Source organism: Cervus canadensis, chromosome 21 (assembly GCF_019320065.1).
Source record: "Cervus canadensis isolate Bull #8, Minnesota chromosome 21, ASM1932006v1, whole genome shotgun sequence".
Lineage (NCBI taxonomy): Eukaryota > Metazoa > Chordata > Mammalia > Artiodactyla > Cervidae > Cervus > Cervus canadensis.
The window spans coordinates 3,635,174-3,757,069 of NC_057406.1; the positions used below are offsets into that span (position 1 = coordinate 3,635,174).

At 60.7% G+C, this 121,896-nt stretch overlaps 2 protein-coding genes and 1 long non-coding RNA gene across 5 annotated transcripts; 2 read left to right on the forward strand and 1 right to left on the reverse strand.

Annotated features, from left to right (window-relative positions):
- The first annotated feature begins 25,927 nt into the window (after positions 1 to 25,927).
- On the forward strand, positions 25,928 to 35,050 carry LOC122424035. Of its 2 annotated transcripts, none has more exons than XR_006264276.1 (6): positions 25,928 to 26,162; positions 32,521 to 33,032; positions 33,396 to 33,538; positions 34,146 to 34,235; positions 34,630 to 34,756; positions 34,885 to 35,050. It is a non-coding gene; the product is annotated as an uncharacterized LOC122424035 (long non-coding RNA). The 2 variants fall into 2 exon arrangements; XR_006264275.1 differs by having other exon boundaries at positions 34,166 to 34,235.
- Positions 35,051 to 39,797: 4,747 nt separating this feature from the next.
- WNT7B (Wnt family member 7B) lies at positions 39,798 to 94,039 on the forward strand. 2 transcript variants are annotated; one of them, XM_043441374.1, is made up of 4 exons: positions 39,798 to 40,268; positions 66,758 to 66,984; positions 84,953 to 85,224; positions 91,238 to 94,039. In XM_043441374.1, exons 1-4 carry the CDS (start codon positions 40,198 to 40,200, stop codon positions 91,715 to 91,717), a joined length of 1,050 nt encoding a protein of 349 aa, XP_043297309.1. In that variant the 5' UTR covers positions 39,798 to 40,197; the 3' UTR covers positions 91,718 to 94,039. The 2 variants fall into 2 exon arrangements, with proteins under 2 accessions (XP_043297309.1, XP_043297308.1); XM_043441373.1 differs by lacking the exon at positions 39,798 to 40,268 and adding an exon at positions 44,045 to 44,511.
- A 14,169-nt stretch (positions 94,040 to 108,208) lies between these two features.
- On the reverse strand, positions 108,209 to 121,342 carry LOC122423880 (basic salivary proline-rich protein 2-like). Its single transcript, XM_043441338.1, has 8 exons — positions 121,245 to 121,342; positions 118,830 to 119,003; positions 117,844 to 117,990; positions 116,149 to 116,446; positions 115,637 to 115,786; positions 114,975 to 115,184; positions 114,419 to 114,485; positions 108,209 to 108,510 (listed from the first exon to the last, which is right to left on the reverse strand). Exons 1-8 carry the CDS (start codon positions 121,340 to 121,342, stop codon positions 108,209 to 108,211), a joined length of 1,446 nt encoding a protein of 481 aa, XP_043297273.1.
- Positions 121,343 to 121,896: the final 554 nt, after the last annotated feature.

Genomic DNA, 121,896 nt, shown 5'->3' on the forward strand with positions numbered 1-121,896 from the left:
TAGATCGTCTAAGTAATCGGTAAAAAATAAAGGTGGCCCCAATAACCGCCTCCCCCTGGAGGGACCTGGTGCTCCCCAGGGTGGGTTCCTGCCCCCGTTTCCTCTCCTCGGAGAGGGCTGCAGTCCATGGGGTCGCAAAGGAATCGGACAGGACTGAGCACACACGCACACACAAATTGAACCCAGAACGGCTGTGCCAGGCCAAAGTGTGGGTTCTCCAGCATCAGTCCTCACTGGCCGGATAATGTCTGTATTATGTGACTAAGTAGGAACCTTAGAAAGCATACGTAGCACCTGGGAAGCTTACCGCCTCTCCTTCTCCCAGCTGGGGTGAGAGATGCGCGCTCACGATTCAGAATCTTGCCTTTGTCACTGGGCATTTCCCTTTGCCGTCCGCACCCCTCACCCATGTCCCTTCTAACAGTATTGAACAGTATTGTTCTCCCTGACTGAGCTGTGGTCCCTGACGCCTGGGTGTCCCCGGGACTCAGGCTTGTCAACAAGATCATACCAGTCCTTGAGGAGCCTTCCAGAGAGAAAAGACTCAGAGGGGAATGTTGCCATGGTTCCCTAAATTATAAGTCGCTAAATTGAACCCAGGCTTCGCAGGTGGCTCAGTGGTAAAGAATTCATCTGCCAATACGGGTGACACAGGTTTGATCCCCGGGCTGGGAAGATCCCTTGGAGAGGCAACCCACTCCAGTATTCTTGCCTGGAGAATCCCAGGGACAGAGGAGCCTGGTGGGCTGCAGTCCATGGGGTCGCAAAGGAGTCGGACAGGACTGAGCGCACAGGCACACACAAATCGAACCCAGAATGGTTGTGCCAGGCCAAAGTGTGGGTTCTCCAGCATCAGTCCTCACTGGCCTGGATACTGTCTTTTTTTTTTTTTGGATACTGTCTTATTATGTGACTAAGTAGGCATCTTAGAACGCATACTACCACCTGGGAAACTTAAGCAGGCTTAAGCACGTGAGTGACCAGATGATTCCAGCACCTTCTACGGATTTGAAATTGGACACATTCACCATAGCAGACAGAGGCCCAGCCCAGAGACAGATGTTCCAGCTGCTGCAGGAAAGGGGACCCCTTCCAGGGCCTGGAGAGGGGGCTCTGGTCTAACTCTCAGCAATGAATTGTCCGAGAAGACACACGAACTGACAAAGCAAGAGACTTTATTGGGAAGAGGCGCCCGCGTGGAGAACAGCAGGGTAAGAAAACCCAGGAAGACTGCTCTCAGTCTCGAGTTTCATGGTGATGGGATCATTTTCCAGGTTTTCTTTGGCCAATCACTCTGACTCAGGGTCCTTCCTGGTGCTGCACGCTTTACTCAGCCAAGATGGATGCCAGTGAGAAGGATTCCGGGAGGCAATAGGACATGCGGTATCTCTTTTTTGACCTTTATTGAACTCTTCCAGTTGTTTCTGTTGTTCAGTTGGGTAAGTCCCGTCTGACCCTTTCGACCCTGTGGACTGTAGCACACCAGGCTTCCCTGTCCTTCACTATCTCCCAGTTTGCTCAAACTCGTGTCCATTGAGTTGGTAATGCCATCCAATCATCACATCCTCTGTCACCCCCTTCTCCTCCTGCCTTCAATCTTTCCCAGCATGAGGGTCTTTTCCAGTGAGTTGGCTTTTGGCATCAATTCAGTTCAGCCGCTCAGTCGTGTCCGACTCTTTATGACCCGATAGACTGCAGCACGCCAGGCCTCCCTGTCCATCACCAACTCCCAGAGCTTACTCAAACTCATGCCCATCCAGTCGGTGATGCCATCCCACCATCTCATCCTCTGTCGTCCCCTTCTCTCGCCTTCAGTCTTTCCCAGCATCAGGGTCTCTTCCAGTGAGTCAGCTCTTCGCATCAGGTGGTGGAAGTATTGGAGCTTCAGCTTCAGCATCAGTCCTTCCAGTGAGTATTCAGGACGGATTTCCTTTTGGATTGACTGGTTTCCCGGTTGGTGGTAGCTCGTTAGTTCCGTGTTCCTTACCAGGACCTCCTGTGACAGTAACTCACGAACGTGGTTATTATGGTGCCTGGCCGGGGTGGGCGGTGTCAGTCCCCGCATTTCCCTCTAACACAGCTGGGAACCTGGCTCCTGACTGGTACCGTGTTCTCCTGGGACGGGGTCTCGCACCCGCTTGCTCATTTCACGGAGGCAGTGGGTGTGAGGGCTGAGCCTGAGGGTGCCAGAGGCCACCCAGGTGTGAGGGAGGCCCTGTGTGTGCGGGCATTGTGCACAGGCCCCTTCCCACCGAGGTGCCGGGGAGCCCGTTCTGCCGCAGAGAGGGCCCAGGGCCGGAGGGAGAGGACCAGGCGAGGTGACCTTGGCCTCCGCTTCCCCAGGTGACGAATAAGGGAGCTTAGAGAGAGTCTCTGAAAGTTGTTCCCGCTGTCTGAGAGACACGAGGAGGACAGCTTTTCAAAGGATGGAACAGAGCCCAGGGCTGCGTCCTTTGGAGCCAGGGCTCCTGAACGTGCCAGTGTTACTGGTTCTTAGCAGGTGACTTGCATACTGACACCTCTTTGGGCTGGATGCTGGGCTAGACCCCCAAAGGGCATGACCCCCCACTCCCTGCCCCTGTTTTTTTTGTTTTTTTTTTTTAACTGTTTGGCTGTGCCTCGAGGCATGGTGGAATCTTTGTTCCCCAACCAGGGACCTTGGCCCCCTGCATTGGAAGGATGGAGTCTTAACTGCTGGACCACTAGCGAAGTCCCTGCACAGTCCTTGTGTGTCCGGCTCTTTGTAATCCTTTAGACTGTACCCGGCCAGGCTTCTCTGTCCATGGGGATTCTCCAGGCAAGAATGCTGGAGTAGGTTGCCATGCCCTCCTCCAGGGGATCTTCCCAACCCCAGGGGTTAAACCCACATTTCTTATGTCTCCTGCATTGGAGGTGGATTCTTTACCACTAGCACCACCTGGGAAGCCCGCCCAGTCCTTAAGAAGCTCAAAGCTGGAGGCGGGGGTGGGGGGGGGATGGGATTGGAAGGGGTGGAGGGGAGGGTGGTGAGGTGGTATGCTCGTGGAGCAGAGAACAGAGGAGGAGGCAATGGTGGGAGGGTTTGGGAGGGCTCCCGGGAGGGGGCTGCCTGAGCTAGGTCTTCAGGAGGATGTGTAAGTTCACCTGGAGATGAGAGTGGGCCACACTTCAGGCCGAGCGGGTTCAGGGGACACAGAGCAAGCATTGTAGGCAGGGGGGCCTTCTGACAGGCCAAGGACAGGGAGCACGCACGCGCTGGAAATCCCTCCCGCAGGCAAAGTGTTCTGCTTCTTTGCCTGTCTACGCTCTGCCTCCTGGGTGGCCAGCAGGATGAGAGACACTAAAATTAAAGTAAGATCTCCGAGTGGGTCTGGCTAAGGGAGGTGTCGGGGCAGGAGAATGAGATGGGGGAGGGCTGAGGTCGGTGAAAAGACTCCTCTTGCTCTTGAGGAGTTGCAGGTGGGGCCACTCTTGTCCTCAGTGCAGAAGACTCGGGGTGCTGGGGAGCAGCTGTGTGCCCAGGAGACCGGCAGCTGGACTGTGCCCCTGAAACAAGACCAGGTCCTCACCTCGTCCCTCCGACAAGCTGGGTAGCAGGCATCTCACTGAGCCGAGCGCGGTGCCAGGGGCCAGGGCTGCTGCTCTCAGCATCGGCACAGCCGCCAGGAGAGAGGACGTCTCAACATGCTGGGTGGCATGGTCTACTCGGCTGGGGTGGTGGGAGGGGGGCAGGGGGAGGGCAGTGCCAGACTTGGAAATCAAGGAAGGCTTCCTGGAGGAAGTGATGCAAAAGAGTTGGCCTGATTCCGGCAGGCAGGTTAGCATGGCTGCAAAATGGTGAGAACCGTGGTACAAACCTCCCAGGATGGGCAAGGATGAAGATGAGCCTGGCACAGGGTGAGCCCCAGGGACAAGGCACACCTCCTCTGTGCCCTCAGTTGGCTGAAGATCTGGCTGCTCCAGAGATAAAGCTGAGACATGCAGAGGGCTGCGGGTGTGTGTGTGTGGTGGGGGGGGTGCGCGGGGGGGAGAACCACGGAAAATTGGTAAGTCACGGTTGACTGCTCTTCGCTCCCAAAGACACATTTGAAAACAAACAAAAGCCAGGAAGGCTGCAAGCCCCAGCTGCTGCCCCGACCCTCCTGGGCCTCACCCGCACCTGGGCATCTTGGCAAATCCGCACTGGGACGGGGCCCTGAGCAGCACGGGCCCTGGCTCCTGACCCACCAGAGGGGAGACTGAGACCCTGGCGGCGCGCTTGTCTGAAGCCCAGACGGGCCGGGTCTCCCGCCTTCTAGGTCTTTCCACTACTTCACCAGATTCCTCGGAAATTAGCAATGGAAAAGCGATCCCACGCTGGGGGAAGAAGAGAGTCATATTTTCCGTGCTGGCTCCTTGTGAGCACCTGGGACGTGGTGGGTCCCCCCAGATCCCATGCAGAGAGAGGAGCTGGCTTCTGTCCCCCTCAGGGCCAGTTAACGAGGATGCTTTGGCAGTGCCGACATCACGGGCTGGGCTCCAGCGTGAAATCAGTGCTGGGGGCTCCGGCTGGGGCGGTACCCGCCCACCGCCACCCCCACCCCCACCCCCGCCAGCACCCTGGGCCCTGGCCACCGGCAGAGGGAAGGGGTCAAGGTGGGCGGCTGGCTGGCCTGGGGGCAATGGCAAAGCATCAGAGCCTCTTGGGCCCAGGAGAGGAAGGACGCGTAGATGCTCAGCTCAGGGGGGCCCCCAGCGCCGTCCTGCTCTTGTCCTGGGTGGACCTGGAGGCCAGGAAGGCAGCACCGGAGCCGGCCTGCCTGAACTTGAGTCTGGCTCACTGCTCACTGGTCCTGCGCCCGCAGCAGGCTGCTTCGCCTCCCCGGGCTCCTTTTTCTCCCCCTGTGAAACCAGCCAGCAAACATAGCCCGGTGCTCGGCCCATAGTAAGAGGTCAGGAAGTGCCAGCATTTATCTGATGCTCAGACTCCCCCCACCCCCACCCCCCAGCCTCCACCCCCATCCTATACCCAGACCTGGAAACCATGTCAGTTTTGTCTTTTCTCCCCCACCTTCTGGTCCCCAAATCTGAGGTCTCAAACTGCTCCGTGTGGAAGGAGCTGGGAGCTAGAGGAAAGGGTCTGAGGGTCCGACACCCATCACTGGCATCCAGATAAAGCTTGCTGGCTGGGTTGTCCTGCCCCAGGCTGTCGGGAGAGGGGTTCAAGCTGGAGGGGACAAACTGACTGAGACCCTGAAGCTGGCAGCTTCACTGAGGGGCATGAGGGCCTCTAGGGAGGCCTTGGTCCCAAACAGTTGGCAGGAAATCACTTTCTGGGTCCACTGCCCCCCCACCCGCCCTTCCATCCTTCCATCCTTGCCTCCCTTTCTCCTTCTTTCCTTCCTTCCCTCCCTCCCTGCCTTCTCTCTCTGCTCTTTTTCTATTTCTGTCCCTGTCTGTGCTGGTCGCTGGAAGCAGAGGGTGAAACGGAGCAGACACTGACTCTGTTGTTTCCATACCTACAGTCTAGCGCAAAGCAGCAGGTATCTTGCAAATAATCCAGAGAAATGGCGTCCAGTAGAACTTTCTGTGTTCTGTATCTGAACTGCTCACCACAGTAGCCACTAGATGTGTGTGACCTGGGAGTTCTTGAACCGTGGCTATCGAGGAGCTGAATTTTTAATTTTATTTCATTTAAATTAATTCAGATGTAGAGAGTCCCCCGTGACTAGGGGCTACTGCCTCAGACAGCCAGCACGGATCTAGTCACAACTCCTTGACACCAGGCTGTCACTTCCGCACGGCACATGTCTTTATCCAAATGTGTGAGTTCAGTTTTTCATACTCTGTCTCTCTGAGATGGCATTGCCTTAATCTGGTGTCCTTGAAAGCAGGTCGTGAGATAAAGGCTTGCCGTCTGGTAGCTCGGTGGGGAATGAGACCCTAGAGATAACCAAGAGCGGCTTCTCCTGCCTGCCCCCAGCCTGGCTCCTGCTGCTGGCGCCGTGACTGGCACCTTGCCTGTTAGTACACTGGCATGAGGAGCCGAAAGGACCAGTAGAGGGCTGAGGCCTAAGACGGTGGAATCTTTAGTTTGTCCCCTGGTGGAAGAATCCCTGGGGGAACCAGGCCTCTCCCTTGACAAAGCCCGAGGTTCGGGGATGACCCAGGACCGGTTCTACTTCTTGGGCCAGTGTACTCCCCTTGGTTCCCGGACCGCTGTGTTCTTAATATCAGGGACACGGCCCCGTGTGTCGGAGCCTGTCTCCCACCCTCTGGCGTTGAAGGGACCTGCCACTTACGGTTCATAAGATTTTGAAGAGATGAGCCACGAGTGTCTGAACAGAATGAAAGTTCCATGAAAACAAAATTGTTGTCTCTGTGGGTCGTTATTCTATTTCCACTCCCTAGAACAGTATTGGACTAAAAATAGGAATTCAACAAATAGCAGAATAAATAAAGTGAAAAATTTTTTCAAGTGGAATTTAATATCTGTAAAATGTGCTATAAAGCAAATATTTTCAAAAAAGTGTAGGACTCTCACTGGGCTGTGTGGATCAATAAAAAGAATAGAAAGTCTAGAAAGAGATGAAGGTAGATATAAGTTTCTCTGTCTAGGTATACCTTTTTTTTTTTAAACAGTATAAATACATTATTTTAATCTCTTGTCTTCTGACTTAAAATACAACTGCATGAGGCAACAATATCAAACTGTGATAATGGGCTTATAAAATATAGAAATATAATTTGTGTGACAACTCTAGCAAAAAGAAGAGGAGAGAACAAAGTTATAGATGAACAAAGTTTTGTCGATGTTTGTCATTAAGTTGGTATTAAGCCAAACTAGATTTTTATAAGATGTTAATTATAATTTCTATAGCATTACTAACAAAATTACTTTATATATAAAAGATGTATAAAGAAGTTAAAAAATTAAAATGGTACACTACAAATATCTGTGTAACACTATAAAAGATAGTAATGAAAGAATAAATGAATAAAAAAACAAATGGTAAAAGAGCAGACATAAATCTCATACCTCCTTTTTCTTTAGATCAGTATCAGCATTCATATTAAAAACATCCTTTCCAGCATCCTCATAACATTTGTCCATGGTGTTTCCATCACCTGGAATACCTTCTCCCCTTCCTTTTCTGTTACACTTAAATTCTATCAATCTATCAAGACCAATGCAAGTTACAGCAGAAAAATTAGAGATGGAGCAATTGGCAACCATTCCAGAAAATGATGGTAGACCCATGTGGGTCTACCCATTTGTGTCTACCAAAAGTGATGGTAGACCCATGTCTCTCTTCTTCTACCATAAACTTGAGATGCATTAAGAATCTTAAGGTAAAACAGTAAAGCTATGAATATACTGGGAGGGAATATATTTATTTATATAATTTCTGAGTGGATAAAAATCTTCCCAAGCAATGTCGCATGCATCAGGAGCCATAAAGGAAATGATGGGGCTTTTTGCTATAAAAACCCTACAAACAAAGTCAAAATACAAAGAATGAACTGAGAAAAAGTATGCACCATAAAAAATAGTTCTAACTCAATATACAAAAATCCCCTTGCAAATCAACAAGACAAAATATCTGCAGAGATATGGAAAGAAAACTTATAGAAGAGAAAGTTCAAATTTCCAATACTTCTATGAAAAAAATTTAATGTCAAATTTAATGTCAAAGGATGCCAATTAATCTAAGATTACAATTTTCAAATATTAGATTGGAAAAGCTTATGAAATGATGAAAATACCTATAAAAGGTTGTAAATACCACTGAGAGTTCAGGGAATGAGAAATCTTATGTATTGCTGGTGAGACAGCAAATTGGGAAAATATCCTGGAGGCAAAGTGGGCAACGTTCATTCATTAAACAAATATTTATGAAGCTTCTCCGTGTGCCAGGCACGTGGCAAGAACATACTGCTCATCTTTGCTTTCATTTCACATCCAGTGTGGTGGGGAGATAGACATAAAAGAAGAAAGTATACAAACAAGTTTGTAATTACTGCAGTTGTAGAATGCACTTATAATGTGTTTAACAAGGGGTCCTAACCTGGTCAGGATGACTGGGGAGACTTCCCTAGCAGGTAATTCTGCAGCCAAGTCTAGCACGACGAGAAGGATTTAGTGAGGAGAATGGAGGAAAACTGTTTTAGGCAGAGAAAATGACAGTGTGCACGTTCTGACGAACTCCGGGGTTCTCCCCATCCTGCACCTGTCACTCCGGGAATGCTCTGGCCCCTGCTTGTGTTTCCTGACTCAACTCCTGATTCCAGAGCTGCTACAGTATAGTATCTCCAGTAGCCAGTTTTCACCTCAAAATTATTGGATTATCCGAGAAACTAAAAAGTGTGTCTCACAAAGGAAGTCAATAGAGAAAAACTCTTGAGTGGACACAGATTTCAAATTTAGTAGTTATGTACTTCAAAGCAGCTACTCTAAATTCAAAGAATTAAAGAAAAACATGTTCAAGGAATTAAATGAAAATAACTTGCCAATGAGTGAACAGATAGGGAACCACCACAGACAAATGAGATCTTAACGGAAGTTCTTGAGTTGAAAAGGACAATAACTGAAATTTAAAAAAAAAATTCACCAGATGTGCTCCAGATGAGATGGCAGAAGAAAGGATCAGTAAACCTGAAGGTAAATCAACAGAAAGTATTCCACTCAAAGAAAGGAGAGAAATAGGATTGGAAGGAAAAAAAAAAGAATAGAACTTCAGAGGCCTGAGAGACAATATCAAGTGGTCCAAATGCATGTCTTTTCTCCAGAAGGAGAGGAGAAAGATATCAGGGCAGGGAAAAAATGAGGAAAGGAACCCTCTCAATATTAATGGAAAATTTAACTTAAATATCCAAGCAGCTCAAAAACCCAAGCAGGGTAAACACAAGCAAAAGCATTTCTAGGTAAATCACAGTCAAAGTCTGAAAGCCAGAGGAAAAGGGAAAGTCTTGACAAGTTTGGAGAAAAGGCAAAAACCCAGCTTGTTCCGTGAAGGGGAACTGTGATAGGGTTAATACCTGACTTCTCACCAAGAAACAAAGAGACAGGTCCAGAGGTTGCCTCACTTATTTATTGATGTTGTTGTTCAGTCACTCAGCTGTGTCTGACTCTTTGTGACCCCCACGGACTTATCTATTAAGATCCTCAAAAGTGGATATTAGTGAGAGGGGAAAATAATATTTAGTAACAAACTAAACAGGAATTCCCTAAAACTGAAGAAAGATGTGAGAGTTCAGATTAAAAATGCTCAGTGAACATCAAGCAAGATAAATAAATGAACAAAAAGAAAAATCTCAACATTCCATACCAAGGTGCGCCATAATGGAATTGCAGGACATCCAGGAAAGAGAAAAAAAAATCTAAAATTACTACACTACTAGTTTTTTAAAATAATTATACAAACATTATAAAGGTATTATATATTACAAAAATCACTTATAAAAGTTTGTAAGTACCAGCTAGATCAGAGTAGAAGTCAAGCTGTAGAAAACTGACTATTGGGCAAATGATTTTTGTCCATAACAATGCAAATGAATTTTTTATAGTAGAGCTACAATTGTATTCTGTCTCATAGTAAAGATAATCCAAAACAGTACTTTATAGGACATTAACAAGTTTTGTACCTATCAGCAAATTCATTTCAGCATTTCTGATTGCCTACATATATGTCTCTCTTTCAAATTCCCCTTTGAACTGTTTCTCATGTATTACTGGTTCCTGTATTAATTACTGAGTTCAGCAAAACCTTAGGTGTGTTCCTTTTCTATTTGCATGAGGATCATGCTTTTAAAATTTTAATTCTTAGTTCGCCGACCAGGAATTGAACCTGCATGTCCTGCAGTGAAAGCTCAGAGTCTTAACCACTGGACTGCCAGGGAGGTCCCGTGAAGATCAAGCTTTAATCTCTTTAAAAATCATTCTTTGTCTACAAGAAGCTGAATTCGGAATATATGATATTTAAATACAAAAAGAGCTCCTACACAGAAAAAAAGGAAAACACAAATTCACTTAAAAGTGAACAAACCTGTTAAACAGAGACGTGGCCTCATCACTATTCAGAGAAAGTACACTCGCAACAGGAATTCATCATTTTTCACTCACAGCAGCTTTCCAAGGGCCTGAAATCACGGTCCACGGAAAACTGAACAAGAAGTGGAACAGGGCCTGGGAGTGGTGAGGGGCTGGCCGGGGGCAGACTCACCTGTGAGGTCTGAACATCTTAGAAAGAGCCTCGGGCTGCTGGGTGGGGGTGACACCGGCGGTACCCCAGGGGAGGGATGGCATGGCTCAGATCTAGATGGTAGCAGAGACGACGCCCAGAGAAGTCCAGGTGATGTGGGACGCCTGCCTGTGGTCTGAGAGTGACCCCGGGGGCCTGCAGGGAAAGTTCAGTCTCCTTATGCCACGGGTGAGTCAGAGGTCAAAAGCCACGGAGCTGGGATAAACAAGGTCCTGCTGCACAGGTCCGTCTAGTCAAAGCTACGGTTTTCCCAGTGGTCACGTTTGGATGTGAGAGCTGGACCACAATGAAGGCTGAGCGCCAAAGGATGTTTTTCCCCCAAGAGGGAGAGGGACATGCTGGCTGCTGGAGGGAAGGGGGGCCAAGGGAGAGGCAGGAGAGGCAGAAGGCAGTTGCCACCGAGGCAGAGGCCGTGGCCGGGACCCGGGTAAGCAGAGGGGGGCTGGTGCAGAGGGCAGGGTGTGGACCTCACAGGGCGTGGACCCTGCACGCGGCTTTGGTGGCAGGGTGACAGGGCATGCTACCGAGAAGAAGGCGGGCGAGGCAGCGACTTGCCCCGGGTCAAGGGACTGCTTCTACCACCCCCCGCCCCAGCACCTGGGACGCTGACTTATCCGTGTGACGATCTGATGGGCTGGGGCAGCCCCGTGGGAAGACAGCTGGAAGGACGTCTGGGCTCAGAAACACACAAGTTCTGACAAAGAGCTCCACCAGGGCAGTGGCGCGGGCGCCACTTCCGGGCGCCCAAGGCTGCAGGTCTCGGCCAGAGCCCAGAGCCGGGGTAAAGGAGGCCAATCCCAGCAGGTCCCGCCCTTCCATGGGCGCCGGTGGGAGGCAGAGGCTGACTCAGGCCCTGACTCAGCAGGGCTGCCGCTGGGGTGATGGAGGGGGTCCCCCGGGGCCCCAGGCCACCCTGAGCACCCTTTCCTGGGCGTGTTCTGGGAATGCCTTTTAGAGGTCCTAAGTGGAGCCTGTGGCTTCCTTCCTCTTGGAGTTCAAAGACATTTTCTGGGCTGATCCCGCGGCCTCTGAGCTCAGGGCTTGCCCCTCGTGGAGCTTGAAAGGAAATCCTTCACCATCTTCAGCGTGATGAAATTGGTTCATGGTCACCCCGATCTCATTCACTCGTTCACGTGTTCATTCATTAGTTCCTCCCTTCCCTCCTTCTCCCGTGTGTTCACCGTGGGCCTGCTGGGCCCTGGGATGCTGTGAGATGGAGGAGACGTGGGCCTGCCTGGGAAGCCCGCGGGGAATCTTTCTCCTGCAGCAGCAAAGCCGTAAGCGGCGGAGAACCCTGAGCTAGGACCATGGGCCGGGGAAGGCCTCTAAAGACCTCAGCTGAGAGCAAAGGAATGACTTGGGGAAAGGGCAAAGGAGGGTTTTGGGGGTACAGGTGGAGGTGAGTGGGATGTGTGGTCAAATTCTATGGGCCGTGCGGGTGGCTGAAGCCGGGGTGTGAGTGGAGGAGACCCCGGGCGGGGACTGCACTCGGCGAGGCCTGGGGAGTGGAGGCTGGGGGCCTGGGAGGTCGGGGCGCAGGTAAGGGCGAGGGTGGGGAAATGGGAAGGGGTTCAGGGGGCGCCAGGCTGGCACCGTGGAAGCGCGGCTTCCCCAGACCTGCAGCAGGAGGCAGGAGGGACGTAGCTGGGGCTGGGGGCTGAGGGTGAGGGGCCGGGGGCACAGCGGGGGCAGCTGGACAGGAGAGGCCCCCGGGGCAGCGCCTCCCTGCGGGGGCTCCGAGCTTCCTCGGCCCTAGCCTCCGAAGGTCTCCCCGCAGCGTGCTCAGGCCCGGGCCCTGGCCCCTCCGCCTCTAGAGGTGGAGACCCTCCTGGCCCGAGGTCATGGCTTCCCCGGACTGGCCACAGAGACGCTGGCAGCCCCGTGCACAAGGTCTGACCGACTGCAGTCAACTCCTGTCCGCGCTGGTGGCCCCTCTGGTTCTAGAACTCTGGCTGGGTCAGTCCTCGGTCCAGGCCTGCATCCTTGCCCTCCCGGCCACAGTGGCCACCCCGGGCCATCATAAACTGATATCCTGGTCCCCAAAGTCCGCCCCGAATAGCTCCCCCCGACTGCCCACACTGCCCCCACCCCAGTGCCCACCCCCAGGGGTGGGGCTGAGACTCAAGCAGAGAGGGCGGCTCAGACCAGGCCAGGGGTGCTGGGGACCGCCCCACCCACAGCAGAGGCACAATCGAAGTGTCAGCAAGGGGCTTCTGGAGGCCTGAGAGCTGTGATTTGTGCAGACTCCTCGCTCGGAGACCCGTCCCCATCTCCACACACCCCTGCACACCCCAAGGCCCAGTAACCAAAACGCTGGCAGAGACCGCTGGGGAGGCAGGCCCTGGCTGCCCCTAAGTCTTCCCAGGAGCCAGCCCTGAACCATCCACTTGTGTAAGCCCGGCTCACTTGGGAGGGGACCCCAGGAGACATGAGGAGGGTGTGAAGGAGGGTGGCAGGGAGGGGACCCAGCTATTACGGCCGGCGTCATCAGGCGCGTCACATCTGAGGCTGCTGGGGCTCAGTCCCCGGGCCCCTGGGGAGTGCTGGGGGCCGGGGGTGGGCACAGCTTGGTATAGCCCCGGCTGGGGACAGTCGGCTGCCCGCTCCAGGCATGCTTGAGTGGGGGGCCGCTTCTGGGCATCTGGGCTTGGTCTGACTTGGGGCCAGAGACAACGTCTGTCCGCAGAGGCAGCAGAGACACCCTCCGGGGGGCTGCCCCTGGGAGGGGCAGGAACTCCATGGGTGTATCTCTGCTGACACCCTGGTCGCCCAGCTCCTCGCCCAGCGACGGAGGGGCATCCTATTTCTTTATCTGAGGAGCTTCTGCTGGCCCCCAGTCACCTGGGACCCTCAGCCAGGGAGCCGAGCCGTGCGCAGGGCAGAGCTGGGGAGGGAGCGTCCGCCCCGGCCCCCAGCCCCAGCGCGCCCCCCAGGTGTCCGAGCGGCAGGTCGTGGGGCTGGCAGCTTGAATCCAACGGCCCGGTCTGAACCAACGTTCCGCCCGCCAGGCCCGCGGGCTGCCCTGGGCGCCCGGCAGCCAGCCTTTGTCCTGTCGTCACAGGCGCCGCGCTCCGGGCCCAGCTTGTTTCCCAGGCCAAGCCGGGCAGGCAGGAGCCCCGCAGCCGTGGCACCAACACAGACCACCTATCCCGCCCCGCTCTGCGCTCTGCCCAGCCACTGTCTCAGACTCTGTGGACCTCCTGGCGCGCTGGCCCAGGCCCAGCCGCGCTCCGGGCAGACCGGGACTCGGCCCCGCCCGCCCGCCCGGGGACCTCAGCTGGGCCGCTGCAGAGAGAGCCAGGGGAGCCCCAGGGGTCCCCTCGCCTGATCCCGGCGCTCAGGGCTCCGAGGATCGCGGGTACTGGGGGCTCTTTCCTCTGCCATGTGCCCCCCACTTCTTCTCTCCAGCCGCTCGCCCCTGGGGCCCGGGCAGGGGGCCAGCTCAGAGCCTTGCTCCCTGATCAGAACTGCCCCAGTATGAGACAGGCTGTCTTGAAAAGTGGTGAGCTCCCCATCGTGCTAGACGAGGAACTGCTAGAGAAGACTCCTGGAGCCGCTCTAAGGGAGTCCCAGTGTGCGTGGAGAATAAGTGACTGAATGAACGGGCGTGGGAAGGGCTCTTTCACTCGTTAGTTCATTGTCTCATTCTTTTGTTCAGTGAACACCAGTGGTGTCCACCTTTGGGCTAGTCCACGGGCAAGGGCTGGGCAGGTAATGGTCATTACAGTCATGGCTGCTGCCTTCATGGCAGGCAGAGGCCTGTGGATAAGCGGACTTGGGGGAAGACACACATATTCGGCCCCCAGTCAGGCAGATCGGGAGCCCAGAGGAGTCCCAGAGGTTAGGAGTTCAGTGCTGGATCCTGTTGGTGGGGAAACCGAGGCTCAGGGGGTGACCACGCCACCCGGAACCTGGGTCATGCCCCGGAGCTTCGGGTCCACGGTCACCCACGCTGCAAAGGCCCTGGAACTTCTGAGGGAGGGAGCCCCTTCTCCAGATTTGGGGAGAGGCCTGGGAGCAGCGCCATGAATGAGGCTGAACGTTGGGTATTTATTCAGCAAGGCCCCTGAAGAACTGGGCACACGTCAGGCTGGGCTGAGGACCGCCACGAGCATCTGAGGAGACTCTGCTCCTGGGACAGTATTCCAGGTTAGGACAATCTTGCTTCCCAGGTGGCTCCGTGGTAAAAAATCCACCTGCAGTGCAGGAAACCTGGGTTTGATCCCTGGGTCAGACCCAAGGAGCCACCAGCACCCCCAGACCCGAGAGGAGAGGACAGAGACCTCACCTCCCCACGGGAGGAGAAGCAGGGCGTTGGCAGCCATATTTAGCACTGCCACACGACTGCCTATTCCTAGCCTCCAATTTCTTCCTCTGCGCTTTGAAACCTGCCGTCGGCCAAGCGAATGAAAGTTGCTCAGTTGTGTCCGACTCTTTGTGACCCCATGGGCTATAGAGTCCATGGAATTCTCCAGGTCAGAATACTGGAATGGGTAGCCTTTCCCTTCTCCAGGGGCTCCAGAGGATCTTTCCAACCCAGGGATCAAACCCAGATCTCCCACATTGCAGGCAGATTCTTCACCAGCTGAGCCACAAGGAAAGCCCAAGTATACTGGAGTGAGTAGCCTATTCCTTCTCCAGTGTATCTTCCTGACCCAGGAATCGAACTGGGGTCTCCTTCATTGCAGGCAGGCTCTTTATTAACTGAACTATCAGGGAAGCTGCCGTCAGCCAGGGCTGGGCTTAAATCTTAAGCCAGAACACCAAACCTTCCTAATAACTCCTACCCTTAGTAGCACTTTCTGCTCACACACACGCCCTTGGTTAGGCCCCTTTCTAATGGATAAGGAGGGTGGCCCTGAGCGTGAAACTCCTCACCCTGCCTGTGTGTGTTCTCTTTTGGCTCAGAGCTACCCTGTGAAACATTTCAGAGGAGGGGGGCATCTCACCTGGAGTTTTGTAGGATGAGTAGGAGCTCTCCAGACAGAATTTGAAAGAAGGTGTGACAAGCTTGGGCAAGCGCACAGTTAGGTGTGGCTGGAGGCCGGAGTCTCGCTTCCCGTGGAGCAAGGAGCTTTTAGTGGGGATGTGCACCAGACAGCCCTGACTCTAACCCCAACCAATCTGGCCCCACCTGCGTGAAGACTGGCAGCTGGCCCAGGACACGCTGGTGCTGGTGCTTGCCCACCGGCATCCCCCAAAGCTGGGCTGCCTGTCTTCTCTGCGTTATGTGGTTTCAAGAGTCCTTCTAAGCATTCTCTGGGGTAGGTGGGTGGGCGCTGTTAGCCCCATTTCACAGATGAGAAAACTGAGGCTCTGAGGGATTCCTCTGGAATCCAGGTGGAGTGGGAGTGCTGGGACCAGGGATTGGGAGCTCCTCTGGTCTGCCCCACACCCTCACATCCTTCGGGACTGACCTCAGGCAGGGCGGGAAGTTCTTCCTCTCCCCCCAGCACCCCAGCTGTCTCCGCAGCTCCCCACCCCTCTCAGCCCTGACCACATGGCCCAGAAAGGCCGATTCAGAGCCAGCTGCAGCCAGCCGGGCCTCTGGTTTAGATCAGCAGGCAGCGGAGAGCCTGGTCACGTGCTCACTCATGTCCACTGCTCCTTGGGGCCATGGGCGGGGGAGGGCGAGAACTCGGAGGGAGAGGTGCTGGATGAGGGGAAACCAAGGCCTCTGCCACTAGCTTGGGCCCGGCTTCCCCTCCCGTCCAGTCCTTCGGTTCTGGCTCTTGAAAGCCTTCCTCCACCCGCCAGGTAGCCAGCCAGGCCTGGGGCCAGTGCCCTGCTACCTGCCTGCTCCCGCCTGGCCCGGTCACCCCGAAGAGCTGACAAAAGCCAGCTGCCCTCCCAGCGGTCGCCCGGCAGGCAGACACCCGGAGGCGTGACGCCCGCCCTGGTCTGGCACCGGAGGCTGCCAGGAGGGCCCTTGGAAAGCTCCACTCCACTCCCACTCCCAGGGGCTCAGCAGCTCCTTTCCGGAATGGCTTCCCGATGAGGTCATGCCGCTCGGAGCGAGGGAGGAGGCCGCCGGGAAATGCTGCTGGCCGGGGCCCCAGTTCGCCTGGAAGATGGCTGCCCGTGGCCTCCCGGCCCCACCGCCCAGTAGACCCGACAGGGCCCCGCGGGGAGAGGACGCGGGGATGGGGTGCTTGGTGGCCTCGCCTGGGGCGGCCAGGACCCGGGACGTTCGTTCCTCTGCTGGCCTCGGTGCCGCAGCCCCAAGGCCTCACTGAGCCCAGAGCCGGGCCTGGGACCGCCGCGGCGCCCGTGGGGAGCTGAGGCTGGCTAGGTGGGAGTGGACGCTCACTGGGCCACGAGGGAGGGAGGGCCCTGGCCGACCCGCAGGCTCCGACCTGCCAGGCTGCGTGTTCCTGGACCGCGAGTCCCTTCCGGCCACGGGGCAGAGAGCTCGAGGCTGCCCGCCTTCCGGGGCTGGGGCTGAGCGGGCCCGTGCGGAGGTTGGCTGGGGCCCACCCTGGGGCCCCTCCACTCACGTTCCCCTCGAAGCCAGGCCCCCTTCCCTGCAAAATGGGACCTGCCCGCAGGGAGCTGGGGAGACACGGCAACTGAGTGTAGGAGTGTCCCCAGAGGTGACTCCCCTCCCCACCAGCGGAGGCCGCAGGAACTGGCTGACCCCGCAGCCCCGGGGCCTCTCACGGGGAGAATGGACTTTAGTATCTGATACAGCCCCACGAGGGCCGGCGAAGCAGGGCTCACAGAGGCCTCCTCGGGTCCTCCCTGGGGCCTGGGAGCCGGAGGAGGTCACCTCCGCTGCGCGGGGCCCAGCTGGAGGCCCGGCAGGACCCCTGCCCTTGGCGGCTTCGGGACTCTGGGGGACGCTCTCGCGCAGAGCGAGAGAGCAGCCCTCGGCGGCATCTGCAGCCCGGGGCTCTGTCTCTGCCTCTGATGGGCCGTGTAGCGTCAGCCAAGCCCAGCTCCCATCTGCAGACCGGAGGCTTGTCCACCCCCGGGCCTGACAACCCAGGACCAAGGCCTCGCTGCTATGCGGGGGCAACCGGTCTCTGGGTTTCAGCTCGAATGTCTGTGTTGGAAGAGACCCAGCGGCCATAGAGGAGCGCCCGGTGTGCAGAGGACGGCCGGGTGCGGGAGTCAGCAGCAGGGCCAGGATCCGAGCCCAGCCCCCTCTGCTGGCCCTGAGTGACCCAGCTGGGCCTCCTTGTCCCCCGCCCGCCTCCCCTTCTGGAAGCACAGGCTCCCGGAGCGGATATGCTCCCCTCTCCTGCCCCCTGGTGGCTGAAGTCACACATGGCGGTCCAAATCCCTCGCCCAGCAGGGTGGAGTACCCATCAGTTCTGTTCAGTTCAGTCGCTCAGTCGTGTCCGACTCTTTGCGACCCCATGGGCTGCAGCACGCCAGGCCTCCCTGTCCATCACCAACTCCCGGAGTTCACCCAAACTCATGTCCATTGAGTCGGTGATGCCATCCAACCATCTCATCCTCTGTCGTCCCCTCTCCTCCTGCCCTCAATCTTTCCCAGCATCAGGGTCTTTTCCAATGAGTCAGCTCTTCACATCAGGTGCCCAAAGTATTGGAGTTTCAGCTTCAGCATCAGTCCTTCCAATGAACACCCAGGACTGATCTCCTTTAGGATGGACTGGATGGATCTCCTTGCAGTCCAAGGGACTCTCAAGAGTCTTCTCCAGCACCACAGTCCAAAAGCATCCATTCTTCAGCGCTCAGCTTTCTTTATGGTCCAACTCTCACATCCATACATGACCACTGCACCCACCTATTACAGACACCCACAGACGTGTAGCACCCATGGTCTGGGGCGCCCACAGGGACACAGCTGCGCTCCCTGAGAGCCCTGGTCAAGAGCACCACTGTGCCCCCCCAAGGCATGGTACAGACAGGAGGTACCTGGCTCTCATCTACCCCTGTGCCCTGGAGCAGGGGTCCCCAACCTCTGGGATCTAATACTCGATGATCTGAGGTGGAGCTGATGTAATAATAGAAGTAAAGGGCACAGTAAATGCAATGTGACTGGATCATCCCAACGCCATCCCCCCATCCCTGGTCTGTGGAGAAATGGTCTTCCTTGAAACTGATGAAATGGTCTCCCATGAAACTGATGAAATGGTCTTCCATGAAACTGGTTCTTGACACCGCAAGCTGAGGGACCACAGCCCTGGAGCCTCCCGTCTCAGGCGGGGCGTGTGCAGGGAGGCGGGGGCCGCGTGAGCCTGCAGGGGGCCCTGTGCAGCTGGTTGCAATTAGGAAAGCTGAGAAGTTATTGTTTGGGGTTAAGTCGAAACTGATCTCCCCAAGGTGACGGCCAGACACCTCAAGGGTGTGTTCCCCTGATGGAGCCCCTTGGGCACCAGGAAGCAGGGCCCCTGGATTCCAAGGACGTGAGGAAAGAGGACAGTGAGGGTGCCACTGCCCCCCCCCCAGGGCTGGTCCGGCGGGAACAGCAAGGCATGGGGGTCTCCATCCCACCCTCCAAATCCCAGCTCCGTCCGCCTCTCACCGAGGATCTGCCCTGGCCCGGCTTCACTGTCGGTCAGCCCGGCTCTGCCTGGCCTCCACGGGGGTCTCCCCAACCGTTCCTCCGCCTCTGTCCACCACCTGAGCAGTTTTCTTAAAATTTCAAATGGCCCAGTCCTGACCCCTGGCCCTGGGGGAGGCCTCACAGTACCCCTCAAGGCTTCCCTAGTCCAGTCCCCACCTTGCACCTCAATTTCCATGGCTTCTGACACCGTCTTCCTTTGTTTGTCCTATGACAGCTGAGGGGCATTTCAGCCCATTTCACAGATGGAGACACTGAGGCCGGGGAGCAGAAGGAGCATTCAGAAGGTCCCAGGGTGAAGGTGGCAGAGCCAGGCCTGAGTGCAGGGTCTGAACCCCCATCTGGGGCCACCAACCCCCTCCTCCCTCCCAGTGTCCACCAGATAGAGGCCCATGGGACCCAGGAGCTGGGGGGCAGGGGGGTGCGGGTCTGCCGCCACCTCCACCAAGGGACACAGCCCGACTCTTGGCCTTGAGTGGCCTCCAGCGCACGGGGCAGCCAGGCTGCAGGGGGCCTGGAAACTTGACCATGGCTGTTTATTCAGCTGTCTGAGTTGGCGCCGGCTCCCCCACTGGGCCTTCTGGAGTTAAAACAGTCGGCCCTGTCCCCACCGCCGGGCAGTGACCTGCTCAGAGCCGGAGTCCCCTGTGGGCGGTTTGCAGGACCCCGGGGGCCACCCTCTCCAAGCCAGAGGAAGCATCTCCCCTCCCCGTCAGGCAGAGTCCCTGTGAAGGAGAAGCAGAGAGCATCCTTGGTTTGGGTTGCGGAACATTTAAAGAAGGGACGTGGGCGCAGAGCTGAGGACTAGCTGCCGGGTTTGAGCAGTCCTCTGGGGCTGGTGGTGGAGGGGTGAGGGGGGGACTGGGACCCAAACCTGGAGCCGGCTGCCGGGAGAGGACCCCCCATCCTGAGTCCTGCTGGGGCGCCTCCCATTGGCTAAGCCCAAAGGGAAGTCAGCGCTCAGGGAGACTGTCGATGCCTCCCTCCACCCAGGTCAGCCTCTGGGAGGATGGAGTGGGGGTAGAGTGGGTCTGCAGATGCGAAGAGAAAAGGGGGCAGCAAGCCCCCCGAGGAAGGGAGCCTGTGCCTGTGGAACATTCCTCATGGGGCTGGGAGTGGGGGCAGCCACGGTACTTTCCTGCAACTGAAGCACAGAGAACACTGCTTGGAGCCAAACCCAAGGATGAAGCTCTGTGGCCTTTCTTTAGAAACTTGCTGATGTCCCATCCAGGGGCGACATCTAACTCCCCTCCCCTCGGGTGTAGGGGGAGGCCCTGATGGCCCCGGTGAGTCCAGAGTGTGGAAGGGCACCGGTGGGGGGGGCGGTTCAGAGGCTGGGCTGTGACTACCCCAGCCTCCGCCTGGCTCTCTCAAGCACCAGCTCTAGGAAACCAGCGGGTGAGAGCCACCACGTGCAGGGGTCGCAGGTGAGAGCTGACACTGCCTGACGTGTGAACGAGGCTGCCTGCCCTGATTCCAGCCCCCCGGGGGGCCCTGAGCCACCTCCAGCAAGGCCCCCGACCTGGTGGAACAGAGGTGAGGCATTCCCACTGAGCCCAGTTCAAATTCTGGACCCAGGGAGCCCCTGAGGGTGATAAACCGACCGCGACAAGCCCCCGTCTTCTGAGGCGACCTGTCAGCAGCTCACCCAGCATCTGGAACAGGCATGAGATATAAGTTGGTCCTTTCTGCACCGGAAATGAAGGGATTTCTGCACTGTCTATGTGGACAGTGTTGAACCACCAGCTTCTCTCTCTTTACTCCAAATGTCGCCTTCTAACCTTCACGGGCGCCCCACTGCTGGAGTGCAGGGAGGCAGGGAGCAGGCCCCGGGCAGGGCAGTGGTGGGGAGGGACAGGGGGGAGGATAGGGGTGGCAGCGCCCGGGAGTCAGGCGGAGGCGAGTCCGCCAGCACAGCCCCAACCTCCGGAGGCCCCCAGCTGGGATGACGGGGTGACCAGGGGCTCCGTGTTCCCATCACAGGGTCACGGGATCAAGGGGTCAGCCGAAGAGGAGAGAGCAAAGGGGGCCGTGGAGTGAATCACCGGCTGAGGCTGAGGGGTGGTGCCCCGAGGACACACAGACCTGCTGAGCATGAACCTGCGTCGGCAGCCTGCCTCTCTTCTTCACCCGCAGGAGTGACAGGCGGGGGGCTGGGCCGGGGTCAGGTCAATGGGCTTGTGCTGACGGCCTGGCAAGCAGGGGCCATTGTGCCCCGGCGGCGTGATTCGGATTGAGCCCTGACGCCTCTGACTCTAACCATAGAGAACAACTTCTGTATGTCTCCACTTTGCCTTGTTGCCTTGGCTGCTGGGGAGCTCTGAACCAAAGCCGTGAGCTTATCTCTGGCTCCACTTAGACTAAACTCATTTTTAAAAACTTAACTGTATTTTTATTTATTCTTTTTTTTTGGGTCTTTGCTGCCTTTGCAGCCTTCTCTCTAGGCTTCAACAGTATATGAACAGAGAACTTCCAGATGTATGAGTTGGATTTAGAAAAGGCAGAGGAGCCAGAGATCAAATTGCCAACATCCACTGGATCATAGAAAAAACTAGAGAATTCCAGAAAAACATCTACTTCTGTTTCATTGACTACACTAAAGCCTTTGACTGTGTAGATCACAACAAACTCTGGAAAATTCTTCAAGAGATGGGAATACCCTACCATCTTACCTGCCTCCTGAGAAACCTGTATGCAGGTCAAGAAGCAACAGTTAGAACTGGACATGGAACAATGGACTGGTTCCAAAGAGGAAAAGGAGTACGTCAAGGCTGTATACTATTGCCCTGCTTATTTAACTTATATGGAGAGTACATCATGAGAAATGCTGGGCTGGAAGAAGCACAAGCTGGAATCAAGATTGCTGGGAGAAATATCAATAATGTCAGATATGCAGATGACACCTAACGGCAGAAAGCAAAGAAGAATTAAAGAGCCTCTTGATGAAGGTGAAAGAGGAGAGTGAAAAAGTGAATGTTTAAAACTCAGCATTCAGAAGACAAAGATCATGGCATCTGGTCCCATCACTTCATGGCAAATAGATGGGGAAACAATGAAAACAGTGAGAGACTTTATTTTCTTGGGCTCCAAAATCATGACGGATGGTGACTGCAGCCATGAAATTGAAAGACACTTGCTTCTTGGAAGAAAAGTAACGATAAACCTAGACAGTGTATTAAAAAGCAGAGACATCACTTTGCCAACAAAGGTCCATCTAGTCAAAGCTATGGTTTTTCTAGTAGTCATGTATGGATATGAGAGCTGGACAATAAAAAAGGCTGAGTGCCAAAGAATTGATGGCTTCAAACTGTGGTGCTAAAGAAGACTCTTGAAAATTCCTTGGACTGAAAGGAAATCAAACCCGTCCATACTAAAGGAGATCAGTCCTGAGTGTTCATTGGAAGGACTGATGTTGAAGCTGAAACTCTGATACTTTGGCCACCTGATGTGAAGAACTGACTTATCTAAAAAGACCCTGACGCTGGGAAAGATAGGGGGCAGGAGGAGAAGGGGACAACAGAGGATGAGATGGTGGCACGGCATCACTGGCTTGACGGACATGAGTTTGAGTAAACTTCGGGAGTTGGTGATGGACAGGGAGGCCTGGCGCGCTGCAGTCCATGGGGTCGCAGAGTCGGACACGACTGAGCAACTGAACAGCTCCAATTGTGGCACATGGGCTTAGTTGCTCCCCGGCACATGGGATCTTGGTTCCTGGACCAGGGGTCGAACCCACGTCCTCTGCTTTGGAAGGTGGATTCTTAACCACTGGGCCATCAGGGAAGTCCCTTTCCCTTCATCTTTTGCCTCTGCTTTTCACACCATGCCCTGTGGCTTCTTGGTTGCATGACCAAATCCCTTCTGAGCGAGGGACCCCTGAGTCCTCCCTTCAGGTTCCTCGGTCCGCACAACCCTGCAGGGGACCCCCTACCCATGAATGACATGGACTCCTGCCCTCGGGGAGCACGCCTGCCAGGCCTGGGATGTTCACACCCTCGGCCCCAACTCAGACCCCTTCTCCCCACCTCCCGGCCGGGTCCAGGCTGCCCCTCCACCAGCACGCCTGCTTCCTGGGGGTCAGCGCATCCAGCGAGGCTGCAGGATGGAAGGACTGGGCGGGCACAGGTAGCAGCTGCCAGCGTCTCTTCTGTTCCTCCTCCTGTTTCGCACGGTTTCATTTACTGATTCTTCACTGCGCGGGGTCTTGGTTCCTGCGCGGGCTTTCCTCGAGTTGCCGTGAGCCAGAGCGGCCCTCTCTAGGGGCCCAAGCTGCCCGCTGCGGTGACCTCTCTCGCCACGGAGCACGGGCGCTAGGTGCACGGGCTTCAGCAGTTGCAACACGTGGGCTCAGAAGGTGTGGTTCCTAGGCTCTAGAGCATGACTCAATAATTGTGGTGCCCAGGCTCAGCTGCTCCAAGGCACGTGGGATCCTCCCGGACCAGGGATCGAGCCGGGGTCCCCTGCACCGGTCGGTGAGCTCTTCACCACTGAAGCCGCCAGGGAAGCGCTCTCCTCCTGTTCTCATCCTCGTCTCAGCTCATTCGACCTGGCCCTCAGGCTTCTGAGTGGTGGAGGCAGCAAGCCCGCAGCAGAAGGACCCCAGCGCCCCACCCCTGACCGGTCCCCTCTCTTCAGAGAGGATGCCCCGCGGATGGCACCCCAGGCCTCCATCCCAAGGAACTCAGGCTCGCCAGGAGACAAGGTGATGGAGCAAGTCCTGGGGCTGTGAGAGCCTGTGGGGCGGGGGGCATCCGGAGAGGCTGCCTGGAGGAGGGGGCCTCACAGGTGAGACCTGAAGCTGAATGGGGTCGATTGGGAGAAGGGGGTGTGGGGGCGAGCAGGCGGGCAGGAGGCTGTGAAGAGCAGTCAAGACAGGTGGGTCCATGGCCCTTCTAATGCCAAGGAACTGAGATGGTCCTTCGAAGCTGGCCCTGGGGCACGGGGACCTGGGTCAGCGGAGGCAGGGCTCCCCTGTGCCTGGGGAGGAGGCAGCAGGCAGGAGGCTGGGGGAGCACCCTGAAGCTTCTGGGAGGAGGGTGTGCTGGGCTTTCAGGCACTCACTTGGGGCACAGTTCTGACCTGATCGTTCAGTCGGGCCTGAGGACCCTCTGACCCAGGAGCCTGGACCCCCTCGCCTGGGGGGGAGTGTGTCTTTCTCCCCAAGATTGACACCGAACCCCGCCCCCACCCAGCCCCACCGTGCAGCAGCAGAGAGAATGGTGATGACTTGGGGGAAGGATAATGGATTCTGGCCAGATTTCTGATGTTAAAATAGACTTTGAAAAGTATGGCTGAGACAACAGTTTTGGAAGAAAAACAACAAAAGAAGCCTCTAGAAGCCAGCGCCCCAGCCAACATGGGTTCAGGCCTCAGACAATGGCTCTGGGGAGACGATCAGTTGGTGACCCTGAGCTGGCACAGCCTCAGGCCTCCAGGGGCTTGGGGACCAAAGGGGTCCCAGACCCTCAGGACAGGGCGGGGCGGGCCGGGGTCCTCTGCCCCGGGAGCACAGTGAGTGCCGACACGTGCGGGCCCCAGCTCTGCGGAAGGTGGGGTGGGGCGGATCTGCAGTGGCCGTGCGAGCAGGTCCACCTTTTCAGATGCCCTGGGAGACCTGGGTTCGATCCCTGGGTCGGGAAGATCCCCTGGAGAAGGGAACGGCTCCCCACGCCAGTATTCTGGCCTGGAGAATCCCATGGACTAGTCCGCAGGGTCGCAAAGAGTCGGACACGCCTGAGCGGGTTTCACAACAGGGCTGGGCAGGGATGGAGGCAGGGGTGACCCCGGGGGGCACCCGGCTGGAAGGAGGACCTTGGAGTCTGCCTGCCCGGACAGAGGGCGTCTGAGGCTGGGCACCGCTGCGGTGAGGCTGCAGGAGTCAGATGCTACTGGAGAAGGAGGACTCTGAGCTGCCTCAGTTTACCCTGTTGACCAAGATACGCTGCGCTGTGTGCCAAGTTGCTCAGTTGTGTCCAACTCTGCAACCCTATGGGCCGCAGCCCACCGGGTCCTCCGTCCCTGGAATTCTCCAGACAAGAAGACTGGAGTTGGGGGTCTGCTCGAGCTGGAGCACCAGGTCCAAACAAATGAAATCTTCTCCCCTCTGGACGCAGCCATCTTTGTCTTTCCCTGGGGATGCTCATGGTGGCGGGGGGCGGAGGGGGGAGAGTGCTCTGTGGTCCTGAGACCTGGGGGAGGGTAGACTCAGGCTGGGATGTCTGGGACCCTGCAGCCCCTATCCAGGGTGGGCACCATGGAGTCCAAGGAACACCAGGGTTCCCGGGTTTGACCTCTGTGCCGGCCTGCCCACCAAGCCCTGGTCCCGAGGTCTAAGGTCCAGTTCCCTGGGGACCAGAACTGAAGCCTCTGCGGCTGCACTGCCTCGGTGGGAACCTAAGAGCTGGATTCTTTCCTTCAGAGAGGAGGCTGTGGCCAGCCCCAGAGTCATTTCACTTGTAAATTAGGTCTTGGCTTTTCTCTCCTCTGGCTTTCCCCCCCTCCGCCTTGGCTGGGAGGTGACCATCTGCAGTATGGCCAGCGATGGGCTGGTCACCCCTCAGCTGGGTGACTCGACGGTTGTGGGAAGAGCTGGGAGGATGGAAGGATAGGGAGGGGGGCCCAGCCTGGGAGGCTGTGCTGGAGGCGGGGGCCTGCCTGTGGTGTCCAGCCTCCTCACTTTAGGTTTGGCCCTCCCTGCGGGGGGGCCCAGTTGGGTTGCCCTCCCCCAGCCCCACGATCCAGGCCCCTGGGCGTTGTCGGGGGACAGGGCGGGGGGTGGGGGGGGGGGGAGGCGGAGGTGCCCAGTGGCATCTGCGCAGACGCGGAGCCTGAGCTGGGTCAAGGTCCCCCAGGCCCCGCCTGCCCTGGGCAGGAGCCGCTTCCGGCCGCAGGGCAGACAATGTGCTGGCTGGGGAGCCGTGGCCCCTGGCCAGATCCCCCACCCCCATCCCAGCCGCACAGGAAGCCGGAACTCAGAAGACAGCGTGTCCTGGAGTGAACCCTCTGGCAGGCGCTGCAATCCAAGGCGTCTGATTCCCAGAGGAGGCGCCTCCAGTTGAATCCAACTGATTCCTTCCAGCCTTAAAATGACGAGTGGCCCCGGAGCCCTCCCGGGGGTGGGCTGGGGGTGGGGGGACTTCAGTCCTCGCCCTCAGGGTACAGTGAGTTTCTTCCTAACCATGAGGCCTTTGCACTGGCCGCGCCCTCTGCCCGCCACGCTGGCCTCCAGGTCCCTTCAAGGCCACCTCCTCCTGGTTGCAGCTGCAGGGGCCTCTCCTGGCCCACATCTCCCCTTCCTGTCCGGGTTTCACAGGCGGTCCTCCCCTCTTCCCTCACCCCAGCCCCCAACGCCGGCTCAGGCCTGTGCTGGACCTGTCTGCCTTGGTCCCTGCTCTTGCCAGTGAGTCTGGGTGAGTTCCCCCCAACCACCCAGACCCTGCGTCCACTGCCCACCCTCTCCAGGCAGCGCCTCCCTGCAGGCCCAGCTCGCGTGCTCCCCCAGCCCCCGCGCACCTCTGGTAGCACATGCGCCATCTCTGTGCTCATCTCTAAGGGGCCCAAAGGCTGGGGGCTGCGTACCCCAGTGACTGTCGGTGTCAAAGTCACGGACAGCCCCTTTCCTCTGCACCCCCAGGGCTTGTCCCTGGAGACAGGCCTGCAGACCAGGAGGCCGGCCCCTCTGAACCGGATGGAAGGAGCTGGGAGCCAAACTCTCCGAAGAGAGAGGCCCTGCTCCTCGGTGGGCCGTCCCGCCTCCCCGCCCCCAGCGGAGGACTGGCTCCTTCCCAGGCCTGCCGTCCCCTCGCCCTCGCCAGGCCCCCAGCCTCCCGGGCTCCTTTCTGCCGAGAGGCCCCCCAGGACCTCGAATCCCCTGCCCTGGGCCAGCTGGGCTCCTCACTGCCCGCGCTCGCCCCGCGGGCCTCAGGGAGCCCCGTCAGTCTGGTCAGCCTGTGGCTCTCGGCGTCTGAGGCCGCCTGAGACCCGCAGGGCTCTGGGCAGGGGGCTTGTGCAGCTCCAGCTGGGTCTCACCTCTCCTGCCAGACTTGGCTCCGCTTTTTATTTTCAGGGTGAAGGAGTTAACTTTTTGCTCACTTCTGCATTCTCCAAAACCTTTAGCATAAAACCTGGTACACACTAGGCCTGAGAAAGATGCTTGTTGGCTGACACAGGACTGAGGGAGGGAGCTGGGAGGACAGCGCGGCCCTCAGACAGTGAGGGGGCGTGTCTGTGCGTTGGGCTGTGTGTCTGGGTGTGTGTCTGTCCAGATGCCAGGCTGTGTCTCTGTGAGTGCGTGTGGGCGTATGTGTGTCTGTGTGAGTGTGTGTGCCTGTGTGAGTGTGTGTCTGTGTGTGTGTGTGAGTCTGTGAGTGTGCCTGTGTGTGTGTGTGTGTGAGTCTGTGAGTGCATGTGGGCATATGTGTGTCTGTGTGAGTGTGTGAGTCTGTGAGTGTGTGCCTGTGTGAGTGTGTGTCTGTGTGTGTGTGTGAGTCTGTGAGTGCATGAGTGTGTGAATGTGTGTCTCTGTGTGTGAATGCATGAGTGTGTGTGTGTCTGTCTCTTAGTGTGTGTCTGTGCATGAATGTGTGCATGTGAGTGTGTGTGCCTGTGAGCCTGTGTGTGAGTGTCCGTGTCTGTGTCTCTGATAGTGTGTGTCTATGTGCATGTGAGAGTGTGTGCCTCTGAGAGTGCGTGCCTGTGAGCATGTGAGCGTGCGTGTCTCTGAGTGTGCGTGCCTGTGAGCATGTGAGCGTGCATGTCTCTGAGTGTGTGTCTCTGAGCCCGTGAGTGTGTGTGCTCCACCGCCGCCTGGAGCACGCTAGACTTCACACTCGCTCTGCGGGTCTGCTCGCCTTGTGTCTCTGGAAGTTTCCCAGAAGAACTGATGTCCCCCAGTCTCTGCCTCCGTGGCCGCCCCTGACCCTGGGGGGGTCTGCTGGCTTCAGGGGGTCTCCCTCCTGCCACTGAGCCCCTGAGGAAGAGCTCCGGGTATTATTCAGCCGTAGAAGCAGGAGGTGCCCGTCACACCACTAGGAGGCTAAAGAACAGTAACAATGAAACAGAAGCGCTGGTCACAGGAGAGGAGAGACTGGAGGCCTTGGGGTGCAGGGGGGAGGTGGCCAGTGCCATCACCGTGGACACCAGTTTGATGGCTCCTCAAAGGCAAAACATGGTGGGTGACCGGCAGTCCGTCCTGGGGTGCCCCAGGGACCTGAAGCAGAGTCCCTGGACGCCCCCCCTTCCCGGGCACATCCACAGCCACACCGGCCGGAAGACGGACACACCCCGGCGGCCCCAGCAATGAAGGGACGCACACACTGCTCCCCACGCTCACCCGGCCTCTGCTGTGTCCCTTTCGAGGTCCTCGGGGCGCTCACGTAGCCCCGTAGCCCCATGGGGCCCCCGCATCCAAATCGTCATCCCGCCTCAGTCTCCCCGCCTGGGGGGAGGAGCCCCCTCCCCAGGCCCCCCACCATTCACCTCCCAGCCCCCCCGGCAGCACCCCCAGGGAGGGGCCTGCCCGATCTCAGACCTCAGCCCTCCACGAGTCTGCCCCACAGCGCCCTGCCTCAAGCCCCGCCGGTCCGGAGCCACAGCCGTTCCCGGCCGCAAGGCGCCCTCTGGTGGGAACGCTGGGGGATGTCAGGGACTCCGGAGGAACCCAGAACTGGGCTGGACCCCCAAGGTCAAGGGCAAGGGGCTGGGGCTGTCTGGGGACGGAGACCAGCCCGCGCGAATCCTAGGGACCGGGGCGGGGATACTCTTGGTGGGGCGGTGGAGGGGACAGAGACCTGTGACTTGTCAGGAGTGAATGTTGCTCTTGTCCCCACAGTTCAGATGGAGCCAGGAAGGGAGGTGTCCCCAGGCCCCTCACTCAAAGGACCCGCTTCCCCCGCCTCACCTCTGCCGCCAGGCTGGGGTCACCCTGCCATCCCGGGCAGCCCTCCTTGCCCAGGGGGTTCCAGGCCTCCCCAGCCCCCAGCCTGCCCGGCTGCAATCACCCAACCCTGATCCTGACTCCCCCTAGAGGAGAGGGAGGCCCCTGCCCTCCACACTAAGGCAAAGAGGCTCCAGAGCCCAGTACTGAGGGCCAGCCAGGAAGCGTGACACTGAATTTATAGTAAGAAATACAGGGAGTTCTCTGGCGGTTCAGTGGTTGACTCCATGCTTCCAATGCAGAGGACACAGGTTTGATCCCTGATGAGGGAACTAAGATCCCACAGGCCGGCCAAAATCTTTTTTAAATAATTTAAAAGTTTCGGCAAAGGTTGCCCTCCTCCAAGAAGCCTTCCCTGAACACCCCTGTCTGGCCTCCTTGGGGCTCCCGGGGTCCTGGGCTCTTGTCAAGTTTCTGGAGCATCTTCCCAGGAGGGCAGAGTCATCCAGTTTCTTTCTGGACCCCGGGGTCCTGGACAGCATGGCTTGCCCATCAAACATGACCAGTGGCCCCCTTTCTTCTGGGGCTATTGCCAACGCCCTGAAGGAGCCTCTGTCCCAGATGGGTGCGGACCCTGGGCCCAGGGATGCTGGAGCCTCCCCCGTGGTCTCCCTCCAGTTGAAACAGCAGGCCCCTCCATGCGTGCCCCATCTCTGCCCTCCTCCACGCGCCCGTGGCCTGGGGGTCCAAGGGGGCATAGCGAAAGCTTCAGAGCCTTATAAAGTCTGCACCCATTTCTCTGGGCTCTTAAAAGCTCAACCAGATTATCCTCCAATTAACATACTTAATTAAAAAAGAAAACAACCAGAAAAGGCCCTTTTTCTGGCCAGAGAAGTGAAGTGAAAGTCGCTCAATCATGTCTGACTCTCTGCGACCCCATGGACTGTAGTCCACCAGGCTCCTCTGTCCATGGGATTCTCCAGGCAGAGAAGGAGGTATCAGCTACGTTGACCCCATCAGCCAAACGACTGCAGGGTGGTTATCATTTGCTTTAAAAGCCCAGCGGCCACAGGGCCCCAGCATCCTCATGGGCGGGGTCAGAGACCCAGTGGAACTCAGTCACAAGCCCATCCAGCACCCAGAGCGCATTTTCAGCACTTTTCTGGGTCAGGTTCAGGTTCAGATTCGTCCTGGCCTGGTTCTGAGAGAAGACCAGATGCAGACACTTTCACCAGCCAGGAAATCAGTGAGATGTGCGTGTTTGAGGCAGGCTCACTTGCACCATGCTGACTTCCACCCTCTAAAACCTTTCCTATGTTGTCTCCAGTTTTTCTGGAGAGAATGTCGTAAAAGCCCCAGACTCCCAGGAAGAAATCGGGTGTCTCTGCCCTCCCTGGGGGATGTCACAGAAACAGACAGGAGCCTGGGGCCATGGGTGCCCCAGGGAGGCCAGCACCTGATGGGGGGAATCAGGGAGGGCTTCCTGGAGGAGGCAGCCTTTGCCGAGCCCTGAAGGATGAGCCAGGCAGACCGTCTTAAGAAGCAATCATCAGGTGAAAGGGCCAGCACCAGGGAAGGTGGGGAGATGTGCAGAGGGCAGGGGAGGGGAGGCTGAGCGTGGTCCCCAGGCCCAGGCACCATGGCATCTCTTTATGTCCACCACCCAGCAGGCAGGGAGGGGAGAGGCACCTGGAGCGCGCTCAGAGCCATGCAGTGGGGCCCAGGAGCTGCTGTTCCCCATGTTCCGGGTGGTGGGCGAGGGGGCAGTGTGCCAGCAGCACCCACGTTCCCGGAGGCAGGGCTCTGTCCTGGGTCCTGGCCTGGATTCACCCTGTCCCTCCACAGGGGTCCCCGCTGGAGGAAGAGGACGCAGGTTGGACTGCCTTCGTGTGCCCACCCGCTCTCTCTCTTGGGCACAGCTCCTCACAAGAGGAAGGGTCTGGACTTTCCTGGTGGTTAGTGGTTAAGATTCCACCTTCCAATTCAGGCGGGTGAGGGCTTGATCCCTGCTCAGGGAGCTAACCTCCTATATTGCTCTGCAGCCAAAACACTAAAACATAAAACAGAAGCAATACTGTAGCAAATTCAACAAAGACTGTAAAAATAGTCCTCATCAGAAAAAAAAAAAAATTAAAAAAAAAAAAGAGCAGGTGTCACGGAGCAGAGCAGTTTCCGTATCATGAGCACCCTGGAGATGCCCCGGTGTTTGCAATCATGCCTGCACTGGCAAGACGCCTCTCCTTACAGGGCATGAAATGTGTGCCAGGCCCCACTCAGGGTGACAACCAGGGAGGCAAGAAGCAAGCATCTCATGGACGGGGAAACTGGGGCTCAGAGTCACAGAGCCTGGTGCCCACAGCCCCCGTCTCCAGACCCTGTCCCCGGCCCTCCCCCACGTTGTGCCTGCTCACCAGGAGCCGAGGAGCCAGCTGTGAGGGTCCCCTCCCAGAACCCCCTCACACCATGCCAGGGTTGGGGGGCTACAGCGTGATAGATGCCGAGGAAGGAAGCAGGGTCTGGCAGGCTCAAGGCGGGTCCGTCACCTCTTTCATTTGTTCGTTCACCCATTCACTCATTCATTCATTCACCATCACGGAGATGCCACCAGTGATCAGGGATCACAGGGCGTCAGTGCTGCTGGCCAAGGCCTGAACACTGGTGACAACCTCCCAAGAGCCACGGCCCCGAGCTTTCCAGATCCCAAGGCATTTCCCGGGCCAGGACTGGAGACGGCCCTGAAGGCCGGGTGCTGCCCTCCGGTGGCCTGTGTGCATCTCAGGCCAACGTGAGGGGCATCTGTGGAGTCCAGGTCAGCGTGCCCACCTCCCCAGGGCCCTGCATGGTGGGATGGATGCAGGCGAGGAAGTCCATATTGCCAGGCCAGGGGCCCGGGCCCCGGGGTTGGATGCTGGCTCTGCCGGCTGCAGCCGCAGGAGCAGGGCCGGGTGAGAACCCCCGGGCACCCTGGGTGCTGGGGCGGCACAGCCGGGCTCCTCCAGTCCTTGCTGGGCCGCTGGATGACCCTGGAGGTCCTTTTCCTCCCTGTCAGTCTTCCCACCCTTAAAGCCGTGAGGGCCATGAGTCAAAGTCTTTGTTGTTCGTGAGTCACATGGGGTGTGGGGTAAGAATGCAGATTCTCAGGCATTATTGTGGTCAGTGGTCGGCTCTGGTGCACTGGTTCTTGGTGCCCAAGACAAAGAACAAACAGCCCATTGCTTTTAGGAGATCAACCTGGTAAATAGGATTATGGCTTCAGATGCAATTACATTTCAGACAGTTAATCCAACTTCTTAAGGATGAGTCCCCAGTTCAGAAATGAGCTTCCCCCTCCCCCACATGATTGGCCAGTCATTCTCGGAGAGGCTGGGAAAGCGAGTGACTCAGTCCTGTTTTCTAAAGAATACTTGGCTTAAGAGGCATGAAAAATGCATAACGTTAAACGCAGTGGCAAAGTGACGACCAGGAGACATGAAAGTGTTTGCATTAGACAATGAGGCCTCGCCTGCAGCCCCCGGCCCTGTGTCAGTGGCTCTGCCCAGATCAGCCTGGGCTGGCTCTGACTCAAAACTCTTCTCATGAACAGGGGTGGTTGGGGGTGTGGTGGGGGGAGGGGGGTGTCCACCTGCTCCTTTATTCCTTCAGCCCAGAGCTTCTGGATCTGACTGCAGCCTGGGGCCCAGCTGAGCCCCAAGGGAGGAAAGTCTGGACAACCAGTTGTCCGCAGTCTGAATGGACTGGGGATGAGGACGTCCGAGTAGATCGCGGGGTGGGGAGAAATCAGGGATCGTGCATTCCAATAGCCATCTCCCCACCTGCCTTAGTAATGGAGCTCCAGTTTTACCTGGGTCTAGTGCCGCTCAGCTAAAAGGTCACATTTCCCACCTCCCTTGCAGCTAGGTATGATCACGTGACCAAGTTCTGGCCAATGAGAAATAGGAGTATCCAGGAATGGGAAGAGACCTGCCCTTCTTTGGCCCTTTGTCCAACCAGCAGCCTGGAAAGCAGATGTGATGGCTGAGCTCTGGCAGCCACGTTGGAGTCTGAGGTGAAGGAACACATGCTCAGGGTGTAGAGCAATGAGCGGGCTGGACCCTGCGTCCCTGGTGACATGTATGGCCTTCACTGCAGCCCTAGCTTGCCCACATCTAGAGTTCTTTTATGGGAAAGAAAAAACACACATTTACCTTGTTTAAGCACTGCAGTTTTGAGCTTTGCTGTTATAGGCAGTCAACCCTATTCAAAGCTGGTATAGTGGGGAAGAAGTCTTAAAGAAGAGAGACCAACACGAAAACCAGAGGAGTGATCAGGCCGAAAGACTGCATGTGCTTTGGGTGGCTCACATGGGACCAGTGGATGACCGGCTGGGTCAGGACCTGACTCTGGATGCAAGGTCTCCTGTACTAAGGTAAGGGAGTAAGGGCCTAGAGGGGCTCATGGGAATCCGATGGATAGCATGGGAGATGTCAGAAAATGGCTATGGGGGGTGGGGGTGGGACCAGAGCCTAAAGGAATGCGAAGGACTGTCATTTGTCCTCCAAAACCCATTGCCCCCCTCTCCCCAGTCTGGGTCTGTGTGACCACCAGTCCTCTAAGTGGAAACTGGCCTGGCCAGCAGCTCAGCTCATGACCTGGGTTCCCTGCCCCTTGTAGCTGAGTGTGAGCAGAATCCGGCCGGAATCAATGGAATGTGGGCAGAGGGAATGCAGATGCTGCGTCACGGGCTTAAAAGGAAATTGCTTATTTGGAATTTTCTGCTTCCGCCAAGCAGGATTGCAGATGTGCCCATGCTTATCTATGCCTGGCTGACTCAGCCGTGTCCTGGGGATGTCCGAGCCACAGGATGGACAGAACCTGCATCCTCCACGCTCACAAGTCCATGCCTTGTAGCTTGCACCTCTGGTTCTCATTAGGGTATCTGGAAATACTTTGGGTTGTTCCAATGAGGGGAGGGATGCTATAAGCTTCTAGTGGGTGGAGGCCAGGGATGCGACTAAACGCCTTCCAGCGCCCACCATGGTGCCCCACCCCCACCAAGAATGGTCCAGCCCTGAAAGCCCGTGGTGCTGCCATTGAGAAACCCCGGCTCGCTCAGGCACCTGAGGGCATAGTGTTTGGCTCTTGCCAAGGACAAGGTCCAAGGTCTTGGTCTGGCTCTCAGAACCCTTTATGACCTGACCCAGCCTAAGGGCTCAGGAGATAAGCGGTCAGAGTCAGGCTGTAAATAGTGGTAGAAAGGAGAAGGAAAGCAATTCCTGATGGGGAACAGGATGGAAGAGCGTGGAAAAGGCACAGAGGCAGCGTCAAATCATGGACCAGACTATTGCCGGGACTCCAGGCTGAATGGCTTTAGAGGAGCAAGTGAAGGGCTCAAAAGACCGGCTCTGGGGAGAGAGAGCAAGGGAGGTAGATGATGAAGTCCAAGTATTTCCTGTCATGCTGATGGCGCAGCCTCGGGTCCGTGTTTTCTAAGAGTTTCTGTCTGTCTGTCAAGAGTTTCTGTTTGTTTTTTCCAATCAAGGAGTCTTCCATTTTTCTCAGTGTCTTTTTGTCATCCTTGGAGATGAGCTTGTGGCCCTTCTTCCTTGAGCTACTGATGGAACAGGCCATGGTAAGTTTCCAATACGCGATCACCCTCAAGTCCCTAAGCAAGGCCTCAGTTTGCTCATCTGTAAATGGGGTGATAATAAAACCTCCCTCACAGGGCTGTGATGAACAGTAAACAAGTTAATGACAGTGTGTGCTATATAAGTGTTCATTAAACACAGAGCTTTCAGCATGCAGTGGACACTGGTTATTTTTCCCACCCAGCATTCACTCTCTTCTTCCATTTCCCTCTTGGAGCCACTGCTGATGGGAATGGCCCCAATCTGGGCTCCAAAATCCTAGGACAGTGCCTCCCTCCCCAGCCATAGTAATCAGCTACAGGATAGGCATGTAGCCCCCTCCAGGCCAGTCAAAGGCAATGGCAGTTGATCTTAGGACCTTGTTGGCTCCTGGGAAAGAGGAGCTCTCTTTTCTGTGGTTGTCAACCTGCATGGCAGAACCCTGGAGCGGTGAGGGGCCACTGGCTGCCTGGGATGTGGCTGACTTCTGGGTTAGCAGAATTGACGGAGAGATAAAGAATCACTGGTAAGTTTGTTTGAGCCCTGGATCCAGCTATGCCTGAAGGCACACTACCATCAGACTCTTAGATTCTTTAGTTATGTGAATCAACAGTTTCCCCCTTTAAAAAAAAAATTTTTTTTTATTGCTTACAGCTTGGCTTCTGTCATTTGCAATGGAAAATATCCTGGGAATACAGGAGTCAGCAAGCTGTGTCTGGGGGCCAAATCCCCAAGCTAAGAATGGATTTTACATTTTTGAAGAGTTGTTAAAAATTAATAAATCAAAGAAGACTGTTAAGAGACTGCATGTGGCCTAAAAAAGTTTAAAATATTTACTACCTGGCCTTTTTTTTTAAATTGCTAAATCCTGGACTAATGCATTACTTATAAAAATTCTTAATCTCAATACTTGGTTCACTTATTTTCATCTTTCCTTTTAGTGATCAAAGCAATACATTTGCCTCTGAGTATGGCTTTCATTGTTTTCTGCAAGTTGTGTAAATCAATAGTGGTTATCTTCCCAACTGTCTGCTCCCATCCGAGTACTGATATGGGGACATTTCTTTCCATACTCACTGTCCATCACTGTCTCCACCCTCTGTCCTGTGGGGCTTCTGAGTACTATGGAACTTTGAAAAGAGTGAAGAGAAGGTGTTTGCATGGGAAAATTTGGAGAGGGAGTGAAAGGGGCTGGGCCCCAGGCAGACCTCCTTCCACGAGAAAATGTATGGATGTCTTAGCAGGTGCCGATGGAAGGCTCTTAGTCTACAGCAATGAGAAAAGGAATTGCTCTAGCTAAGGCCACCAACTCGGCCCAGTTCGCCTGGGACTATCTGGTTTTAGAACTGAAAAATCTCTCATCCTGGGGACCCCCACTCTGTCCTGGGCAAGACAGGACAGCTGGTCAACCTAACAGCATCTCCTCTGCCTGGGCAAGCATGCGGCATTCTCCTGCATGGTAGTAATCCTCAGATACTGGAGGGACTTCCACGTGATGGATCACATCCACGTAACTCTCCAAGGACTGGCCCAAACATCCTCCTAATGCCAACCTCTCGTCCTTCCCCCTCCCTCTGCCATCCTGACCCCAACCTTGAAGGTTGCAGCCCATTTCCTCTCAACCTCATCTAGCCCAAGGGGCCTTCCTCCTGTAAATGGGGCTTTGGCCTCTCTTCTTTCTCCAGTTCTAAGACTCTCAGCTCATAGAGGCTACCTGAATTTCTCACCATGAAGTTCCTTCCATCTTCAAAGCTAACAGGGGCACATCAGATCCTTCTCGGGCTTAGAATCCTCTCACTGCTTATCTAGACGGGACACAACACACATTAGTTGGAGATCCTGGGGTTCAGGAAACACTTAAGAGTGAAGCCAATACAAGATGCAAGAATGAGGCAGGAGGAAGTGCACAAGAATGGGGTGTGGCCAAGGCAGGAGATGGTGGTTGAGATCAGACTCAAGGTTCAAAGGAGCCGATGTTAGGTCCCTGCTCTGCAGTCATGGATGCAGCTGCCTCCTGGAAAATCACTTACTCCATAACTGCTTATAAATCCTGTACTATATGCCAGGTTCTCTCTTATCTTGGGGATAGGGCAGGAGCCAAAGCAGAGGTGGAGATCGTCCCCAAGGAGCACCCGTTGTAGTTGCTCAGTCACTAAGCTGTGTTTGACTTTTTTGCGACCCCACAGCATACCAATTCAATGGACCTGAGTCTGAGCAAAGTCTGGGAGATAGTGAAGGACAGGGAAGCCTGCGTGCTGCAGTCCGTGGAATCAAAGAGTCAGACAAGAGTTAGTGACTGAACACCAACACGGACTGTGGCCCACCAGGCTCCCCTGTCCATGGGATTCTCCAGGCAAGAATGCTGGAGTGGGTGGTCATTCCCTTCTCCAGGGGATCTTCCTGACCTGGGAGCAAACCCAAGTCTCCTGCATTGGCAGGTAGATACTTTACCACTGAGCCATCAGGGAAGCGAAAGGAATAATTAGGGAACAAATAACCACATTTTGTCCTCAGTGTCACGAGGAACAGCAGCGTTGTGATAGAGGAAACCAGTGAGTACGTTTGGGGGAAGGAACGTGAGCACCCCTCCGATGCGCTTATGCTAAGGCCACATAGAACCAGGGAAAGAGCACTGTGCCAGAAGAGACAGCATGCGCGAAGGCCTTGGGGCAGAACTAGCTCGATGTGTTCAGGTAGCAGAAGACAAGACAAGGGGGAGGAGAACAAGGGCGCTCACGTGTGTGATGGAGTTGAGGGGCAGGCAGGGGCCAGAGTTGCCAGGCACCTTCACATAGGTTAACTCAATCAAATGTCAGAACCCCAGACTGTGTAAGTGCCGTTGCTGGTCCCAGGTAGCCATGAGGAAACCCAGGTTGCAGAGCTTGAGCGCTTTGCCTGAGGTCACACAGGGAAGAGGGGCTGAGGCCACTGAGCCCCACTAAGGTGCCCTAAGACCCATCTGGGGTTCCCAGGGCACTCTGATCCTGGATAACTCTTCCTTTGGGCATCAGCATGTCTCCACACTCATTGAGTACCAGAACCCCTTTCCTAGCAGAAGCACCCCCTCCACTTCCAGCAAACCGATGAGGGACCCTTGGAGCCAGACCCTGGCCACCACCTTATTCAGGATGTCTGGAGCTGCAAACCCATTAGAGAGGAGGGGTGTGGGGGAGGAGGGATGGGGCTGGAGGAGGCAGGTAACCACCTGTGTCTGCAGACCTTAGAGCCTTTGGAATGGACCCTGGGGACCCAGACTGGGAAGGGACCTCAAGCATGCGGCCTCTGTGTGTGTGTACGCACAGACACACGGAGAGGGATTCATAGAGCTCTTCCACACGAGACTTCCGCCAACCGTGGAGCTATTCAGGAATCCCCTTGGAGATGCCACCAAGAAATCGGACCCCAAGCAGGCGTGCCTGGAAGCCGCCCAGAGGTACCTGCTCGGCCGACATTCGGCCCCGCGGCCAGCAGGGGGCAGCACGACGCTGCGCAGTGGTACCCGAGTCTCGAGAGGCGCGCTCTGCGCCCGGTTCTCCAGGGGAAACTGAGGCCGGGAGCAGCAGGCAGAGGGGGGTGGACTAACCGAGGCGTCCCTCTCCCGGCCCCACCACGCCCGGTTCGTCCAGGAGCCTGCCCGACCTCGGAGGTCTCCCTACCCGACCCGGGGAGCGGATCGAGGTCGGGGCTGGGGTCCACGAGGCATGAGGTCTCGGCAGTCGCCGAGGCTCCGGGCCGGGGGGAGGCGGCCACTGCGGGGTGGGGGGTCCTTTATCGAAGTCCCGCCATACTCCGCATGTCCCCGGGATTCGCCCCATTATCGGAGGCGGAGACTGAGGCTGGCGGCGCTGGGGGCAAGGTGGCCCCCGGAATCTGTGCCCAGATGGGGCCACGCTGTCCGCTTCGCAGTCCCGAGTCCCCGCGTGGCCCAGCGTCCCGCGACACCCCCTCCCATCCGGTCGTGGAGAGCCCGCAGCCTCGCGTCCGCACGTCGCCGCCGGGTGGCAGCATCGGCTCGCGCGCCCCAGCCGGCCCACCCCCGGCTCCAGCCACCCGCAGCAAGGGCTCAGCCCGACTCTCCGGTTTCCAGGGCTCAGCTTCCCATTCCGTGAAATGGGGTCACAACAGGGGCTCTGGGACGCAGAGAACACTTGGGGGTGAGGCTACTATAGTCATGTCTCTTTTTCTGTGCCTCAGTTTCCCTGCCAGTGAGGCTTTTCAGCGTCCCGCTCTATCTGTGAATGCTCCCTGTCTGCCCGCTCCGCGCAGCTGCACCACCGGCCTCCGATCAGAGTCCGAGGAATGGCCCGCGCCTGGGTGGTGGCAAAGGTTCAGGGGATTTGCAAGGATTAAGAGGGGATCAGGAGCAGGGGGTCGCACTGCAGGGTGGGGGGAGCGGCGCCCTCAAAGTGGGGGGCGGGTAGGCTAGGTGGGACCCAGGCTGGCTGGCAGCAGCACCCTGCCCCTTCCCGCCTGCACTCCCACACCAAGTTTCAGGTCTCTGCTGGTCCTCGGAAACTAAGTGCTTCCTAATTCCATCCCTTCGCCCAAGAGGCGTCCAGGTCTGTACACTGGAGCAGGACAGGAGCCTGCCCAGGGCAGTGCTTAGGCGGAGGGCCACTGACCCACCCTCTCCAGACAGAGCTTCAGCCAAAAGCAGGCCGTGTGCCCCCGGGGTGCCCGCTGGCCGGCCCTGAGCCAAGTCAGATGCTCTGGTGTGGGAGGCACCACGCTGGTTCTGACCTCGCACCCTGGGCACTGCGGAGGAGAAGGTGCAGGCCGAGGGGTTCGGGGTGACGGGGAGAGCGAGGAGGGGATCCTTGGGGTGGGAGCTTCCCACAGAGCCGAGGAAGCCACCCCAGCATCCTCCCATCTGTCCCCACCACGGTGCTCAGCCAAACGGCTTCCCTAGGAGGTCATGGAGCCAGCCCCTTGCATCTGGCCAGGCCCGTCTGTCTGTCCGTTTCCTGTCCCTGATCTCAGTAAGCGCCACCGGCAGCGGTCCTGACAGGTGTGGGGACCCGGGGGCTGGAAGAGGGGCTCTGATGGAGGTCCTCTGGGCTGGCAGAAATGCCTGTGCGAAGGGCGTGGTCCTGGGGGACCCCAAGCGGGGTAATTTCTGAGGGGTAGGGGAAACGTGCCCAGAACGGGGATGGGTGTGGGTGGTCTCTCCCTTTCTCCCTAGAAACTGGAAGACGAGTGGCTACACCGCCCGATGGGGCCACTCCTGCCGGGCCCCCACCCCCACCCTCGCGGGCGCAGAGGAGCCGCCAGCCCCTCCGCAGGTGTCTCTTCGGGGCCGCGCCCTCCCCGGCTCACCCCCCCTCCCCGCGCTCCCAACCCCCTTCTTCCCTCCCAGTCTGGGCTTGGCGATCGGAAGGGAGCCGGCTTGGGGAGGGGGTTCCGGGGGAGAGATGCGTTCGTGTGTCACGGGGGAGGGAGGAGAAAAGGGAGGGGAGAGGCCGGGAGCGAGGGAGAGAGAGCGCGCGGCGAGCGAGGAGGGCGGGCGGGAGGCGGGTCCTCCTACCTGGGGCGCGCTCGCTCGCTCGCAGCTCGCTCGCCGGGGCCGCGAGTCACCTGGGGAGGCCGACAAGTGCGGACACATTGGCCGCCGCGGCGCTCGGCGAGGCGCGCACGGCCCCAGGCTGCTGCGCCCAGCGGAGGCAGCACCCGCCCGCCCGCCGCGCTCGGGCCCCGGCCCCCGCCGGCGCTCCCGGGGCCCCGCGGTCACTCAGCCCGGCTCCGAGCTTGCAGCCCCCGGCCCAGGTCACTCCCCCAGGCGCACGCGGCGGCGGCCCGGGCTCACCATGGTGGCAGCGCGCGCCCAGTGCCCGCGCGTCGCCGGCCGCCGGAGCCGCAGCGCCGGCTGAGCGCTGTCCACCGAAGCCCCCCGCTCCTGCCCGTCCCTCGCCCGGCCCGCGCGTCCCCTCCGGCCGCCGCGGTCTATGGCGCAGCCCCCCTCCCTGGATCATGCACAGAAACTTTCGCAAGTGGATTTTCTACGTGTTTCTCTGCTTTGGCGTTCTCTACGTGAAGCTCGGGTGAGTAGCCCTGTGGGCAGGGGCGGGCACCCAGAATGGGAGCAGCCGGTGGGAGCCGCCTCCAGGGGCTCCCCGCGGGGACCGGAGAGGGGGGTCGGGCAGCTCTCGGGGATCCCGGGCTGGCCTGCGTGTTGAACTCGCTGCCCGGCCCGGCGGAGACGCCGCTGAGCCCCTTGAGCGGCGGGTACTCGCGAGGGGCGCCCTGCCCAGGGCTGGGGCAGGGAGAGCCGGACGCGCGGGCGGCCAGGCTCGCGGGTAGCGGCGAGCGTGCCCGGCGCGTACTTTCACCTGTTTGGGCTCCAGGCCCCGGGGGTGGGACGCGCCTTCCCTCCCCCGGGCTGCGCTGGGCGCGGAGCCCGGGCCGAGCGCTCGCCGCCCGGAGGGCGCGCCGGGGCGGGGGCGGGGGGCTTCGGGCGGCCGAGGGCCCCGAGCGGGCGGGGGGCGCACCCCCCAGGAGCGAGCGCGCAGGCCTGGGCCCCCGCCGCAGCACTTCGTCTCTATCCATCACCCGGACGTGTTGAAATTACCTTGACAACTCGTCGGGCTGGCTCGGAACGGGCCGCGCGGGCGGCCGGGCCGCCTCGGGCTCCGTCCGGGCCCCGCCCGCCCCGGGCCCTCGGCCGGGCCCCCTCTTGCCGCGCTCCCCCTCGCGCGGCCCGGCGGGCGGGCGGGCGGGCGCCCGGCGGGCCGCGCTCGCTGCAGTAGCTGCTCCGAGTCGTATTTCCACATTCCTGAAGCCAGCCGAGTCCTTACCTGTTGAGCTGCGATCTCCTTTAGACAGAATCTGTCTCGGCCTCGCTCGGAGTCGGGGGCGGGGTGGGGGGCGCGCAGGATGACCGTGACGGGGGTGCGGTGTACCTCCATCGCCCCGACGCGCGCTGCGAGCCTACTGTGCGCCGCCAACGGTGGGAGGGCAGGCCGGTGCCGGCGGCGGGCAGAGCCAGTGAACAGCCCCGAGGGAGGGCCGGCCGAGCCGCGGCCTCCCAGGCGGAGAGGTAGAAGCAGATCTACGCCCCTCGGTCCGTCGTCTCCTCTGCCATTTTACAGATGGTGAAACTGAGGCCCGGGGCCGGTAGGGACCGAGGCCAGTGGCCACAGAGGCAGCCTGGAAGCGCCCTGTCCCAGCCTCAGCTCTGCAGGCCTGGGCGGGCGTGTCTGCGGCTGCTGGTGGCTCTGTTTATTGTGGGTCTGTGTGCAGGCTGTGTCCCTGGGTGTTTGTTTATGGGTGGTGAGCGCTCAGTGCGCTGAGTGTACTGGGGGTGGGGGCGGGGAGGAGGCACTGTTTTCCTGACCCTCCCGGGAGGTAGCACCTGGGATTACCCTTCCTGTGCCCCATAAAGTAATAGGCAACCCCCGCGGGTCCTGCCTTCTGCTACCTGATCCTCAGCACCCAGGCCTTGTGCCAGACCTTTGCTCTTTTCATTGTAAGGACTGGGAAACGATGCAGCAAGGGAGGCCAAGCCACTGTCCTCAAGGGTGAGAGGCAGAGCTGGGCCAGGCACCACGACCGTGTCCCTAACACCCACTCCTCAGCGGGGGTCATCTGAAAGCACCCCTCCCCCAGCTGCGGGAAGAGCTCTATGAACCCACCACCACCTCCCCAGCCCGGGACAGTGGAAGGAGCTGAAGGGGATGCCCAGCCTGAGCTCCCAGAGCTGGGGCCAGGGTCCCCCGACCCCCAGTCCTTCCTGAGTCCCCCTCTCCCCTCTGGCAATGGGACTGAAGCTCTGGCTGCCCTGGGTAGGATGGCAGCTGGTGTCCGTGCAGAGAACCCAGGGAGTGAGACCAGTCAGTGCGCCCAGGCACCCGTGCCAACCTCCCTGGGAGCGCGTGAGACAGCCGGGCAGTGGCCCCAGCTCTATCCTCCGCCCGCACCAAGGAGCCCTGGAGGGTGAACTCCTCCCCCTTGGTGTGCCCCGTAAAACATACACTCACCCATCCTGGGAGGGGCGAGAAGACCCGGTCTGCATACACCCCTGTGGAAGCACATCCAGGAAGCCAGAGTCACCCTGGGGTCCGCCAGGGGGAGGGGACTCAGCCCTGGCCCCCATGGCATCGATGGAGCACCTGTTGGAGCGGGAGGGGGCTGCACGAGATGGGGAGGAGGGCAGCTGGGCTAGATGTGGCCTACGGGGCTCGAGGCCCTGAAGCCTGGTGCCCAAGGAAAGGTCTGGGGCTCCACCCCCAGCACACCTCACTGGGTGGCTTTGGGCAGGCTATTTCACCTGCCAGCTCACCTTCCCTCATCTGAAGCTTGGGGTAACACTTGCACCTCCTGCCCTGGGTGCTCGGAAGGTCAGTCCCCGGGATGGGGGGGCTTCGCTCTAGGGGTGGAGGAGGTCCCAGTCAAGTCAACCCTTTCTTGTTGTTAATGACATCACAGTAGGCACCCGGGGACTCCTCCAGGACCACAAATCTCAGGAGTGGGGGTTTTAGGGTCACACAAGTTCCAAGTAAACATCTGAGATCGTGTGTATTGGGGGGACTATTCCATGATCACAGCCGCCTCCCCCAGCCTGTACCCCCATGTTTATGAATGTTCAGGGGAGCTTCCCTCACCCCCACCTCGACACGTGTGTGTGCGTGCACACACACACACACACGTGCCCCACGGCCCCGATGCCAGTGCAGACGTGCAGACTTGGGGGAACCCCTGGGCCGGCAGGGGGGGAGCGCTCAGCCCCTGGAATCCTGTTGCTGATCGAGGCCCCACTTGGATTTGGGGCCATTTCAAAACAAATGGCTCTGAGACTGAGCAACCTGCGGGATGCCGCCCGGGAGGAGCGGTCTGGAGTCTGGGCACCCTCTGCCCCCTGGAACTGGGGTCGTGAAGTCCCAGGAGCGACCTTGCTTCCTGCCTTCCCCCTGCTCTTGGGGTTCAGGAGAGGCAGAAGGGCCCAGAGGGATGGGACCCTCCTCCTGGGTGTTGGGGACAAGTCTCCGTGCCAGCTCTAGAAGCCAGGAAACCCACTCCCTCTGGGACCGCTGGCCCCACTGCACAGGCCCCTCTTTCCTTGTCATTCTCTTTGTGCCTTAACTCCTGCTTAAGGGATCTACACCTCATCGAGAGATTCATATGCAGCCCCAGCTTGGCAGACAATAGGAGATGGGACTCAAAACCATCTTTTTGTTTGGGGCTTTAAAAAACAACCACTGGAAGTTCAGAAAAGTGTGTTCTCCTGGGTTGGCTCCACCCCACACCTGTCCCAACCAACCCCTCAGAGGAGGGCAAAAGAGTGAGGTAGGGGAAGCCAGGGTTGGGGGCTTCTGTGCACTTGTTTGGGGCTGTTTCCATTGTCAGGCTTTCCAAAGAGGTTGGGAGGCCGGAGCCTGCAGAGATACCGGTGCGCTGGTGCACAGGTGAGCCCTACCACGCTGGGCCCGGTCGGCCATGGCAGTGAGCGCCTCCGACCCACAGCCAGTCTCCCCAGACCCAGGGGCGCACGCAGGCAGAGGAGCAGCGAACACAGTGCATTTGGGCGCACACACCTGCACCCCCACAGACGCGCCCACGCCGCCGCAGGCACGCACAGGCACGTGCATGCACACAGGCGCACACGGCGCCTCGCACAGCACCCCAGAGCAGCGCACGCCCCCGCGCGGTTGGCCCGCCGTGCCTGCCCCCCGGGTGCGCCCTCCAGAGCGGACCCGAGCGGTGGGGCTCGCCGAAGTCGGTGGGGGAGCTGTCCGAGCCAGGGCGGTTTGGGCAAGCCCTGGAGGCGGCACCCGCTACACGCTTCGGTCAGCCTCCCCTTTAAAAAAACCCGCCCGCGGAGGAGGCGGATGTAGGGGTGGCCCGTCCAATGGCAGCTGGGCGCCTCAGGAGACTTGAAGACGTGAGGCTGAGCGAGCGACAGAGCTGGTTCCGACCGATCGACGGACTGAGGGCCGGACGGCGGCCGAGGCGCACCCGCCACCCGCGGCCCGCGCCCCCACCGGGCCCTCCAGCCTCAGCGCGCGCCGCAGCCCCAGCCCCGGCGAGATGCGAGGCCCTGGAGGCGGGGCACGGGCGACGGCTGCGCCGGGGCCCGCGCGGTCGGGTCCCTAGCGCCCCGTCCCGCCGCCCTGCCTTGGGGAGGGCCCCGGAGACCCCGGCCCCAGCCGGCCCCCGCGCTCTGCCCGCGGGGCCTGCGCGGCCCCGCCGGGAGCGCCGGCCCACCATGCTGCTGCTGTCGCCGCGCAGCGCGCTGCTCTCCGTGTACTGCCCGCAGCTCTTTCTCATCCTGTCCAGCGGTAGCTACCTGTGAGTGCCGCGGGCCGCACGCGGGGCGGGCGGGCGGGGCCCCCTCCTGGGCCTCCGGCTGCGGAGCTGGGCTCGCGGGGAACGCCGCGGTGAGGTCCTGGGGCGGGGCGCCGGGTGCCCGGCACGCGCGGGAGCCGGGATACTTCGGATCTCCTCGCCGGGCTCAGCCACCAAGGTTGAGGAACGGCGGGGGGGGTGGGTGGGGGGGGGGACTGAAGCAGTGAGAGGTTCTGGCTTTGATGTCAGAGAAAGGGCGGCCCGCTGGAGGCCTGACGGCGCCGGTAGACCGGCTGCGAGCACCGAGCGCGAGGTCTGGAGGGCGCGCGGGCAGCGCCAAGATCCCCGGCGCGTCCCAGCCAATGCCCTGAACCAGGAAGGTCCCCCTCCTAGATAAACCCACGCGGGCCGCACGGCCGTGCCACCCTCGAGAGAGCCGAACGCACACGCCCGCTGCCCCGCGTGCACACTGGCGCACACGTGCCCAGCGCGTCTCACCAGACAGCACCCAGGCTGTCCCCCGAGTTTGCCGAGGTTTCGCGCGGCTTCGTGCCGCGCCGAGCGGCCGGACCCTCAGCGGGGGCGAGGCGGGGCGCGCAGTGCCCGCGTGCGCCCGGCTGTCCCGGGCAAGGCATCGCGAGGCGCGTGGGCCCGCGTGCGCGTCGGCCCGGGCAGCGCCCGCCGGGCTCGGGGAGGCTCCGGGCAGGGCCCGACCGGGCCCAGGGAGCGGAGGGGCGCGTCGGCGCAGCGGTGGCTTCGCCGGATTCCCTAATGGGACGCATATGCCCTGGCCTCCGATTTAAAAAAGACGTTTGATTTATGGAACCGCCGTTTGGGGGAACTGAAGCTGGATGCTACTGATTAAACCTCAGGGCCAGTGCTGCCTCCCCTCCCCCTCCCGCTCCTTTACACGCGGGCCACGTCCGGGGTCGCCTAACGCGGCCGGAGGGGGCAGCCGCTGCCTCCCGGCTCCGTGTGCCGCCCCCGCCCCCCGCGCGGCCGCAGTCCTAATAAATCGCCGCGCCCCCACCCCCTTTTAATAGAGACGCAGCCAATTTCTCCTCCAGCTCCTAGGAAATTACTATCCTACCAGTTTTCCTTCTATAAATAGTCGCGCATCTTGAAACAAAAGTTCGCAACCGCAGCCAGATGCTGCGAGGCCCGCGGTTTCCCGGGCTGTGGGACATAATTACAAGGTCCCGGCGCAGAGAGCGCTCCAGGCCCGGCGGGCAGCCCCGGCTGGCTGCGGAGGCATCGCCTGGAGCGGGGAGGGGGGCAGGCCGCCCTGGGCAGGGCGCAGAGCCGGGAGGGGACCTCCTGATCGTCGGGGACTTAGGCTAGCAAAGTGCCAGGCTAGAGTCCTGCTTCTGTCGTCCCTCCGGGGATAGGGGTGAGCTCGGGGAGGTGTTGAAATCTCAAGCCCTAGTTCTCAGAGGTGGGAGGTGGAGACGGCTCCTGCTCCCCAGAACCCCCGGCGTGTCTGTCTTAAGCCTTGCTGGAGAATCAGCAGCTACTCTGCTTAACAGATCACTTTCGGGGCCAGCTGGCTGAGGTCTGGCATTGATGGGGCGGTGGTGTCCAGGGATGGGAAACCAGGAGTCCTCCCAGGGTGGTTTGGAGCAAGAAGCTGGGGCGGGGGGCTCATCCCCGGTCTCAGGAGCTGATGAGAGTGGGGTGCCCAGGCTGCAGCTGAGGGGCTCAGGGGCAGGTGGTGGCCAGTGTACCTCCACGGACCTGGAGTTTTCCACTGGGGTTGGCACCCCAGATCCAGGCCTGCAGTGACGACCATCTGTGCCCACAGAGGCTCGCTCCACACACTTCAGAGTGTGCGCTGCCAGCTTTGTTGGCAGAAATTCTCCTCTGGCGACAGCTTTCCGGAACGTTCCTGGGCCAGTGCTGGGGGTCTGGGGTGGGTGGTGGTGGGGAGGGCAGTCAGACAGACTCTGCCCCCTGCCCTGCCTTCAGCACCCCCGCCCCAGTGGGGTGCTGGTCTTCAGCCCTGGGGGTGGGGGGGTGCAGAAGCAGAAAGGGTTCCCAAGAGTGAGCGAGGGAGGCCCCCGCATCTCTGGGGTTTCCCCACCTGCTGGTGGGCACAGGGCTGACTTGGGTTAGGGTTAGGGGTGTGAGACGCCATGGGGTGGGAGCAGGGCCTCAGTAATGCAAACGAAGGTGAGTGTGTGAGAAGATCCTGCGGGGTGTCTACGCCCTGGCCTGAATGCAGATGAGGCGGCAGGTGAGGCGCAGCGATGCAAAGTCCTTCCATCAGCGTTGAGGGTCAGCAGTAAGTTAGCGCTGTGGGATCCGCAGATGCCAGGGGCAGGAGGGGCCCTGGGCAGAGGCGTCTTTCTGCTCCAGAGAACTTTCCAGAAGGCATCCATGGCTGGGATCACAAGCACTGGCGGACAATTGATCCTACCCCTTTCATCTGGGCTGCTCTCCCAGCTCCCCGTCCCGGGCTGTGGTCCGCGCACAGCGAATCCCAGACGCATGCCTGGGCCGCTGCCACTGATCTGGTCGGACGGGTGTGCTGGCCTGGAAGAGCCCTGAGCCCCTGCCGGACTCTGAGCTTGGCCAGCCGGCCATCCGGGCAGGGCTGCTCTTCTGTGTCATCAGGACAGGCGCTCTCGGGGCCCGTGGGGGTCCTCAGGGTCTCTGGGAGGGCAGGTGGGAGACCCCAGGCTGAGGGGAGGGCCCGCAGCACCCGGCTGGCTGGTAGGGGGGCCTGGCCAAGGCCTCGTGCCAGGGCGAGGCTGGCCCGCCGTCCCAGGCAGGTCCCTTCCGGCCTCGGCCTCCTGCTCCCAGATGCGGGGGTTGGCTGCAGCGATCCCCCCCAGACCTTCCGGGAGGAGTTTCTCATGGTGACCGCCCGCTCTGGGGAGCCGGGTGAGTCACGGTGACGGGGCAGTTACTCACCGACCACCTGGCTGTGGGGGGTGAGGGGCGCTCTCCACTGCCTTGCCAAGCTGGCCTCTTCCCGGCTCTGCCGCTGTGGCTTTCCTGGTGGTGCCAACCGCAGACCCAGAGGCCCCGTGGGCATGACCCTGGGGGGTGGGGGTTGCTGAATCAGGCCCACTCCCAGGGCATCACCAGCCCAGGCAGGGGCAGAAGAGGGCCACAGGGTCAGGAGGAGAAGCTCCCAGCCTGGGAGACCGTGTCTGTCCAGGTGCGGGCGGGACGCTGCTGGCTGGCCTCTGGGCCCCAGTCTGCGTGTCGTCATCAGGCGCCTCGCAGGCTCAGGTCAGGCCCACACGCCACTGGAATTCAAGAGTGCCTGTGACTCTGGAGAGGGGTGTGCACGCAGGCGGTGGGAGCCGGGGGTCTCAACAAAATCTCAGCCCCCAAGGGACCCCAGCTCAAGATACCCAAATAGAGGCGTTTTGATCGCAGAGAACTTCGAGACACCGAAGTGTGAGGCCCCGCAGCCACTACAGGGGGAGCATGCACCTGGACGTGGCTCCTCCGACCCCCGGTGTGCGGGGTGGAGGGCCGACGGGGAAGGTGGGTTCCCACAAGCTTCCTCCTGGGGCCGCGTTAGGCCCTGCAGCAGTGTACTGAGGCCCGCAGGAGAAGGGCCCATTTTCTGACTAGCTGTCCCTGTTGGTCCTTGTGAGACCAAGGGCCTGATGGTGACCCGGATACCGGGCTCACAGCTCCCGTATTGCCTGGGTGCATCTCATAACCTCAGCTGTGTCCAGAGGAACATTAACTCAGACGGGTGTGAGAATTAAACAAGCAAATGCAGGGATGTACTCAGCTGGGTATCTGGTATATAGTAAGTGCTCAGAAGATGGGGTCATTTGCATTTATTAGGAGCAGGGAGGCTCCCCATGACAGAGGGGAGCCCTGCGGCTGTAGTTGTTCAGGAGGGAGGAATGAACTCTCTAGGGTATCTCGGAGGGCTTCCCGAGGAGGTGACATGTAGACAGGGTTTTGAGGGATCAATAGGAGTTGCCGGGACTAAACAGGAGCATGAGAGAGACTCCCAGAAGAAGGAATAATACTCACTGTCAAACACATTCACCCTGGGTTTCTCTCCAGGGAGCCTCACAGCGTCCTCCTGAGGTGGGAAGACATGAATGCCAGGGTCCAGTAGAGAGACCCTTTGCTGAGGTCACCCAGGCCCCGGGATGACAGCCCTGCCAGCTCTGGTCCAACAGGGAGAGGAGCCCGGCGGCTCTGGGGCCCCGGGGTGAGGCGCTGCTGGGCGTGCGCTGGAGCAGTGGGGGTGGGGGATGGAGGTCCTAACTGCGGAGAGGCAGGTGCCTGGTCAGCTCAGGACTGGGGTACCCAGAACAGGCTGTCCCATGCGGCCTGCGGGCAGCCCCTAACCTCACGGGGCCCTGCTCCTCCAGGGGCCGATAGCAGGGCTTCAGCTGGTTCTTGAGGCCTCCACGTTGTGGGGCCCTGGGTCCAGCTCAGATAGGGCTCTGCTCCCCCCCAACTCCCCAGCAAGGGGACGGGAGCCCGGCGCCCTCCCTTGTCAGATGAAACCCGGGCCCAGGGCTCCCTCAGCACGATGAAAGGGTCATTGTGTGGTGCGGGCCGCCCGCTGGCCAAGGACAAAACCACCATTTGTCCTCCTTCCCTGGCTCGGGGTGGGGGCCTCCCCTCAGGCTGACCGGCGGGAGAGGGGGGTGGGCACAGGTGCGCGCACTCTTCCCTTTCCCCATCTTCCCCGTCTCCCTCACGGAGGAGCCGCTGCCCTTGCCCAGGCACCCCCCTCCCAGTCCTGCCTCCCAGGCAGGGCATCCACACCTTCTGGGCCAGCCCCATGGTTGGCAGGGAGGCAGTGAGCTCTCTGGCCTGGAGGCATACAAGCAGATGCAGGAGGGATGCTCAGGGATGACGGGGAGAGGCCTCGCCTGGAAGGAAGCCCGCACTCGTGGTCCTCTGTGCGAGGCAGCCACGTGGCGTAGACGCCCTGCTCCGTGGACAGGCTGCTGAGGCCCCCGGCAGGTCATCCCGCAGCCTCAGCAGCGGAGCTCTGAGTGAGGCCTGGCACCCTGCCCACCGAAGCCTCGCCCAGCCCTGGGCTGGAGCAGGTGTCCTCTGAGGCCAGAAGGGCTCGGTCTGAGGCTGTGAGTGGAAGACACTGCAGTTCTGCAGTGGCCGCTGCAGCCACAGACCCTCAAGCCTGGCAGCTGCCTGGAGCAGGCCCCGGGGGGACGTGGCCCTGCCCGGCAAGCGGCTCCCCAGCTTCAGCAGGAGGAGCCCAAGTCAGCAGTCCTGGCGGTCCCAGCCCAGTGACACCTGTGGGCTTTCATCCCTTCCTGGAACCACTTACCAAGGCCACCCCTGCTCCCGACCCTTCCCCATGTGCCTCCTGGGCCAGAGGTATTCCTCGTGCTGGAAAGCCCCAGTGCCAGGCCCCACTGGAGCTGTGAAGGGGCCAAACCCTGGCAGGAGTCTGGCTGGGGCCTGGGTTCACCCTCCCATAGCACCTGCCAAGGCTCCCAAGGGATCTGGAGCCGGGACTTAGGCCCTCAGTGAACCAAGCTGCAAAACAGATGAAAAATGCTTTTGAATAGGAGTTCCTTCACTACCTGCTCTGTGGGCCCCTGATGGGGACCAGCGCTTTGCATTCCGCCTCTGTGGGACCAGGGCTCCTTGGAAAGGCTCACTCTCACATCTGGGGTCTGCTCTGAATCTGTTCCCTCCTGGCCTGCCAGAAAGGGGAGCTAGGAAAGGACCCACCCCCCCCCCAACTTGGGAGAAACCTGAAGGTCAGAACACGGAGTAACTATCTAGGTCATGTTCAGTGGGGCTGAGCCCAGACTGAAGCTGAATCTGCTTGACTCTTGAGATTCCCTGGTATCTCAGCTGGTACAGAACCTGGCCGCCAATGCAGGAGAGGCAAGAGACCCCGGTTCAATCCCTGGGTTGGGAAGAATCCTTGGAGAAGGAAATGGCAACCCACTCCAGTATTCTTGCCTGGAAAATCCCCATGGGCTGCAGCCCGTGGGATTACAAAGAGCCAGACACGACTGAGCGCACACACACACTCTGCCTGACCCTTAGGTTCTGTGCTGCCTCTCAAGGGGTCCCGCTGATGGAGGCTTCCTGCCTGCAACAAATTCCCCTGCTTTCTAATTCGCTGCCTGTAACCTCACATGGGTGGAGAAACCAACTAACCCAGCTGGTTAGCACTGTCTGCTGACCAGGAGTTCTGTGGCTCCGAGTGAGGGCTGCCTCCACGTTCAGATTTGGGGCCAGCAGGGCCGCTTTCCCAGAGGGTGCAGGGAGCCAAGAAGGCCTCAGTTTCCTGCCCTGGGTCTCTCCCTGCCTTGGGCCCCAAGCTTTCTCCTCTGAGACCAGCTTGAGCAGAGAGGAGGTGGCCCTAGCTCGCCAGCTTGTGACCTCTGTGGGGTCAGCATGTGTACGGTGCCCTGTGCCATGGACTTGAGCAGCCTTGTGGGCAACCCTGCCCCTTTCTGGGCTTCAGTTTCTCCCTCCAGGTGATGGGCCTAGATGCTCAGGGACCCCTTCTCGGCCTCCAGCCCTCCCGCCATCAGCTGGCGGGCTCCCCAGCATTCCGAGCTCATCTCCACACCAGCGATGCCCACTCAGCCTCTGTGTCAGGGGGACACGACTAGCCGTGCTGTTGCTGTTTGTTTGCTCAGTTCTGTCCGACCTTTTGTGACCCCACGGACTGCAGCACACCAGGCCTCCCTGTCCTTCACCATCACCTGGAGCTTGCTCAAACTCACGTCCGTTGAGTCGATGATGCCATTCAGCCATCTCATCCTCTGTCGTCCCCTTCTCCTCCTGCCTTCATTCTTTCCCAGCATCAGGGTCTTTCCCAATGAGTCAGCTCTTCACAGCATGTGGCCAAAGTATTGGAGTTTCAGCTTCAGCATCAGTCCTTCCAATGAACACCCAGGACTGATTTCCTTTAGGATGGACTGGTTGGATCTCCTTGCTGTCCAAGGGACTCTCGAGAGTCTTCTCCAACACCACAGTTCAAAAGGATCAATTCTTCAGCACTCAACCTTCTTTATGGTCCAACGTTCACATCCATACATGACCACTAGAAAAACCATAGCTTTGACTATACTGGTCATGTGTGCAGCGGTAATTGGGAAGCCCCCTTCCTTCTGCATCACTGGGCCACGCCCTGTGGTACCCACAGCAGGAGCCCTAATCCATCAACAGTGAAGGTAGAGCAGAAGGTGACCTCTGACCTGGGTCCTGGAGAATGTGCCGGAGAAGAGAATGGTGTCTGTGGCAGCGCGATGACCGGGAGAGGAGGGTGGGGTGGACGGGGAGGAGGTGGCCCTGGCTAGAGTTGGGTGGGGCAGTGGGGGGCGAGGGCTGCGTGGAGGCAGGGCGGGGGCCCCAGGCCTAGGGAGCCGCAGGGCAGGGGTGAACGGCTTCCTTCCTAAGGGAAGACCCTGGGTGCAGAGTGACCAGTAGGGGAGGGTTGGAGGCTGGTCCGGCCAGCATCAGAGGGAGGGCTGCCCGGGGACGGCAGATCAGCAGGGCTCCTGGGCGGCCGAGTGTGGGAGGGAAGCCCTGTCAGCACCCAAGCTCCGAGAGGCCAGGCCTGTGGTTGTGGGATTGACCGCTGCTCCCCCAGCGCCCAGCGTGGTGCTCGGTTCTCAGCTGCTTCCCAGTACACACAGGTCGGCTGGTCTGATGGCGGCTTGCGTGTCGGGGGCCCAGCAAGGTCAGGACCCCCTGCCCAGTGCAGGCAGAGGCCTCCCGGCCCCAGGTGTGTTGGCACCGGGGGGCTGGATGACAGCCAGGTTCCCCAGACCCCCATCTTCCCAGGGTGACTGGCAAGAGAGTGGGAGTCTCCAGGGGCTGCTGACACCCCCTCTGGAAGCAGCCAGATCCATCCCCTCCCTGCACCCATCCTCCCAGGCCTGTCCTGCGTACCCTGTCCCCAGCGGCCCCGGACAGCCCTGTGGCAGGCAGCCCCCATGAACCAGGCCCCGGGCCCCGCCCGGCAGGGTCCCCGCCTCTCATGGTGCTGCCGCCCCCGGGGGCTGGAGCTCAGGGTCCTGCCTGCCCAGGTTCCCACGGTGACCCTCCTGAGCCTCGGGTCCAAGGACTGGGCTGGGATGGCAGTGGCCTGGGGGTGCCCCAGGTCGTGTGCCCAGGGGTTGGCCAGGCCAGGAGCCCAGGGCTGGCGGTGAAGCTGGTGTCACAGCTTGTCAGCTACCTGGGGCTTGGCCACTTCCCCTGTTCCCAGGGGTTCAGAGCACACAGGGACTCTGGGTTCATCTCCCAGGGGACAGGGGGCCCCGAGGACAGCGGCCTGGAGATGCCGGCTCAGTGTGGTCAGGCAGGGCTTCATTCCTGGCCGCAGCTCCCCGGGGGGCTGTGTAAGGGACCAGACCCTCCCCGCCACCTCCCCTGCTCCTTGATTTCCCTCCGCCTGGCTCCAGGAGCAGGCAGGGGCTGAGGGCTGATGACTCCAGCGGCTGGGGGAGTCCCCCTGGACGTCTGGCTTCTGCCCCAGGAGTGGGCACAGGAGGGCAGGCTCTGGCTGATCCCTCCCGGGGCCACCCTGTGGTAGTTGCTCAGATTGGCAACTTCTGAGGGGGGGCGGTGGGGGGCGGGCAGGGGATGGCAGGAGCCGAAGGATGCTGAAGGGACGGACAGGGCCTGGGACTGAGCCAGAAGTGGGGAGACAGGCTGCAGAGCCCGCTGTTGGCTCTGAGACCAAACCCCCGCCAGGTGGCTGGGCGGCTGGGGCCAAGGTCCTGCCCCTTCTTCAACCCGGGGCGGGCTGCCGGAGACAGGGCCAGTGCTCAGGGCCTGGGCCGCCTGGGCCAAGCCCTGGGGAGCCCTGAGCTCAGGGAGGTGTCCTGAGGGGGCTGGCCCCAGGAAGCTGTTCCAGTCATTACAGCCAGGCTGCTGGGGTCGGAGCGGGTGGTGGAGGGGCTGCTCCTGGGAGGTCCTTGGCTGGAGAGGCCCCGGTGGCCCAGGACTGCTTGGTGGGAGCAGTCCAGAACAGAGGGCTGCTTTAAAGAGATGGGGGTGGCGAGGGTGCTGTGCAGCGGCGCCTGGCCCAGAGCAGGTGCCCAGCTTTGGGGAGAGCAGACCGGAGCGCAGGAGAGCCTGGGCGGGTGGGGCTCGCTGAGGCTCACCGTCACTCGGAGATGCCGAGCGGCCAAGGCAGGCCCCCGCCCGCAGCTGCTCCTGGAAGAGGGACCCTCCGGGGTGCCGGCCTGAGGCTCGGTGCCCGGGGTGGGGACTGGACCTCGCTGTCTGCCCCAAGGGGATGGCTCATTGCCCACTGTCTGACGGGAGTGAGCCCCCCAGACCTGCTGCTCAGACCGTGTCCAGGGTGGTCAGGAAGGCCGCGGCGCTGGCCCAGCCACTAGGCGCCCAGACTCCCAGCCTGGCCATGGGCCGGCTGGGCCTGCCAGCTTCCTCCCACCTGTTCCGCCCACCTGTCCGTCCATCCGTCTGTCCTGAGGTTTCAGACTGCCTCCTGGTCACCTAGGCCTGCAGGCGCCCCCGCAACCAACAGATCTGGGGCATCAGGGCCTCATACCTGCTCAGGCCTCAGCTCACCGTGGGGCCTCAGGTGCCCGGGCACCTCTAGGCATCAACATCCCCACCTGTACTTCAGAGAGTGAGGAGAAAGGTCAGGGCTCAGGCCTGGGGAAGGTCTGGGCACAGCAGAGGGTGCAGGAAGCACGGCCGTGGCCTGGGCAGATAGGAGCTGCTGAATTGTAGCCCCTCCTCAGGACGTAAGGCCTCCTCAGGAGCCTGGCCTCGATGCACCCATGTTGGGCAGAGGAGGGGAGAACGGAGGAGAGACCCAGGTGGGCTTCTTGGAGGAGAGGGCGTCAAGCTGGGCCTTGAATCTTGCCTGCCTGCTGGAGGAGACAGGGTGGCTGGGAAGGGGAATTGCTGGCACAATGTGGCCAGAACCCAGGAGTGTTGTGAAGGGCCTACACGCCCAGCAGAGGTCTGGACGTTTCTGAGGTCAGAGGTCAATGTCCTGAGTGACTGGGTGAGGTTTGGACTTCACAGATTTGGCTGACATGGGGGCTGGATAGATCCTCCAGCTCCCTGGGCCAGGGAGGGTCTGGGAGGGCGTGGGCTGTGCATGTCCGCCTCTGGGGGCTGTAGCCCCTGCCCAGGACCCCCTGCCTGCCACCTGCTCTCGCTCAGGCCACCCAGTTCCTCTCCAGGGTGGGGTCCCTGATGCCAAGCCAGGAATGCCAGCTATGCAGGGAGGGCGGGGGGCCGCCGCCCGCCACGGGCGCGAGGGAGCGGGCGGACGCCGCGCTCTCTTCCCCGGGAACACTGCGGGCAGCGAGCTCAGCGGGGCAGTGGCCTGGAAAGACTGCAGCCCGCGGACCCGGGCACAGGGAGCCAGCCCACAGGAGACCCCTCCTGCTAGCGGGGGCCGTTCCCCACAGGGGACGGATGGCTAAGCTGAGGCTCCCAGGGGCCAGTGAGAGTCAGGGGCTGAGCCGAACCCGAACACAGGATCCTGACCCAGAGAAGGCTCTAGGATCCAGCTGCAGGTACCTAGATGGTTGCCCAGCCCCCCTGTGCAGATGGGACACTGAGGCTTGGGTGTGGTGTGGGGGGCCAGCGGGGACCCCTCCTCCCTGACCCCCACCACGGAGCTCCCCGCAGGGTGTCCTCTCGGAATTGCAGTCTCCCCCTCTGGAAAGGGGGCTGGCAGGGCCCACCCTGAAGAGACCTGCTGCAGATGGCGTGGGACACAGGGGAGGAGGCTGCTCGGGAAGGGCGGTCTTTTTGTCCTGTGGCCCCCTCCTCCCTTCTGGTGCAGGCCCTTTGACTGGGCAGGTGAGGGGATGCCTCAGATGGCCAGGCAGACTTCAGTAAAGCCAGCCCTCTGCACATCCCGCCCCCCTGACTGTCCCAGGGGGTTAAAGCACTTCCTGACCCAGTAGAGGAAGAAGCTGTTTGCCAGCAGAGGGCTGACTGTGCCTTACTATCAGATGAGAAAGCTGAGTCTCAGAAGAGCAGCCTTGGGGTGGCCTTCACGAAGTCTGGGGACGTCCCCAAGCCACATGCCTCCCCTCAAGCTGGCCTAGAACCCCAGCAGGGGAAGAAGATGAGCAGATTCAAGGCAGATTCGAGAGTGGGGGCAGGTGGCCTGTGTGCCCCTGGGCCTTTGCACTGGCTGCACCAGCCTCCTAACCTGCTATTCCATTCTCTCCTGATCCATCCGACCAAGGAAGGCTGTGGGGACCCTGCTGGTGCCGAGCTCTGGGGCTGTGATGGGGACCCAGGGGGTCTGCAGAGTGGCCCCTGACCCGGAAGACATTCTTGTCCGCATTTGACAAGCAGGAGCACTGAGGCCACCAGGAGTCCCTTACCCCGACTCTGCCCCTCAGGGCCCTGCTGGGCTCCAGAAATGAGAACCTCTTCCGGCTCATCTGTGGCTGGGAAGTTCTGGGCCAACCCCTGGCCACCTGAGGGAGAGGCTGGCGGGGACGCAGCGGTGGGTGGGCGTGGGGGCCAGGTGCCTCCCTCCCAGGTTATTTGCCCAGTTACTTCCTGGACAAGTGGACCCAGGCTCACCTCCCTGGCTGATCGCAGATAATTAGAACATTCTTCAAATATTTTGCCGGAGGATGCCCGAGAAGGAAGAATTACAAAGCGCCCCGGGCTAGGAGCGTGGGCTGGAGGAGCTCTGGGCTGCTGGGCCCCCCAGGGCCAGGCCAGGGTTGGGGGCCTGGAGGGAGGCGGGATCTGGTTCAGCTCAGCCAGCCTGTCCCTGCCTCCCAGGGTCCTGGGGGCAGGGCTGGGGAAGGGAAGGGGGTCATGTCCAAGGTCTGGCTGGGTGCCAGGCACTGTTGGGGACCCCCTCCCCCAGCTGGCGGTGGTGGATAGACCCTGCCCCACATGGCCTCAGGAAAAGCTGGAGGGGTCAGGCTTAGAGTCTGGCTCTCTTGGGGGGCCAGGGGGGTGGGAAGGCCTCTCGGAGGAGGGTCTCTGAGGTGGGGAGGTCAGTAGGTCTGCGAGAAGGACCCGAGGGTGAAGGTGCAGAGGCAGAACACAGAGCTAGTGACCCGAGTGATAAGGGGTGTGGCAGCCTCATGATTGACAGCACCCAGGGCCAATGAGAAGCCCAGCTCTGGGCTGAGGCCTTGAAGCCACGCCCAACTGATGCTGGGGGCGGGGCATAGGGTCAGGCCAGGGGTGGGATGGGCGTTCCCAGAGGGAAGAGGTGGCCGGCTGGCTGGTGGCCTGCGGGGAAACCCTTTCTTCACTGCTCACCTCCCCAAGACGGGTACATGCTTCCTTCCCAGGGGGAAGGCAGGGGTCAGAGGTCCGCGCCGCCCCCCCCCTCCCCGTGACCCCACCTGGCTCCGGTGGCTCTGGGAGGGGTCGGGGGTGTGGAGGCCCAGCTGGGCTCAGTCATGAGGTCTGGGTTCCGGAAAGTCCTTGGCTCCCAGCCCCCCATGGAGGGCTGCCCCAGTCCTGGGCTCCAGAGCGTTCCCAGGATCCTTTGGTGGGTTCAGGGCAGGCTTAACCCCCAACCCTGGGGTGGGGAGGTAGGCTGCCTCAGGGCCGTGGCTCTGTCCCATGAGGGGGGAGCCGGGGGTCCCTGCCGCAGCGGGCGTTTGCCCTCTGCGGGGGCATCTTTGTCTCAGACTGTGGTTTGCGGGGTCGGGCATCGGGGAATTTGTAGGTGAAGCAGCATGCCAATGTGGAGGTGCCGGGCCCAGCGGCCACATCTGTGGCTGTCTCCTTAAGGCCCTGTGGACAGATCAGATGGCTTGAGGCTTCCTCTGGGCCTGAGAGGCTATTCCGTCACATGGGCCGGGCTGGCAGTGGCACCATCTCTGTCTGGCTTTTTCATCAGGAAGACAGGGATGCCAGTGGATCAGGGCCCAGGGGAGAGCACTTTGGGGTGGCCTCCCCCCATAATCACAGCACCCTGCCCACCTCTGGGGGCTTGCAGTGCTAGACCTCATACGGAGGCGGGCATTGACTCAACAGTGTGTAAAGTGGCAAGATTCTTGTTCAGTCGCTAAGTCAGTCGTGTCTGACTCTGCGACCCCGTGGACGGCAGCACGCCAGACTTCCTTGCCCTTCACTGTCACAAGCTGCTTTCTATCGACCTGGAGGAGTCAAAGAGAAGATGGGGTGCGCCTGGGTCCCTGCCCTGCCGAGGGTATGTCAGCAGCAGTGTCCTGCTCTTTGTGCGAGGGGTGGGGTCCCTGTCCATGGGAGGCCCCAGTGGATGTCCGCACACGTCCTGCTCACTCGCGGGTCCGTCCGGCATCCATGGGGACCACTGAGGCTGGACGGGGCCTGTCAGGCGGGACAGAGCGCACTGTGGGGAGTGAGTCAGCGAGGGGAGGCCGCCGGCGTGGGAAGGGCCGGGGACTTGGACCCCGCTCCCAACCTGGCACAAGTGTGGGGGCCTCCTTCTGCAGCGCCCCCAGTGCAGCCCCTGGGGACCGATGGGGGAGGATGGTTCTCCAGGTGGATAGGTGACCCTCCAACTGTCTTTGAGGGTCAAGGATGAGGCGATGAGGTACCGACAACCTGGGACCAGGCTTCTTCCCTCCCTCCTTCCCTCCCTGAGCTCCTGGGCAGGTGGTTGGACCTTCTGGACCTTTCAGTACTCATTCTGAGGAATAACAACAACGGCTATCACTATTATTGTTATAACACTCGCCTCCCCACTACTCGGGGGACTCTGAGCCAAGTCCCGCACACAGCAGGCTCTCATGCCACCTTGAGTCCAGCAGCAAGAAGGGTTTAGTCCAGGGTACTAGCCGCCGGGGCAGGTTTGGAGGGTGTTGTCTCCTGAGCGCAGCAGGGGCATCCTACACAGGGATGGGGAGGGACAGGATGGTTCTAGTCCTGAGCACTGGGGAGACTCTGGCTCCCCCTAGTCGACCCCTCTTGGGTCCTCAGCATCCCTGAGGTTGTTTCGCAAGGACGCTGGTGGAGCCCCAAGGCTGGGCCATGGCAGGAGAGGGGTCTTAGTGGGGCAGCGCTGGGAGGAGGCTGCCCGTCAGCACCAGGCCCAGCTCCTCTGGCAGAGGACAGCTAGTATGTGGGCAGCTCTGCCTCCGGCCCCAGTGCTGCCCAGGCGCATGCCAAGAGCAACAGGCCCTGCCTCATGCACTACCCCCAACTCCAACGAAGGGCTCCCTCCACCCCCAGGGCCCTCAGGGTCCCTGTGCCCACCTTCCTTACTGCCCCCGGAGCTGCTGGGGGAGCCTGCCTCCCTATTCAGGGTTCCCAGAGGACTAGGACCCTGTGGGCACAGGCTGGCCACATCAGTGGACAGAGTCTAGGCAGAGGCAGAGGGTGGTAGGCAGGCAAGCAGGCAGGCAATGGCCGGCCAGAAGCAGAGCCGGGCTGGGGGTGCCCTTTGATCCTGGGGCTTCTGAGCATGGATTTGGGCCGTGTTGTGGCCCAGCTCCGCCTGCAGAAGGGGGCCAGTTCACAGCTGCCCCCGCAAGCCTGTGCTGCAGGAGAGGTGAGCGGCCTTCAAGCACACAGGAATCATCTTTAAGGTTCACGTTTTTAAAAATATTTATATATTTGGCCGTGTTGTGGTCTCAGTTGTGCCAGGATCTTTCGTTGTGAAACAGACTCTTTAGCTGTGGTCTGAGCGCTTAGTTGCTCCGCAGAGTGTAGGATCGTAGTTCCCTGACTGTGGGTTGAATCTGTGCCCCCTGCATTGCGAGGCAGATTCTTAACCACGGGACTGCCAGGGGTGTCGTCTAATACTCACATTTTATTTCTTAAGGGTGTTTTTTTATTTTAGTTTTTGTAAGAAAACTTGGAGTTTCATTCTTGCCTTGTTCTGCCAGCCCAGTAAAGTCTTACGCAGTAAGACCCCTACATACGAAGGAGTTTCATTCTGAGAGTGCATTCTTAAGTCCACAAAGTTGGCCCAGGTACCCAGCTAACACAACTGGCTATATAGTACTGTACTGTAATAGATTTATGATATTTTTCACGTAAACCATATGAACATAAAAAACAAACACAAAAAATAAAGACAGTTTTAATTTTACAGTTACAGAGGAGCCTGGTGGGCTACAGTCTGTGGGGTCGCCACAGCGGCTAACGCTTTCACAGTACCTTGGAAAGCACAGTAGTTGGCACCCAGGGGCTGGCAGGCACGTTTACAACTTTGAAAGTTCACAACTTGAAGGTTTGTATGTAGAGGACTTGCTATACTGCAACAGCTTACTTTTTATTGAGGTATAACTTACATAAAACACAGAAATCTCAAACGGACAGTGTAAGTATGTCTATGTACACGGGCACCCGTGTAACCACTGCCCAGCTCGGGACAGAGAACATTCTAGCCCCCAGGAGGCTCCCCTGTGTACCCCTTCCCCCCAGCCAGCACCTCCCACCCAAGGGTAACTCTCTCCTGACTCCTGGCTTGATGCTGAGTCTTACCTGGACTGGAGCTTCTGCTATGTAGGAGCATTTGTGTTGTCCCGTCTTTCACGCAGCATGGCGTCTGAGAGTCAGCTGTGGTCTCGTCACCCGTGGTCTCGTCCCGCGGGGTGCATATGCCATAATCTTCCTGTCATTCTCCTGGTGGTGGTGGGTGGTTATTCTCAGTTTGAGCTGGAGACCTGCATGCGTGTCCTTTGGCAGACATAAGTGCTCGGTTTTCTTGGGTGTATAGACCCCAGGGTGGAATTGCTGGGTCAGAGGGGAGAGCTGGTCCAGGGATGAACCCCTCGGTGGGTGGGTGCAGTAGCCGATGTGGCACCCACCGGCTGCAGAACTGCTGGTTTAAGCTTTGGTCCTCCGAGAGCCACAGCTGCTCTCTCCCTGGTCCCCACAAGGGGACTGGACCCTGGGGGCTCAGTGAAGAGGGCCAGTGACGGGTGCAGCCTCAGCCTGTGAGGGTTGGTTACTAATGGCTAACGCCGATGACCTCTCCCCACAGGCCAGCTACAACGCGCCATGTTCTTCGACTCATGCTCCCCTCCGGGCAGCTCTGTGATGTACCAGTGCAGTTATTACTCCCACTTTACAGATGTGGAAACTAAGGCCCTTTGTGGTTAAGAAGCTTGCCTGAGGTCTCAGAGCCGGGAAAAGGCAGAGCCAGGGTTGGCCAGGTTGGCAGAGCCAAGCTGGCCGGTACCAGCACTCACGTTCCTTACCCCTCCCCACAGCGTGGCCAGGTGCATAGCCTGGGTAAGGGCCCTGCAAACCACCCCCCACCCCGCCGCCCGTCAGTTGCCTGGCAGCACGCCTTCCCCTCACCCCCACTGGAACCCCTCATCCTACAGGTGGTCCCACCCACTTGGACCGCTCTGGCGGGTAAAAGATCTTCTAATAGTTCAGGGGCAGCTGCCTCCTGTGCCAATGCTGGTCTCAGCACCCTCTGGTCTGAGACCGGATAGCCCTGTCCACCGCCCGCAATGAAGCGGGGAGGGCTTCCTGCCTGCAGGGCCTGAACCTTCCTCCTCCAAACTGCCCCCACCAACCCGTGGGACTGGCCCTGGCTGGGGTGAGCAAAGTTCTGGATTTTCAGCTTTGCCCACTCCCTCTGGCATTTGCCTGTGTCCCGAGGCCCCCCGGATAGCAGAGGGGATGAGCCCGGAGCAAAATTTTCCATGGAAAGTCAGCGACTGAAACACGAGCGCCCCGCCCAGCTTCTCTGGGCTCAGGGCCCCACAGAGCTGCCCTGCCAGCCTCTCCCGGGGCACCTGGGCGGGCAGCTGAGGGTGGGCAGCCTCCTGGAGGGTGAGAGCCACCCCACCCCCAGTGGGGCATCTCGCTTACTAAGAGTCCCCTTAGCCTGTCCGCACCCGCAAACTGCCAGTTACCCCAGCATGCGGCCTGCGTCCGCCCTCCTGTCTCCTGCAGGGCACGAGTTATTTAGCGATCGTGTGTCTCTTCCCCTTTCCCACTCGGACAGTTTGGTTTCCTAACTCCCTGGTCTCTCACATCTGCAGCATCCCCTCTTCCAGGCAGAAGGAACAGTCCTGGGGTGTGGGGGGCCAGGCCTGCTCAAGGAGGTCAGTGGCAGGAGGACGGGCAGGGTGCTAAGACTGGTGGCCAGACCTCGAACGCCAGCCACAGAAGCTGCCCAGAAACCTCGATCAACTAACAAGTGACCTGGAGGATTCATTTCATTTTATTTATCTGCTTATTTATGTATGGCCACACCGTGTGCCGTGGGGGATCTTGGTACCCTGACCGGGGATTGAACCCAAGGCCCTTGCAGTGGAAGTGCGGAGTCTTAACCACTGGGCCGCCTGGGAAGTCCCCCTGGAGGATTTTAAACGCAGGAAGGACGGAAGCTGTGCTGTGAGAATGAAAAGTGGGGGTAGTTTCCCACCCCAGGCCATCTTCTGTGTTACGCTCCAGCTGTGTGCTGCGCTTGGTGCGTTGGCTTCCCCAGTGGTTCAAGCGTAAAGAATCTGCTGCAATGCAGGAGACCCAGGTTTAGTCCCTGGGTGGGGAAAATCCCCTGGAGCAGGAAATGGCAACCCACTCCAGTATTCTTGCCTGGAAAATTCCATGGACAGAGGAGCCTAGTGGGCTACCGTCTGTGGGAGCGCAAAGACTCGGACGCGGCTGAGTGGCTGAGCACGCACATGTGCTGTCCTCTGAGCCACACTGCTGAGTTCTGGAAGCGGAGGCCTGGCGGAGTCGCCTGGGGCGGGCCCCCCAGCCTCTCTGAGCTCCAATCTGCACACCTGTCACGTGAGGGTGGCAAGGCTCATCCCACCAATGGAGGGTTGAGACTGCAGAGGCCTGTGTGGCCCAAGGTGGGTGCTCAGAATAGGAGTATTGAATATCTTTAGGGGGAAAAAAGTCCCCGCATTCTAAAGGACACAGTTCTGAAATCATTTCTGAATTATCAACCGTCTCTGATTGCTGATGCTTCTGGGGTGCAATGCGGCTCTGTTCTCGGAAGCCCTTGCTGCTGTTCTTGCTCAGTCGTGTCTGACTCTTTGCGACCCCGTGGACTGAAGCCAACCAGGCTCCTCTGTCCATGGGATTCTCCAGGCAGGAATACTGGAGTGGGCTGCCATTTCCTCCTCCAGAGGATCTTCCCGACCCAGGGATCGAACCCGGGTCTCCTGCATTGGCAGGCAGGTTCTTCATCACTGAGGCACCTGGGAAGCCCTTGTCTCACCTCTAAGGCACACGCTGGCATCTGGGGGATGGCTGGGGCCCTGTCCCCGTCCTCTGTCATCACCCCCACCCTGGGGGAAGCAGATGAACAGCCACAGGCAGGGAGTCGGCCGGGCGAGGCCCCTCTCAGCCCCTTCCACACATCTCACCCACGGCCGGGGTGTGCAAGTCCCGTGTACAGATAGCATTGTTTAAAATTGTGTCTAACCTAAAATTTCCACTTCCACGGTTGAAGTACACAGTTACGTGGCGCCTGGTGCATTCGCAGTGTTGCGTAGCTATCACCTCTGTCGAGTCCATAACTTCTCCGTCAGCCCAGGTGGAAATCCCGCAGCTATGAAGCAGGGACACCCCGCTGCCCCTCCCCCAGCTGTTTCCGTCTCCGCGGGTTTGCCTTTGCCCGACGTTTCTTATCAAAGGGATCCTACAACACGTGGCCTTTTGTGTCTGGCTTCTTTCACCGAGCATCATGTTTTGGAGGTTCATCCATGGAGCTTGTATCTGTACCCCATTCCTTTTTATGGCCAAATAATATTCCACTGTCTGGAGAGGCCGCATCCTGTTTGTCCATTCATCAGCTGATGGACCTTTCTGCTACTTCCTCCTCTTGGCTATTGTGACTGGTGCTGCTGCGAGCATTTGTGTGCAGGTTTTTGTTTGAACACCTGGCTTCATTCTTTTGGGTACACATCTAGGAGTGGACTTGCTGGGTCCTGTGGTCATTCTATATTTAACTTTTTGAGGACCATCCCAACTGCTGCCCCGTTTTGCATCCCCACCAGCGATGCAGAGGGTCCCAGTTTCCCCACGTCCTTGCCCACGCCTGCTATTTTCTGTTGTTTTGATCGCAGCCGTCCTGGTGGGCGGGAGATGTCTCTTCACTGTGATTCTGGTATGCATCTCCCCAGTGCTTAGTGATGTTTAGAATCTTTCCACGGGCTCGGGGGCCGTTTGTCTTTCTTCGGAGAAATGGCTGAGCCCTTTGTCCATTTTCAAATTGCTCTGCCTGCTTGTTACTGAGTTGCAGGCGCTCTTTTAGACACGATCCTTGAGTATCTTTATTATTATTATTTTTGGCTGCCCTGGGTCTTTTTGGTGACTTCTCTTGTTGTGGCTCACAGGCTTAGCTGCCCCGTGGCATGTGGGATATTCCCGGACAAGGGATCGAACCGGTGTCCCCTGCATTGGCAGGCGGATTCTCAACCACTGGACCACCAGGGAAGTCCCAATCCCTGAGTATTTCCTCATTTGTCCATTGATTCATCCACTGGGGCAGTGGGCTACATGGGGGCAGCCGCGAGGCCCCAGGGTCAGCTCACACCTGCACTGCCCTGGACACATTTGTGGTCTTGGGGTGGAGGGAGGTCAGGTGTGGAAATAACGACTGAGACCAGGGCAGGGGGGTCCTGTGTCCACGAGACCAGTGTCCCCCATAGTTGTCCTGGGCAACGGGCCCACGTGATGCTGAAGCTGAAACTCCAATTCTTTGGCCACCTGATATGAAGAACCGACTTATTCGAAGAGCCCCTGATGCTGGAGGGCAGGAAGAGAAGGATGGCAGAAGATGAGATGGTTGGATGGCATCACCGACTCGATGGGCATGAGTTTGAGTAAACTCTGGGAGTTGGTGATGGACAGGGAGGCCTGGCATGCTGCAGTCCATGGGGTCGCCAAGAGTCAGACACGACTGAGTGACTGAACTGAACTGAACGGGCCGAGGGGCTTGAGCCCAGGCGGGCTTGCCCTGGGGCCTGGGAGGGAAGGAGAATTTACAGGACAGAAAAAAAGGGAGGGAGACCAGCGTCGCAGGCAGAGGGACCAGCAAGAGCAGAGGTGGCAGGGTCGTTAGGGGGCGGGTCCAGGGGAACTCCGGCTCTGGGCAAGGAGCCTGGGGAGCTGTGGGCTCTGAGGGGCATGATGGGGGGGTGTGGGGGGTGAGGGGTGGCCAGCCCGGAGGAGGGGCCCAGAGCTACACAGCCTCTTTTTGCCCCCGGGTCTGTCCTGTTAGACCCCGTTTGTCTGAAGCCCTGTCCCCAGAGCAGGGGTTCTCACCCTCGGCGGCCCAGAACCTGCTGGAAGAATCCAATGGGGAATGTGCTTTCCGCGTCCAGGCTCCGACCTGAGGCCTGGAGGCCGGTGCCCGGCAGAGTTCCCATCCATCTCGTTTCCCCGGCTCGGTTTTCTGAGCGTCTACGGTTACTTTGGGCTGAATTCCCCAGATTCCTGCCCGCTCCCAGCCCCGCCTGCCCAGATGCTCTTCCTCCAAGCCAGCCCCGGGCATTTCAGCCCATTGTGCCTGTGGGAGACTCAGGGGGGTCCTGGCCAGATTAGCGGGTGGGGCGGGCGGGCCACGGGGATTGAGTGTCGCCGGGGCATCCTGGGCGCAGCACGTGCTGTGGGCTCAGGCCCCACGGGGACTTTCCCAGCCGGCTCTGGGTGCCCAGCTGCCCTGGAAAAACACTGACTCGCTCCTGTCCAGAAAGGGGCTGGCACGCCGGTGGCAGAAGGCTCCAGCTCACTGTGCTGGGAGACCAGGGCTTGGGCAAGGGCTTTGGGCAAGGGCTTTGGGGAGCCCCTCGTGGCCTCCCTACTCCCATCTCTTGCCCTCTGGTCTGCTGTTTGGAAGTCAGACACTGTCTTAAAACCAGCTGTTGCTGTGGGCCTGCGAAAACCAGCTCCCCTCTTTTCAGCTTGCTGTCCCTTCCCTGGGTGCTTAACGTCAAACGGCTGATGCAGCTTCTGTGGGAAACAGTCTGAGGGTTCTTCAAAGAGCAAAACAAACGACCAGGTGACCCAACAGTTCTGCTCCTAGGTACATGCCCCGAAGAATGGAAAATGAGGACTCAAACTAAACCTGTGCGTGTGTGTGCAGGGCAGGGTTATTCCCAAGAGCCAAAAGGGGGAAGCAAACCCAATGTCCATCAGTGCCGAGCAGGTAAACAGCATGTGATCTTGCCATATGGTGGAATATTATTTAACCATGAAAAAGGAAGTTCCTGATACAACGAGGATGAACCTTGAGCAGGTTGTACTAAGTGAAAAAAAGCCAGACACGAAAGGGCACGTGTTGTTTGATTCCGTCTGTGTGAAATGTCCAGAACCAGCAAGTCCACAGGCGCAGAAAGCAGAGTCCTGGCTGCCAGGGGGCTCGGGGGGTGACTGCCGAGAGGGAGGGGGTACTTTCTGGGCTGGTGACAGTGCTTTGGAACTTGGTAGCAGTGGTGGTTGACGAACACTGGGAATGTGCTGGAGGCCACAGGGCTGTAAACTGCTAGAGTGCCTGCCACATGAATTCCACCTCCTTAAACAGACAGTCGGGCTGATGACAGACACCCAGAAAGTGCCCTGGGTTCCTGCAGGGTGCTGGGGGCCTAACTCAGAGCGTTTTCAGGAAGTACCACCCTGAGGATGCTTCATCGCAGTCAAGCGCCTGCCGAGTCCAGCACACAGGCTCAGTTCATGCCAGCTCCTGTGTTCTCCTCTGCATGCACCCCGTCTTCCAGAAATGAGAATAAAAATAACGACAGACATCCCCGTGTGTGTGGCCTTTCTCCCCCATGCTTCTCTGGTCTGAGCCTGTGTGGTGGGTTATACAAACCCACATCGAGGGTGTGAAAACTGAGGCTCAGAGAGACAGGCTACACGCGGCTGGAGTCAGGACCCTGTGGGCTTGGCCCCCGGCCTGGCCGGCCCCCTTAGCAGCCTGCCTGGCTTCGAGCCCCTGAGGGAGAGGGGAGCTGGGGGTCTCCAGGTGATGGGGAAGTTGGGGTTTGCTGCTTGGAGGCAGCCGCGGACAGTCCCAAGTTCATGGCTGTCGAGTGCTGCAGTCTATGTGTCTGATTCTGAGGTTCAGAGAGGCGTGGTTCCTTGTGTTTGGAGGACTGTCGATTCATCGGACTTGTGACTCTGTGGTCCTTGTGATCCCGTTCTTGTGAACTTGGGGCTGAGGGGACTTGGAGGGTGCATGCGTGTCTTTTCAAAACAGAGTCCCACGTGCGGGTCAGTGGGCCGTGGCCCCTTGAGGGCAGGGGTCTGCGCTTCATTCCCTGGAGGGCAGGGCGTGGCAAGGGCCGGGCTCCCGGAGCATGCATTCGCAGCCCGAGAGGCCGGGTAGGGCGGGCACGGCGGGCGTCTCACCTCCTTGGTCCTCTCCCCTCCGCAGAGCGCTGTCATCCGTCGTGGCCCTGGGAGCCAACATCATCTGCAACAAGATCCCTGGCCTGGCCCCGCGGCAGCGCGCCATCTGTCAGAGCCGGCCCGATGCCATCATCGTGATCGGGGAGGGGGCACAGATGGGCATCAACGAGTGCCAGTACCAGTTCCGCTTCGGGCGCTGGAACTGCTCCGCCCTCGGCGAGAAGACCGTCTTCGGGCAAGAGCTCCGAGTAGGTAAGGGTGCCTCCGGGCCCGTGGGAACCCGCCGTCCGGGCTGTGGGTGCCCGGGGGCCAGGCACGCCCACACCCTCGCCCTCAGAAGGCTGGGCTGGCGCTCCCGCTCGCTTTTCTGCGCCCGCTGCATTCCTCTGCCGTCCCAGCACTGCTCTGCCGGCCCGGCCCTCTGGGGCTCCGCCACCTCTGGGACGAGGGGGGTGTCGATGGAAGCCAGCCCGTGTGAATGGACGCGAGCCCTCCATCTGCGGTGTCCTGGGGTGGACGAGAGCGGCAGGCCGGCCGCAGCATGATGCGGGGGGTGTGGTTAGAGGCCCGCCTTGCAGATCGGTGGCCGCCGGGCGGTCCTGGGCGTGAGGCTCTGTCTCCCCACTTTGTCTCTGCATCTGTGTCTGGAAATGAGCTAAGGGTCGCAGCTCCTATGGGGGTGAGTAGGGGGCTTGATGGTAAAGGCCCCCAAGATGTGCTGTGTAAATGCCGCTGTGATTCTGAGAGTGGAAGGGACTGTAGGCAGGGGTCAGGACTAGCAGAGGGCACGGGACACCACAGCGGACTCACGGGACAGGGAGGCGTCCGGCTGGAGGGCTGGCCGGGCGGCTGGGTGTGCAGGGCAGCCGGGGCGGGGAAGAAGTGGGCCTCTGGGGACACCGCCAGTGACAGCCGCTGCAGCAGCCAGGCAAGGTTTCGGGGGTCGAGCCCCACTACGTTTGCACGTCTGTGCATCCTGCTCCCCACGGTGCAGGGGTAGGCTCCCTCAAGCCTGCTTTCCGGGGAAGGAGACAGGACTAAAGGGAGAAGCGCGTGAGGCTTGCGGAGTCCGACCTAATTGGAGCCGCTGTGTGACCTTTGGCCTGGCGCTCAAGCGTCAGTTTCCTCATCTGTGTGGGTCCCCCTCCCAGGGCCTCTTCCAGGGCCCGCCTGTGTGCGGGCTAAGTCGCCTGTCATGTCTAACACTTTGCGACCCCATGAGCTGTAGCCCTCCAGGCTCCTCTGTCCATGGAATTCTCCAGGCAAGAATACTGGAGTGGATTGCCACGCCCTCCTCCAGGAGATCTTCATGACCCAGGGATCGAACCCAGGTCTCCCACATTGCAGGCGGATTCTTTACCGTCTGAGCCACCGGGAAAGCCTATGAATACTGGAGTGGGTAGCCTATCCCTTCTCCAGGGGATCTTCCCGACCCAGGAATCGCACCCATAAAGTCTCCCGCGTCTTGCACCTCCTGCATCGGCGGGTGGATTCTCTCCCACTAGCGCTGCCTGGGTAGCCGTAGGTGCTTAATAATCAGCTGCTGCACAAGCGGGGCGGGGTGGGGGGGGGGCGCGGCGAGCCGGCCTGCCCCCTCCAGGAGTGTCAGAGGGTGGGGCGTGAGGACGGGGCGCAGTGCCCGGCGCGCTGTGACCCCCAGGCCCCCGCTGCAGGCACAGGGCGGGCCTCCAAATGTGTGCGTGCCGCAGGTCCCTCCCAGGGAGCCCAGGCCTGCCTGCCGAGCGGAGCCGCAGCCGCTGGGACCCAGGCCAGCGCTGAGCTCCTGGGGTTCAGAGCGCCTGTGTGGGGCTGGGGGGAGCGCAGGGGAACCCCCAGGGCCCCTTTGCGGTGGGCAGCCTGTGGGTGGCACCTGGCAGCCCCAGGAGGGTGGGACCGCCCCCACCCCGGAGGGGCCCACCACCCAGGAGCGTCTTCCCCTCTCCCGGTGCGAGAGGGCGGAGCTGCCTCCACACCCGCCGCGGCTGGGAGGGCCTGGGCCCTGGTGCCCACTCAGCTGCCTGGCACCCCCTTCCCCGAGACCCAGGGCTCCCAGAACATGGAGGTCCATGGCCACTCGGGGGAGCTGGGTTCAGATCCCCCCCTTCTGATAGCCCCGCCTGCCTCCCTGGGCAAAGGGGACCTTGGTGGACGTGGTCCATGGCCTGAAGAGAGGTAGGAGCTTGCCCTCCACTTAGGACCTTGAGACACAGGCGGTGAGGGGGAGCTGGCCACTCTGTGCCTCTCCTCAGGGCCGCGCCCCGGGCGGGAAGGTTCACCAAGAGTACCCAGGAAATGCCGGGCTCCACACAATGCACCCTGCAAAGCCCAGAGGAGTGCTATTGCCCCCCAACCCCCACCAGGGACTGGCCCACCCCCGCAACAGGGGACCCAGATCACTTTTCCTGAAAGCATCCCCTGGTGCTTCCAAGGCTCTTGGCTAACAGCTCCCAGCTGCTCCTTCTTGGAGACCAGCCCTCTGCCCACGGAGAGAGGCGCCTACCGCCAAGGAGGGGTCGATGCGGTGGGGAGGCTCTGCCTGCGACTTTCTTCATGCCCTGAGCTCCTCTGGGATCAGGCCTCTCCAGCTCTGCTTCACCCGTTTCTCTCTCAGGAACACTTCAGAGGCAGACTTTAGGCAGAGATGTCCACCCACCGTCCGCGTCCCTCACTTTGCCCCCCTCCTGTCATCCCCGTGCATGCTTAGCCACTCAGTCGTGTCCGACATTTTGCAGTAGCCTCCAGGCTCCTCCGTCCGTGGGGATTCTCCAAGCGAGAATCCTAGAGTGAGTTGCCATGCCCTCCTCCAGGGGATCTTCCCCACCCAGGGATCGAACCTGCCTCTCCTCTGCCTCCTGCCTTAGCAGGCAGATTCTTTACCACTGCGCCACCTGGGATGCCCCTTGTCACCCTCTGCCAGGCCATTCGTTACCTTCGTGTGGCCGACCGACCCTCTTCCTTGGCCGGCCTTGGTTCCCATGCGCTTCTTCTTGCTTCTCTGGTTGCTCCTTCCCAGCCCCACCCCAGGCAGCTCTCCCCCAGGGTCAAGACCAGCATGTCCCCCGCCCCCCCGGCCGTGGACCGCTAGGTGAGGCTGACCATGGGCGCCTCCGGCTGAACACTCAGCGTCTTGCCCATGAAAGCTCCATCCTCAGCCTCCCCTGCTGGCCTGACCACCCCGTCATCTCGGCAGTAACAGTCTCTATCCCTCTCTCCACGCTGCCCCGGGGTCTGCCTCTCCGCCGGCAGCTGTCAGTTCCTCCCTCTGCCTCCTACTTACGCCAGCCTTGTCACTCCCTTCCCCCGAAACCTGAAGTAGCTCCCTACTGCCCAGGATGAAAGTGGCTTCTTAGCGTGGAGTCTGAGCAGCGCCTGCCATACCTCACCCCTGCCTCCCTCCATCCCTTCTCGGAAGCCGAGCTCCAGCCATTGCCGCCTGCCTTCCCTTCCCCTTCCCTCCTCTGGGACTTTGCTCCCGCCGCTTCTCACCCTGGGAGGTCCTCCGCCTCACTCTCCTTGCTCGATTTCCCCACTGGCCTTTTTCCACCCATCCCCGGCTCTTCCTCATCCACAGCCAGGCCGAAGTCACGTCCAGGAGTGTCACCCTCCCGGGGTCGCTCAGCCCCTGCCCTGAGGCCCCTCTGCACTCTGCCTGCAGTGGGCGGGCTTCCTCCCACCAGACTGGCTCCCGCCCGGGGCCTGGCGCCCTCCCCGGTCCCTTGCTGACCTCTAAGGAAGGCCCAGCTCTCAACCAGGGGGGCCCTGGCTGCAGGCCGAGCCGGGCTGAGCCCTGGGCCAGCAGAGTCCCGCCGGGTGCGGCGATGGTGGTCCCAGCTGGCACCCTGCTCCTGCCAGGGCTCAGCTGCTGGGAGTCACGAGCAGGAAGTGAGGCCAGCCCGTGTCAGAGGTACGCGGGTGCCCCGGGCACGGATTCAGAGCCCGACTCTGGGCGGGCAGGCAGTCACTCGAGCGGTGCCCATTAATGATTGGCCCTGCGAGGGGGGATGGCCTGGGTGGGTGGGACAGGCCCCCTTCAGGTCCTACCCGTGACCTTGGGCCATGCCCAGATGTTGAGAGCTGCAGGGAAACCCTTTAAACGCACTGTTCAACCTTGTCCAAGTTCCAACTCCTTTTCCGGCTCCTGGTGCTGTGGCTTGCATGCCCCCGGGACGGGGGCTTACTCCTTCATGGGAAATTGACGTCTCTTATGATGACCCTGCGCCAGCTTTGGCCTGGGGCCCTCTGGGTGCCAGTCTCTGTCTGCTGGCTCTTTCCTTTTGAGCTGAGGCCCACCCTTGCCCACTGTCCACCAGTGCGGTCTCCCCTCATGCCTGGCAGCCTCCACCCTTGGACCCTGAGCCCACCCAGGGTTATTTCCTCATCGCGAGAGTGAGGTTGGGCCACCCTGGCCCCTTCAACGCATCTCTCCCATTACCTGGCAATGGGCTTGCGGGGATGGGGTATGGGGTAAGGATGGAGGGGACGTGAGAGTCTCCAGGGTGAACCTCGTATTCCAGGGACACCTGTTAGCGACTCAGGGCCCCCAGGGCCCCTGACCGAGGCAGGGCATTTCTGACAGGCGCCGTGATGGAGCCAGGAGTCCTGTGGAGCACTTCCTTGATGGGGTGAGCGTTCGTGGAGACCCAGTGGCTGTCAGAGTGACCCAGATCAGCATGAAGCTGAGAGCAGGGAAGGGGGCCCCAGGTGGAGGTAACGCCAGGAGCCAAAGCCCAGAGGCCAGAACGCAGGTGGTGTTTTTCCAGGAACTGCGGGAATGTCAGAGCACACCAGAAGATGGGCAGACCCTTGGCTGCCCAGGAGGGGTCGGGGCTGGAGGTGCCCACAGCGCGAGTGCTGTGAAGGCCAGGAAGGCCCAGATGGGTCCCTGCCGCCGCTGCCCTGACCCCGGCTGAGCCCGGCACCCCTGGAGACCCTCTGGCACGGGTCACGGGGGGCTGCGGCTGTGGCACTCGGCCCCCGCCCGCACCCTGAGCTGTCATGGAACACTGAGTCCTGCCCATCACATGCTGCTCGGACATGACCAGGCATAGGGCCACCCCTAATCCCGCCTCACGTGGGGCCCATTTGCTCTGTGGGTGAGATCGGCGTTGGGAGCAGGCCCTCTGCCTGCTGGCCGCCTGCAGCGGGGGCTCAGCAAAGGCCGTCTGTTCCTGAACAGTCCGAGGGAGCAGAGAGACCTCCCTCCGCGCGTCCGAGAGGGGCCGGTCTGGGGGCTTCCCCGTTGGGGCCTCGGAGGAGGAAGGGTAACTCCGGAGCCCTGTGCCCCTGTGCGTGCCTGGACCCCTGCCCGGGGCCTCAGAGCGCAGGCTCAGCGAGGTGCCAGCTGAGTCCCCAGGACGGACCAGGGCTCGAGGGCTGCCCTGTCCCCTCTGGGGACACAGGCCCCCGCAGGCAGGGAAGCCACTTGGAATATGGCCCGTGCAAACCGCGATCTGCCGTGTGTAGGATACTGACAGATTCCAAAGACGTCAAAAGAAAAAAGCAAGTAAAATGTCTCTTCCGTAATCTTTACATTAAGATGTTAAAATGGTAATATTCTGGCTTCCCTGATGGCTCAGTTGGTAAAGAATCCACCTACAATGCAGGAGACCCCGGTTCCATTCCTGGGTCAGGAAGATCCACTGGAGAGGGATAGGCTACCCACTCCAGTATTCTTGGGCTTCCCTTGTGGCTTAGCTGGTAAAGAATCTGCCCGTGATGCGGGAGACCTGGGAGATCTTTACATTAAGATGTTGAAATGGTAATATTTGGATATATGGGCTAAATAAAATATGTCACCAAATCTAAGTTCACTTGCTGATCTTCACTTGTCTTCACGTGGCTGCTAGAGAATTTTAAGTGACCCCGGTGTCTCCTGTTTGGACCTCTGTTTGTGGCACTCCTCTCCGAGGGGTCAGGAGTTGCCTTGAGTCACCCTGATCAGGGGCAGAGTGGACGTTTGAACCCAGATCTGAGTGTCTCCTCCCAGGACACCGTCCTCCAGCTCGGCCGAGGGCAGAGGGTCACGCCGTCTGCCTCCTGGGGCAGCACGTGGGTGTGAGGGTGGCTCCCTTCAGCAGCCCCTGCCGGCTCAGCCTGCAGGCATTGAGTGCCTGCTATATGTCAGGCCTGGGGCAGGCGCTGGTGGTGGCGTGAAGACCACCCGGTGCTGCTCTTGGGGGAGCCGATGGGGCCGGGAGGCCCGGCTGAGCCCTGGCCTTGAACCTGCACACCCTCTTAGGGATGAGCATCTTTGTTCTGTCTGTCTGGCCACTCCCTACCCCCACCCCCACCTGGGGGCCCAGCCCGAGGCAGCAGAACAGACCTTTTTGAGGCTCAAGGCTCGGGGTCCAGGCCGCCAGGAGACTAGGGACACCCGGGCATCAAATGTCAGAGTCGGGAAGACGTCCCTGAGGGCAGCGCTCCCAGCGGTTCACTCCTGGTTCAGGACGGATGAGGCCTGTGATCACTCCGGGGGCCCTGGCTCTGCGCCTACATCGGAAGGCCCCTAGCTGCCCGGAACAGTGGCTCCTGAGGCAAGCAGGCTCTGGACTGTCTGACAGTGACCAGCTGGGGGCTTGGGCTGGCCGGTGGCTGATCCCTCCACGTGGCCCCTCGAGGCCTGCCTGGCGCTCATCCAGGGTGGGAATTTTCCAGCCTCGGCTGGCAGAGCCCGGACAGACAGGACAGGCAGTGGGTGGAGAGAGGGCACTGCAGGAAATACAGAGCAGCCTGGGCCAGCTGCCCTGGTCCCACCAGGTGACCCTGGGGAGGGTCACAGCCTCACATACTCGGGGCCCCCGGCTGCCCACCCGCCCCGGGACCGAGGCCGGGGTCCTGACTCCCCCAGGACTTGGGACGATGTCTCCCCAGAATAGGGGCAGGAAGTTCCCTCGGCGCCCACCCCGGGGCCCTGCCCAAGGCTCCACGGACAAGGGGTCCAGGCCTCTGGGCTCTCGTCCACCGCAATGGACACAGGTCACCGCATGGGCAGGCCTCCACCCTCGGGCTCCCGGGGCAAACCTGGCCCAGATCTCAGCCTGTCTCCCCGCGGGCCCCTCCTGCCGCCGCAGTGGGGGCACCACCCCTCCCAAGGCCGCTGCGGCCAGGCCCTCACGCAAATGCCGCTCACTCCCGGTTCCACTGTCCACATGGCAGAGACAGAGGCCCCGGAAGCCTGACCTGCCCGAGGTCACACATGGGTGAGAAATGGTCATCTGATCCCAGAGGGCAGCCCTGTGCCCAGCGATGGTCCAGGCGCCTGGTTGGGGAGGGGGCAGGGGGCAACTGTGGGATGAGGGGAGGGGGCTCTGGTCACGCCGAGTTCCCTCTCACAGGCATCCGCTGATTTTGCTGCAAGGCCTGATGAGCGGGGGAGCATCTCCAGGGCAGGCTGCCGGGGCTGACCCCCCTCAGGAGAGGGGCCGCCCGCTGGAAGATGGGGTCCCGGGAGACGCCTGGCCTGCCCTCTCGGAGCCCCAGGCAAGACAGGAGCCCCTGGAAGTCCAGCCCAGCTGGGCCTGCAGACCCCTGGGCCCTGGGCCAGGTGGGCCCCCCGGGCCCAGCCCGAGCCCGGCTCCGCGGGAAGGCCGCTGCGGGTGCGAGGGCCCCGCTAGGTCAGAACAAAGGCCTCGGGCGCGGGTGTGCCGGCGTGTTCGGACCTGGCACGGCTGTTTCCAGCCCTGTGTTTATGACAACGGCGGGGAAGAGCTTAGCGCGGAGACACTGACTCAGCCAGGAACCAGCGGGGTGGGGGCCGGGTGGGGCCGGAGGGGGGGTGTGCAGCGAGGGACAGAGGGATGGAGACGCAGACGGGGGGCGGGGGCGGGGACCGGCAGAGCCTCCCGGCAAGAGCGACCCGGGGAGGGCAACACACACAGCAACAGGCACACACAGGCACGCACACGAGCACACACACAGCACAGAGGCGGGCTTGCGCCCACCCGCTCGCCCACCCAGGCCCGGGGTCCAGGTCGCTCTGAGATGAGTGATAAAAGCAGCCTCCTGCGCTGAGCACTTCCAGAGCCCTCACGCCACTGCCTGGACCCCGAGAGGTGGGGAGGGGGTACAGAAAGAGGCAACAGGGAGCAAGAGAGCCTCTCTGCCATCACTCAGGCGGTCCAGGCCAGGCTCCCTTTCCCAGAACCCCAGGTCAGGCCGGCAGGGGCCGGTGGGATGGGGGCTCTGGGCTCCTGAGTCTTCGGGTGCACAAATGGGGCTTGGGGGCCTGGCAGCCTCGAGGCCCCTGTGGGCTTGCCTGCCCCCACCTCCTGCCTCCAGCCACATGTGCCGGGACACAGCGCAGGCAGGGGGCACCTGCCCAGGTCCCGCGACTGGGCCAAGACTGGGGCCCAGGGGCCAGGCTGGGGTGTGGCAGCTCTGGGGGGCACACGGGCACTGCACCTACCCTGCTGGGGGACCCCGGGAGCCGCTGGTGCAGCCAGGGATGCCTCCTGGCCTCTGTCTCTCCACCTACACACTGCGGGTAGGGGAGGTGTTCTCCCCGCCTTCCAAGCTCGTGGGAGTCTGAGGCCCAGATTGGGTGGGGGTCTCAGAGGACCGGGGGAGCCCACCAGCGGCGTCGTCCCACTGGCTGGGCCTGGAGGCCCCATGAGCCCACCCTGGCCCACGCGCCTACCCTCCTGGCAGCCTCACTTGGACCTCGAGTTCCAGTCTGGCAAAGGTTCCTGTTAAGGAGGCCTAGAACCCACTGCACTGGGCCCCACCCCCGTGTTACGTGGGCAAACAGACTTGGGGGAGTGAAGAACCAGGCCAGGGCCACCCAGGAGCCCCGGGGCCATCAGGACGGGTCTGCGGGTCTCCCAGGCAGGGCTTGAGTACTCGGCTGCCCCCTACTTGTGGCCAATGCAGCACCTTGATTTCCCCCAGCCGGGACCTCTCCACGCCTCTCCTGGTGACGGCCCTACCAGCTGCCCATTCCTTTTGGACGTGTCTTTCCCCAAACCTCCTCACCCAGTCCCCCAGCTGGTCCCATTGGCTTGACCCTCAGACTGTATCCCAAGCCTGGCTACTCACCTCCTCCACCTGGCAGGCCATCAGGGTTTCTTACCCAGACCCTTCCACAGCCTCCCCATGGGTCTCCCCGCTTCCACCACACCCCTGCCATCAGCAGAGGGTCCTTTCCAAGGTCCATCACAGCAGCCCCTTCCAGGGGCTCTTTGTCTTTGTAGAACAAAATGTAAACTCTTCCCCATGGGCTCTCAGAGTCGACACAGTGTGGCTGTCTCTCCTGCATCAAACCACACACCCCCAGCTCATTCTCTCCTCGGGGCCTTAGCATTGCTGTTCCCTCTGCCTGAACACTGTTCTTTGCGCCTTTGCACGACTCACTTCTCTTGTGGTTCAGGACTTACCTTCGGTATCCTTGTTTATTTATTATTTTGGCTCTGTGGGTCTTAGTTGCAGCACACAGGATCTTCATCTTCATCACGGTATGTAGGGTCTTTTTAGTTGTGGCATGTGGGACCAACTTCTCTGACCAGGGATCGAACATGGGCCTCCTGCATTGGGAGTGCAGTTTTAGTCCCTGGACCACTAGTGGGAAGTCCCTTCAGCCTCCTTCCTGAGAGGGGCCTGCACTGGCCGCCCTCCACCCAAGTGCCTCCCTGCAACCACCCTGTCCGGCTGACCCTCCGTGGTTCTGACCGAGGCTGTCTGCCTGCACGCCCTGTGAACCCCTCCCAGCCCATTAGTCTCGTCCTGCTGTTTGGTGGCCTTGGGCTTGGGGATGGGTGGGGGCTCCAGTCCGTGGGGTCGGTGAGGAGGGCTGACTGTGCTTGGTGCTGGGGAGACATATGGATGGTAAGTGCAGGGACGTGAGGGAAGGAGGGGTGAGGTGGCGTAGGGTGCCTGGGTCCCTGGTCCAGTCAGAGAGGCTGGAGACAGACCATGTGGGTTCTCCATTCTGGTGGGTGGAGAGTAGCCTGAGCATGGACTCCAGGGTCCTGGGTCAGATCCCAGCTCTGTGGTCAGCCTGCCGTGTGACCTCAGGCCGGTTCCTTACCTCCTCTGAGCTAAGCACCCTCACTGTAAGGGGCGAACTCCATGAAGGTTTAAATCGTCTAGAACGAGTTGTGTGCAATCCCCTGAAAGACTGCTTAAGGTTTTTTTTGTTGTTGTTTTTGGTTGGGGGCAGTTTTTTTTGCTGTATTTTTTTTAATATTTATTTTATTTGACAGCGTCAGTGCAGCACACAGGGTCTTTGATCTTCCTTGCAGCATGAGGGATCACTTTTGGTTGCGGCATGTGGGATCTAGTTCCCTGACTAAGGATCGAACCTGGGCCCCCTGCATTGGGAGTATGGCGTCTTAGCCACCGAACCACCAGGGAAGTCCCTGCTATGTTTGTATAGCAGCTTTATTCAGATATAGCTCATATCAGTACAACCCATGCGTTTAAAGTATACAATTCAGTGCTTTGAGAGTAGTCATAGGTTGTGCAACCATCACCATAGTCGATTCTAGAACATTTTCATCACTCCAAAGAGAAACGCTGTACTCTCAGCGATCACCCTTCAGTCCCCCTCGCCCTTGGCAACACTTGTCTGCTTTCTGTCCCTGTGGACTCACCTGCCCTGGGCATCTCACATTAGTGGGGTCATCAATAGGTGGCCTTTTGTGTCCGGCACCTTTGAGCGTCACGTTCTCAAGGCTCATCCACGTCGTAACCTGAGTCCGTACTTTGTTCCTCGATGTGTCTGAAGTGTTTCATTGTGTTGAGGGACCGTGTTTTCTTTATCCACTCATCTGTTGATGGATATTTGGGTTGTTCCCACCTTCTGGCTGTTGAGAATCATGCTGCCATGAGTATTCACGTACAAGCTGTTGCATGGACACGTGTTCGTTTCTCTTGGGTTCATATCTAGGGGAGGGGTTGCTGGGTTACAGAGTAACTCTGTATTTAACATTCTGAGGAACTGCCAAACTGTTTGCATAATGAATGCACCATTTTCCATTCCCACCAGTGGTGCATGAAGGTTCTGGTTTCTCCACATGCTCATCAACACTTGTTAGTGTCTTTTTATTTTAGCCATTCTAGTGGGTGTGACAGAATGAGAGGGTTGGATGGCATCACTGATTGACTGGACGTGAACTTGGGCAAACTCCAGGAGATGGTGAGGGGCGGGGAAGCCTGGCGTGCTGCAGTCCACGGGGTCACAAGAGTCGGACACGCCTTGGCCACTGGACAACGACAGCAGAGTGGGTGTGACATGCTCTCATCGTGGCTCTGAGCTGCGCTCCCTTGATGGCTGATGATGTCGAGCATCTTTGTGGGCTTAATGGCCATTTTTATACCTTCTTTGGAGAGCTGTTCGTTCAGATCCTTTGCCCGTTTTTAATTGGGTTGTTTGCCTTTTTATTGCTGAATTGTAGAAAATACTGTGTTTTTTCAGAGCAGGGGAAGTACAGGTTGGCAGAATGGTGGGGTTTGACAGAACCGAGCTGTCGGCCACAAGCACGGACACACATTTGCTCACGCTCCTGGGAACTGCATTTGTGCACATGTAAGTCCAGGCATACACCCAGGACACGTGTGTGAGGACTCCGGCAGCGGTACACAGGATGCCTGGACCTGTGCACACCACGGGGAGCCCGTGTGTGGTGTGTGACACACGTGTGGACAAGAAGCGCAGGTCAGCAACCCCTGTGTGCTGGGCCAGGCCTGCCCCTGGGACCACACGTGGGTCCTCTGACACGGGGACTCGGCTGTATCAGAGCAATTACCCTTCTTGTCCTTATTTTGCAAAGCGGGGACACCGAGACATACAAAGGCCCCTTCATTGGTCCAAGGCCACCCAACTGGTCAGTTTTAGGGTCCAGACCTGAACTCGAGGGCTCTGACTCCAAGGCCCCTCCCTGGGACCTTTGACTCTGACCTCACCTCAGTCGTTTCAGAATGTCAGGTCTGGGTTCTCCACTTCCTGGGCTGCTGCGTGACTTTGGGCTGCATGCTGCCTCTCTCTGGGCCTCAGACTCCTCGTGGAGTAGCACCAGATGGCCCCCCAGGTCCTCCCAGCTCCCCTTCTCGGAGGGAACAAGCGCCTTTCTCACCTTGCCTCCCAGGCCCGCAGTTAATCAGGTCATCATGAGCTCAATTAGTGCTGGTCGTGGCTTTCTGAAGATAGCGTGCCAGGCCCCTCGGGATGCTAGGAAGTGGGATGTGACTTTGAGTGGACCGTGAGATAGGTGTGTGTGCCTGGGGCCTGGGGCAGGCGGGCAAGGGAGCTCTGCCCTGGGAGGGCGAGAGGAGCCCTGTTCTGCCCAGGCCCCCGCGTTACCCTGTAGCCTCATTTGTCCCCCTCAGTGTGTGCATGTCTGCTGGCACTCAATCATATCCGACTCTCTGCGACCCCATGGACTGTAGCCCGCCAGGCCCCTCTGTCCATGGGATTCTCCAGGCAAGAACACTGGAGTGGGTTGCCATGCCCTCCTCCAGGGGATCTTCCTGACCCAGGGATCTAACCTGTATCTCCTGCATTGCAGGCAGATTCTTTACCACTGAGCCACCTGGGAAGCCTGTCCTCTCCAGTAACTGCTCTCAAATCACTGCCTGGTCCCCAGCATCCTCCTTGAGGTCAGGGTGAGGGGATGGCATGGTGGGTGAGGCCCTGATGATCCGGGAAGACCCTCTTTCCCTGGACTTCAGGTCTGGCTGGCATGCAGTGGCCGGGGTGGGGGGTGCGTCTTTGCTCAGGGTGGGGGGCGAGGTTAAGTCTGAGTAACCAATAGGAAAGAGCAGAGCCGGGTGGCCTCTGAGTGGCCAGCGCCTCAGTTTACCTAGGGGGCAGTGGTCTCCAAGGGTCAGCTGTTCTGGATTCATCTAGAATATGTGTGGAGGGGGCAGCTGGGCAGGCTGCCTGGGAGGAGGCCATGGATAGCGCAGAGGTGCCTGGCCCGTCCTAGGGGCCCCAAGCTGTACCTGGCCATCCGCGGCCCGCCCTGGCCCCCTCATTTGGTGTCCGTGAGGGCGATGCCTGTTTATACTGTTTTCTCTCCTGGGACTGTGGGGTAAATGGGGGCACAGGCTCAGAGAGCGTTTGTGACCGGCCTGGGGCTGCACCGCAGGTGTGAGATTACAAGGCCAGGGCGTTCCTGCCTGCTCCTCCCCGCGTATGCCCGAACCTCCCTCTCTGCTTCCCTGAAACCTTGGGCTGGGGGCAGGGCTGGGCTCATCGAGCCCACCTTGACTTCCCGAGTGCCAGACAGACTGCCAAACCTACTGCTGGCTCTGGGGTCTGCGGGTGCAGATCCGTCTGGGGTGCGCTCCGGATCCCAAGCGGGGCCCCTGGGCTCCAAGAGCAAAGAGTGCCCCCCAGGACAGCGGCTGGCCGCACACAGACTGTCCCCGCTGCCTCCACCCAGCTCCCCACCCCCATCACCGGCTGCATCTGGAGCAGCCGCTGAGCTTGCGTGTCCATCGCTGCGGCTGCCTGGGCAAATCACTTCCTGCCACTGAAGCTCAGTGTTCGCATCTGTGAGATGGGTCTCATCCAGAGGAGTTATTCTGTGGGTGGTCGTGAAGATAGAAGGGGATGATGCCATGGCGCGCATCCAGCCCCTGCCCTGCTCATGTCCGGGCTCAGGGGGTAATGCTGCGGGGTGGGGGCACACGGAAGAATCAGACGTGGATCCCACCCACCACCCCTGCAGCCCGTGGGCACCTGGCAAGAGCCAGGGGAGGCCATCTCACCTCACGGGGGGGCTTCTGGAAGCAGGGGTCCTCCTATCTGCGTTCAGAGCCTGGGTGCGCTGCGGGCACATGGGCAGGCAGGCAGGGCTCCAGGAAGAGGGGGCCAGTGTCCCCCACACAGGCAGCAAGGAATCAGGCTGCTGTTTATCCCAGCAGAGTGGTGTGCATGGGGGCACAGCTGCACCTGCCCACAGGCCACCAGCTGTTGGGCTTGGACTAGCAGGGCTTCCAGGAGTGGTGGGTGGGACGCGTGGGCCTCCAGGGCTGGAGGGCATCTCGGGGCCCGGGAGTCCCGGATGTTTGCTGGGACAAGGCCCACGGGTTTGAGGGGCTTCTCTCTAATCCCAGCCCTCCCCCTTCTCACCCTGGAGGACAGGCAGCCAGCCCCTGTCCTGGCTGTGATCTGGTCGGGGAGGGGGCGGGCCATGTCCTCCCTCCGGGCCGGGCACACTGTGAGTCAGCCCCGAGTCAGCGTCCAGTTCTGTGAAATGGGGCGACAAAGCCGTTGCATTAAATGAGATGCACCTGCAGAGCGCGGAGGGGGGCGGGTGAGCGATCCCCTCCATCCCAAACGCCACGTGACTCCTCGGCTCCCCAAACCATGCCTGCCTCATGCTCACCTCCCCCTTGTCTCCATGGTGAGATGAGAGGGCTTGGCTCATTAAAACCAAATAAAAAAGGAATTAGCGGGAGTGGCAACCGGGTGAGTAACTGATGAGTAACTGGGTCTGAGCTGAGCACGGGCAGAAACCAGGCTGGAGCAGAAAAGATGGGGCGGGGGGGTGCGTTTTGTGAAATGCCCTCCAAACACGCAGCCCGCCCTGGCCCAGGCACCTGCTGGCCTGCTTGGAGCTTTAGGGTGGGGGGTGTGGGAGTCCCCCTTCTGGCTGCTGCTGGGGAGGGAGGGTGTTTGGGGAAGAAGAGGAAGGAGGGGTCGGTGGGGGGGTGTCCAGGGCCTCCGAGGGCACGCCCACATCCTGCTCACTCAGGCAGGGCTTGGTTGTGGGACTTTCAACTCCGTGGGCCTGGCCTCCTGGTGGATTACACAACCGAGGAGATTCCTCACACTCCAGCGTGTGGCACGGCCCACTCCGAGGCTAGCTCCACCTCACCAGGGCTCCCAACCAGTGTTCAACTGCCGGCTAGCACTCCCCCACCCCCCACCCCACTGCACACCTGGGGTCCACAGATGGTCCAGAGGCAGAATACCCCTGCCAAGGGGCTGTGCGTCCTCTTCCCCGGTCTCTTCCTGCCCACGATGACTGAGGGCAAAGGGGCCACAGAGGGGGTAGGATGACCTCCGTGACCTATGCCCCAGGCCCTCCCTCTGCAAAGCTGGGCTTGGATTCCACTGCCCGGGTTCAAGTCATGCTTCAGCCATTAACACCTCGTTTCACAGCTTCCTGATAGCTCAGTTGGTAAAGAATCCACCTGCAATGCAGGAGACGCTGGTTCAATTCCCAGGTTGGGAAGATTCCCTGGAGAAGGGATAGGCTACCCACTCCAGTATTCTGGGGCTTCCCTTGTGGCTCAGCTGGTAAAGAATCCGCCTGCAATGAGGGAGACCTGGGTTCCGTCCCTGGGTTGGGAAGATCCCCTGGAGAAGGCAAGGGCTACCCACTCCAGTATTCTGGCCTGGAGAAGTTCATGGACTACAGTCCACGGGGTCACAGAGAGTCGGACACGACTGAACGACTTTCCCTTCACTTCACTTCACAGCTTCTGTGTACCTCGGTGTTCTCACCTGTGATGTGGCAATAAGGATAAAACCTCCAGTCGTCGGGAGAGGTCGATGAGAACACGTATGAAGGGTCAGGGGGTGCTGGTGCTATGAGAGCCGGTGAGGAGGAGGGAAGCACAGCTCCGCTGATCTGCTTGCTAATTAGTTCCAGGAGCCCCCGCCCCCAGAGCCAGTGTGAGCTCTAAGATCTGAACCCCACAGCTTCTCGCTCGCCCCCACACCGGCAAAAGTGCCACCTGCTTCACGGCACGTCGCTGGCCACCCGCACGTTGGCTTCCTGGCACCTCGGCCACCTTTTTTCATGACTCTTGATCTCCTACTCCCAGCTCAGGAACACCAAACTGTTGTACACCTCTGCACCTACTGTATGCGCACCAGGAGCGTGCACCCACCACACACACAACACACACACACATTCACACGCACCCATGAAGAGTTAACACATACTTCTTGTTAAGACTTAAAGATGTCACCTCTTGCAGGAAGCCTTCCCTGACTGCTCCACCCCACCCCCAACTCCCCACCGAGAGGCAGATTGAGGAATCCTTGGAGGTTCCGTGGTTCCTTGTGCCCCTCCTCGCAGAGCTCTGTGGTCACCTCCTCTCCTGGAATCCCCCAAGTTCACTGCCACCTCCCTTGCCCATACATGCCCATGCATGAGCTAGTCAGCAGGCTCTGCTGGGCTCGGGCGACACCAACACGAACAGAAGGAGTTCAGTCGCCCACTTCCCACCTTGCTCTCCCTGCCCCTGTCTGGTGCTCCCGGCTAGTGGCCTGGATGGTGCAGAACCAGGGCTCCTCCAAGACCCCCTCACTGGGCTGAGGCTGACTTCTGATGGAGCAGGGCCATCAGAGTGGTCCCCAGGCAGGAGGGGAAAGTGTAGGCAGGACGGGCCCGCCCGGGAGGAGGGGCGGGTGAGCAGCAAGGCCCTGGGAAGGTGGTGCCCTTTGCAGCCCCTGGTCTTTCTGGGGAGGAAGGGATGTTGGACACCACCCTTCCCTCAGCTCTTCTCAGAGGATGGAAGTTTCCAGGAAGCCACGGCCCCCTCCGAGAGGCAGAGGCCAACCAAAGCCTCCTCCACCCTGGGCCCCTGAGACCCTGGTCCTCATCCTGAATGGGAGACACCCCGGGAGCAGGGACCCCAGATAGGTGGGCCCCCAGAGGGAAGACACTCGCTGAGGCTGAGTACCCCACCAAGGGTGAGCCTGCTAGGGGAGTGGGGACCCCTTCGAAGGAGCCCCCCTCAGCCAGTTGGTGGGTGAGGAGGCAGGCCCCAGAGCACATGGCCCGCACCCAGGACAAGGCCGGGCAGGCAGTCGGTGCTCAGTGGATGCTTGTGGAATGGACCTAACTTGACTCTCAATCCTCTCTCAAGCTGGGGGGGACCATGCCAGACCCCTACTGTCCTCAGGGACAGTAGGCAAGCACACGGGGCATGTTGGCGCTCGTAGGGCACAAGCGCTGGGCTTATATGCTCCTGGACCCGGGCTTTGGTCCAGTCAACACCACTGAGCTCCGGGCCCGGAGTGGCAGGTGCTGGGGACCACACAGACCCGGCCGTGGCCCTCAGGGAGCCTCTCTGCCCTTGGGCAAGGAGAGGGGTGCTCGAGAGACTGGGGCTGGGATGGCTGGATGCATAGGCGGGGGACGGGGCATGGAAAATACAGAATTCAAGCTGGGACTGTCAAACTGAGGGGCCTTTGACCCACGTGGAGCCAGGAAGGCCCAGTGTTGGTCCCACCAGGTGGACACTGTCAAGAGCAATGAGAGTCAGATCTGCCACTGAGGGTGGTCAGGGAGCCCGGGCTGTCTTCTGGCTGGTGGTCTGGGAAGGCTGCTTGGAGGAGGAGGTATTGGAACTGACTTTGGAAGGTTGTAAAAATTGGGGCATGAAAGGGAAGGAAATTCCACCCAAAAGACCAGGAAACGTCCAGGAGCATGTGAATTTGAGTTTGAGCCCCGGAATTTGAGTTGTTTGGGGTGGAAGATAGGGAGAGAGGGCTGGGGATCCAACCCTGCACGGACTTCAGACCTTCCCTTTCCAGCTCAGGCAAAGGAGAGGGAGGGAATGTGTGTGTAGTGTATGTGTGTGCGGAACTGCACTTTGCACTCGCCTGGAGGATGGCTGGGGAGTGGGGTTGGCAGGGGAGACTCACGCCCCGGCCTGGCAGTTCAGTGGCCCCTGAAGCAGGCAGGGGTGATGGAGAAGGAAGATTCAGGTGGCCAGGGCCTAGTGAGGGGGTGACAGTGGGTGGTTAGAGAGAGAGATGGCAGCAAAGGGGTTTGGGGTCCACTGCAAGCTGGGGGCAATCTGCCTGGCCCCTGGCCGGTGGGGTGGGCGCCCCTAAAGGGATCCTGGGCACAGGTGGTCCGCTCCTGAAGAGCAGCGCCAGGAAGCTGGCAGAGGTGCAGGCCCAAACAGCCCCTCCCAGGACCCCTGACTGCCCTCTCCGAGGAGGAAACTGCCTCCCCACCCCGCACTCCCCTCACCCCCCCGCCCAGGCTCCTGGAACAGAAAGAGAAGGGTCTTCCGTGCGGGCGGCAGGGCTAGGGCACGCACCGAGTGCCCAGGGTGTACTGGCCTTACGACAGCCCTGCCAGTTGGGTTCCATCAGCCCCAAGTGGCTGAGTCGGAAGCTCAGAGAGGGTCAGGGCTGAGCCCAGGGTCACACGGCCGGCCGGCAGCAGGATCAGGGCCCAGCACCTGGCCCCCTGAGCCCAAGGGTCGGAACCTGCGGGGTTCATCGTCCGCACTCGTCCCCTCCCCGCAGGGAGCCGTGAGGCCGCCTTCACGTACGCCATCACCGCGGCCGGCGTGGCCCACGCCGTCACCGCCGCCTGCAGCCAGGGCAACCTCAGCAACTGCGGCTGCGACCGCGAGAAGCAGGGTTACTACAACCAGGCCGAGGGCTGGAAGTGGGGCGGCTGCTCCGCCGACGTGCGCTATGGCATCGACTTCTCCCGGCGCTTCGTGGACGCCCGCGAGATCAAGAAAAACGCCAGGCGCCTCATGAACCTGCACAACAACGAGGCGGGCAGGAAGGTAGGGCGGGCGCGGGGCGGGGCGGTGGTGGGCGGGTCTGGAGGGGCGGGGCGTCGCGGAACTGGGCGGGGCTCTGTGACCAGTGAGCGGGGCGGGGCGACACAAGCAGCGGGGCGGGGCGGGGCGGGGCAGGCCTGCTTCAGGCGTGACCACTGACTTACCCAGTTATCCAGGGAGGGTCTGGACCTCTCTGAAATTTGGGCTTCTCTCCTAGCGGAGGGAGTTGGTGAACTGAGCCCTTGAAGGTGCAGGATGGGTAGTGTTGAGCACAAGCCATCACTTGTCCGTCCTAAGCTCTAAGCGTTGGGCCTTTCTATTCCAATTGCAAAGATTTGAAAACTGAGGGTGGGACTAGAGAATTTATGTGTCCGCAGCCCTCATCTGGTGGGCAGTGGTGTGAGACAGGGACCCTTTTTGCACATAGGGTAGGAGCCGGGCCTGGCAAGCGTTGGTGGTGGGGGAGGCCTCTAGGCCACAGTCTGTGTCCCTGCCCCACTCCTGTAGGAGTCATGCCAATACACTCAGAAAGGCTTCCTGGAGGAGGCGGCCTTTGATTCATTTTGAGAGTCTCGAGGAAGGGGTGGTGCCAGGGAGCAGGAGCAGCCTGAGGAAAGGCAGAAACTGAGTTGGAGCCTCTTGAGCAGCCAGCTTCATGCGTGGGGTGGGGTGCAGAGAGGTGCGTGATAAAGGAAGACATTCAAGCCGGGACACAGTGGGGAAGAAGTCAGGGCGAGTCCAGCCCCGCCTCGGGGAGATGAGGGCCCCAGATACTGGGCTGGGAGGAGCGGCCGCCATGGCGGCAAGATGGCCCGAGATAGGGCAGCCAGCCGAGTGGAACGCCTCTGGGTCTGGCTCTCCAGCCCCGGGGGCTGCACCCAGGGCACCAGGGCCTGAGGGGCTCTGCAGGCCAGGGACAGACTAGCCTTTCCAGGCAAAGAAGACTTGAAAATGCCCTCTGCCCCCAAGCCCAGAGCTGAGCTCATTCACTCAACCAATGCCCCTGCCGGGTCTGTGTGCTAGGCGTCATGCCGGGCACGGGGCCCAGGTGGAGTGAGACGTGCCTTGGCTGTGGGAGCTCCGCCAGCGCCCAGTGGGCCCACATGCAGGGAGCCCAGGGGCCTGAGGGAGGGGTAGCGGTAGCTTCCTGAAGGCAGTGGTGTCCTCGGGGGGCCTTGAAGGACATGCCAGAGCTGAGAAGAGCAGAGCAGAGTGTGAGGGGTGAGGGGGAAGGACCTGGGGGAAGAGGGGGCAACTGCAGAGGGTTCAGGCTTGTGGGAGTACCAGGGGTGGGTGAGACAGGGCTTGAGACATATGCAGGGGCCAGCCCAGGGTGGGCCTTGAGCACCAGGCCCAGGCTTTGACTTCATCTTATAGAAGTGGAGGTTGCCATGCAGCCAGTGGTTGTTCAGTTACTGTCAGATGAACAAATGAGTGAAGAAATGAGTCTTCATTTCTGGACCTCCATGGAGTTTACAGAAAACATTTAGGCTCCATTCTCCATGTCTCTCTGTGTGTGTCTGTGTGTGTGTGTTAGTCGGGTCCGACTCTTTGCAACCCCATGGACTGTAGCCCCCCAGGGTCCTCTGTCCATGGAATTCTCCAGGCAAGAATACTAGAGTGGGTTGCCATTTCCTTCTCCAGGGGATCTTCCTGACCCAGGGATCGAACCTGGGTCTCCGGCATTGATGGCAGATTCTTTACTGTCTGAGCCGCGAGAGAAGCCCCAGGCTCCATTCTCTGGGCTCAGGCAATGGTGATCTGTGTCTGGAAGGGCAGAGGAAGAGAGATTCACTTACATGGAGGGCACTAGGAGGGCTCCCTGGAGGAGGAGGCACATCTGAAGTCTAAACTGAACCAATCCCCTTTGAGCCTCTGCAGTGGTTTAGGTCTTGAGCAGGGGCTTTCCCACACCCCTGGGAGAACAGTCTCACCATCTCCATTTTATATTTGGGGACTTGGTGGCTGGGAGGATAGGGGGTGGCAATTGGTAGGTGGTAAAAAAGTGTAGCGGCGAAGGCAATGGCACCCCACTCCAGGACTCTTGCCTGGACAATCCCATGGACGGAGGAGCCTGGTAGGCTGCAGTCCATGGGGTCGCGAAGAGTCGGACATGACTGGGCGACTTCACTTTCACTTTTCACTTTTATGCATTGGAGAAGGAAATGGCAACCCACTCCAGTGTTCTTGCCTGGAGAATCCCAGGGATGGGGTCGCACAGAGTTGGACACGACTTAGCAGTGAAGTGACTTAGCAGTAGCAAAAAGGAGTAGGGGAAGTGGAGACTAGCAGGATTGGGCCTGAGGAAGATAGGAGGGCTGACAGCAGGAGGCTGGTGATGGCCCTGGGGCTGTTCGGGGGTGGGGAGGAATTGGGATGGAGAAGAGTAATAATATATTGAGGGGGTTTGACTGGGTTGGAGCCGTGACACCCGGAAGCCATGCACTAAGGAGAAGCAGAATGTTGGAGGCAAGGGGATGCAGATGAGCCGTGCGAGGGCCTGTCGGGGCCAGGGGAGCCACAGCAAAGGCCTCTAACCTGGTCGGCAGCCAGGATTCTCCCGCTGACACTGTCCCCAGCTGTCCGCAAGGCCCTGGCTGGCCCCGCCCCTCTCCCACATCCATCTCCTCCCCCTCAGGTAGAAGGCGCCGTGTGCCCCAGCCTGTCCCCACAACAGCCCCTACCCCGTGGGGCCGTGCTGCCCATGTGTAGTCTGAGCCCTTGGAAAAGGCCAGTGGTGGTGACTACACGGGGCCCCGGCTTATCATGGCAGCTGAGACCAGTGGGTATGGCTTCTGAGGTTTCCTGGAGAGCTGAGTCCAGACCTTCACGGGTCACTCTAATGCTGGGGCACCCCGGCCCCGTCGTAGAGCAGCCAGGCCCGACCCCCAGTCCCCAGGCCTTGGACAGAGTTCAGCAAGTCAGGTGGAGAGGGGGCTGTTGCTGCCACACTGAAGTCCCACAGTGAAGTGGCTTCAAGCAAGAGGAATTTGTTCTTGCGCAGAGCCAGAGGCCCAAAGTCATGGTGTCCGCAGGCCTGAGCTCCCTCTCGAGGCTCCCCAGGAGGGTCCTTCCGGCCTCTTCCAGCTCCGGGGGCCGCGGGCACTCCTTGGCTTGTGGCCGCGTTGTCCAGTCTCGGCCTCTGTCTTCACGTGGCCCCTCCTCTGTGTCGTGTTCCCTCCTCTTCTGTCTCTTAGAAGAACACAGGTCTATCTCATTGCGAGTCTTACCTTGCTTACATCTGCAAACTTCCGATCTCCAAAGAAGGGCACATTCTGAGGGGCTGAGTGGACACACATTTGGGAGGACACTCTTCAGCCCACCCCAGACTGGCACACGGCCCACTGAATCCCTCGTGGGCCAGGATCAGACAAGCTGAATGTGCAGACCTGCTCAACCCGAGCTCCTTCAGGGCTTTGGGCCACCAACCAGGGACACCCCCTAACTGAGCACCCTCCCCATAGAGTAGGCCAGCCCCTACTCTGGGAAGAACCCCAGTCTGCCCTTTTTTGGAGCTCTCTAGGGCAGGAGTGAGGCCCAGGGCTCAGCCAACAGCTCCTCTGGGCAGGGTGGGTCGCTCTGCACCCTCCTAGGTGGTCTCCTGGGGAGGTGGGGGCTGGCGCCACCACCTCTCTCTGTCTCTTATCATGAGGGCGCTGGAGCCGGAAACAGCACATTCTTGAATCCTGTGATCACTTCCCAGGAGAGTGAGCCCCGGGGACCCAGCCATGCGAGGCTTCAGCCCCTTGCTCTGCACACAATGGTCCAATCAACTTCATCTGAGGACTGTCACCATTCTGGCAACAGAGGAGCTGAATGTGGAGGGAGGGGGTTCAGGGCGGGCGGCAGAGCGAGGCAGGGGCAGCCGTTCAGCAGGCCAACGTGGGCACACCGATGGAACACCCGGCCTGCACAGACGCTAGCTTGGACACTCCCGCCAGGTCTCTGGCCATCACCGCCCATCTGAGGAGGTACCTCCTGGGTCGGCAGCATGGGGTGGGGCCAGTTGCCCCCCAGGCTGGGGCTCTGAGAGGGCTATGCATCTGGTCAGCCGCTGGCCTGGACCATCCATGGCAGGCAGAGTGACCAGGGCAAGGGAAGCTTCCAAGCTCTGAAGGGCAGATTAGTAGAGCGAGGGGCTTTCAGGGAGAGGGAAGATCCCCTGGAGGAGGGCATGGGAACCCACTCTGGGATTCTTCCTGGAGAATCTCATGGACAGAGGAACCTGGTGGGCTACAGTCCATGGGGTCTCAAAGATTCAGGCACGACTGAGCGACTTAGCACGCAGTGGTCCAAGCAAAGATGATCGTGGGGTGGAGGGAGGGGAAGGAGAGGTTGGGCTGGGATGAACAAGAGTGAGGAGAGGGGTGGGAGGCAGAGTAGAGGCCTAGAAACATTTTTTCTGAAGAGGTCGCACCTTCACCCAGACCCCCAGACCAGACTTCTGGTCAGTGCCTTCGACCCAAATGCCCCACAGCAGTCATCAAGCCCTGCAATTCCAGTTCTGAATATTCCCCTTGGCCCCCTTCCCCTCCTCCGAATGCGGGGTCCCTCCCCATTTCGGCCCGCCCTTGGTGGAGTATCAGCCTCCCGCCTCCTCCCTCCCGCCTCCTCCCCAGATTCTCCTGTTCCACCCAGGACATCATTCACACAGGAGGAGAGAGCCTCGGCCCTTAAACTTCAGGCCGCTAGCCTCAAGTTGTGCTCATTTGGGTCGAATCTTCCTTTCGTGGTGATGGTGACAGCTCTCCAGACCTTCTCGCAATGCTCCCCTCCTGGAATGCAGCTCCTGTTTGTCTAATGAGCTTCTGCTCCTCCGTCAACACCTAGTACGGGCACCACCTCCTCCAGGAAGCCCCCGCGCCTGGCCACCGCCCCCCTCACAAGCCCCTGCGCTGTGTATCAGTTTCCTGGGAGTCCCAGGGTTCGTCACCTTGGTCCAGGGCCCCGTGCAGTCAGGGCAGGCAGGAAAGGGATTGGGCAGTCACCAACACCGTGGCATGTTTCTCTCTCTGGTTCTTTCATTTCTTCATTCATTCATTCATTCACTGAGGGTCAGGGCTGGGGTTCTGGGCCAGGAGGCAGAGGGTGGCCAAGACCTCAGGCTGTCGCAGTGAGGCCAGCGGGAACTAAGACAGCTGACAAATGGCTCTTGTGCAGCCGTGGGGCGGCGGCTAATGATTCCCCATCTTTAATCAGGCCCGGCTGGCAGGGCCTTTTCGATCTGAGTAAATGAGTGCCCGGGGTCAGGGCTGGCTCTGGGAATCAGCCTTCCAGGGCCAAGGAGGGAGGCCCAAGGAAAACACACGGCTGCACCCACTGCGGGCCCTCAGGGAGCTGGGGAGAAAGAACAACACTGGTCGGAGGGCGGCTTCCCAGCAGACGGCACGCCTGGGCCTCACTGATCCGTGCGCTCACCTCCCGCCTGCCCCCACTCCCTCCTTCAACAAAGGTGTGCAGAGCTCCATGTGCGTGCCAGGCTTCCATTGAACAGCCACTTAAGTGCTGACTGCATGCCAGAGCCTATACCAGGCACAAGGGTGAGGGGTTCACATTTGCTAAGCACCTGCTCTTGCTGGACCTGCTACCTAGAGGGGGGCATGCACCAGCTTCTTCACCTGCTGCTCTGTGACCTGCAGTGAGCCCCACGCCTACCCCATCCACCCAGCCTCAGTTTCCTCATCAGTGCATAGACTTGCAGCTCCCTGAAGGGTTGTGAGAATCTTGTGGAACTCATTTGATGAGCTCACTCCTCGCACTGCTGAGGTCTGAATATTCTCACGGGGACCCTCATAGGGTCCTGTGCAGTAAGGGACCTTGTGGTCAGTAGCCCCATTTCATGGATGAGGAGACTGAGGCTCAGAGAACAGGAAACACTGATGTGTGGTCACACTGTGGGAAGTGGGGAGTCAGATCCGGGTCAGATGGAGGTGAGGTGGCAGGCCCCCCACCACCTGCCTCCGCCCCCACCCCCACTCCTCCCCAGCCGGTACTGAGCCTGCCCTGTGGCCCACAGGTCCTGGAGGAGCGCATGAAGCTGGAGTGTAAGTGCCACGGCGTGTCAGGCTCCTGCACCACCAAGACGTGCTGGACCACGCTGCCCAAGTTCCGCGAGGTGGGTCACCTGCTGAAGGAGAAGTACAACGTGGCCGTGCAGGTCGAGGTGGTGCGTGCCAGCCGCCTGCGCCAGCCCACCTTCCTGCGCATCAAGCAGCTGCGAAGCTACCAGAAGCCCATGGAGACGGACCTGGTATACATCGAGAAGTCCCCCAACTACTGCGAGGAGGACGCGGCCACGGGCAGCGTGGGCACACAGGGCCGCCTGTGCAACCGCACGTCGCCCGGCGCGGACGGCTGCGACACCATGTGCTGCGGGCGGGGCTACAACACCCACCAGTACACCAAGGTCTGGCAGTGCAACTGCAAGTTCCACTGGTGCTGCTTCGTCAAGTGCAACACGTGCAGCGAGCGCACCGAGGTCTTCACCTGCAAGTGAGCGGCCCCGCCTACCCCGCGGCCCCGCCCACCGCCGCGGCCCCGCCCACTCCGGCCGCCGCCCCGCCCACTCCACCCGCCGCGGCCCCGCCCACTCCGCCCGCGGCCCCGCCCCGCGCCCTTGGCACCTCTGCCCGGCCGCCTGACCGCGCGGGCAGGTGTGTGTGCAGGAGGTGGGCGCTCCAGGCGCGAGAGGGCTCCCACGGGGCGGCCACCTTTTCCTGGCCCACCAGCGGCTCTCTCCTGCCACGCCAGTCCCCTCTTGTGGCAGAACAGTGCCCGTCAGCTGGTCCAGAGGGCAAGGCCGATGGCGTGAGTGTCCCTGGCGGCGCCCAGTGCATTTCTTTTCTCCGGGACAGTGAACCTCAAGGACACACACTTACCCGGACTCGGAGCGTCCTTCTCCCCCAGCCTGGTGGTGCAGGACGCAGAAAGACTTCGTCCCAAGCCTCAGCAGTCACTGGGCTCCAGGGCAGTTTGGGCAGATGTCGACAAAAATTATTTATGTTTTCTTAGTATCCGAAGAGGATTTTAGCACTAAGGCATAGCCAGTCCTAACTCCGTACTCTGTTAGCGTGTCCCCTTGCCGCCCTCTGCTCCCTCTTCTAGCCCCTGGGTACCCGCGGGAGCATCCCGGTGTATGGCCCTGTCCGGGGGGAGGTCGCCCGTGCAAGTGGTCTCCACGTGAGCTGGGTGGGGCGCTTGGTGGCTGGCACGGCTGAGACCGCCTGTGAGGAGAGCCACGGACAGGGACCTCTGGCCCCTTCCTCCCTTCTTTTGAAAATCATATCGAGCAAATCAGATTGTCACCCACATCAGGTTCCAGGAGTGCTGCCTCCCTGAATGCGGTTGCTCTTCCAGCCCTCCACCAGCCAGATGCTCCCCTAGTTTACAGAACCCTCTCCCGCCCTGGAATCAGCTGGACCCCCAGGACAGCACCGTGCCGGGGCCGGCTGGTGGGACAGGGGGACAGCTCAGGGGTATTTGCCTTATTTGACAGATGGGGACCCTGCGGCCCAGAGTAGCTCGAGCACTAGTGAGACCCCCCAAGGCCGTGAGTGGGGGCTCTCTCCCGGGCTCAGGCTCCCTGACGGTCATCCCAGGGCTCCTGACCTTGAAGGCCGTGCTCTGGGGACATCCAGGGTGACAGGCAGTCCCCATGCCTTGAAAACTCTGGCTGTGCCCCTCCCCTGCCAGCTTCAGTGGGGTCCACGCCCCCCTCCTTGAGGTGCCTTTGAGGGTTTCTCTGGTGGTCTCCTTGCCCAGTCTAGGTCCTTTCATCCTGACCCTGATGCTGAGAAAGCTCGGATCCAGGGCACTGCTCTGCCATGGTCCCACCTGCTGCGCCAGCGGATAGCTGCCCTCCAGTCATCCGTGGTCCCCACCCCACGTCAAGTTACCCTGAAACCTGGGAGACAGGAATGGAAAGGGGTTCTGCTTGGTTCTAAGCTGTGGGCTGGGTGGGGAGAGAGTAGGGGCCTGAGATTCAGCGCTGGATATGCCTCCTGCCAATACTCCTGCCCACCATGGGGAGACTGAGGCACAGGGTCCCGGGGCCGGGAAGGACGGCATGCACCGGCTTCTGGTGCACCGCGGTCCTTGCACTCGTCCCTGTCCTGATTTGAGGTGTCTTCTCACAGAATCCCATGTCAATGTATCTTCAGGCTACTAACCAGACAAGTGGGCTGGGCACTAGCCTGGGGTGAGTGACACTGGGCCCTGGCCCCGGCGTCTACCCTGCCTGCCTGCACGATGCCTGGACATGCCACCAACAGCTGCTGTCCTGGGAGCTCCCAGGCCACTGTGAATGCCCCCCCAGGCCCCTTCCCACTCCCCCACCCCAGGTCCCAGGATACCCCCCTGAGTCCACAGGCCTAGCATCCTCTGCCAAGAAACCTGGTTAACTTATATTGTTATATAGTGTCGAAATGTCTATAGTGTCTCTTAAGTTATTGTGACCTACACTGGGTACTGGGGGGCGGGGGGATGGCCGCGCTGTCCCCGAGCTAGGCGCCTCCTTCTGCTTGAAACCGGCCCTTGGACCCTTGGGGCCCCTGATGCCACCAAGTCACGTGCACTGTCCCTCGGCGACTCGGTGGCCCCCACCGAGACCCCGCCCTCCCCTAATAGGCTGTCACCCTTCCCTTGGGTGGGGGCGGGGGTGTCGTGTGGCCCAGGCAGGGACGCTGGTGGCCGAGGCGCTGAGTGTCCCTGCGGTGGCTGCCCCCCCCACCCGCCCACTTCAGGAGAGCTGGCGGGTTTCTGATGGGCTGTGTCTGGCCTCCCCGGGAGGGGAGAGCTCGGCTCTAATAAAGCTGGAATCAGAGAAGCAAGTGTGTGAAGTGTCTGCAGCCCTTGCCGCGGGGGTGGGGGAGGGAGGGAGGAGCTGTCCCCTGAGGACAAGGCCCCCCACCCTTTGTCGCCCGCCGTGTGGGCGGAGCTGGTGCTGTGCTGATGGCCCTTCCCCCACCCCGTCCTTCACACCTTCTTGGGGGGCTTGGTTCTCATGCCTGCCCCCAAGAACTTTGGGCCTGTCCCCACCAAGCAAGGGCCACAGCTGGGGGGGTTGGACACAGACTCCGAGGCCTCCCCAGATAGCCTGGGTCAGGCCACAGGGGCAGGGGGGTCATGGCCTGGTGCCAGGGGGCTGCTCTCGGGAGAAGTGGGGCTGAAGGTGGGAGGCCCTGGCCCCATCTGTCTCCCTCTGTGTCTCCTTCCCCTTCTGACCCGGTGGGGTCTGTCCTCAGAGTCCCCGTGGGTCTGCCCAGCTGTATCTGGGGGGTTTTGACTCCATGACCCCCCTGCCCCGGGGTGCTTCTTGCCCTCTCCGGGTGAGGCAAGGCAGCCCAAGGCCCCTGGGAGCTCTGCAGGCCCCTGGCTGGCCATCAGGCCTCGCTGCTTCTGCCAGAGGCCCTGTGAGCAGGGAGGATGAATGGCATTCCTGCCGAGGGCCGGAGGCATGCGGTGGGGCCGGTTTGGCCACTGCCCGCTGTCCCGAGGCAGCCTGGCATCACACAGCCCCCATCCACCTGGGCACCGAGGCCCAGATCCAGGGAGAGGGGCCCCCAGGTGGGCTTTCGGAGGAGGACGTGCCCCTCAGGGCGTGGAGAGGCGGGGAGATGGGGCGAGCCCTGGTCCTGAAATCTCAGCTCTGTCCCTCCAGGCGCACCCTGCCCCCACCCCGGCCCTGGGCACAGCCTCTGGCGCCCGTGCCCTCGTATTTATCAGCATCTGAATCAGATACATCAGCGTCCCCATCCCAGAGCAGGAGGTGGCTGGGGCCAGGACTCGGGGGTCAACAGGATTTGGGGGGCCCCAAGCCAGGCCCCGATGCCCCGGGGAGATTGGCAGGAGGCCCCTGCTCCCCACGAGACAGTGAGTGCGTCCGCGGTGGCGGCGGCCGCGGAACGCCAGGGTCCGGCTACTCCCACAGGGCCAGGAATGAGGAAAGAGCTCTGAGAATGCCCCAGCCCTGGTGCCCAGACTGTACTCACTGCTTGGCCACGGTTCAACCCCAGCCCCGGCCTCCCAGGGCCGCCCGACACACCCTCCAAGGAAGCGTTCCCCAGGCAGCCCGGCACCCCCACGGCCCCCAGAGTGACACCCGTGCCCCCATCTCTCTCTGCGGGTCCCAGGCGTGCAGGCCTGTCCTGCCTCTGAATTTGCCCAGAATGCAGCTTCCACGGGCTTGCCTTCCCGCTGCACCCAAGACAGCAAGGATCAGCAAGGATCCTGGTGGGTCACCAGGGCTTCCCTGGGCAGGATATGGGGATGCTGGGGCAGGATAGGGGGCACCTGCAGTCCTGGGGGCATGTCTCCACTGCCCACTCATTCATTCACTCACTCACTGGCTCATTTAGCCTTGCTGGAGGCTGTGTCTGGCCCTGGAGATGGCAGTGGTTCAAGCTTGGCCCTGACCTTCAGGGTCTCCAGGCCTTCGCTTCACTCCTGCCCTAAGCAGGGCAGCCCATTCTAAGGGTGTAATTGGGCTGAGACGGCCTGGGAGAGAGAAAAGGGCTTTGGACTGGCTCATCTACCCCTCTGAGCCTCAGCGTGCCCCTCTGTAGAATGGACACAGGGGAGCCAGCTCTCTGGCCAGGCCAGCGTTCCTGCTTTCTCTGTCTGGAGGACACTCCTGCCCACACTTTGCTCTCAGGCCAAGCTTTGGCAACAAGGTCTCCCACCCTGTTTCCCCACAGGGCTCCCCGGGCTGCCCACTCAGCTGCTGTCCAGTGGCCAGCGCTCCCAGGGGGTCCTGTGGCCGTGGTGACAGAGACTCTCTCCTTGCGGCCTTGGACGTCCTTCCTGACCTGTCTCATCTCCTACGGCCAACCTCTGCCCCATTCACACGCAAAGCCCCTGGCCTGCCAGCAAACCTCTCCTCCCCAGACCTACCCATCCCCTCCACCTCCCGTCCAGCCTTCGCTCCAGCTGTGTCTCCAGCTAGGGAGATCCTTTCTCCTCCCATCCCTCACCTGCAACCCTCTCCCCCGTGACGCCCACCTTCCCCCAGCAAGCTTGCCCAGGCTCCAGCCCTCCCTCACTTTCCATCCCGGCTCTCCGCCCTCATGGGCAGAGAGGTCTCATTGCTGTGACCCTACCCCCCAGCAGGCTGGGGGCCCTTGGAAGTGAGCAGGCCCCCACCATGCCTGTCCCTGGCTCTGGTCCACGGTTACCCACAACCTCACAACACCCCTTCCCTAGTTAGGTCGGTGCTAATTCTGCTTTATCGATGGAGAACCGAGGCACAGAGAAAAAGGGTTCTGTCCCAGGTCATTTGCCTGTGAGAGGCAGAACCGGGGTTTGAACTCAAACCTCTGGGGTCTTCCCTCCACCCAGCTCTATGCCCACTCCCACGAGGGGAAACTGAGGCCCTGGGGCCTAGTCCAAGGCCTCACAGAGATGAATGGGAAGAGAACAACTACATGGGTCCAGGGAGGAGATGACAGCGGCTGTCTTCATCAAGCACAGAATGGTGACTACTAGGCTAAAATGCAGCAGGTGGGATCTGGGTTAGACACCTGGGTGAACTTTCTGACTCCTAGAGCTGGGAGGTGGGGCGGGGTCAGGAGGGCGCAGTCACCAGCCTGGTGAAGGGAAGAGGGGCCTGGGGCAAGCAGGGCTGTGGTCTAGCGAGCCCGAGGGGCCCAGGAGGGGCGGGAGAGGTGAGTGAGGACTAGAGCTCCTGGCGCTCAGGCAGACAGGCAGGCTGAGGGCCCTTGAGCAGAGCACGTCCCCTGGGAGGCACAGCGCTGGGCCAGGGGCCCCGGGAGCCGGGAGGCTCAGCTGATCGTCACCTTGGACCTCGCCTGTGGCTACCCCCGCCCTTCCCCTCTATGGTCTGAGCTTGCGCCCACCTCCCTTCTCTGTGACGCCCCCGCCTCCTCATCAGGTCCTTGCTCTTGTAGGACCTGGGGACTCAGCTGCCTGGCCCAAGCATCCAGGAGTCTTGGGAATCTTGTAGGTCTGAGGACACGGGGGCCGCAGGGAGGCCTGGCACCCCCAGGAGTGCCCAGCAGAGGCCTGGGTGGTAGCAAATGGTCTGCCAAATGCATTGGCAAGGGGGTTCAGGGCCCACCCACAGCCTGCCCTGGGCGGGCACTGCTCCTAGGGTGCCAGGGGTGAGCAGCGCCCAGGCAGAAGTGACTGGCCGGTCCCCTCTGGCTGGCCTGTCCCCTTGAGGTCTGGTGGCACGCTGCCCTGAGCTCAGCTGGGATCCTGCAGCCTCCTGGGATGCCGAGGAACAGCAAGCCCTCCAGCCTTGCCGGGAAGCAGCCCAGACGCGGGCCCTGGGTCAGGAGTCCTCTTACTCCACCTGCAGGCAGAGGCCGGCGCGGGCTGGACGCGCTCCAGGTGCTGGACACAGGTGGCCTCGCGCGGCCCCCGTGGGTGGCCGGCCCACCCACCCTCAGGCCCCAGGGTGGTCTCTAGGACTCCAGTTCGCCCAGACTAGCCCAGCGTGGGGTCTCGCTGGTAAGGCCAGGCAGGACCCCCAAGGAGTCCTCTCCGGGGGTCTGCAGCTCTGGAAGCCCCCTGTCTGAGCTGCGGGGGCTGGGCCATAACAGGGGCCTTTCTGCTTATTCACCGTGTACCGGGTGCCCAGGCCCGCAGTGGGCTGGGAGGTTTTGACCAAGTCCGTCCCCTTGCTCCTGGTTCAGACGGTCACTGCTGGCTCCCGAGTCCCCCTTTTCCTCTGAGCAGGACAGGACCGCGCACCCACTCTTCCCCGCATTCCTTTGTCTCCTCATCCATCACTGCTCATCTCCTCGGGGCCCAGGGCTTGGCCGGGCCTGGCAGGGCCCAAAGCAGAGGCTGAAATCAGGTCCTTTAATAGCTTCAAGCCAGGACGGCGGGCAGAATGATGAACAGCAAGTCCCTTCATCCCTCCTCCCTGCCCCCAGCCCTGAGGCTGCAGTGGAGACAGGAGGGGTAGGAGCCAGAGGGGTGGGGAACCGACCCTGGGGGGCATGTGGCTGTTGGCAAAGCTCCCTAGAGGAGCCGGTGTAGAAGAGAAGGGAGGAAAGAGAGGGTTGGGAGTGAGACAGGAGGGAAAGAGACGCTTCGGGGTCAGGAACAGAGGCGAGCGAGGGTCTCGGGTGGAACCTGGGGCTGGCTGGCTGGAGGGACGCAGAGCTTGGAGTGTGCGGAGGCTGGGCAGTGGGGGGAGTAGAGCTTGGACAGCTGCCCCACCACTGACCAGGTTCCAGAAGGTTCTGGGAGGACAGGGGGCAGCCTGGCCCTTGAGTCTCACGGTTTCCAGCTTTTTTTTTCTCACTTTTTTTTTTCTCACTCCCCACTTCTCCTTTCCTCAGGGCCATCACAGATCCCAGATCCCGGATCCCGGATCTGGGCCTTCTGGGCAAAGCCAGCTGGCTTCCCTGACAACTGAACTGCAATCTACAGCCCTCTCTTCCATGGGAAAGTCTCTCAATGAGACTTCCCCAGTGGTCCAGTGGCTAAGATGCTGCGCTTGCAATGTAGGCGGTGTGCGTTTGATTCCTGCTGGGGAACGAAGGCCCCACATGCCCAACCCACTGCAAGAAAGAGGGCTCTCAAACAAGAGCCACCAGGCTGGGAGGGGCGTGGGCAGGAGGGCTGGGCGCTGAGCCCCTCCGGAAGCAGCTGCCCCGCCCCCTTGGCCCTCCTCCCCTGAGCCCAGGCTGTCCATCGCCCTGTTGGCCAGTGGTTCCCTGCATCCTCCTCAGACCCAGGATGGGCCTGGCCACCCCCACTCCCCACACCTCCTGCTCTGAGCTGCTGAGGCCGATGCCAGGGCTTTGAGCTTCTGCTCATCAACCCGTCCGAAGAGGCGGCCGGCTGCCGGCCGAGTAAGCGGGGCTGGCCTTGCAGACAGGGCCTGACCCGGACGCCCGCTTCCCCTCCTGTGTTCCCAGGGAAGGAGCATCGATTAAATCTCAACGGCAAACAGGCAAGGGGAGGGAGTGGACACAGCTGAGTCACCGGGGCTGTCTCCCCGGGAGCTGGGGTGTGCCCACTGCCGGGAGGGGCAGTCTCCCATCCCTGCTCCCGTGGAAAGGGCCTGCCAGCACCACTCACCAAGGGCACAGAGGGGCAGCCCTAGGAGGTCCAGTGCAGGGTGGGCCTCAGGCCACATTAGAAGGACTTGCTCACTGCCTGAGCTGCTGGAAGAAGGGAGCTCCCCGTCACTAGAGGAATTCAAGCATGGTTTGACCTCCACACAATGGCAAGGGAGAGGTGCAGGCCCCACAGGCTTCCGATTTCATGATTCTCAGACACAGAGAGCCTGTGCTTTCTGTCTAGTGTTCCAGGGGTCTCTGTTCTGTGGCCCAGGGGGAGGTCATGGTCCTGGGCCAGGGCACAGGTGGGGAGGGGATGGGTGGTGTTGGGTTCTGGGAGGTCTGCTGTGCCCTGGAGGCCCCTCTGGAGGCGAGAAGCCCTCGTCTCACTGGTTTGCTCGGCAAATTTTACTGTGCCCGTCTCGAGTGTCAGACACCGGGGAGGCAATGAGAGTCCTGCCCTCGGGGAGCTGACCATTTGGAGGGGCCTAAAGGCAACAAGCCGTCTGTTAGAAATGTAAGGAACAGCATAAACCATGAAGGGTCCAGCGTGCGAGAAGGAAGACAGGGCTGAGGAGCAGCCAAGGCAGGTGACGTAAGACGGGCGGGCGGTCAGAGTGGACCACGCGAGATGGACGAGCTGCCGCTTGACGGAGGCCAGGGCAGAAGGTGGAGAGGGTGCCCCAGGCAGCGGGACCCACAAGGCCAGAGGCCGGGAGGACAGGGGACGGCTGGTGGGCTGGGGAGCTGAGTGCCAGCAGCCCCTCCGGTGCAGGACAGGGGGGCCTCCGCAGGGTGCTCGGGGTCGGGGAGGGGCCAGGACGCAGGCCTGCTCCCCGTCCAGGGCCTCCCTCACCCCTGTGGCCTGTGGACGGAGCGTGGCTGGCTGGGCCCGGGAGCTGGTTGCCAGCAGGGGCTCTGGGACTGACCCTTTCCTGTCCTTATGTCTTTGGTCCACTGTGCCTCAGTTTCCCCACCATAAGACAGGACGGACTGCCTGTCTAGGGCCTGTGAGGAGCGTCCAGCGAGATGGCCTGTGCGGAGCACCCAGAACTCGCCAGCCCTCCGCCCCCCTCCTCCCCTTCCTCACCATCCGTCCAACCGAGGGGCAGAGGGAAGAAGTGTCCCCCAGGCTGGCAGCCAAGCAAGGATACGGGGAAGCCCCTCTGCCACCCACCCTGCTTGGACCCCGCTTCGCTGGACAGGCTCATGGGCAGTGGGGGGGCTGTAGGAGTGGGCAGCCTGTCCCTGCTCGCCCCCCGACCCCGAGGGAAAGCAGGACTGTCCCCCTGGGGAATTCCCCCTGCGGACAGACGCCCGGCAGCCCCGGCCAGCCCGGGCCAGAGTGGGCACAGCACTTTACAGTTTGCATGGAAAGGCCTCAAGAGCCCCGCCCTGGCGTGCCCACCACACTTTACAGTTTAAAGCTTTCCCTGATGACCACTGTCTGGCTCAGCCCCAGGGCCCGGGAGCCCCAGGTCCCGACCTCTCCTTCTCCTTCCGGCCCCCCAGCCAGTGCCCTTGCCCCTCTCTGGTTCCTTCTTGGGGGAGTCTCCTCACCCATTGCTGGCCCCTGTGTGGAGCGGGGGCTCAGGGACCCTGGCGTCCCCCCACGCCCATCCCCTACGGGGGTTCTCGCGGCACAGGGCTGTCCGTGGTTCTGAATTACTGTCTCCCGGGCCAGGGTGGCCGTAGACCTCCTCCAGCCCCTGGCTCCTGCAGGTGGCCCCAGCACGTCCCCCAAACTGCCCTCCCACTCTGGGGACTCCCTGGGGCCACCTGCCCTGGACCCCACCCCATCGTCTGGCCAACCCGCCTCCCTGAGTCCCCCCAAGTTCACGCCCCCACTGTGCCCTGGACAGCAGCGCGGCCGTGGCGTGAACAGACCCCCGGGCGGAACCTCCCCACACTGTTCAGACCCTCCGAACCTGCCGATCACCTGTCCTTCCTCCCTCCTCCCCCTGGCCCACCCCCCTCCCTCACCCCTTTCCTGAGGCCCCTGCCCCCTCCGACTGATACCGCCCCTCCCCTGGCGGCCCCCAGTCACCCCTCGGCTGGGACACGGCTTCCGCCCAGACGGCCCGTTTGTGCCACTTCCACGCCCCCGGGGGGAGTGTGAGTGTTGCCTCTTTCCTTGTTAGTGCATATGGGGGGCTGGTATCGCTATTACCCTCGGGTGAAGGGGGCCCGGGACAGCGTCCAAGCCCCTCTGGGGACCCCCACCCCGATGCGTCCCCTGGCCCGGCCAGCCCGGCGCTGAAGCGCCCGCCGCGCCGCCGTAATGGGCACCTTAATCCCGTAATCGTTTTCTGATACCTTCACGCTCCTGTCACCGGCAGTTAAGTCAGAACTTGGCAGGGGCCCCGGAGCGCCAGGCCAGGCCCGGCCCAGCGGCAGGCGGGGCAGGAACCCCCGCCGGGGTGGGAGAGGCGCCTATTTTTAGCCTGGAGAAGAAAACTAAACCCCAACACACACAACATGCAGCACAAATATTTGTTTTTATTCTTAAAAGGGCTTGGGCGGCGGGTCTGGGGCCTGCAGCACACGCCTGGCTGAGCCACGCTGGCTTGGGGAAGGCGCGCCTGTCCCCGCACGCCCCGGGGCCCCCACCCCGCACTCCAGAGCCTCCCTGGTCCGCACCCACCAGCACCGTCCCCCAGGAGCCGGAACCAGGGAGCCTGCCCGGACACCATGCCCCTCTCCACTGCAGCCCTGGAAACCCGGCCTCCTGGGGTGTCTCCCCCGACCTGCCCCTGGACAGTCCCTCCATCAGCCGGGGGGCTGCACTGTGCTGGGCTTAGTCGCTCAGTCGTGTCCGACCCTTTGCGACCCGTGGACCGTAACCCAGCAGGCTCCTCTGTCCGTGGGATTCTCCAGGCCAGAATACTGGAGCGGGTTGCCATGCCCTCCTCCAGGGGATCTTCCCAACCCAGGGATCGAACCCAGGTCTCCCGTGTTGAAGGCGGATTGGTTTCGGTCCAAGCTACCAGAAGACCTTTTTAAATGAGAAAGAAAGTGAAAGTCGCTCAGCCGTGTCCAACTTTTTGAGACCCCATGGACTACAGCCTGCCCGGCTCTGTTCTTGGGGATCTTCTCAACCCAGGGATGGAACCCAGGTCTTTGCATTGCAGGGGGATTCTTTACTGTGTCAGACATGCCCTATTTGGGGGTGCCAGTCTGACTGCTCCTGTCGGCTCCTGCACTGTGTCCTGGGCATGAGGAAGACACCCCACAGTGCTCACATCCGGGGCAAAGGGTGCTGGACCATCTTCACTGCCTTGAAGACGCTGCCCGGGCTCCCCTGGGTGCTGGGGGAAGGCGGGGAGTGTGCTCTCTCCTGCAGCTGCTCTGACAACCCGCATGTCGGGCGGCTTTACCGCTGAGGCAGAAGTCTGGAGTCGAGGTGTGGGCAGGACTGTCCCCCCGGGAGGTTCTGTCCCAGCTCCGGGTGGCTGCCAGCATCCGTGTCTTGTGCTCGCATCACGCCTGCCCTCAAGGCCAGCCTCTCCCCACCTCTCTTGGCCCCGTCTCCCAGGCCTGCTCCTCCGCATGTGTCAGAGCCCCTCCGCCCCCTCCTGGGACTCCTGTGATCGTGTTCAGGGCCCACAGATAATCCGGGATAAGCTCCCATCTCAGGACTCTCGCCTCAACCACACGCACCACACAAGGGAAGATGTGCAAGCTCGGCATTTGGATCTGGCCGTCTCGGAAGCCACTGTTCAGCCCAGGACCGGCAGCCTGGGGACTCCCCAGGAGGGACACCCCAAAGCCCCCGAGAGGCAGCGCCTTCTGAGAAGAGGGCAAAACTGGGGGTCCACAAGGCAGAGGGCAGCCCTTGTCTCCAGAACTGGGGTTTGGGGAGAGATGCAGAACTCCTGGTGCACCCAGCCCGCCAGGTGTGACTGCTGGCTGGGTGGGGAGGGCCGCCCTGGGGTACAGCGGGCCGTGTGCCAGTGAGGAAGCATTGCCCGAGGCTGGTCGGTGTCACCCCGCCTCCGAGGGCCCTTCCTCGCGAAGGCCGGCAGCACCTTGCGGGTGAGGAGTGAACCAGCCGTACACGGTGGCTCTCAATACTCTGCAGACTCTGCTCCGTCCCCGCCCAGGACTATGTGATTCATCTCCAACTTGGCCAGGGTCTGCCCAGGTCCCCTCGGATACCTCCTGTCCCCCCGCCTGCCTCCAGAGTCTCCTAAAAACCATGTGGCCGTTCCCCTGCTTTGAGTCTCAGGCTGGCGGTCACCAGCTCAGAAACAGTCTCTCGGGCTCCAAACTGCAGAGGCCACGTCACTGCCTGCCCCGTCCCCGGAGCTGGTCTCATGGAGCTGGTCTCCAGACTTTCGGCTGGTGCCACCAGTAGGCACGACCATCGCTGGCTTGTCACTGCCGAGGCCTGGCAACAGGGCCCAGGGCGCAGCAGGAATGCAGCAGTGTTTTGTTGACCCAATCGATGGATGGATACTTTCCAGACATTGGTTCATGAGAAAATGCCTTAAGTACCAGAAAACAACAGTACGGAAGGGCAAAGCCTGAGAGGTGAGTGATGCTAACAGAGCAGCCTGCAGACGGCTCTGGTGACCCCAGGAGCGCAGCGTGTCCCTCCCCACCCCCAGCCCGCCCTGGGCTGAGGTCCTGGCTGGGTTCCGGTTTCTAGGAGATTAGAACTCCAGTGAGTGCATTTATTGGGCGCCCACACGGTGGCTCAGTCAGTGAAGAATCCGCCTGCAATGCAGTAGATGCAAAAGATGCGGGTTCAGTCCCTGGGTCGGGAAGATCCCCTGGAGGGGGAAATGGCAACCTGCTCCAGTATTCTTTCCTGAAGAAACCCCTGGACAGAGGGGCCTGGTGGGCTGCGGTCCACGGGGTCAGGATGTACCGACCCCACCACCAGCTCCAGGGAATGCCAGGATGCCAAGACCACTCGGTGAGGAGAGTGCCCTCTCCAGGCACCCTCCCGGGCTGGGGGACCCTGACGAGGCCCCGAGCCCATCCTCAGAGCCCAGGAGATCTTTCTGGGGAAGAACTCAAGGCCGGACATCGTTCCCTCGTGTCTCGGAGCCAAGCACGCCGTCGGGCTCAGCGATGACTTGTGAAGCAAATCAAAGGGAAGACTGAGACGAGACCCGGCTGTCCTGGCACCCACAGCCGGGCAGAACTCTGGAGCGCTCTGCGTGGTTTAGACCCCAAGCCCTCTCCCCGTCACGGCCCGCGTGCGTGCAGCGGGGAAGGGCTCGGGGCCCACAGCACTGGCGTGGCCGGCTTGTAGGGGGCGGCCACAGGACCAGCTGGCCTTTCCTGCTCAGACCTTATTTTCAGACGGGGGCAGCACAGGGCAGACGTGGGGGTGTCGGGCTCCAGGGCAGGGGCCCCAGGCCCTCTGGCCCTCCTCCGCAGGGCAGCTCCTCTGTGACCGCCTCTGCAGGCTGGGGTTCCACAAACGCTGAGTTTGCCTGAAGGGCTCTGCTGCTAAAAATGTTTGACAACCATGAAGGGACATGAGGCTCGCAGAGGGATGCTATCTGCCTCGGGCCAGACAGGTTTCACTGGTCCCCCACACGTCTGCCAACGCAGGGATACCCCCAAACCGAGGCTCCCTGAATCTAGGCGCTCAGCTTCTGCAGAACCTCGAGGGTGGCCTGTGACAGAGCAGTCCAGAGCTGGTCCCATCGCCACCCCCCAGCCCCGACTCAGCCGGGGCCCCTGAGAGGAAGCCAAAGGCGAAGGTCTGTGCTCAAATGTTCCCAAGTGAAACTGTCACATGAAAGACGAGTTCCAGAACCGCTCGGAGCGCTTTCAGCCATGCTAATTGGCCACGGAGGTCGTGGGTCAGGGCAGGCCGCACAAGGACACCTTGTTACCAGGTGCAGGCTGGCTTACCTGGGGTGGCGGCGGGAGACCCACCTGCCCTTTCCCAGGAGGTCTGACTGTGGCTGTCACTGCTGGTGTCACCGTGCAGGGAGGGGACGTCCAGGCACAGCCGGGCGAGTGGGCGGAGTCCCCTGCGCCCCGTGCTCAGGCAGATGGAGGCCTTCAGTGTTGCCTGATCTCACGAGGCAAGGGCACAGCCCGCCAGCCCACCCCGCCACAACCCCACGCCTCCGGGCTGGAGGCGAGAAAGGCTGGGTTCCCCAGGAGGAGCTGCCCAGCAAGGGGCCCAGAGAGCAGCGCCTGGTGGGAGGCAGGGCCGAGGGAACCACTCGCAGCTTCCCAACGCCACGTTCAGCTTTCCAGATCGGGCTGGGAGGCCGGGGAGGGGATTCTAGAGCCCAGGCCAAGGGCAGGGAAGGCCAGGTGAGCATCTCAGTGCCCACGGGGAGCCAGCGGAGCTCTGGGTCCAGAGTGCGCCGGGCTGGAGTGCCCGTCTGGACCACCCACTCTGCGGCCCCCACCCCCTCCCCCAGGAAGCACACCAGCCCTGGCACAGCCACCGACAGGAAGCGTCCTCCTCCGCGGCCCACACCCAGCACCCGCCCAGGCCTCCCTAAGGTGGCAAGTGGAAGGATGGACAGTCGGATGGGTGAACAGAAGGCTGCGTGAGTGAACGAGAAAAGGAGAGAGTGAGGACCTGGTGATCAGGAACGAACGCGTGAGCGGACAGCCTCCCCAAAGGACAGCCACCGGAGCGGGGGCAGAGCAGCCCCATGCCCCCCCAGGGCCACACGGGGTCCAGTCTGGGGTCAGCCCGGATCCCCGTCCCCAGGCCCTCCACGGCCGCTAAGTCTTTGAAGCCCCAGTGGTTCCCCGGGGTCCCGCAGGTTGTCAACACAGCCTCTGTGGCCCGTCCTCAAACCCTCAGTCCCTCAGGGCCCCCTTCCTTGGTACCAGCCCCTGGCCCCCTGGTTCTTGCCTCCCCCAAGGTGACTTTCCAGTCCTCTCTGCTGGCAAAGTCCTGCGCACGCTTCAAAAGCGGTTCACGAGTCCCCTCCTCCGGGAAGCCCCAGGTGCTTCGCAGACAAGGGCCGGAGCAGGGACTCCACGGCCCACTGCCGACCCCTCCCAGAGGCTGAGAGGGGCTATGCTGTCTGCCTGTCGGCACCCAGGGGCTCACCCCGCGGCGGGCCTGCCGCAGAGTCGGGGAGAGAGACTCCGCGTGTTGGGCACAGAGGGGCAGGCGGGGTGAGAGGCTTGCACAGCCCCGTCCGTGTCCTGCCGGCTGGGGGCTGCTGTCCAGATGAGGTCTGGTCTCCGCAGCCTGGATCCATTCTCCCTGAACAGTGAACTTTCTCTGACCCATCAGGCTGCCCAGTAGGACTGGGGAGGGGGTGTGGGGGCACCCCTTGGGACTGGAGGGGCCCAGGAAGTGGCCCTGTGGTCCCGGGTCTCTGGGAAAGCCCCCCGGATCCCCTCTGTGGCACCATCACAGCCACGACCCCACTCCTGTGAGCTGACGGGGCTCCTGCCTCTCCCGGGGATGCCTCAGAGCTCGGAGGGGCCCAGCGGGCTGTGGTCAAACAGGCCAGAAGAGCCCGCGCGGGTGGGCCCCTCGAGGGCCTCCGATCCTCGTCCATGATAATCCCAGGCCCTGGGAAGACGCCCCAGGACTCTGCTCAGCCCCAGAGGGTGACCCCCGGGGTTTCCACTGGTTGCCCCACCCTTGGGGTAATTGAGAAAGCGGCTTCCTTTTAATTAAAGCTCCGCAAAGGGCCCGGGCTCCCCAGGAAAGGAAAAGTGGAGACGCGGAATAATTAGCCAGACAAAAGGCAAATCCTCTTAGCGTCTCCCTGGGTGATCGCAGGTTAATTGGCTGATGCTCCCGCCGCCCGCCCAGGCCAGATACCGGGCTTTCCCCAGCCTCCCGCTGCTCCGTGACCCCAAGGCCACACCTGCCCCGCTGTCCGGCGTGGGAACCCAGCGGGGACTCCCGTTGCCCTCTGATCCTCCCTGCCCCGCTGGGCCCTCTGCTCAGCCTCCGCCCCGCCCTCGTCGCCCCGTGGAGCCCGGGTGAGTCCGGGGGAGCCGTGGCTGGTCTCCCCGGAGCTCCTGCCGCCCTGGGCCAGCGTCCATACTCTGCCCCAAAGGCACGCTTTCCCTCGGCCCGGTCCAGCCACGCACAGCACCTGAAGATTTGACCAGGGTTAACCCCTCTGCCTGGCTGGCCCCGCTTCCCAGTGGACACCCTCCACCCCCGCTGCCTCGATCCTGGGATAACGCCTCCTGCGGGGGCGAGGTTGGCCCAACCTCTCTCGAGACCATCCTTGGGCAGGGAGCTGCCATGGGCCCCTCACAGCAGGTAGCCTCGTTAGCTATTCACCCCGACCTCCAACTGGTCCCAGTCCAGATCCGTCCCCAGGCAGGATTGGGGTCCCCCAAAGACTCAGGGCCCAGAACGCCGTACGCCCTTGAGGACGGCCCAGTGCCTGCAAAGGTCACTGCAGGTTGGAGTACAGAGGGTGCTGCCCCAGAGAAAGGTTATCAGAGGATGAGAAGGAAGGACGGAGAAAGGGAAGAAGGCAGGAAGGAGGGGGCGCAGGCCCTGGGGACCAGACTGCGGCGCCTCTAGGGTCATCAGACCCCCCAACTGGGCAAGACATCCCGGGAGGCCCATTCCACTTCCACCTTTGTGAACGATCTTTCTGAAACGTCGGCTGTCCTGATCCGCTCCGTGAGGCCTTCTGCGGGCTGTGGCCCCCGGTCGGATGCCGGAGCCACAGGCACTGCGGTCACTGCCCACAATCGTGGACGGAACAGGAGCGCCGGCCCACCCCTGGGTCAGGCGGTGAAGCCACGGAGGCCCGGGGCGGTCAGCAGCTGAGGCTCGGAAGAGCTGGGTGCAGCAGGAGGGGCAGAGCGCGGGGCCCCGACGGGGCGGCCTGGCCTGAGGTCTGCGCGGGGCAGCCCCGGGCCTGCCCCCTCCCCAGTGGCTGGCCGGTGACTCAGCCCCACGGCTTGGTCTGAGGCCACAGGCCCGGCGGTGTTTCCAGTTGTGGAGAGGGGCGGACAGCTGTTTATTTTCCTTGCTATTCAGGGGGGCGGCGGGGGCGGCGGTGGAGGGAGCTGACCCCGCTGGTTCTCACACTGGCGCGGACTCCCCAGGAGCCCCTGAAGGGAAGGCGGCCCCGGGGACAAGCCGCCAGGGCTTGTGGGGCCGGGGCCTCCCCGCCGCACTCTGGGGGCAGCCGGCCAAAGCCAACTCCACAGGCCAGTTCCTGGAGCGGGGTGTTGGGGTTTCCGAGGTCGGGAAGGAACTGGCAAGGCCCGATCCATGATGTCACCGGCCCAGCCCCAGCCCTGGCCCCGGCCCCGGCCAGGCCCCCGCCTCCTGGGGATGAGGGGCACACTGGGGTCTGTGCAGAGCCACCGTGCTGGGGTGTCCGGGGTTGAGGGGGGACTCAGGGGCCTGTCCCAGGGTGGCCTTGCCCATCCCTGCCCCTGGACACCCAGGACATCAACTTGGGGGCCCCCTGGGAGGTGGGGACCGAGTCCCCAGTCCCTGGGCTGGGCCTCAGGGGCATCGAGTGGGAGTTTCCCGAACCAGGAGATCATCCTTCCAGGATGCAGTGATTCACCCATCCCGGCAGGCTCAGCGCTGGAGCCCCAGGGCGACAAAGACCCCCGCCCAGTCTGGGGCCCAAGGTGTGGGGTTAGGGGGCCAGGCGATCTGTAGCCTAGATGTCCCCTTCGCAAGCCTCCCGCACCCCCCCAAATCGAGGACCCCTCCCGGTAGGCAGAGGATGGACAAGAGGAACCACCTTCCTTCTTTTCTGGGACTTCCAGTTTTCTGCCGCAAACACTATTTTTTCTGGAACTTTTTAATGAAGTATAACCCACAGGAAAGTGGACGCAGAAGTGTACAGCTCGACGAATTTTCACAAACCAAACCATGCACGTAAGCGTCCGCAGACCAGGAACGAGAGGCCGGTTCCCAGAGGCCCCGGAGCCCCTCCTGGCTGCGGTCCCCTCCCTGGGGCCGCGCCCCTCACTTCCCGCCCGCTCTATCCCCGCAGGGAGGGTCACACGGCCTGTCCCTTCGGCTGTCCAGATGCTGTGTTCAGCTCTGTGTCTGTCAGGGAAGATGACTGTGTGAGGTGAGGGACGTGTGAGATACCTGGATCGAGGTAATCACCACCCCACGCGTGCTTCATCAGATCTTCACATGGTGCATCTCAAATAATACACTTCTTGGGTCGGCGGTACCTCAGAAAAGCTGAAAATGAAAGTGTACATCAACAAATAAAAACGGTGTTTGCAAGATATTGTGTGTGGTTGTAACTCACGTAATGCCCCTTGCCCCCCACCCCACCCTTTTGTTGTTTTTTCAGCTGTTCTGCATGTGGGATCTTCCCCAACCAGGGATCAAATCCATGCCCCTGAATTGGGAGCACAGAGTCTTAACCTCTGGGCCATCAGGGAAGTCCAACGCTCCATATTTCTTAAACAGACTTTTTAGAAGAGCAATTTTGGTTTACCAAAAGAATTGAGGAAAAACATGAAGTTCCCTTATACCTCACTCCCCACACCCTTGGAGTTTCCCCTGTTATTAGTATCTACAGTTAGAGAGGTACGCTGTCACAGCTGATGAGCTGATGCCAATGCACGTTTGTTAATAAAGTCCGTGGTGGTGGGGCTCACTCAGTGTTACACGTTCTAGGTGCTTGTGCTTGGCTGTGCTGAGTCGCTCAGTCGTGTCCGACTCTTTGCAGCCCTACGGACAGTAGCCCACCAGGCTCCTCTGTCCATGGGATTCTCCAAGCAAGAACACTGGAGTGGGCTGCCATCTCCTTCTCCAGGGAAACTTCTCGACCCAAGGATCGAATCGGCTTCTCTTGTGTCTCCTGTATTGGCAAGTGGCTTCTTTACCATGAGCATCACCTGGGAAGCCCAGATACATTCGACAAGTTTGAACAAATGTGTAAGAACAAACATCCACCATTGCAGGATCATACAGGGTGCTTTACTGCCCTTAAAAGTCCTCTGTGCCCCACCTATTCTTATCTCGTCCCATCCCCTCCCTAACTCCTGGCAACCACTGGTCTTTTTACTGTCTCCATAGTTTTTCCAGAATGTCATAGAGTTCGAATCATACAATATGCAGCCTTTTCAGTGACAGACTGTATTTTGGGGGCTCTAAAATCACTGTGGATGATGACTGCAGCCATGAAATTAAAAGATGATTGCTTCTTAGGAAAAAGCTATGACCAACCTAGCCAGCATGTTAAAAAGCTGACATCACTTTGCCGACAAAGGTCCATGTAGTCAAAGCTATGGTTTTTCCAGTAGTCATGTATGGATGTGAAAGTTGGATCGTAAGGAAGGTTGAGCACTGAAGAATTGATGCTTTTGAACTGCGGTGCTGGAGAAGACTCTTGAGAGTCCCTTGGACTGCAAGGAGATCCAGCCAGTCCATCCTGAAGGAGATCAGTCCTGGGTGTTCATTGGAAGGACTGATGCTGAAGCTGAAGCTCTAACACTTTGGCCACCTGATGCGAAGAGACTCATTGAAAAAGACCCTGATGCTGGGAGGGATTGAAGGCAGGAGGAGAAGGGGACGACAGAGGATGAGATGGTTGGATGGCATCACCAACTCAATGGACATGAGTTTGGGCAAACTCTGGGAGTTGGTGAAGGACAGGGAGGCCTGGCGTGCTGCAGTCCATGGGGTCGCAGAGAGTCAGACACAACTGAACAACAGTAAGCCTTTCAGACTGGCTTCTTTCACTCACTGACATGCACTCAGGGTTCCTTCCTGCATGTCTTTCTATGACTTGATAGAGCATCTCTTTTTAGCACTGAAAGCTATTCTGTTGTCTGGATGGACCACAGTTTGTGTATCCATTCGCATGCCAAGGGACATCATGTTTGCTTTCAAGTTTGGGCAATTACGAATAAAGCTGCTAGAAACATCCAGGTGCAGGTTTTTCTGTGGACGTGCTTTCTACTTCTTTGGGTAGATACCAAGGAGAGTGAATGCTGGAACATATGGTAAAAGTAAGTCTAGCTTTATAAGAAACTGCTAAACCCTCTTCCAAAGTGGCTGCACAGATCTGCATTCCTGCCTGCAAGGCACAAGTGTTCTGGTTGTTCCACCTCCTTGCCAGCATTTGGAGCTGTCGGAGAGCTGGATTTTGGCCGTTCTAATGGGTGTGTATTGGTATCTCATTGTTGTTTTGATTCGCATGACAATGAGCATCTTTTCATATGCTTTATTTTCCGCAAGGTGGGTTATGAAGCAGTCATTTCATGTGCTTATGTATCATCTTTGGCGGAGGTGTCTTTCCAGACTTTTGGTCCACTTTTTAAATTAGGTTGCATGCTTTCTTTTTGTTGAGTTTTAAGTGTTTGTTTGCTTGGGTTTTTTTGTATTAAAGATACCTGTGCTTTATCAGGCTTTAAGAGATTACGCTTTTAACTATTTTTGGCTGTGCTGAGTCTTTGTTGCTGCATGGGTTTTCTCTAGTTGCAGTGTGCAGGCTTCTCTTCGCGGTGGCGTCTCTTATTGCAGACCACGGGCTTCAGGGTGAGCAGGTTTCAGTGGTTGCGACATGTGGGCTTGGTAGTTTGGAGTCCGGGCTTAATTGTCCCTCAGCATGTGGGATCTTCCCAGACCAGGAATCCAGTGCTTGTCCCCTGGTGGATTGGGAAGCCCCATCAGACGTGTTTTGCAAATATTTTCTCCCAGGCTGTGGCTTGTCTTCTTCTCTTGACGTTGTCTCTCACAGAGCCACAGTGTTTCACTTTAATGAAGTCTGGCTGATCGATTATTTCCTTCATGGATCACACCATTGGTGCGATATCTGAAAAGCCATTGCCTTTATCAAGGTCATCTCGGTTTTCTCCTGTGCTATTTTCTAGGAGTCTTATTGTTGGTGTTGCTCAGTTGCTAAGTCGTGCCTGACTCTTTGCGACCCCATGGACTGCAGCACGCAGGCCTCCCTGTCCTTCTCTGTCTCCCAGAGCTTGCTCAAACTCATGTCCATCGAGTCGGTGATGCCATCCAACCATCTCATCCTCTGTGGCCCCCTTGGCCTCCTGCCCCCAATCTTTCCCAGCATCAGGGTCTTCTCCAATGAGTCGGCTCTTCACATCAGGTGGCCAAAGTATTGGAGCTTCAGTTTCAGTATCAGCCTTTCTAATGAATATTCAGAGTTAATTTCCTTCTCCTTGCAGTCCAAGGGACTCTCAAAAGTCTTCTCCAGCAGGAATCGAACTCAGGTCTCCTGCACTGCAGGCAGATTCTTTACCGTCTGAGCCATCAGGGAAGCCCAGGAATCTTATGGTTTTACATTTTACTTTGAGGCCTATGATTTTGAATTAATTTTTGTGGAGGGGTGAGGTCTGTATCTAGACTCTCTTTTTGCGTGTGACTGTCCAGCTATTCTAGCCTCATTTGTTGGAAAGACTTTCCTTTGTTCCAGTGTGTTGCCTTTGCTCCTTCATCAAAGGTCAGCTGCCTGCATTTGTGGGGGCCTATTTCTGGGCTGTCTGTTCTGTCCCACTGATCCATTTGTCTGTTCTTTCACCAGCACCGCATGTCTGGATTACTGTAGCTTTACAACTCTGTGTACTGTGCATCACCGTAGCTTTCTAGTCAGTCTCGTGTAACGCTCCAAAAAACCACCAGTGCTATTTTTAAGAGGTGTCACAGTAGGAAGGACTCTGCCTGCAGCTGCCCTGCTCTTTGGGGTGTCTGCTCCCCTCGCCCCCTGGCTCCTGGCAGTACCCTCCAGGCCACAGTGGACCCTTGGGGGTTGGGGCAGGGGGGAGGGGACCCCTCCTCATCTCCCCATTGTCGGTCAGTTGGGTTTGTTTCTCAGGCTTGTGGTAAGTGTGTGTACACGGGGGGTTGGGGAGGGGGAATTCCTTGCTGCGGTTTAAACATTAACCATTTTGTCAGCCAGACGAGGCCTGGGGGTACCCGACGTGGGGTCCCTGTTCCTCCGGGGTGGACCTCTCCCACTGATGGCTTCCCACGGCCACTCTAGAGAGGACTCCCCATCAATGCTATTGCAGGCTCGGAGCGGGGAGGGGATGGGGTGAGGCGGGGAACCGAGTCCCTGCGGGACCTCGGCAGGTCTCTCTCTCTCAGCCTCTGTTTCCTCACCTGCCTCAGCCCTGCCCAGAGAGGGAGTGAGGTCTGGTCAGGCAATGGGCAGAAAGCCCTTTGCAAACTGTAAAGTGCCAAGCAGACCTGTGAATGCCAAGGTCAACAGGAGCGTGAGCATGGTGCAGGCAGCGCAGGGAGGCGGTGGAGAGGGGCCGGAGGGGAGCTCTGAGGCACCTCTGTCCCTAAGTCACAGGGGTCTCCCTGTCCCCCAAGGGACAAGCGGTGTGACGTGCCCGGCACACATGAGGTGCAGGAGTCACGGGGGGCCCCAGACGCGGGTCCCTGCCTCCCCGCGCCAGCTCACTCAGAGGCCGGCTGTCCACCTGGTGAGGATTGAGACAACCCGCTGGCCTGGCGCCTGGTTAAGGGGATTTTAAGAACTGAGACTGGAGCAGCAGGAGGGGTGTCAGCCAGGCCTGGGCGTGTAGACTGTTCTCTGGGCAGTGGGAGCCATGGAAGGTTCCAGGGCGAGGAGCACGTGGTGGTGGAGGGAAACTGCCGTGGGGGCCCTGGTGGGTGGCTGCAGCCCCTCTCAGGACGTCCGATCGCTTGACTAAAGGAGCACATTCAAGGCTCTGGAGGCGTCGCCGAGTCGAGGAAGCGAGGAGGCCCCGCTGGGTGTGGGCTCCCGGCGGGCTCCTCCCCAGGCCCAGGCTGTGCTCCCGGCGGGCTCCTCCCCAGGCCCAGGCTGTGCTCCCGGGGCCTCAGGGACCGTGGACAAGCCCTTGTCTCCCAGATCTGGAGATGAAGCCAGGCCTACCCAGGGCAGAGCCCCCTGGCCGCTATAGGGCACACAGCGCCCAGTAGGCCGCAGAATCATCTGTCAAGTCCGGCGGGCCCCCCAGGCTCCCAAGGAAGATGTTAGAAAATGGCCAAACCAGCCACGGGAGCGGGTTCACCTACCACCAGCTGCACGGGGCACAGGCCACGGAGGTCTGCCCAGACAGGGCCTCCGCTCCTCCCCTCCTGCCAGTCTCCTCGCCATGGCCCCCCAACCGCCAGCAGCCCTGCCTGCCCTCAGACTCCAGCTGGGTCCTCGCCCCCCTTCTCTGCCGGGCTGACTCTTTCTCCTTCTGAGCAGCTCCAGCTGCCTCCCTCCTCCAGGAAGCCCTCCCTGCTTCCTCACCAGGCAGGGCCCTGATGAGGGACACCCAGGGGCCGTGGGAGCCCTGCCGGAAGGTCAGGAGGGCTTCCTGTAGGAAGTGATAATGGAGCAGAGGTTTAAATCAAGAGGCAATAAGAAGGAGTTATTGAAGGAGGAGAGGCAGGTGGGCCTGACACTGGCCACTCACATCTCCATGGAAACAAGGAAGGTAGGAGAACAGTGGTCAAGAAAGTGAGTTCTGGGGGCTTCCCTGGTAGTCCAGTGGCTAAGACTCTGCATTCCCAGTGCAGAGGACCGGGTTCAACCTCTGGGCAGGCAGTTACATCCCACATGCCTCAACGAAATCTGGAGAGCAGCAAATAAGACCCCATGCAACCAAATGAATAAAGAAGAAAGTGGGTTCTGGGGATCCTGCTGTGACTGTGACCTCAGTCAGGCCACTCAACACCTCTGTGCTTTGCGAGAGGAGAGTGAGCCGCAGCTGGGTTGTGGGCCCTGAGCGGTCCTCAAGTGGATAGCGGGGGGCTCAGGGTGGGTGGGGAGGTACAGCGGGAAGGCGGCCCTGAGTGGTCCTCACATCGCAGCCGCTCTCCAGGGCAGGGCATGGGGCTCCACGGTGGTGCTGGTCTGTTCTGGGGTGCCCCGGGGTCTGGGCACACCGGCCTCCTGGGGTGAGAGCTGGGACACGACCAGGGTTGCTGCCCCTGGGGAAGGAGGCCAGCGGAGCCCTGCCTGGAGGTGGTGGCCCCTTGGGGATGTCCCAGCGCCTAAGCTGCTTGTCCGCAGCCTGACGTGGCGGCACGGTGGCCGTCCACCCACGGCTCTGGGCGGTGTTTCCTGCGCCTCCGTGACCACCGAGGCCTTTTACGGCCCAGCTGTCGTGCCTCGAGGGGTTCCGTGAAGCACAGTTTGGGAATCACCAGGCAACACCCGCTTTCATCACTGCTGCAGTGAGAGCAGTCGGAAGAGGCCGCCTGGCCTGCGGGGTGGCCTCTCGCCGTGGGGCCTCCCTGTTCAGCCGGAAGCTCTGCCCCTCCCTGCCTCAGTCTCCCCACTTGTACGGTGAGGTCCCCGAGCGTCCATGCTGTGGGGCGCCCCTGTCCTGGGGCCTTGGGCATGCGGTGCAGGAAGGGACAGGGTCCCAGTGAGGGTCGCTCATACGGTTCAGACCCTGAGGAGGAGCCCCAGTCCTGCCCACTGAGACCCCGGAGTCCCAGCTGCCCGGGGCCAGGCCCGGACAGGGAGGCGCAGGAGGGGCAGGAGAACCAGGCCCCGCTGCTCAGAGAGGCTGCCCAGCACAGGCAACTTGCCAATAGGCAGAAGGCCCCCGAGGGTCACTGTGGGCAGAAGAGTGCCCGAGGGCCAGCCGGGGCTCTCTCGGGAGGCACTCTGTGAGACACGGGGTCACTGGGCCCAGGCGTCGGGCCCGGTCAGCCCTTCCCTCCTCTGGGCCTCAGACTCTCATCCAGAAAGGAGAGCTGCAGAGGTTGGGATGGCCACGTGGTTCAGTGACAGGACTGCAAAGTGCCCAGGGTCCAGGCTGTGGCTGAGAAGGAAGAGGACTCTGTGCCCATTTCACAGATGGGGAGAGCCAGGGGGCGGGTCTGGGGCCAGAGCAGCCTGGGAGGCCCCTGGGAGTCCCAGGCTCCCCCACTGGAACAGGCACCTGCTCCCAACGCCTGTCAGCTATGCGGTGGGGCTGAGGAGGCAGCCGTGAGCAAGACAGACCCCTGGGGAGGGGCCGCCCGGACCTGCCACTCCATCACGGCTACAGGGAAGGACCGAGGAGGCGGGGGCTCCGAGGAGCTGTGGTCAGGGGCCCGCAGGGCCGCTGAGGCAGGAGGGACGGGTGGCCGGCCGTTCCAGCGCAAGGGGCCCTGTGTGTGTGGGTAGTGAGCATCGCCTGCTGGTGCCAGGGAGAAAGCCCCCGGGGGAGGAAGGGTGGTGGCTGGGGGCAGGCGACGGCTGTGCGGGCAGGAGCGGTCGGCCCCAGATGCCGTACCTGGCAGAGGCAGAGGCAGCAGGATCTGCCGACGGATGCACTCAGGGCTAGAGAGAGAGGAGGCGGGGGTCCGAGGTTTCGGTCTGAGCTCTTGTGAAGCAGGAGGAAGGGGTGTTGTCAGAGTTGGGGGGTGGGGAGCCCAGGTGTAAGGGTCCTACGGAGGAGCCCACGAAGGGTGGGCTGATGGGTGGTCTTGCTCTGACGCACCGTGGGCGAGGGCGTGCCGGGGGTGGTTTCTGGGGCCTGGAGCTGTTAGCGCTTTCCTCTCCGGCAGCCTGATCACTGCACGCGTCCCAACACCGTGTCTCTGCTTCCTTCCACACACGGCGGCACTCACACTGTCTGCCGGGCATGGGGAGCCCTTGGTGCCTCGGGCTCAGCCCTGATTTTCGCAGATCAGAAGCGAAGCCAGGGCACTTCCCTGGTGGTCCAGGGCTAGGACGACTCTGTGCTCCCAATACAGGCGGCCGTGTTCGATCCCAGGTCAGGAAACAAGATCCCACAGATGCAGCGAAGATGGGAGATCGCATGTGCGACCTCTGAGAGCTGGCACAGCCAGATAAAAGAAGGAAAATAGAAAAGAAAGAAACAAACCCAAGGCCAGTGGGAGGGGGTGGCTTGCCCGGAGCCCTGCCTCAGTTAGCCGAGAGAAAAGCTCCCTGCTACCCTGCAGACCCTCGTCTCAGGTGGGAGGTCCTCACCCCTTTACTAGATGGGCAGCCAGAGCTGGGAGGGGTGGGAACACGCCCCAGGCCTCAGGGCAGCGCGGGGATTTGGCTGCGGGTGTCGGAGGCCAAAGCCGCTGTTTTTCCAGGGCTCACGCCTGCCTCTGGGGCCTGTGGGAATTTTCTCTCCCGAGAGTCCTGAAAGGCCCGAGGGGTGGGGGTGCTGCGCCCAGCTGATGGAGGCGAAAGGGCCACAGGCTCTTTGTGGTTGAATTATCCAAACACTGAATCGCTCTATCCGCCCGGGCGGCTGTGAACGGGCCGGCTTTGTCCAGCCTGAGAACAGCGGGGCGCGGGCCAGACAAAGGCGGGCGCTGACGCGGCCTTTTCCATGGTCCGGCAGAGAAAGGACGGCCCGGGGGACAAAGCCTGGTGGAGTCACGGCGGGGCGGCGGGGGGGCCCCGCTTTAGTCACGGTGGGGCTGGCAGGAGGGGCGAGGGCCCCCCCGCCCCGAACTTCCCACCAGCCAGCCCTCCCGGGAGTGTCAAGACCAGAGCGTCGTGGCCGGAGCCCACCTGCCCGCGGCCCTCTCGACCCCGAGGATATGAGGCCCACCCAGAGGAGGCCTGACTGACATCGAGACCCCCTCCAGGTCCCCACTGCCGTCACCCCCCTACCGTGGGCCCCAGGGCCAGCCCGCCCATCGCGGACCGAGGAGGGCCGGTCTCACCATGCCCGTGTGGGCAAGGCCTCTGCAGCCCACAGCCGCAGTGCCCACCTTCCAGCTGCAGGCCTCAGGGGCCGAGTGGCAGCCCAGGGGATCTGAACCGGGGCCCCCTCGTCCTCAGCGGCCTGGTCTCTGGGCCCAGCTCTGCACGTCCAGGGCACATGCCAGACCTGTGGGGCTCGGGGTGGGGCGGGGGGCCTGAGCCGCAGGCAAGGGCAGGGTGGGGGTGTCTTCAAGAGGAGGAGACCCCGGTGGGGAGCAGGGGCAGAGCCAGCACCTGCTCGGACCCCCCAGCCTCGGTTCCCTGGGGTCTGTCTGAGGGTTCAAGGCCGCACCCTGAACCCCAGTAAGTAGGCAGCCACCTTGTCTGAGCCCAAGGCCCCGGGGCACAGTGGGCTTCAGGCTGATGGTAAGAAGCAGCTGGGGCAAGGACGGGGCACCCCCTTGGGCTCATGCTTCAAGGGATGTAGGAGCTGCAGGGGCAGAGGGGAGGGGCGGTTCTGGGAGGTGGGTCCTCCTGGGCACCACCCCCGCACAGCCCCGAGGTCGCAGAAAGGAGCGCACAGGCGTGGGTGGACAGGCTCAACCTGCATTTGAACGCTTTCTCTAGGTTGCCTCGAAAGGGAGCTGGGATGGGGGCCCAGCCCCACCCAGGGTGGGCAGTGGAAGCACTGTGGACCACCAAGGACGGCATTCAGTCCATGGGGGGCACTGTGATGGTGGTGGTGGGCAGCCGGGATCCCTGGGTGAGCTGGAAGGAGGGTGGGGCCTGGGGCCCACAAGAGGACCGTCCTGCTCGGGGGGGCATCCAGACTCCAGAGCAGCAAGCCCTAGACACCAGGGCCTGACCCGCCAGGCCTGGCACAGGCTCCGCACGCCACAGCTACGCTGGTGGCACGCTGAACTGCCCGCAGGGTGTTACCATGTTTACTCCCAGGGAAACTGAAGCTCGGGGGGACTGGGCAGGCCGAGGACTCTGGGGGCCTCCCCTCGCTGTGTCCGGAGGCTGCCCTGACTAATCCCAACACGCAACTGACCTGAGACACCCTGTCTTCCCGCGGGCCTGCACCGTCCCCGCAGGTGAGGCGGGCTCGCCCCAGCGCTGAGCCCCGCTGGGGGCCCAGGGCACAGCAGACACAGGTGGTGGGCTGCTGGGAGACCACTGGGTGTCAGCGTCCTTGTCTCTCAGGCAGAGCAGGGCGCCCCCCGAGCTGGGAGGTGGAGCCCCCGGCCTCGGCCCGGCCTGCTTGGCCTTCCAAGGCCTGCCCCGCCGCCCATCTGGGTCCCATCAGCTTTGCCCTCGGCCAAGAGCGTGTGGCGTCCGTGGGAGTTGGAAAAACAGCCGCAGGGGCCCGGCCTGCTGCCGACAGGCCTGGGCGCCTGCCCCCCCCCCCCGCCCCCCGCCCCACCAAAGCCAGGAGGGCGCATTTCTGATGAGGAAGCAACTCAGCTGAGCCGTCTCTCATCAGGTGGGGCCCGGGGAAGCTGCCTGGCCCCCGCCCCGCCCGGGCCACCAGGCTCCGGCCACGGTCTTCCGCCAGGATGTGACTAAAGGCCTGGCCGAGATCCGTGGGCGGAGGGGAGAGCGGCCCGGCGGGCAGAGAGTCAGGAGTGGCCCCGTGTGTGTGTGTGTGTGTCCACGCCAGTGAGCTTGCGTGCGTGTGTGCGCGTGGCTCGCACTCAGGTCCAGGCGCCAGGGGGAGGAGGAGGGGTCCTGCGAGGCCTGTCTGGGTTCTGGGCGCCCCCTAGACCTTGGAGGCCCCCATCAGACAGACTGGGGTTCAGGCCTCCGCTTCGTTTGTGGGCCAGCCCTGCCATCTGAGCCTGCCCTCCCCCCACCCGAGGGGACAGCGTGAGGGCTGAAGCAGGTACGAAGAGGATAGGAATACCCTCTCAACAGTATAGAACCTTCCGAGATGCAGCCAAGGGCATCAGAGGGACCTTCCACGAGGAGCAACGAGACTTCTACATGATCTCTACCACCTCGGATTTAGTAAACCTTTCCCAAAGTCCCACAACAGTCCAGGCCTTGGGCCTGGGGCCCAGGGTCCAGGGCTAAGGTTCCCAGGGTGATCAGAAGGTGCTCCCTGCCCTTGACATCTTACCAGACCCCAGCACCTGCCTCACTGGGCTGGGGTGCAGTCAAGGAGGCCTTCACAGAGGAGGGAGCATTTAAGTTAAATGTATAGAATGAGCACAGGCCGGCTGGGCTGATGGCGGGGGTGGAGGTGTGCGGGGGGCTGGGGGATGAGCCCGAGCGGGGCACAGACCCCTCACAAGGCCCACACGGAAGGTGGGCTCTGCATTCCTCTGTGACCATTCCCCCCTCCAACCCCAGGCGCCTGGCATGAAGTGTCTGGTTGGGTGGCCGCCCACCTTGCCTGACACGGGGTGTCCCAGAGTTGCTGCCTCTGGGGGTGGTGTGGTCAGATGTGTGGTTCCACACATGGGCGGGGGGCGGGTGGGCAGAGCTGCCCGGGACCAGGAGGCAGCTGGCCCCGGTCCCCCCTGCAGGTGGCCGCTTGGGCTCCCAGGGTGCTGGGACCCTCCGGGGGCACTCGGCTAAGCCTGGAGGGCCCAGAGTTGCCTGGGAATGGCATCTGAGTTGTGGATAATGAGGGCGGAGAGAGCGTGAATTCCAGAAAGCTAATGTGTTTGGAGAGAGCAAGTGAGCGGCCCGGAATGCTCAGTCACCGCTGGTCAGTACTGGGCCCGGCCTTTGTTCCCTGGCCTCTGGGAGCTGGAGTCTGGGGGTCAGGGGTCCTCATCACAGGCAGATCCCGATCAGGATGGGGGTGGGTCACTCCGGGTTCCCCCGCCCCCACCCCTGATCACAGGGAGGGTGCCCACCTGACCCCCCAGGTTCAGGTCCAGTGGGGTAGGCAGGCAGGGAGACCTCCGGGTGGGTGGCGGTGGGAGTGGGGATTGTTGGGGACGAGGTGACACCCTGAAGGCTGAACTCGAGGACGGGGGCCCTGGGGAGCAGGCTGGGGGCTGATGCTGTCCTTGGCTCTGTCCCAGAACCCAGAAGTGCCCCCTCTGGGGACCGGGGCCCCACTCAGCCTTCTGACAGTAGGGGGCTCCCCAGGGGGTTGTTCAGACACACGCACTCCAAGTTGACTGCCCACCCTGCTCTTGGGGGCTCAGAGGTGCCCCCAGCTGGGCCCGCTGCCGGCTTCCTGGCGGGTCCGCACCCTCCGAGCAGACAGACCAGGTCAGAGGCCACTGGCTGGGTCCAGGAATGGGGGGACGGAGCCTGGGACGGCAGCGCCCTGGGAAACTGAGGCTGGGCGCCCCAGGGAAGGGGGAGTGACGTGGGGAGGGAAGCGTCCTTGTCACCGCGGCTGGAGCCAGGTCAGCACTGAGGTTCGGGGCCGGGCTCCCAGGCAGCGGCTCCTGGCAGTAAATCATCACCTTTCCAGGGACTGCTAAGCGCCCCCTGCCTTGCTCACCGGCAGGCCGCCCCCTCCAGCGTGTCAGTGACAGGGCAGTGACAGCTGCCTCCCATGGCCTCTTGGGGGGCCCCCTCCTCCTGGCTCCAGCTACCCATCCCCCCCAGCACCACCTCTCTAGGTCACCCCATTGCAGTGTGATCACAAGTGAGGTCAGCGAGCTCCTGAGGTTCCCCAGCCCTTCTGGGTGAGGGAAGGCCTGGCTCAGGCGCCCGTGAGCTCCGCACCCTGACATGAGACTGGGAACAACCCTGCAACCTGCTGGGGGTTATGGTCATCATCACTTTCCCTGGAACGTGTTCTGCTTCCTCCCACCCCACAGGGCTCCCCACCGCTCGCAGGATGAGTGGATGTTGGCCTCCCCGTGCTGTTGGGGCCCTGAACGTGGCCACACCTTTCCCCTCTGCGCCCCTGAACGTGGCCACGCCTTTCCCCGCAGTTCCTGCAGCGGGAGGCCTTGTACCGTGTTCCCTGTCGGGGCCCTGAGCTCTCTCCAGGACTCAGCTTGGGGCCGAAGCAGCCCCAGTCCTGTGTCTGGCCCCACCCCATCCCCAGCTCCTGGCTTCCATTTGCGCTCGTTGAAGCCATTGATGGCACAAGCTGCTGGGCATCTCGCTCCTCTGGGTTCCCTAAGGATGGAGGGTGCCCTTCT

Coding starts and splice junctions, on each gene's coding strand:
- WNT7B (XM_043441373.1), top strand. CDS start 44,072: ATGGCAGCTGGGCGCCTCAGGAGACTTGAAGACGTGAGGCTGAGCGAG. Junction 66,985..84,952: donor CGGGCAAGAGCTCCGAGTAG/GTAAGGGTGCCT, acceptor CCCTCCCCGCAG/GGAGCCGTGAGGCCGCCTTC. Junction 85,225..91,237: donor ACAACGAGGCGGGCAGGAAG/GTAGGGCGGGCG, acceptor TGTGGCCCACAG/GTCCTGGAGGAGCGCATGAA.
- LOC122423880 (XM_043441338.1), bottom strand. CDS start 121,342: ATGGGTAGCTGGAGCCAGGAGGAGGGGGCCCCCCAAGAGGCCATGGGA. Junction 119,004..121,244: donor CTGGAGGGGGCGGCCTGCCG/GTGAGCAAGGCA, acceptor TCCACCTCCCAG/CTCGGGGGGCGCCCTGCTCT. Junction 108,511..114,418: donor CCTCATCAGGGCCCTGCCTG/GTGAGGAAGCAG, acceptor CCTCATCCCCAG/GAGGCGGGGGCCTGGCCGGG.